The 114403-nt window shown below is 35.3% G+C and overlaps 5 protein-coding genes across 10 annotated transcripts; 2 read left to right on the top strand and 3 right to left on the bottom strand.

Moving 5' to 3' along the window:
- Positions 1 to 1395: 1395 nt before the first annotated feature.
- LOC123559501 (all trans-polyprenyl-diphosphate synthase PDSS1-like) lies at positions 1396 to 31340 on the bottom strand. 2 transcript variants are annotated; one of them, XM_045351380.2, is made up of 9 exons: positions 31318 to 31340; positions 16303 to 16455; positions 13868 to 14001; positions 11705 to 11843; positions 8019 to 8130; positions 7016 to 7125; positions 6247 to 6327; positions 5245 to 5439; positions 1396 to 3653 (listed from the first exon to the last, which is right to left on the bottom strand). In XM_045351380.2, exons 2-9 carry the CDS (start codon positions 16399 to 16401, stop codon positions 3513 to 3515), a joined length of 1011 nt encoding a protein of 336 aa, XP_045207315.1. In that variant the 5' UTR covers positions 16402 to 16455; positions 31318 to 31340; the 3' UTR covers positions 1396 to 3512. The 2 variants fall into 2 exon arrangements, with proteins under 2 accessions (XP_045207315.1, XP_045207314.1); XM_045351379.2 differs by lacking the exon at positions 31318 to 31340 and adding an exon at positions 30636 to 30820.
- LOC123559500 (zinc finger protein ZPR1-like) lies at positions 31005 to 61293 on the top strand. 2 transcript variants are annotated; one of them, XM_045351377.2, is made up of 14 exons: positions 31005 to 31173; positions 40126 to 40287; positions 40827 to 40911; positions 41398 to 41468; positions 43253 to 43339; positions 43788 to 43828; positions 44812 to 44893; positions 45505 to 45558; positions 46112 to 46178; positions 49099 to 49259; positions 49758 to 49868; positions 52209 to 52298; positions 53063 to 53131; positions 57669 to 57818. In XM_045351377.2, the coding sequence occupies exons 1-14, from the start codon at positions 31060 to 31062 to the stop codon at positions 57801 to 57803; spliced, it is 1329 nt and encodes a 442-aa protein (XP_045207312.1). In that variant the 5' UTR covers positions 31005 to 31059; the 3' UTR covers positions 57804 to 57818. The 2 variants fall into 2 exon arrangements, with proteins under 2 accessions (XP_045207312.1, XP_045207313.1); XM_045351378.2 differs by lacking the exon at positions 57669 to 57818 and adding an exon at positions 58005 to 61293 and having other exon boundaries at positions 31006 to 31173.
- A 3667-nt stretch (positions 61294 to 64960) lies between these two features.
- On the top strand, positions 64961 to 74074 carry LOC123559502 (uncharacterized). 4 transcript variants are annotated; one of them, XM_045351381.2, is made up of 4 exons: positions 64961 to 65274; positions 67189 to 67234; positions 68240 to 68269; positions 72204 to 74074. In XM_045351381.2, exons 2-4 carry the CDS (start codon positions 67227 to 67229, stop codon positions 73150 to 73152), a joined length of 987 nt encoding a protein of 328 aa, XP_045207316.2. In that variant the 5' UTR covers positions 64961 to 65274; positions 67189 to 67226; the 3' UTR covers positions 73153 to 74074. The 4 variants fall into 4 exon arrangements, with proteins under 4 accessions (XP_045207316.2, XP_045207318.2, XP_045207317.2 ...); XM_045351382.2 differs by lacking the exon at positions 64961 to 65274 and adding an exon at positions 66921 to 67073; XM_045351383.2 differs by lacking the exon at positions 68240 to 68269.
- A 2719-nt stretch (positions 74075 to 76793) lies between these two features.
- Positions 76794 to 93879, bottom strand: LOC123559504 (tetraspanin-18-like). The gene is made up of 11 exons (XM_045351385.2): positions 93688 to 93879; positions 92110 to 92166; positions 85091 to 85321; positions 84345 to 84419; positions 83787 to 83891; positions 81598 to 81683; positions 80742 to 80850; positions 79861 to 79944; positions 79385 to 79446; positions 78309 to 78350; positions 76794 to 77070 (listed from the first exon to the last, which is right to left on the bottom strand). The coding sequence occupies exons 2-11, from the start codon at positions 92164 to 92166 to the stop codon at positions 77001 to 77003; spliced, it is 921 nt and encodes a 306-aa protein (XP_045207320.2). The 5' UTR covers positions 93688 to 93879; the 3' UTR covers positions 76794 to 77000.
- Positions 93880 to 94179: 300 nt separating this feature from the next.
- LOC123559505 (tetraspanin-18-like) lies at positions 94180 to 100082 on the bottom strand. The gene is made up of 11 exons (XM_045351386.2): positions 99988 to 100082; positions 99470 to 99526; positions 98900 to 99130; positions 98436 to 98510; positions 97764 to 97868; positions 97077 to 97171; positions 96509 to 96614; positions 96005 to 96088; positions 95546 to 95604; positions 95162 to 95200; positions 94180 to 94905 (listed from the first exon to the last, which is right to left on the bottom strand). The coding sequence occupies exons 2-11, from the start codon at positions 99524 to 99526 to the stop codon at positions 94878 to 94880; spliced, it is 879 nt and encodes a 292-aa protein (XP_045207321.1). The 5' UTR covers positions 99988 to 100082; the 3' UTR covers positions 94180 to 94877.
- Between the last annotated feature and the right edge of the window lie 14321 nt (positions 100083 to 114403).

The raw sequence follows: 114403 nt of genomic DNA, 5'->3' as shown, positions 1-114403 counted from the left end.
CATTTGTGATAAGATGTTGGCAAGGTATTTCTATTTTTGCTCTTTTGGGGACACTTAAAGGGTCAAGCTCATCCAATTAAAGTAATTTTGGAGAGAGCTACAGATCAAGTTTGATGAAGATCTATCAAGTGGTTCATGAGAAGAAATCATTTTAAGGTAGTCTATTTCCTAGCTTTGGCAGCCCCTGCAAGTGGCCAGGCTAAAAGTTTGAACAAACTGGATAGAGAGACATGTGCGATGCAGGCAACTTCGATTTTCTTTTGAAAAAGTGCGAAATGAAGTTCGCATGTAACTGTCTTTATTGCCATTTGTTTGTGCAAAATTTCAAGCCAGCAAATTTAAAATGATCTCACAGTACATTCTTGTTGCAATGTATTAGTACATTCTTGTTGCAATGTATTTCTGTCAAGCCAAAATGGAGTGTAGCATTTTAAAGTCCAAGTTTCAAACTATAAACATTGATGAATATGAGCACAGGATACAACAAACACTCTTAATGCAAGGGTGCTGAATAAGTCTAAAATTGAAACAAGAGGATCATGATGACCCTGAATTGCTCACCTGAGTAATATGAGCCACTTGTTTAAAATGTCAAACTGATGCTTAAATATTACAAAGTAGGTCATATTCATGGTCACTGAAAGTCAGTTTTAAGAGTGGAGTGCAAAACTGTACATTTCATCCAAATTTCTAGGCTGAATCTTAATAAAACAAGTAAGTAGGTCAAGGTCACTGTCAGGTGACCTCTAATCACTAAGGGTCATCAGGTAATTATATATTAAAACAGTCTATGAAATATGGTTTGATAATTTTTTAAGTATTTATTCCTATATAACTCATAAAGCAAGTGACCCCCAGGGCGGGCCTTGTTTCATCCCAGGGGAAAAATCTGAACAACATTGTTAGACATCCACTAGGCAATGCTACATAACAAATATCAAATGCCTAGGCCTTGAACCTTCAGACAGGAAGATTTTCCCCCCATGTAAGTCTATGTTAAATTTGGGACCCCCAGGGCAGGGCCTTTTTTCACTCTTGGGGCATAATTTTGGTAAAGGACCTCAAGGCAATGCAACATACCAAATATCAAAAGCCTAGGCCTTGCAATTTCAGGCAAGAAGACTTTTAACGCTTTTTCCTATATGTCTATGTAAAACTTGAGACCCATAAGGGCAGGGCCTCTTTTCACCACAGGGTTATAATTTGAACAATTTTGGTAGAGGACCTCAAAGCAATGCTACATACCAAATATCAAAGGCCTAGGTTTTGTGGTTTTAGACAAGAAGATTTTTAAAGTTTTTTCCTATTTAAGTCTATGTAAAACTTGGGACCCCCGGGATGGGGCCTCTTTTCGGCTCAGGTGAGCTAACAAAATAAGAAAAATAAATACTTTATTGTAAAAAATATTTATTTTTAGCAATCCATTAAAGAGGTATTAACAAAGGGCAGTGAAAATGAAAGAGTACATGATCTGTGATAACTGTAAAGTAGTTATGTTGAATGTTAGTCTAAATGTTGTTTTTATATCCGTTGTTAAGTGTATTACCAACAATAAGAAGCTGTAACAAGTTTTACAGCTTATTCAAGAAAATTCCTAAAAAAATTTCCCTGAGTAAGTTTTCTTCTATAGGTTTTTCTTACCGCCAATGAAAATTGTTCCAATAAAAAACACCAACTTTGTGGTAACTTTTCACTGGCACTTGACTGACACTCGAATTGGAATAGTTTATTTAACAATCACAGTTTCTTGAATACAGAAATTAATGTAAAATCTAAGAAAGCAAACATAAAAATCACTTACACTCATTTTCGCTCAAACATAACAATCAAAACCTATGAGTTACCAGAATTTTCTATTCAACCATCAATGTGTAATGCCATTTAGAAAAGCTGCAAATAACTACAATTGTACAGTAGGAAAGTAAACAACTCCTGTAATCAGTGTAATACGGTTTGATTTACTAATACTCATTGACAGACTAGTCTGAAAACACTTAAACAACTAAATATGTGAAATGCCCTTTAGAAACCTGCAAAGTAAGCTTTGTGCCAGAATAGACCAAGTCCTTTGATGTGGCTTGCCGATACATAAGAAACTTTGATTATAAGAATACGATTTTGCCTGCTAATTCTTGTGAAACTTAACTCAAAAATCTTGCTACCCATTACTTTCTACTGACAGTTACCTATTAAATCCTGAAATCAATAATACAATTTCAAATTTCTTGATATAAAACATTGTAATTTTGCATTTGATATCTTTGAGATTTCTTTGTAAATTCCAAATCTTTAAAGCAAGCTTTTTAAAAAATTTGACCAAAGTACTAGGATTTCAAGCATAACTTACTCATCACTACCATAATAGGTTCACTGCAGTACCAGTAAACTCTTATTTCTCTTACTGTAAAATGATTTAATTTTTGTGGGCATGAAATCTTAGAGTTTTCTTTTTCCAAAACGGCTATTTTATGGGGATATGAATTTGATGAATTTAAATACTCATGCTAAAATAGCAATTTTTATTTTTTCTTTGGGATTTAATATCGTGAATTTAGTCAACCACAAAATCCCAAGTTAATCAGTCTTCCTCGAAAATTAATGACCTTGCAGTACTTAATATTCTAACAATCCACATCAAAAGGTAGTGAGTTCTAATCAGAAAACTAACTTTCATCAGATAAAACTTCTGAACACCTTACAAAAACAACATAAAAGTGAAAGGTTAGCCAATAGATGTACTTCCTTTCAACTTGAATACTGTGAAATCCAAGGAATTAAATCCTAACAAACAAGTAATATTCCAACTCATTTTATGTTCAAATTTAATATCATCAAATTCCTATCCCCACGAAATAGCCATTTGGGCCAAAACCATGAGATCTCATACCCACAGAATTTAACAATTTCACAATACTTGCCAAAAACTGGCTCCCAACAAGCACATTACAAAGTTGCACTTGTCTGCCATACAGAGATATTATGCTTGTATAATTACAGGTAAATACTATCTTTATGATACAGGTATTAAAAAAAAATTCAATATGAAATGTAAAATTGTGAAGCAAACCTGACTATAATATACCACATGGATTTTATATAATTTAACTGCGACTCATCACATTAAAAAGGACTACCTGGAAAACAATGTTATATTGACAGAAAAGTCATTTAAAAGTTGGTTTAAATCATATTTAAGGTAAAAATACTCAGTTTTAAAAACTGACCATATAAACACACAAAAATCCAATACAGTAAACCCTGTCTATATAGACCATGTTAGCGAGAGCCAAAAAGTGATTTTTAAACACAAGTGGTCTTTCATTCACTAGTTAAAATATTTTCTATTATTTCATTATTATCATAAATATCTTTAATAACTGGTTTTCATTTCCAAGTGGTCTCTGTACAAAGGTGGTCATTAGCAAAGATTTGACAGCAAACAAATAACTAAGATGGTCCCTTTTCATGTGACAACTCACAAGTATAAAATTTGTTCCTAATGTAAACTATGGTTATTTGTTCCGTGACAGAACCAATTTTGCTATAACTTCTAGCGCTTTAAGACAGTCTGATTTTTGTAAAGTTTTGATTTGTTTCACAGCCTCTTCACTGTGTTGTTCTGCCAGCTTCCTCGTTTCTGATACACCATTACTCTGTAACGAGAACATAATATGCGGTGATAATATTGGACATCTACAAGGAAATGTCAGCCAGAAACAGAAAAACTTTGGTTTAACCCTTAGCCTGCTGGTGGGAAGTGATTCTGCCTTTGCGACCAGTGCAGACCAAGATCAGTCTGCACATCCATGCAGTCTGATCATGGTCTGCGCTGTTCGCCATTCAGTCAATATCGTTTTGGTAAGCATCCCTTTTAACAGTTAATGGTACTGTCCAAATTGAAAGATGGACAAGTTCATTATAGAAATTTAGCAGGGTAAGGGTTAAAGGGTTAGGCAATCTTTTTACAATGTTCATTTTGTCTGCTAGATATCTTTAAATCATTTAAGTGAAAGAGTTTTCAAAATCAGTGTTAAAATGATAAAATTATGAGATCAAAATGACACCCACTTTGTTTCCATGACAACATAAAACCAAATGGCAGATTTATTTTTTTCCATTAATTTGAACAGTATTTCCTTAATTCTGAAAACTAATTACCAACTAGAAAAAGAGATACCCAGTTAAAATAATGTTCTGTAAAAGGTCAGCTAAATATAATAACACATGGAGTTGAAGTCTTCAATATTATACACTTACGAAATGGCTTGACAATCATCTTAACTATTGCCCGAGATCCAACAGACTATGGGCAAATAGTTTTTGACTTTTGACTGGCAAGCTATTCAATAATTAGTTCATTACATGATATCAGAAATAAGTTTTCATATTTTTTCTTCAAAGTTTCGACTTAAGCCTAGCAAAATTTAGTGTTGAACAACTGACAGGTCAATAGCATAAACTACGGAGCAGCATTTTACACGAGTCATGAAATACAAGAAAATAATGTATAGTTAAACTAGGTTATCCTACTTTCCTGTACATGCATATTTGTGATGTCTGAACTGACATGTTAAAATGCTGCCAAAGACTGACAAGTGATTTGATTCTCATGGCATATAACTGATTTTTTATTTTTTTTTGGTTGGGTTTAATGTCGCACCGACACAATTATAGGTCATATGGCGACTTTCCAGCTTAGATGGTGGAGGAAGACCCAGGTGCCCCTCCGTGCATTATTTCATCATGAGCGGGCACCTGGGTAGAACCACCGACCTTCTGTAAGCCAGCTGGATGGCTTCCTCACATGAAGAATTCAACACCACGAGTGAGGCTCGAACCCACATCGATGAGGGGCATATAACTGAAATAATGCTATAACGATTGATCTGCAATTTAAAAGTTCGGTCAAAATCATAAGACTCCAAGATGTGGCAAATAAAAAATAAATTTTATTCAAACTTGTCCTTCTTGCATTTGCCCAGCACAGCAGACCTCAAATCTGTTGAAGGGCCGTCATAACATATTTCTATGGAAACACATTTCATTATCATTACAATACAGGATTTCAAAGTTTTCCCCAAACAGGCCAATGGTTTTGATATGGTACCATTACTACAAACCATTTCTTCTATGCACATTCTTCACTTCCAGATATATCCAAAAAAAATTGTTTAGATGATGAATGTAGTCATGTTTTTATTACAATCAAAATCAAATATAAAGTAATGTGATTAAAAAGGTTACCTTAGCAACAAGTTCCCTTGTTAATTCTATATCTCCCTCTTGACTAAACCTCCTCATAATCAGAGCATTGAGCTGAGGGTATTTTCTGGCAGCGTACAGCACTGGGGCTGTGGCTAGACCTAATTTGAGATCCGCAGCAGTAGGTTTACCCATCACCTGGTCACATGACGTAAAATCTAACAGGTCGTCTATCAACTGCAAAAACAGAAAACGACATGAACATACAACTTTTTCCTTATTAATTTTCTCCAGCATCTTCTTAAAGTTAACAATTTCAACTAAACAGTAAAGTACAACAAACACACTGCTTCAAAATCGGCCACATCTTGATAAATCTAACTTTTAATCTATCAACTGGTAAAAAAAACACTAATTAAACTAGTGCATACTGTCTCTTATTCAGTTTCATCTCCTTTATCAGAAAATAACAAAATTTTCATTATCACTTGTCTTTTAATCACATAAACTCTGTTTCTTCATTTACTGAGAAATCAGTTAATTTTGTTAGCATAAAATTGTGTGCTTTCAACCAAAATAGCAATTTTGTCGGAACATAAATGATGAAATGAATGTGAATTTCAGTTGTTTGTTGGGATTTACTTTGTGACTTTACAGAACATGTATTTAATCTTTCAACAAGGAGCTTTTCTCACTTTTTGTGTTGTATTTTTCATGCTTAGTAATTGCACTGTGATTTTCTATCAAGGTTCCAGTTATTCAACAGTGAATTAACCCATCACTGGATTCCTACATTTTTAACCTTCAATATGATTATTCAAATAGTAAATAAAACATTTCACCAGTCGAGTGTTCGTGGATTCAGTACCAGTTTTTACTAGTTCCCAGAATGTAACCCAGACGTTAATCAACACGTACAAATAATACTGTAACGCTCCAAGCTGCAGTAATCCATGCATGTACATGTATAACCTAACCTTACTGTAAACTTGGGCGGGATTAGTAACATCAAAGAGCAGACACTACCTCACAGAAAATACTTACTTGAAAACTTATGCCTATATTTTTGCCATAATTAAATGCTGCTTCCGCCAATTCTTCATCACATTTACCTAGAACAGCCACCTGAAACATACAGCAAATCTAAATATTTAACTTCCAGTTACTGTAATGGACTGACAATGCTAGCAAATGTTTATATTCTCATTCTTTTATCCTGAAAGCATTTGAGCCGCGCCATGGGAAAACCAACATAGTGGGTTTGCGACCAGCATGGATCCAGACCAGCCTGCGCATCCGCGCAGTCTGGTCAGGCTCCATGCTGTTCGCTAACAGTTTCTCCAATTCCAATAGGCTTTAAAAGCGAACAGCATGGAGCCTGACCAGACTGCGTGGATGCGCAGGCTGGTCTGGATCCATGCTGGTCGCAAAGCCACTATGTTGGTTTTCCCATGGCGCGGCTCATTTCAATTCAAAGGATCAACAGATATTGGACAGTGAGGAAATACTGCCAACTAGTTCTAAAACTTCATATATACAGTAAAGTGTTTTTTATAAATAACTTTATAAACAGATAAAAGTAATAATAGAATATGATTTAATAGGTGAAAGACCTTTATTCATAAATTACTCCATGATTTGTTTTTTCAATTCCTTAGTCTTCATTTTAAAATTTACAACTGCTGTCCTCCTTGATCCTTATGGAAATATTAACTATACCTGAAGCATGGTATTTCACATTGAGAACTTTGCTGATTTTGGCTTAAAACCAGCTTCACCTTGTCTAGTATGATGAAAATGTGATAAAACTTACTGCTTTACAACTGTTAGCAAGCAAACTTGCAGTTTTCTTGAAAGACTTGTTGATGTAATGATTGAATCTCTCCTCGTCATTTTCTTTGGAACCAAGCTGCATAAACTCTCCTGAAAATACCATTTACAATGAAAATCTTGTAAGTTTTTACACTGTAAAATCATTAATATTTTTGGGGGACCGATTTTCAAGGATTTCATGGTTGAGTGAATCCACTAAATTAAATCCCAATGAACAAGTAAACTCTCCATTCATTTTATGTTCCAAATGTGAAATTCACGAATTTGTACCCGCATGAAATAGCCATTTTGGCCAAAACCACGAAATTTTGTGCCAAGGAAGTTAAATGATTTCACAGTAAATCAATAATGTGCTTTAAAATCTTGGTCTCTAAAATGTTGGTCACAAAAGCACTTTATAGTTAAATATAGTACACAGTCTAAAGTTTAATTTTGGTTTTGTCCTTCTGTACATGCTAAAGGAAGGGATGATAAATGACTCTGAATTTCATGTTTTCATAAAAAATATCAAATAGAACTTAAGGATTGTCCCAGGATTTCCACAAGCCTCAAAAATGGACAATAATTTAACACACACTCATTCACACCATACAAGTACATGTACACCTCTATTCTTTTGATTGATTTTAAAACACAAAACACAATTTACATCAAGAATGTTAACATGGTTTTTTCTAGGAATTGATACAGAAACCTAGTTTTTGATCCAAAATCTCATCAGAAATTAATCTGCCCAAGTTTTAGTATTGGGCCATAATCATGACCTCAAGTGTTTACAGTTATACTGCTGCCACTCCCACAAAAGACTAAGATGATAGAAAATGGACACAGGGTCATTATAATAGCTTACCTTGTGCACTTTGTTACTGTGATCTGTAGATCTGCGCTCTCCCTACTGAGCTAAGCAGGCCAATATACATTCACTCGAGATCATAATATAGTAGACTCAACAAAAGAAATAAGGGCAAGTGTAAGAAGTTTACCTCTAACAAGATCTTCTGTTATCTGTGACACAACAGAGACAACTTCTTCATCTCTTATCCTAGCTAGAGCTATAGAAGCCATTGCCATCACATAGTCACCAGCAATTATAGACTGAAACAAAAGCATTATTACAAAATTCATTACATTAAAAAAAACAAGAGCTGTCACAGCAGACAGTATGCTCAACTATTTAGATGCTGGATAGTGAAACTGGGCACATCTGAGGAAACTGGAGCTGTCACTGGAGTGTTTAATGACTCCAATGTGGATGAAGATATTAGAAAATAACTCAAGTCTGTGTCAAAAGCATTAAGTAATAAAAGAGATCAAGATAAAGTGTATCAAAACATTAAATAAGTATAATTCTAAGCAAAAAGGGGGCATAATTCATGAAATATTGGTGCAGGAGTGATGCACCTTGTGTCAAATGATGTGGGTGATGATGTGGAACAACTACTTTAAGTCTGAATCAAATCCATTTAGTAATAACTGAGATAGAGTGAAAGTTCAAAAAACTTTAACCTAAGTAAAAAGGGGAGATAATTCATGAAATACTGGTGCTAGAGTTATGGTCCTTGTGTCATATAATGTGTGTGATGATGTTGAACAACTATTTTAAATTTGAATCAAATCCTCTCTGTAATAACAGAGATATAGTGAAAATGCATCAAAATCAAGCTTATATTCTATGTAAAACGAACAGATGTCCTTAAGAGAGCACAATCAAGTAAGATATCTTGAACATGGCTGGCGGCGGAGTAGGTGTGGTTACAACTTCACAGGTTGAAGATTTGAACATTTTTTAAAACAAGAGCTGTCAGTGGACAGCGCGCTCGACTATTCTCAGTGCTTGATAGTATAATATAAGCAATGAGTAAAACTTTAACATTACTATAAGCATATTCTAAGTCGTAAAGGGGCCATAATTCAGTGAAAATGCTTGATAGAGTTGCCTCCTCCTTTTTACAGACTGGGGTCATGATGGTAAACAAGTATGCAAAATATGAAAGCAATATCTCAATGGACTTTGAAAATATTTGGGGTGGTACGCAAACTTTAACATTTATTCTAAGTCGAAAAGGGGCTATAATTCAGTCAAAATGCTTGATAGAGTTGCCTCCTCCTTTTTACAGACTTGGGTCATGATGGTAAATAAGTATGCAAAATATGAAAGCAATATCTCAATGGACTTTGAAAATATTTGGGGTGGTACGCAAACTTTAACATTTATTCTAAGTCGAAAAGGGGCCATAATTCAGTCAAAATGCTTGATTGAGTTGCCTCCTCCTTTTTACAGACTGGGGTCATTATGGTAAACAAGTATGCAAAATATGAAAGCAATATCTCAATGGACTTTGAAAATATTTGGGGTGGTACACAAACTTTAACATTTATTCTAAGTCGAAAAGGGGCCATAATTCAGTCAAAATGCTTGATAGAGTTGCCTCCTCCTTTTTACAGACTGGGGTCATGATGGTAAACAAGTATGCAAAATATGAAAGCAATACCTCAATGGACTTTGAAAATATTTGGGGTGGTACGCAAACTTTAACATTTATTCTAAGTTGAAAAGGGGCCATAATTCAGTCAAAATGCTTGATAGAGTTGCCTCCTCTTTTTTACAGACTGGGGTCATTATGGTAAACAAGTATGCAAAATATGAAAGCAATATCTCAATGGACTTTGAAAATATTTGGGGTGGTACGCAAACTTTAACATTTATTCTAAGTCGAAAAGGGGCCATAATTCAGTCAAAATGCTTGATAGAGTTGCCTCCTCCTTTTTACAGACTGGGGTCATGATGGTAAACAAGTATGCAAAATATGAAAGCAATACCTCAATGGACTTTGAAAATATTTGGGGTGGTACGCAAACTTTAACATTTATTCTAAGTTGAAAAGGGGCCATAATTCAGTCAAAATGCTTGATAGAGTTGCCTCCTCTTTTTTACAGACTGGGGTCATGATGGTTAACAAGCATGCAAAATATGAAGGCAATATCTCAATGGACTTTGAAAATATTTGGGGTGGTACGCAAACTTTAACATTTGTGTGACGCTCACGCTCATGCCGACGCCGGGGCGAGTAGGATAACTCCCCTATTCTTTGAATAGTCGAGCTAAAAAGGAATGGAAAAATCATATAATTTTATATAAATATTTTTGTGTGTGTGTGTGTGGGGGGGGGGATGCATGATCGGGGTGGTGGGCATCACTGGGTGGAGGAGCGAGATGGGGGAATGGTACAACTTTGCATGTTGATAAATATTAATGGAAGGTTTGAAAAAATCTAAAATAAGGAATGAAAAAAAAAAAAAAAAATTTTGGGTATGAGTTTGTGGGGGGGGGGGTTGCATAACCTCATAGTGGTAAACATGTATATGAAGTTTTATTTAAATATTCCCAACCACTTCCTAGATACAGCTCCAGACGGACAACGCCAAAACTATATCCCTCAGACTTCGTCGGGGGATAATAACCGAGATAGAGTGAAACTGTACCAAAGCTTTAACCTGAAATTCTAAGTATAAAGGGGGATAATTCATGAAATATTGGTGCATGAGTTATGGCCCTTGTATCATATGATGTGAGTGATGCTGTGGAACAATTGTTTTAAGTTTGAATCAAATCCTCTCTGTAATAACAGAGATATAGTGAAAATGCATCAAAATTAACATTAAATTCTAAGTAAAAGGAGCATAATTCATGAGAAAATGCTGCTAGAGTTATGGACCCTGTGGCATATGATGTGGGTGATGATGTGGAACAATAATTTATGTTTGAATCAAATCCATATAGTGATAATTGAGATCGAGTGAAAGTGCATCAAAACTTTAACCTGAAATTCTAAGTAAAGTGTTTGTGTGTATGTGTGTGTGTGTGTGTGGGGGGGGGGGGGGTAATTCATGAAATATTGGTGTGAGAGTTATGGCCCTTGTGCCATATGATGTGGGTGATGATGATGAATAACTATTTCAAGTTTAAAACAAATCCATCAAGTAATTACAGAGATAAAGAGAAAGTGCATCAAAACTTTAACTAAGGTGCGGAAGCGGAAGGACGCCGACGCAGACGCCAGGTCGAGTAGGACAGCTCTCCACACCTTGTATAGTCGAGCTAAAAATCTGAAAGGATTTTCTGAACCAACATCATTGGTTAATTAAGGTAATGTCTGTCGAATTCCAAGATATATTGCCCTTTTTTCCTCAAAAAAAGTGTTATTTTACAAAGGTAATGCATTCAGTAAGACTGTATTGCAAAATATTTGACAGCTTTTTTTGTACTGTAGGGGACATATACTTATAGACCGACTAACACCCTCAATGTACTTATGTGGCTACTCCTTTGTTCATTTTAAAGTAAAAGATTTTAGCCACATAAAGTCAACTAACATGATCTGGTTCTGCTAGTATAGGACTAACATGTTTGTGTTGCATGTAAGATCGAAATATCTTTCAAGTGATTTTAAACTTCTGTGAAAATATTACAAATGATCTTCGCTCAGTGAAGGATATTCCCATCCTACATGGTATGTAAATTGTGATTGCATAAAATACATCATAACACCAGAAGAGAAGTGGGCATTACTTCTACAAAATTTTCTAGTCCATTTTGCTTTTAGACTTTGATTAGGGTTTTGCTTAGAAATGCTGACTTAAGTCACCATGACCAAGAACCCATGATTACCTTTTTCTGTCCCCAGACCTGATTGATACTAGGTTTATTGCGCCGTGTATCCGCAGCATCTATGACATCATCGTGCATGAGACTGGCAGTGTGGATCATCTCCGCTATCATAGCTATCTTTTGTTGACTTGGTAACAAACTGGAACATAAAACTCACTTTTCAAATCATTTTGCCTTTTACCATACTTTAGAATGTAATCTGGATCAAGAACATTCAAACAAATTAAAGTGAAAGTACCCTTGCACAGCACTATGGGTAACTTGAGCAATTTATATGGACCCCCAACGTTTCCTTATTTTCCTGTGTCAGGATCACCTGAAACTGTGGATAACTCCAGCATTTTGCCAGACCCCTTGCGACTTTAAGGATTGGTGTTTTACTTTTATTTTGTTTCTGAGACTAGAATTCTTCTCACACTCATCTAAGCAAAGCAGACTAGGAAACAAAGAAAAGCAGTTTTGAAGAGTTTCCAGATTAGCGGGGATATTTTCAAGGAGGTTCTTGTTCTGGACTTGGACAAATGTTCAGTTTTCAAGGATTACAGCTTTTAAGCAGTTCTGATTTAAAGGTGTGGATATCCTCTTTCTCTCAAATGGAAAAGTTCCTCTTTAAAATGCAGAGATTAAGTTACCAACATGATGTTCCTGATTTATTGCCTTAGGGAGAAGGAAAACTTCAGTCTACTGTCTCTTGATAAAAATTTACTAAGAATACTATACAAGAGGGCCATGATGGCCCTGTATCGCTCACCTGAGTACCATTGCTCAAAATGATATGATCGTTTCAAACCAATCTCATTAGAAGCTGCTAAGGTCACTTAGATAAAAAATAAAGGGAGGTAATTTGTCACAAATTCAGTCAATATGTATCTTCACTGATTGTCCAAGTCCATCTGTTGACATTCTGGCCCTTTCAGGGGCCATAACAGATCAGTATCTTCATTAGTTATGGAGAAATCCCTTTTTTAATTTGAAATAAAGGGAGGTAATTTGACATAAAATCAGTCCATAGTTATCTACCCTGATTGTCTCAGTCCAACTAATGACAATAATGAAATTTCAAATAAGTCCTATAAGTACTTACTGATATAAATCCATTTTGATTACAATCAGGGGAGTTAATCAGATATAAAATAACTCTGGAACCTACAATTGGATCTGACAGATTCATCATGGAATCCAAGATTTATTGTTGTTGAAGATAGTTTGGAAGTTTGTATCAAATCAAACCATAAATGAAGTCTCTATATGGCTGCAAAAGCCAAAATAGCAAATTTTGGACCTTTAAAGGGCCATAACTCTGAAACCCATAAAGGAATCTGGCCAGTTCAAGAAAGGAACCAAGATCTTGTGGTGATACAAGTTGTGTGCAAGTTTGGTTAAAATAAAATCATAAATGAAACCACTATCGTGCAGACAAGAAATTGTTGACGAACGGACGCACGCACAGACGACGGACTTGTGTGCAAGTTTGGTTAAAATCAAATCATAAATGAAGCTGCTATTGTGCAGACAAGGTCAAAATAGCTAATTCTGGCCCTTTCAGGGGCCATAACTCTGAAACCCATAACGAAATCTGGCCAGTTCAAGGAAGGAACCAAGATCTTATGGTGATACAAGTTGTGTGCAAGTTTGGTAAAAAATGAAATCATAAATAAAGCTGCTATTGTGCAGACAAGGTCAAAATAGCTAATTTTGGCCCTTTCAAGGGCCATAACTCTGGAACCCATAATGGGATCTGGCCAGTTCAACAAAGGAACCGAGATCTTATGGTGATACAAGTTGTGTACAAGTTTGGTTTAAAATAAAATCATAAATGAAACCACTATCGTGCAGACAAGAAATTGTTGACGAACGGACGCACGCACAGACGACGGACGAAGGGTGATCACAAAAGCTCACCTTGTCACTATGTGACAGGTGAGCTAAAAATCATAAATATTCACATGATTCATTTTTTCTATTTCGCTTCTTTGATTATTAAAATAATTCTTCCTTGCAAAAGCTCAAATTTTAATTATATTTCAAGAAAAATGTATGACTAACATAAGGATTAAAGTCCAATTAATTTTTCTAAAACCTATGTGATTAACATTTCTCACAAATTCTGGTCCCTTGAAAATATTTGGTTTTCCAGTTTAAGCACAGTAAAAATTGTCTTACCAGTCTTGTTTGTTAACGTGGAAATTGAGGGCTTTAGCTACCAGCATGATAAGCATTGGACGAAATAATTTCCCCTGTCCATCAAAATAATATTCTGCAACAGACAGTAGCTCTGGATCTACAGTCACCAACTCCTGCAAAGCGTACACATATTTTGAAAACTGTGGCCAACTGTGTTTCATTAACATTTTTTCTAATGTACATTCTGTTGGATATTTCAATTTTCTCTCTCTCTCAAAAAATCCATAAAATTTGGGCACTGTGAAAATGACTAGGGGTACAAACTTACTGTCATACAATTTTTTCCACAAGATATCATAATGAATTACCAAAAATACTGTGCAAAAGGGAGTGAACCCTTGCTACACTACCAAAATAAAGGGAGTGAACCCTTGCTACACTACCAAAATAATGGAGAAAATCAACATTCTTCTTGCTTTCCACCAGTATTTAACACTTATTTTCACTCACTTTACCATTTTCAAATTGATACATTCTATGTCAAACTTGAAAATGAACATGTTGGAAAAATTTCACCCAAACTATGGATGATAGCTTTATATAACAAAGCAAGAAAACAATGTATTACATTATCCGACACAGTTATAATAGTAAACTCCCTTTAAAGGAGAAAAACTGAGTATTTCTTTAAATGTCGACAATCTTCCCTAGTTAAAATTTCTGTTTAAGATGTTCTAAAGCCTGAACACAATCAATATATTCTCAATCTATTTTTATTTCAAACAAGAGGGCCATGAAGGCCCTGTATCGCTCACCTGACCTACTGACCTAAAGATCATCAAGATTAACATTCTGACCAAGTTTCATTAAGATATGGTCATAAATGTGGCCTCTACAGTGTTAAATAGCTTTTCCTTTGATTTGACCCGGTGACCTAGTTTTTGACCCCACATGACCCAGATTCGAACCTGACCTAAAGATCATCAAGATTAACATTCTGACAAAGTTTCATGAAGATACAGTCATAAATGTGGCCTCTAGTGTTAAGAAGCTTTTCTTTTGATTTGACCTAGTGACCTAGTTTTTGACCCCACCTGACCCAGATTTAAACTTGACCTATAGATCATCAAGCTTAACATTCTGACCAAGTTTCATTAAGATATGGTCATAAATGTGGCCTCTACAGTGTAAACTAGCTTTTCCTTTGATTTGACCTGGTGACCTAGTTTTTGATCCTACATGACCCATACTCAAACTGGACCTTGAGATCATCAAGATTAACATTCTGACCAAGTTTCATGAAGATACGTTCATAAATGTGGCCTCTAGTGTTAACAAGCTTTTCCTTTGATTTGACCCGGTGACCTAGTTTTTGACCCCACATGACCCAGATTCGAACTTGACCTAAAGATCATCAAGATTAACATTCTGACCAAGTTTTATGAGGATACAGTCATAATAAGATATGGTCATAAATGTGGCCTCTACAGTGTAAACTAGCTTTTCCTTTGATTTGACCTGGTGACCTAGTTTTTGATCCTACATGACCCATATTCAAACTGGACCTTGAGATTATCAAGATTAACATTCTGACCAAGTTTCATGAAGATACAGTCATAAATGTGGCCTCTACAGTGTTAACAAGCTTTTCCTTTGATTTGACCTGGTGACCTAGTTTTTGACCCCAGATGACCCAATATCTAACTCGTCCAAGACTTTATTGAGGGAAACATTCTGACCAAGTTTAATTAAGATTGGGCCAAAATTGTGACCTCTAGAGTGTTAACAAGCTTTTCCTTTGATCTGACCTGGTGACCTAGATTTTGACCCCAGATGACCCTATATCGAATTTGTCCAAGATTTTATTGAGGGTAACATTCTGACCAAGTTTCATTAAGATTGAGCCAAATATGTGACCTCTAGAGTGTTAACAAGCTTTTCCTTTGATCTGACCTGGTGACCTAGTTTTTGACCCCAGATGACCCAATATCGAACTCGTTCAAGATTTTATTGAGGGTAACATTCTGACCAAGTTTCATTAAGATTGGGCCAAAATTGTGACCTCTACAGTGTTAACAGTCAAATTGTTGACGACGACGCCACCGACGCTGCCGGCGACGGACACAGGGCGATCCCAAAAGCTCACCTTGAGCACTTCGTGCTCAGGTGAGCTAAAAATGATAAAGAGCCACAGCACCTTTATATTCAAACACAATGAAATAAATTATATGCTTTAATATGTGTCTCCGTTTGCATCAGTTTCAGTATTTAATGACTTGGCAGTTAACCTTTCTGAGCCGCAGGATTTAAACTTAAAAAGTCATTCAAATCAGTGATTATCAAAATTAAAATAGTTTTGTAAATTGCTAAGATATAAATGTCAACTCTGCATGATCTAAACTTTAATTGCAAAATGTATTGACTACACATCAGTCATTTTTAAAGGAAGTGTTTACCTTACATTTGAAACTTACTCTTCTAATGTCTTGTGTTATACTATTTATCTCAGTTTCCACTAGACTGTATGGGTCTACTGTACGCTTGCTTGGATCTGTCTCTATGCTCGTGCTCATACATCTTTCTCCTGACCCAATTCTGGAACACACTTTTGCAAGGCATAAACTCCTCTGAAAGGAGAAAATAAATTTATTTAAAGTTTATTTTAGTGTGCTCCAGTCTAGCTACTGAATGCCTAGTAGCTCAATCAGTTTAGCACCACAACAGTATTCTGAGACCACCCATTCATCTTAAGCTGCAGCTTTTTTCACCCTGTAACATAAGGTGTATTAAGTTCAAGACCAAACTAGAGCTTCTACAAGGATCAGTTCTATCACTAATTCTCTTCAACCTATTTTCATCAGATATACACAAGAAAGTGAGTAACTGCAAGTTTAAAATACGCAGATGATGAAACAATTTGGAGAACAGGGAACAACATAATTGAATTAACAGTGAATTGAAGAAAGACTTGCTTGCCATATAACAGTAGGTGAAGAACTGGAGGATGAAACTGAATATTGAAAAGACCAAATTCCTTTTACTTTCAGAAGTAAAAATTTACTTGAGAAACAGGTCAATATAGAAGTCAACAGAAAGAAACTCAAAAGAAATACAGTTTCAAAATTATCAGGTATATTTGATGAGAAACTACAATTCAATAATTACATTACTTATGAAGTTATGTTAAAAAGCAACCATAGAAAGTCATTGACTTGTTACTACAGAAAAGATTAATCCTACAAATATGGTAAAAATCTACAAAGCCTATGTGCTCCCAAAGTTAGAATACGCAGCACCAGTTTGGCAGATTGCAGATTGTATTACATTAGATAAGATCCAAAGCAGAGAACTTGCTGCATGTCTAGGAGTCTAAGAAATTGCGGCCAATAAGATCATACATGTAGGTGATATGCTTCTTGGTTATCAGAGCAATACAATAATTGTCTTCACAGATTGTTCATGTAGAGGTAATCCCGGTCTTTGTGGAGGTTCATGTTTATTCCTTCCACTGCAGAATGACTCCATGGAGCTGAAGAAAGCAGTTTCAAAACAGCCATCCATTCAACTTGGAGAAAAAAGTAGCCATTAGTATATTTAATATGATCCAGTACTGTAGGGATCTTCTTTCGCAGAGAAGTGTTCCAGACATCAAGTTTTTCTCAGACAGCCAGTCAGTTGTAGGCACCCTCCAACTAGGATGACAGGCACATAATTACCAAAACACAGTAAGAGAAACTAAACAGATGACATTACACCAACAAAATCGAGGCACAACCACCCGACAACTGTTACCGGTAAGTTGACCTGATCTGTACTCTGGGGCATGCAAACACACAGAGTAACAACACTGCAGACTCCCTTGCCAAGGCAGCAGCCTTAGAAGCAGACAACATGGACAGTAGTGTGAGTGTCATCACTCTTACCAGCATTAAGACTGCTGCCAAACTATCAACCATTATAAAATGGCAAAATAGATGGGATATGTCCAGAACTGGAAGACACTTATATCAGTTCAGGCCTGATGAAGGAATAAAAGGAACTTAAAATTTATGAAAACCGAGAGATCTGATTCAACAACTCAAGACTGGATACTGTACTTCAAATGATTATCGACCTAGTGTCTGTCTGGCAGAATCAGCTCTTTGCCAGTGTCACAAATGTGGATACATGGAAAATTACAGACTCAGTACATTATTGGGGACTCTCCTCTACACTGAATCTATACAGAAACTTTCCTCTCTACAATGAATCCAGATAGAAATTAGTACTAAGCATGTACCAGAGAGCCAGTGTCTATGAATTTAACTTGCAAATTCTACTAGGACAGACAAGAGAAGACGCGTACCTTTACAGAGAATAAAGAGACATTCTTACCAAAACTCAGTCTTCATATTACTTTATTAGCTACCTGAAGATTCACTGTAAAAAGCCCTAAGACCCAACCAATGCGAAAACCAAACCAATTCAGACATATCATACCAGTGTTACATTATACAGTCAACTTTACCGGCATGACAACCTAGCTACCACCAGGGATCGGCCAAGGGGGCGATTCAGGCGACTTCTTCGCTCTGTCCGCTAAAAATTTGCCTTCTTTGCATATCAAAGCGATTTCAAAGTCACCGCCATTTTCAGAAAACCAGTGTCATAAATTTTCACCCATGACGACTCTCGTGACCCGAAGCGATGCAGCCGATCATCCAATGCAGGGTTCCCACCAGATTTTTTTTGTTTTTTTTTTATACCCCCTGGGTCATCAAACTGGGGGGTGATACTTCAAAAGTAAGGGTTTTTGACATTTCAAGTTTTATTTTTACTCGTTTTGATAATAGCTTATCCCTTGCCAGTGAAGTGCATCACAGTCTGACTCAGAGTGTCGTTTATCTAGATCTAAGACTAAATTTGAAAATTCAAGGGCTTGGTGCAAAACTAGTTAATTTGATTTTACTTATAACAATTTTGCACAAAACCCCGAATTTAATGTTGACTTTAATGCTGACTTGTATTTATAAAATACAATAAAACTATAAATATCAGAAATATTTTCTTACTTTTATTTCGGCTTTGATGCCGACTAATCAGGCTTTGATAAGGATTCAGACGTAACCCTTACACCTTTCGGCCTAGTCCAAATAATTGTACTCATGAGATGAATATCGTTATATTTCTATGACTGGTCGATATCCCCTCAAGGTAGACAACATGAAATATCAGAATGTAAAATCGGTCTACCCGAGGTCTCATTATTTTGACTACTTTCGGCCCATCGTCTAGTCCAAATAATAGGACGTTTTGGGACAGCGTGATAACTTTTGACTGCCGCTGTCCCGTTAGAGGGATGACAACTATAAAATATCAGATCATAAAATAAGTCATCCCAATAACAAATGAGTAAGGCTACCCATCGGACACCGCCTACCCTCGTGTGTCTATTGAACAAGTCTGTCAGTTTTTGTTTTTTCATGCAGACAGCAATTATTGCTTACGTCAAACCACAAAAAACCCACATGTTAGACTGCGTCTATAATTCTCTATCTATAACTTGCACGTTAAATATTTAATCGGAACCGGTCAATAAACGTCTGACACATCTAAAAATAGACACTTTGGAATTCCTCAACTGTTTATTTTTCAGCTACTTTCGGATTGATTGCATTGTCCAGTATGTTCGCAGTTATTTTGATTTAAAACAATTTAGCAACTTCCTTGTCGGCCAGGGTTTTTTCTAGCTAATTTGGGAACATAGCCTATACCCCCAGAATTGGGAATTTTGACGCGTAAATGTTCCAAATTGGGAAATATTTAGTCCCATAGGATATAGTAAGGATGTGTGTAAGCACTTTCTCATACACTTGTTTCACATTGTAGAACATCTTTAACATACTTCCATTACAAAATTGTCCATAACTTGGTCAATTTTTGTGCAATTTTGATGAAATTTTTTTCAGAATGTAGATTGGGAATTTTTGCATTAATTTTGGGAAAAATACATACTTTTTGGCTTTGGGAATATAGCCGAATAACGGCTATAAAAACGGCCGAAAAAAAACCCTGTCGGCAATTTTGTGCGTGAAATTACGTACAGGAGCAATTTTCTGTATGTTTCAGGTCGCTATTTATACGTGAAAAACGTACATATTTACGTGAATGGGAACCCTGCAATGAGATTGCGCGATCATTCTATATCATTCACACTCCGGCGGTTGACAAATAACTTTTAACTCCAAGTTCACCAGCCATGACCTTTGGAATTTGATACCGAAAGATACATGCGTATATGGCACGCCAATTGTCCAAAAATTATGTGAATCCAGGTTATCGGTCGAAAAACTAGGATTAACGATCAATAAACTCTACTAGGTTTTTCGAACGTAAAACCAGGTTTTTCGAATACTAACTGATATTTTCGAGTGAAAACATACGGCAAAGCCAAGATAAATGGGCACTTTCATATTTCTCTGTGTTATATGTTGATTTCTGACAATATTTAAGGAATACAATATCATCTTATTCTTTTTTAGAAAGATATTTATAAGGGCTTTCTGGTGATGTATGGTTTAACATACTTTTGTTCAGTATTTTTTTATTTACAAGGGTTGGAGAGTCGAAAAATGGCTCATTTTTAATCGTTATGCTGTTGCACGGAAAAATCATTACTTTTTGACCATTTATTTAATTACTATTTTAGTTTGTTACAGTTTTTATTTCAAGTTTTCAAACTTCAAATGACATTCAAAGGTGGACGGATAGCTCAGTGGTTTGCACACTGGCCTTCCAATCCTGAGGTCGGGGGTTCGATCCCCGGCAGCTACTCGGGAATTTTCAGAAACGCTTTTCAGTGTTTCCCACCCAGCTAGAGGTGTACTGGTCAGGAACCCAGGCAATCCTTGCGTGTATCAGTGCTATACACTGGGCACGTTAAAGAACCAGGCTGTCTATTCGCAACGAGCTAGGCTAAGTTAGCCGGACAAGCCTGTATCTGATTTCTGATCTCTCTGTGGGGGCTTTGTCTCACTCTGTCCCTCTGGTCAGATCGCTCTGTGTCTGTACTAGTAGAGGATGATTTCGCGCCCTGTGTGGCTGCAGTTGCTGTAAAGCGTCTTTGAACGTGTTTATCATGAAAAGGGCGCTATATAAATCTGGTATAATAATAATAATAATTCAGGTAAGACATACTTTTTACAGATTTGAAATTAGTCCGAAAATATTCAAGATATTTATAAAAATCTAAACCCATCCCTTCGTTATGCGTTGATGGTTTTTACCTGCTCTGTTTCTACAAAGGGAATACCAAAGTTATTCTTTAAACTGGCAGATATAACCATTATAATCATGAAAAAGAAACACATTTGCCAGGACCTAAAAGCAAGATATTGATTTGCACTACACTATTTTCTGAAAAAATGATAGGGCCATACCAAATTGATTAATAGTTCTTCGGAAAATTTTCCAAAAAAATAGGAGCGGGCGAGCGAAATTTTTATTTTATTTTTTTTTTTCTCAATTTTGATTTTTTCAGAGGCGGGTAGATTTAACATGGAGCGAGCGGGCTTTTTTTATTTTTTTTTCCCAGCTTGAACCCTTGAGGAGGCGGTTATGATTATATATAAAGTTAACATTTCTTTAGAAATAACACAGAAATCAAACATTTACAGTGTGGGTAACACAGTATATAGCTTTTCTATATGTTTTAAAGACTACATGAATGATTTTGCAAATAAATTCTTGCCATAACTCACTGAATCACTTTATTTTTTTTATTTTAGAATTTTAATTACTAAGGAATGAGTGTCTTATTTTTAATTTTGATTTTTCTACATTAATCTGAAGACGTGCCTATTTAATGGCACAGGATGAGAGGAATATCTAAGACAAAACAGGCAAATGATTGTGTGGAATAACATTTCTTCTGAAAGACAGTTAGATGGCTTTGACACATGAACAAATTTGTGTCCCTAGTGGAACCCCAACCCATAGAGGTGAGGGGAAGTAATAAACCACTTGACCAGTGAGACCAAACTGAGTTGGGCATACAGATGCTTCGACATTGCTCGAATCCCTTTGGAATAATTTCTTAACAGATCATGATCAGGCTAGCTTAAGCTTTTGTGGTAGAGATTCATTTCAGGCAAAAATAATAACAGACGGACAAAGAATGATCCCAATATGGCCACCCTTAAAAGTGTTGTTTGTTGTGCTTTGACTGAACTAGAAATTTAGAGTTGGGGAAGTCTGTTTTTTTTTCAGTTTCTTTCGTTCAATCAATTTACAACCAATTTTAAATATATCCTGGCGTCATGTGTACAAACAGGCAAAACTGGGGTTACAAAAGGACAGTTTTGTTAGAAATTATTTTCATATCAACACTACTTATTTGAAAAGCTAAACAATTTTTAGATTGACTAAATGCGTTTTGATAGAATATCTGACTGCTGTACTACAGAAGTTACGTTCAAAAAGATTTGGGCCGAGACAATGTGATAGGTCGGTCAGGATCTGTGAACAAATATTTTTTTAAGATAGTAGTTGACCTCAGCTTTGGGCTCTAGATCTAACATGCTGAATTAAACAACTGATAACATATGGTTTGAAAACTTTATATCTGAACAATATTTCCAAATATTTTTAACTGCATCCCCGTGCACGTCTTACAAGTCGGGCTTCGTTCTTTTCACTGTATTGAACAAAAGTAGAATGTGCCTATTTCATTACCTACCGGCACATCGAAGGCCATATGTGGCACTAGCACTACCACTCCAGATTTAAAACAAATGATGAACAACACCATAATTCCTGACTTATTGAGTTTGGATCATCAGCTACGTGTATTACGGACGCATGAAATCCGATCAATGTCACTTTGACGCATTAAAACAGCGATAAAACCTGTTTTGCCCTTATTATTCCGGACCGCGTAATCGAAAAAAAAAATTTTTTTTTCGGAGATTTTTATGTACGTGCGGGCGGGTAATTTTTATTTTTTTTTCTCGGGAATGAAATTATTGATGCGGTAGTTCCGACGAACGAAATATCAATTTGGTATGGCCTAGCTGAATCTTGACATTTTTATGTAGAGTCCGTAGCCCCATTTTCAACAGTGTACCGCTAGCACAAAAACAAGAGCAATATAAAAATGAACCTTTGATTATTTTCGGGTTATCCCACATACTAACTACAGAAAAGACATTTCTTCAGAGAAGAAGCAGAAAAAAGTTTTTAACAAAAAATGGTTGTCCGTAGCCCTGTAGAGTCCGTAGCCCCACCATATTCATGCAACTAAATCAGAATTTTTTATGCAATAATCATATCTAATACTAATAATTTTTCTCATTTATGATATAACAAAAGAGCTTTATTCTTTCAAACATCTAAGATGTTGATAGTAAACAGTATAATGGGAAAAAAGATATAATTGTAATAAATCAATTATATTTTTGCCAATTTCCAACACTAATCTTACAGACCTAATGCATATTGATGTTTCTTTAGTATCATAAAGTATGGTTAAGTATACACTGTATCAGACTTATAATAAAAATTGTATTAACAAAGTATTTATATACTGATAATAAATACAAGTTAAAATGTTATACAAGGGGCCTACGGACTCTACACTTCCATAACGAGTCCCGTTTCTGTTACATTTACCAATCTATTTCCAGATAATGTAAAGAAACAAACATATCAAACATGAGACCTGTAACGAGGAACCAAATAGCTGAAGAAAGCATTTTTTTGCATAATTTTGTATACTGTTGACTGAAGCAGGGATAAAACATATTGTGTAGAGTCCGTAGCCCTATATTAGTCTGTATTTTAAATGTGCAACCATTCTATATTTGAATTCAGGAACTTCTTTTCTAGGTTTAAACATGTTTTTATTTAAGAAATAATTTATAGCAAACAGTGCTTTATCACTATTTATACATAATGGGCGGCTATATGTCGGACATATTAATTTCACGAGGGCACAGGCCGAGTGAAATTATTTTGGACGACGTATAACCACCCGAGTGTATAAATAGTGATACTGATAAAGCACTGTTTTGCTATAAATTATTTCGATTCTAATAATTTCTTTATTGTAAAATTTATATCAAATATAATCATAATGGAACTGTTTCTTCGCGCAAGCATGGCGCCAATAGACTTTTTTTTATAGTAGGTCTTTGTTTATACATGCCAGGACCGGAAATGGTAATACGTCTTGCGGTAGAGTTCAATTCGGATGAAAATTATTGTGAATTATTCAGCAAAACGAATAACTAAGTATGTTTGTAAATTAATCAACACATTCATGCAATGTGACATTTTGTTTGAAACATGTTATTAAATTAAATATTTCATGACATTCGAAAGTGCTATTTCTTGATGGGTACATGGCGCTAAGGGTCACACATTAAACCGGAATCCACCTAAAAACCGGAATACACCGGAATACACTTTCTATAACCGGAATACACCTGTATTTTTTTAATTAAAGGTATTTTTGAAGGTTTTTTGATATAATTCAATCATATATATCATAAATAATCAATATCCCAAAGGAAAATACAATACGTTCACGCAAAACGATTTTATAAGAGATTGAAATTCGGCGACCGCGCGGGAAATTACCATAACCGAAATACACCCGTATTTCTTCAACAAATGCTATTTTTGAAGTGGTTTAGGACTGAATTCAAAAATATATATCATAAATAATTAATTTTCAAAATGAAATTAAAATATTTTTGCGCATTACGTTTTGTACATGATTGAATATCGGCGAAGGCACTGGAAATTTGCGTATTCGTAAATAAATTTCCATGCCCTAAAATTCTCTAATGTACACCCGTATTTCTTAAATAAATCGTATTTTTAGGGTTTATGATAGAAATCAATCATAAATTATCTAAAATAAATAATTAATTTACAAAAATATACATGTACAAAGATGCATTTAAATCCGCAACGGCATCGTATTGCTTTATTTAAAACCACATTTCTATTTACGTTCACGAGGTCATGTACACTAACAGAAATCTGTTTGCCAAAAATCGTTTTACTCCATTTATTTAGATTGCTGCCGCTTTTTCATTATTTAAGTTTTTTTTATTCTGTTCTTTGTATTTTCTGGTCAAAAGTCTGAATTTTATGGCCATAGTATGTATCATTTATTTACTTTTAGAAAGAAATAAGTAATTAAGATCGCGCTGTTTGAAGTTTTACAAATAATTATGTGAAAATTCGACCGTTTTTATAGAATTTTCCCTACATTACTGTCGATATCTTATTAAAATCGTAATATAATTCAAACTGTATTACTTCTTAAGCGGTGTTGAAAACTTGAAGCGATAATATTAAAAAATGAATACACTACGCGCGTTTTTTTTGTGAACGTGTTGATTAACAAAAGTAACGTCGAGCGATGTAAATTAGATAATTATTACGATAGGTCGCACGTGCTCGTGGAATGGAAAATTACCGGCATGATGTTTTGTATCTTAACGATTCCCGGGTAAATTCCAGTCAATCCAAATAATAAGTTTGTTGACGTTTTTCACGATGTTATTTCTGAATTTTGGTAAAGTTACGACGTAAAAACACTTTTCCTAAATTTCCGGAGTGGACTGGAATTAATAAAACTGATTTTAACAAAATAAGGAATTCTGTAAATGAAACACTGAAAAAGTATTTAAAGGAAGACTATGTTGATACAGGAAAACGACTACGATACCCGAGACATTATGATCAAGACTTAGTGCATTCTGGAGAGAAGGAAGGAGGAATCAAAATGTTTAAATCTACAATATATCGCTGTTTTAGCAAAACATTGAATTAGTATTGATACGTTAAAGTACATGAAAAATAAAAAAATATACTGAATGTACCTGTTTTTCTTCAATTTTTCAATTTGCAATTATAACGACAAGTATGAAATTAAACAAAGGCTTATCATATTTAACTGCACTTACCTTGTCAGACATTATTTGTCACATGTCGCATATGTGTGCTTACAAATATACTGATTAATTGATATAATCAATAGGTGTGATAATCCAATCAAACTCTATCAGGACTGATCAGAGGCACGTGTTTGTTACGCTGCATATATTCAAAGGATCTTAATTGTGCTTTGGAAATAAGCGCAGTAAACGTTTTTATATTTATATATTAAACATAATATAATTCTTTTGAAAACTGATTTTTCGTAATTTATTTTCTTCTTAAATTATCAAATTAAACATGAAGAAATAATTCAATTAGTTCCAATATTAAACATACGGCCGGTTCTTTCCGATCAGCGCGGTTTATGTACTGACATGTGTTTTGTGTATAATTCATTTAAAAATTGAATATTGATATTTTTTCTTAATTAATTTTCTTTTTTATTTGTTAAACGAAATGCGAAATATGAAGAAATAATTAAATAATTTCCAATTATAAACATGTGACATGCCCTTTCCGATCATGTTAAAAATAAAATATTAAAACATTGTTATGTCCTTTCCGATCAGCGCGGTTTATGCCACTCGTATTTTGTCTATAATTCATTTAAAAATCAAAAATTGCTATTTTATCATTCATAGTTTATTTTCTTTTTTATTTGTTAAATGAAATATGAAGAAACAATTAAATAAGTTTCAATAATAAGCATGTGACATGCCTTCCGACAGTAGCCCTTTCCGATCCGCGCGGTTTATGTCGGGACCCGTATTTTGTTTATGATTCATTTAAAATCGAATATTGATATTTTTTGTCTTAAATTATTTTCTTATTATTTGAAGAAACAATTAAATAAATTTTAATAATCAACATTTTGTCTATAATTCATTTAAAAATCAAAAATGCTATTTTATCATTCATATTTTTCTTTTATTTGTTAAATGAAATATGAGAAACAATAATAGTTCAATATAAGCATGTACAGCCCTTTCCGATCGCGCGTTTATGTCGGGACCCGTATTTTGTTTAATGATTCATTTAAAATCGAATATTGATATTTTTTGTCTAAATTATTTTCTATTATTTGAAAAACAATTAAATAAATTTTAATAATCAACATTCGGTACTAGTCATAGCGACGTAAGCGTAAACTTTCGTAGATCGTAAGTTATAATCTCGTATACAGAATTAACTTTTAATAAACTTCTCTCAAATATTTATTCATATTTAATCTGATTAAGACAATACTATTTATTTTTTAAAAAAGGACGAGTGCATTTATGTTATGGAAACTTCCCGTGCGCTCGCCAAATCCAAATCTCGTATAAAATCGTTTTGCGTTAAAGTATTTTATTTTCCTTTTGTAAACTTATTATTTATATTATACACGAATGATTTCTGCAATAAACCCTACAAAAATACCATTTATTAATAAAATACGGGTGTATTTCGGTTATGGAAATTTCCCGCGCGGTCGCCGAACTTCATTCTCGTATAAAATCATTTTGCGTAAACGTATTTCATTTTCCTTTCGTATGTTAATTATTTATGATATATATGATTGAATTATATCAAAAACCCTTCAAAAATACCTTTAACTTAAAAAATACAGGTGTATTCCGGTTATGGAAAGTGTATTCCGGTGTATTCCGGTTTTTAGGTGGATTCCGGTTTAATGTGTGACCGTGGCGCTAATTATCACATTGACGAGACATCAACATAAATATCGTTGTGATGATTAAAGCATTATTAGTCATATTAGAATGTGATTAATCTTCCTGTTAAAACCAAAAGTGAGGTACACTGACACATTTCAATGATTCCAGTGTACGAAATTCAGATTTGAATCCAATAGCCCGTTCGGGCTACCAGATTAAAAATTTTCCAAGCCCGACATCAATTTCACTAGCCCGAACTTTAACACCTTTAAATACATAATTTTTGCACCATATAACATTTGGTTTACAGACATCTCTATGCATGTTTGAAGTAATAAAAAAGACATACAGTACATGTTTGCCATGTTTTGGAAAATTTTTAACTCGAAATACTCCATTCCAGATCAGCATCGTCAGAGTCCAAAAGCATCGGACATGACACTCCTTGCCAAAACGAAATCTAATCTGTTAAGCCCGATTTTTTAGGATCCGCACTCGCCAATTACTGCAACTCGGACTGTTGACAATTTGTAAGATGTAATACCGAGTGCTGAATACACATTACACACACGCTGATAGCATAATTTAAGCTCCACCTACTGCAGGTACTTGTGAGATTTTCGCGAGAAGTGTGAAAGCTAATCGAATTATCCGTTACGCTAGAGGTGATTGTATTCAGCCAATTAGAGCTGCGGTTACGTCTTTGGCACTGTGTTTTATTGTCAACAAGTAAGAGTGCAAAAACCAATAATTCCATAAGCGTTTCTCAGTCTGGAAAATCACGATGCAGTACTCGTTTAATAAGCATGTTTTTTTAAACAAATGAGGAAAATTCGGTAGCCCAGTCGGGCTTGTACCTGTGGAAAATCGGTAGCCCGAGCTGAAATTTGGTAGCCACGGGCTGTCGGACTACCGTGAATTTCGAACACTGTGATTCGTTCATGTTCTTCATGTTCATGCTCATGATGAAACAGTTTGTTCACTTGTGTCTTTACAAAGTTTAAATACCGGTAATCAAAATGCAAAAAAAAAAAAATTATAAAATAAAATAAAATTGTTAGTTATATAATGCTCTTAAATGATCTAAGAATTATAAGACTGTCAGAAAATATCACTAATTCTGGAAACTGACTGTGAAATATTATAGTGCAGCAACTATTTTACTAGTAACCATACATGGATGTAGAGTCCGTAGGCCTTGATATCAATTTGTATTTGGTTCTGTATCAGAAAAGTGCTTAAAGTTATTACCTGAAACCTTTAGTTCTATTTATATACATATTTCTTAATAGGTTTCAAGGAAGCTTGCCATACTCTTCTTAGTTTTCTGTTCAAAATGTAAATTGGAAGGCAGTGCATATTGTCTCATTTGATGGTACTTTGATATCCAGCTCTGGATATATTATGAAATGCATAAAATCAACTTTATATTCCATAAAGCAATATTGAAAACATCTTAATGCAACTATTTAACTTATTTTCAACACCATGAATAACTTTTTCTATGTTATCTATGTATGTTATGCTTTGGCATGTAGAGTCCGTAGGCCCTAAGAGGTGTGGTTCCTTAAGCATCCGTAACTTTTTCATTTTGCATAATTCAAGAAAACCCTGATAGATTCTTGTGCTCAAAGGATGTACCTTGAAATCATATGATAAGATATGAAATTTTGATTGAGTTTAAAATTCACCATATGTGCAACATCAGGGGTACCCTTTATCTTGGCTATGCCGATAGATAATGGGCGTAAACCATAGTTTACACTCAGGTTAACATTCAATAAACTAGGTTTCTTGATTGAACTATGAATTTCGGTCGTTCTCTTATGACATGAACCTATGTTTATGACTGTAAACTTGGGTTTACGAACATGAATCTACGTTGACGAGCGTGAACTATGGTTTACAGGGTTTTTTCTAGCTAATTTGGGAACATAGCCTATACCCCCAGAATTGGGAGTTTTGACGCGTAAATGTTCCAAATTGGGAAATATTTAGTCCCATAGGATATAGTAAGGATGTGTGTAAGCACTTTCTCATACACTTGTTTCACATTGTAGAACATCTTTAACATACTTCCATTACAAAATTGTCCATAACTTGGTCAATTTTTGTGCAATTTTGATGAATTTTTTTTCAGAATGTAGATTGGGAATTTTTGCATTAATTTTGGGAAAAATACATACTTTTTGGCTTTGGGAATATAGCCGAATAACGGCTATAAAAACGGCCAAAAAAAACCCCTGGTTTACGACGTTATCCTATGTTTTCGCTCGAAAGAATAGGTTAACATGCTTTTACGTTCAAAAAACCTAGTTTATCGATCGTTAATCCTAGTTTTTCGATCGTGAACCTGGGTTCACATAATTATTGGACAATTGCCATAAATGTCACGTCCGTAAACTATGGTTCACGGTCATAAACCTAGGCTACGTTCACGCCCAAAATACATAGTTGATTTTATAATCCTAATATATCGACCGTAAACCATGGTTTACGATGGATAAACTAGGTTTCTCGATTGAACTACGGTTGTTATCCTATGTTAACGGTTGTTATCCTATGTTAACGGTCATTATCCTATGTTTACGCTCGTGAACCTATGTTTATGACTATGAACTTGGGTTTACAAGCATGAACCTATGTTTACGAGCGTGAACTATGGTTTATGGCGTTATCCTATGTTTTCGTTCGAAAATATAGGTTAGTATTAAAAAAACCTGGTTTTACGTTTGAAATACCTGAATTATCGATTGTTAATCCTAGTTTTTTTATTGTGAACCTGGGTTCACGTAATTATTGGACAATTGGCATGCCATATGCGTAGGGTGTTGTTGGCATGCGGATATTTGGCCAAATCTTTTTCGGTTGAAAAATGACAGAGCGTGAAACGAAGGTCACCGTGAAATGCACACTGCCAAATAGTTTACCTTCAATCAATCAATGAACTGAACAAATGCGCCAAATACCTATAATTCTTGTACCCCACTGATTCTGGTCTGTGGAAGTGGGTGGGGTAAAAACAAGTTAAATTAGTCTAGAAAACAGAACTGGTGTATCATTTAATTTCATGTAACCTTTATTTCAAAAACATTTTTTTCGTTACATTTACTTATTTAAAAGTTTAAATCAATAACTCTCTTACTAAATCATACATGCCGTAACATGGTCCATGTGTCTTATGCAAGCCGGTTGACTTTGAAAGTTTTTAAGATAATTACCCGATTTTGCAAGTGATATACACGACGCATTGCATTTGAAAAATGTCTACGTGTCTTCACTTTTACTTCGAAATTTAAAGACGATGTAATCAAGCCTGTTTTCGATGTAAATTCAAGTAAAATCTTCGGCTGTCTGCTAAAGTTTTTGAGAACGTTCGCCATGTTTGTATCAAGTAGAGCTATCAAGGTCGAAATCAAGGTCAGATGCCCCAAAAGCGATTTATCACAAGTCGGAGTTTAAGCTAATCATATGATACAATTGAATTTTTAAGCGTAGATTTTACTTATTCTTTGTACATTTGTTGCTAAAATTATTGTTGAAAACAAAATTCGAATATTCTTAAAAAGTAATTCTCATATTGTTTTAATTTCACGCACGATTAGCGTGTCCGAAATTGAGTCCGTCACGTTGTTGTTTTTCAACATGACAGAAACAGGTTCAGAACAGAATAACACTTTATTTCGTGATATAAATGCAGATGATGATGATCCAGAGGTTACACAGATTGAGAGTCTCTGTCTAAACTGTCATGAACAGGTATCCATTATCATCGTTAATTTTGGATATTATTTCATATTTGATAATTTTTACATAGAGTCATTTTACCCATGCTCGACCAGACAAGTGCTCGACCACTATTTATAAATGTACATGTTTATTGAAATAAACCTTTGAACTCACGATTGTTGTTCATTTATTTCCTTCCCAGCATCAGTGTATGACATCATACACATTTGATCTAGATCTTTAAGGGGCTTGTTTGTTTACAGACGACAGCTTCTTTGCATCTGTCAAAATACTTACCGTGAATCTCCTTTAGAAAATGATGCGTCTTTCCCGAATTCTTTAAGAAGAGTACTGGAACAACGTATTTTATAGTCTTCTAACCTTTATTGATAATTTGACATAGCCTGTTTGCACCTATTTTCGCGGTACTAAGGGAATAAATGAATAAAGGAAAGAAAAAGCAATATTTTGTTGCAATTATTTCCTATTAACTTCGTAAACCTTTCTTTTCCACTATTATTTCAAGCAGAAAATCATTTTTCTAGTCCTTGTTTACTTTTAAACCCATCATGTTTCCGGTGCATGTGACCTTCACTTTCGCCAAGGAAGTTAATTCTAATTTCGCGGTACGGCATCCGACTTGATACAGCGCTTCCTGTGAAAGTGTAAAATGTATAGGACCCCTAAATTTTCAAAATGAATTTCGTGAGAAAGACATTAGCAATTATTGCAATGTAAAATTAACACATTGGAAGGGTAATTCCGTCAAATAGTTGGACAACACACAATTCATTACCAACTTAACTGAGTCAAATGATCGACGAGGGCATTTGAAAATAATTGACCTACGTTTACAAAAATAGGGTGTGAAACGTAATCAGCTTCCAAAGTAGGTCAAATTTGTTTACTGTAGAGAGTGCTGCACATTGTTGTTCTCGCAAAAATCAAATACCGCGAGACCAGATGTAACGCGAAAATAGCAGCAAATGGTATAAGCTTATATCTGTAAACTATCGACTTGAAAGTAAAATTTAAGATGTAAACAAACACGCCCACCTCTCGACGGGTGAAAACAAAAATGGCGCCTTCATTAGATGCATCATGTAGACGCTTGAGATAAAAATATTCACCGCGCCATAAGACAAGTTCGATAACATGACAGAGCTCCAGATAAGCTTTTGGTGCAAATGGGTATTTACCCATCACTTTTTGTCTGAATTGGGTATTCGAAATTTGAATTTGGTAAAAATAATATCATTACCCAGCCTTTTCAGAAGTAATTGGGTATTTGCTAAAACCAATTGGTTGCTAAAACCAATTGGGTATTTTACCAATCTCGCACTAACAATTGAATTTTTTTTGCTTACAGTATACATGGTATATATCTTTGAACAGGATTGACTAAGTAGCTTAGAAGTACTTTAATGGCGCCCGTCAATGTTTAATACAAAAATGTATTTAAAATTGTAATGAATGTTCCATACTGTTGTTTTCTTTTTCACTTTTAATGAAGTCATATATCAGTTCATCCACAATATCCCGAACGATGTGGTCACCACAATGTGCATTCTCCCAAAAGATATCATCCAGTATTGGTGACACTACATCGTCACAAACAGATAACTGTCCTTGTTGAACAGCAAAATATCCTACTAATTAGTTTGTGCTGCAACAATGTTTATTCTTCAATTTTTTTACATTTTATCGGCGTAAAATTGTTTACAAAGTATCCAAATAACACCGATCAGTCGACTGAATGGTCCTGTGATTTTTCCGATAAATTGCAACCTGTTCTGCGGTAACGTATAACCAGTCCGTCAAATCTAGCGTTAAAGTCTCGTACCCATTCTAGTAATAAGGAAAATGCGATACGCAAGCTATTTTTTATGAATTGGGTATTAGGAATTTTACTTGCGTTTCATTACGCACACTGTATGAATTCAATTGGGTTTTCTGCAATTTTAATTGCGTAAATACGCAAATACGCAGCTTATCTGGAGCTCTGCATGATTATGGACATTTGACTTTTTGAAGTTTTTAGGTTTGTTTGATTGTTAAAACAGTTCGATTTCTTGTTAAATTACTTGATGGATACTCACCATTTACCAATGTTCCTTTTGTCCGCTTTTCAGGTAGGTGTTTCTATCTCTTGTTTGAAAGTCTGAAACTTATTAGTTTTCAAATCTGAAAACAAAACTAGAAAATATGAAGTTTTGACTATAAAAATATTTGTTTGTTGTTTGATTCTATGATTACCTCTGAAAAAAGAAATCGGTCTGGTCGAGCATAGGAAAATGTCACTTTAAAATTTAGTGTTTTACACCCTATTGTTTGAACCGCGCAATATTTTATCCTGATCAATGTCAGCCAAACGCTTGAGTGAAAATTAACCAATAAAAGTAGGTCAATTCAGAAACTAAACGTTTTCCACAACATTGTCAGTTTTTAATTTGTTTCGAGAAATATACATGTAAATCTGGTCGAGCATAGGTAAAACGAGTCTAATGATAAATCAATGAGAAATTGAATTGCCTTTAGCAGGCTGGTAACATTGCCCGATCGGGCTTTCGACATAAAAACTAATATTTCTTGAAAAATAGTAAAGATATTTCTTTCAAACTCGGTCCATTTATTAAGCATTTCATATGACACAAATTAAAATGAAAATAACTTGGTTGCCTTCAGTTTTGGTAGAATTATTTCCCCTTTTCAGATTTTTATGACGCATAATTTTTGAAGTCCAAAAAAGACATGTTCTAATGCTAAGTTTAAAACAAAAAAGGGTTCAATGGCTTTCTAATGCTCTTAATTATTGCGCTAGTACATGAATGTATACTTTTACTGTGCTTTCACTAACAACATTATAGAAAAATGTTAGTTGTAAAAAAATTGTTCATACATCTGCACTAGAAACAAAGTATTAACCTTAAATACATAGAATAAAGGTATTGGCGCACAAGTTTTGAGCAATAGAAACCCATTGATCCCTTTTCTGTTTCAAACATTTCATTATTTAAAACATAATTTTTTTGGACTTCAAAAATTATGCATCATAAAATTCTGAAAAAGGGAAATAATTCTAAAAAAACTGAAGGCAACAATGTTATTTCTACCATAGTATGCGTCATATGTTATGCTTAATTAATGGACCAAGTTTGAAAGAAATATCTTCATTATTTTTCAAGAAACATTAGTTTTTATGTCTAAAGCCCGATCGGGCAATGTGACCAGCCTGTTTAGATACATGTAAGTTTTATTAGAATTTATGGTCAATTCGTGACATTAGTGCTTCAAATCAACCCAAATTTCGCCTGAAATATTATGATAATATATATTACAGTTTGGTATAAAAAATAATTCATTTAAGGTAACTTGACATGGACAACCAAGATGGCGTCACGAAATTGGGGTTGGTCACATTATTTACTCGTACACGAATATGAGATTCTACGTGCTCGGGTGAATTATTCTAATTAAATACCTTATAAATGCTTCAAATCAACCCAAATTTCGCCTGAAATATTTTATTAATATGTTTTATTGTTTGATAAACAAAAATTAATTTAATTCATAAATAAAAAAAATAGATCTCATATTTGGTATTTGATCTCATATTCGCGAATATGACTCATATTAGGTGTTAAGTCATACCCCTATTTATTTTAATTTAGCAGTGTCTAGGGATCCGGTAACCGGAACTCTAGACAGCCCATGTAGGGCTGTTTAGAGATCCGGTAATCAATATGAATACTAAGAACAGTATTTACAGAGAGGAGACTATAATTTATCTTTCGAAACAGGAGTTGATTTCGACAGTTTGCTCTCGTTCTCGACGTTTTAGATAAATTGTAAATGACGGGGAAATAGAATTATTTATATTTAATTAATCCTGAGAAAAACACGATCACAAATTTGATAAATAAATTAAATGATTGATAGTAATTAGCACTTTGTACGCTGTAATCAGAAGCTTTTATCGTCCGATATTGTGTATTTCTCGGGACTGAAGAATTAAAATGTTTTCTTTTGTATTTTTATCATGGATTGTGCTCATAAATTGTTGAATTTGTTTTACTTCTTGAGTAGATAATGATCAGGACTCTCGTTTGGCAAAATTTGGGGACGAATCCACATTAAAATAGTATTCCCCCCCCCATTTCAAAAAAATTCCTCCTCGAAAAAATAAAAAGAAATGGCGAGCCGACAGAGGGATGACATCGACCGGTATGCGCCATGTACTGTAAACGGCATTTTATACTTACCGCGGTCCGATCCAGACAGATTTTAGCCCGAGCGTAGTTTCTGTTTTCGGTTCCGTAAAAATAATGTTGCATAATTCGAAATCCTACCGATTTGTTTGTATTTGTTTGCATTTCTTCTAGCGTTATTTTAGCGCAAGCAGTTTCTGTTTCCAGTTCCATAAAAATAATGTCGCATAATTCGAAATCCTACCGATTTGTTTGTATAAAATTTGTTTGCATTTCTTCTAGGATTCGGTACATTTTTTGTATTACTGAAATCCCCCTCCAAAAAATTTTTTTTTTAAATCATAATAAATTCCCCCCTTGCATGGACCCTGGCCCCAGTCCCAATGACGATGACTATTGGATATCGCTGTTAAAATTTCATACTCAACATGCCTCCAACCCAAATGAGAGCTACTTATAAATAAAATATTTACAACAACAAAAGACATGTAATATAACTTTTTTCATGAGCTCAGTCCATGTCTTAAAACTAAAGAAAACAGTAAGTTTATTATCTTAATTCATCAGTCCCGAGAAAAAGAATTTAATAAAAGATTCCAATTACGGCGTACAATAGCTATTTATTATCTATCGAATTTGCGATTGTATTTTTCCCGGGATTAAACAGTATAAATACTTCTGTTTCTTGTCACTAACAGTGTATTTAAAACGACGAGAAAAATACGCAAGCAAACTTGAAATCATCTCCCGTTTTCAAAGATAAAATATAGTCTCCGCTGTTCTCAGTATTCATATTGATTACTGGACCTCTAGACAGCCCTATACAATAGGAATCTTGCTCACTTTACCTATCCTCGTGAATTTTGTCATTTTCATTGCCAAGCTGGATTCAATCCACTTTCGTTGGTTGAAAAAAAATGGTGTGGGAAAAATCTACCTTGTCATTTTTTTAATATCATCGATCTATTCAGGATATTTTTAAGAAGCATTTAAATCGAAAGTTGTGTGTTATTTGGTGACTCAGACTGCATATGTGAAGAATTTCAAATAGGAGAAATAATGGCCAAATCACGTTGGGAAGTCAACACAGCGGCTTTATGTCCAGCCGCAGAGTACCTGTAGTTTATTACAAGATGTAAACCATATTTTTGGACTGGTATATGTGTATTAATGGCAAAGCAATTGTGTTTGTGAACATAAAAACTACTGTTTTATTTTTATTGGGTGTTAAAAATTATTTTTGAAACACAACTTTTTCAGGTTTTTTTTTCCAACCTAATTGAATTTTTCTGCTACAGAAACTTGGTTTATTAGTCCCCTACTGGTTGAAAACCAGTTTCGGGGACTATAGGAATGCGCTTTTCCGTCATTCTGTCATTCCGTCATTCCGTCCGTCCGCAATTTCGTGTCCGGTCCATAACTCTTTTATCCATGAAGGGATTTTAATATTACTTGAAACAGATGTTCCCCATGATGAGATGACATGTCATGCGCAAAACCCGGACCCCTAGCTTAAAGATCAAGGTCACAATTGGAGGTCAAAGGTCAACAGGACTTTTTTCCTGTCCGGTCCATAACTCTCCCATCTATGAAGGGATTTTAATATCACTTGGCACAATTGTACCTCATAATAAGGTGATGTGTCATGCACAACTTTGAGACCCCTAGCTCAAAGGTCAAGGTCACACTTAGCAGTCAAATGTTAACATGGCATGAACAGGGTCTGTTTCGTGTCCGGTCCATAACTCTTTCATCCATGAAGGGATTTTAATATTACTTGGCACAAATGTTCTCCATGATGAGACGACGTGTCATGCGCAAAACCCGCACCCCTAGCTCAAAGGTCAAGGTCACAATTTGAGGTCAAAGGTCAACAGGGCTTTTTTCCTGTCCGGTCCATAATTCTCCCATCTATGAAGGGATTTTAATATCAATTGGCACAATTGTACCTCATAATAAGACGATGTGTCATGCACAACTTTCAGACCCCTAGCTCAAAGGTCAAGGTCACACTTAGCAGTCAAATGTTAACATGGCATGAACAGGGTCTGTTTCCTGTCCGGTCCATAACTCTGTCATTCATTAAGGGATTTCAATATTACTTAGCACAGATGTTCCCCATGATGAGACAACATGTCATGCGCAAATCCCGGAGCCCTTGCTCAAAGGTCAAGGTCACCATTGGGGGTCAAATGTCAATAGGGCTTTTTTCCTGTCCGGTCCATAACTCTGCCATCCATGAAGGGATTTTGATATTACTTAGCACAAATGTTCCCCATGATGAGGCAACATGTCGTGCGCAAAACCGGACCCCTAGCTTAAAGGTCAAGGTCACAATTGGAGGCCAAAGGTCAGTAGGGTTTTTTTCCTGTCCGGTCCAGAACTTTGTCATCCATCAAGGGATTACAATATTACTTGGCATAAATGTTCCCCATGATGAGACGACATGTCATGCGCAACACCCAGAACCCTAGCTTAAAGGTCAAGGTCACACTTTGAGATCAAAGGTCAATAGGATTTTTTTCCTGTCCGGTCTATAACTTTGTCATGCAAAACAGGATTTGAATATCAGTTGGCACAAACATTTCCCTGGATGAGACAACATGTTGTGCGCAAAGCCCCGGCTCTAGGTCTAAGGTCAAGGTCATACTTAGAGGTCAAAGGTCAAATTCAAGAATGACTTTGTCTGGAGCATTTCTTCTTTATGCATGGAGGGATTTTAATGTAACTTGGCACAAATGTTCACCACCATGAGACGAATTGTTGCGCGCCAGAACCAGGTCCCTAGGTCTAAGATCAAGGTCATACTTAGAGGTTAAATGTCAAATTCAAGAATGACTTTGTCCGGAGCATTTATTCTTCATGCATGGAGGGATGTTGATGCAACTTGGCAGAAAATGTTCACCACTATGAGGCACACTTTTTTTAGAATTATGTCCCTTTGTTGTTACTATAAATAAAATTATATTGTAACTTTTTTATTACTGGCCGTAGGGAAAAATTGAGACCACTTTTCTGTGGTACAACATGCACGGTACATCCAAATTTTAGGCGTATTTTGATCTATCTCTACCTGGTAAAGAGTTTCTTGTGGACTTATATTTTATAGATTTTTTTTTTTTTTTTTTTTTTTTTTTTTTTTTTAGGGTTAATTTCACTTTGTTGTTACTATAAATAACTTTTATGATAACTTTTTGTATAGATCTAATCGGCCAAAAAAAATTCCAAATGAAAACAACTGTACGTTTTTATATATGCAAATTTTAATCCAAGTGCTTTGTTATATTATATTGTATATATAGTACAATATTGTTTATACATCATTGACAGATATCAGTTCATTATGTTATACTGCAGTAGAGAAAATTAGGTGCCTTCCAGTAGGGGACTTTGTATTGCATGGCAATACTTCATTCACTTGTTTTAATATGACTTCTTCTGTTCAATACAAATGAGTATTTCCCATATTTTTAAACAGATTGCAAAGCCATTCAGTACAATAATAGAAATAAACTTTTAGTCCTATTGAAATATATTAGTATTTTATAATGCCAGTAATGTCACCTAGTATGGTACTTTCACTTTGGAAAATAGTGTGTAGTTTCCAGTCTGCATCCTTTTATGTCTTAAAACTAATCTAGTATTTAAAATGGTTTGCCAGAGTTATGTTTCCTGTATGCAGACTGAACTATTTAAGCTTTTACGGTTTTTTTTGCCTGACAATTCAAAGAATAAGGAGGGCTAAGTTACTAAACCCTGGCATCTGCGTCTTTGTTGCATCTGGGTTAACTTTTCATGGCAAGGTTCTTAATTTTGAACGATGTATCTCTTAACTATCGCCCCTATTATCATCAAACTTCATATGAGCCGTGCCATGAGAAAACCAACATAGTGGCTTTGCGACCAGCATGGATCCAGACCAGCCTGCGCATCCGCGCAGTCTGGTCAGGATCCATGCTGTTCGCTAACGGTTTCTCTAATTGTAGTAGGCTTTAAAAGCGAACAGCATGGATCCTGACCAGACTGCGCGGATGCGCAGGCTGGTCTGGATCCATGCTGGTCGCAAAGCCACTATGTTGGTTTTCTCATGGCACGGCTCATATAAAGGTTGATCTTGATAAGGGGCAGACATCTGGTTGTTTAAAGGGCACAGATAAGTATTGTAATGGTGTTTGTTGAAATTTTATGGCAAGCTTCGCAATTTCACTGTTTTCTTAACTTAAAAATTTGAGTTTGAATATATAACACATGATTGTGTTTAAAGTATGCTTTAAGCCTCTACATGATTAAAAAACACTCATATATTTCATGTCTAACTATAAACTACTACACTGATTCATTTCTTCAATGAAGGCCAGGTAGTAAGAATTTGTTCTGATAAACTTACCACTCCTCGTGTAGAAATTTTATAGGTAACCCACACGTTTTAGATGTAAAATAATTTCTTGCAAAAATCCAGAAAAAGAGTTCTCTGAAAGTAACTAGTGGTACTAAATTAACGATAAAAGATTTTTGCAAGATATTCTTATAAATAACATAAAATATTGTGCTGGAGGTAGTAAATGGTTGCAATGCTTTTGAAATAATGCAGAAAATTTACATTCTTCTTGCTTTTTTACCAACACCTAAACTGTATTTTCACCCACTTTATCTTTTTTCAGTATTATATATTTTATGCGTTCTTATGCCAAACTTGATGTAAATGAACATGTTGAAAAATTTCACCCTAACTGTGGGCAATTTAAATAGCTTTAATTACATGTTAATTTTGCAGGGTATGACTCGTCTGTTCTTGACAAGAATTCCATTTTTTCGAGAGGTGATAGTCTCATCATTCAGTTGTGATCAGTGTGGTTCTAACAATTCTGAACTACAATCGGCTGGTAGAATACAAGACAAAGCTGTGAAATATACTGTCAAAGTGATTACTCCACAAGTGAGTAGAAATAGTATTTGAGCCGCGTCATGAGAAAACCAACATAGTGCATTTGCAACCAGCATAGATCCAGACCAGCCTGCGCATCTGCGCAGTCTGGTCAGGATCCATGCTGTTCGCTTTCAAAGCCTATTGCAATTAGAGAAACCGTTAGCGAACAGCATGGATCCTGACCAGACTGCGCGGATGCGCAGGCTGGTTGGATCCATGCTGGTCGCAAATGCACTATGTTGGTTTTCTCATGGCGCGGCTCATTTATTTAAAATGACTTCTAGTTTTCCTGTTTTGTTGCAAGGCCAGTCCTGGGTTCTTTACAACTTCTGGTTATGTGTAGCAATTTAAGAGCCAAATATTTTTATTTAAAGACAACTTAGTCATTTCTTTTTTCTCAGTTTCAAAGTGACATTCTTGTGGTAAAGTTACATTGGGAGATTATTCTCTTTGACCCTTTAAAAAGAATCATGGTCTAAATTAGTAAAAAGTATTACAAAATACATGTAATGTACACTGATGAATTACTATGTTGATACCTATTTCAGGACTTAAACAGACAGGTTGTCCAGACAGACTCGGCAACTATCTCGATACCAGAACTTGAATTTGAATCCCCACCAAACAAAGGAGGTAATTCATTTATGTACTTGTCCCTCTCTAGATTATGTGTGTATTGACTGCCAAACATTTTTAATGAGGAAGATCATTCCATGAATTAAGTTAAAACCTTCAAAAATATGTATTTGTTAATGTAAAAGTTCTTATATTCATATAATTACATAGGCTAAGTGTGTTTTTCAAATCAGTACAAAGTCTTATGCTATAATAACTCTATCTTGGTTAGGCAACAAGGATAGGAAAATCAGTTTAAACATACCTTCAGTCAAAATCTAACATGTATTATACTCACATAGCCCATAAATAAGTGAAAATAATCAGATGTTTAGATTTTGAACAAAACCATTACTTTGAGCAAAATCTGATTTAGCACCTTTAAATGGGGATATTGAAATTTTTCACTTCTTCTGTAAATTGAGTAGCTTAACTGTTTTCCACTTAGCCAAATTGGCATATATATAGTCTTATTAAGGACAATTATAATTCTATTCTTTCAAGTTATGACCACAGTTGAAGGCATGATTAATAGAGCTGTAGAGGGTTTAAATCAGGACCAAGTACTGAGAAGGGTAGGTTTTACATTTCAGTTTTACAATTGCAAAAGATAATGTGAATCATTTGGGGCCTCCATGGTGGAGTGGTTAACATACTTCAGATAACTTGCCCCTCACCGATGTGGGTTCGAGCCTCACTTGGGGCGTAGAATTCTTCATGTAAGGAAGCCATCTAGCTGGCTTGCGGAAGGTTGGTGGTTCTAGCTAGGTGTCAGCCTGTAATGAATTAATGCCCAGAGGGCACCTGGGGTCTTCCGTCACCATGAAAAGCTGGGAAGTCGCAATATGACCTATAATTGTGTTGGTGTGACATTAAACCCAACAAAACAACAACAAAAAAACGTGAATCATTCAATTTCATTGGCGTGAAATTTCATGGTTTTGGTGAAAAGGGCTATCTCGTTTGGATGTAACTTTGTAGATTTGACCTTTGAACAAAAATGAATGGGAATTTTACTGCTTTTTTGGGTAAAATACACAAAAATTAGTCCCCCGTAAAAATTGATGACTTAACAGTAAAATAAAATGATTGGCTACTGTATTTCAATTATGTAATGTTGCATGTTGTGCTTTTTGTAGCCGCCAAATGTTTTTATTTATTTTATTTATTTATTTTGTTGGGTTTAACGTCGCACCGACACAATTTTAGGTCATATGGCGACTTTCCAGCTTTAATGGTGGAGGAAGACCCCAGGTGCCCCTCCGTGCACTATTCCATCACGAGCGGGCACCTGGGTAGAACCACCGACCTTCCGTAAGCCAGCTGGATGGCTTCCTCACGTGAAGAATTCTACGCCCCAAATGAGGTTTCGAACCCACATCGATGAGGGGCAAATAGTTTCAAGTCAACGACTCTAACCACTCGGCCACGGAGGCCCCTTCAAATGTTTTAGGAAGCGCAGTCCACTTACAATAGATTAAACTGTTGTCCGTACATCTGTCTGTCCATCCATCCAGATGTCTTTCCCTCCATCCGAATTTGCGTCATGAATATCTCAAAAAACTATTTGACCTAGAGTCATAAAACTTCAAAGGATTGTTATTCATGTGATGTTGTGCACCTGGGATTTCGTTTGGGAGTTCATTTAGTAAGACCCGAGTTATGACCCTTGACAGTCAAAAATTTGTATAAAGGGCCTAAAAGTCTGTATCACATGTGTCTTGAAGTACTTCACCTAGAGTCATGAAACATAATAGGTTTATTGTTCGTGTGGAGTTCTGCACCTGAGGTATTGTATAGGATTTCACTCAGCTGGACCGGTGTTAAGGCCCTTTGCTTAGTAAAAAATATTTGTAAAGTTTGTGTCTCTTGTAACCCAAAACTCATGAGACATAATAGGATTGTTATTCTGCATGTAAAGTTGTGCACTTGCAGTCGCTCAACCAAACCAGAGTGGTGGTCCTTGACTTTGTAAAAGATATTCAGAAAACACAAAAATGTTTGTTGCATATGTCTTAAAAATATATGAACTGGAGTCATTTAACCTGATAGGAATATTATTCAGTGTGTGAAGTTTTGCACTCGGGGGGTTTTGTTTGGGATTTGCAAGACCAGTGTTTATATGGCCCTTGACTTAATCAAAAATATACATTGAAATTCTAAAAGTTTGTGTTGCATGCATCTTGAAAAGTATTTGACTTGGTGTCATGCAAGCTTATAGGAATGTTATTCAGTTATGTGAAGGGATACTGTTAGGATAATGGCCACCAAGTATAATTGAAAAACTGTTGAAAAATGGCATAAAATCAAACAAAATAAACTAGCACTTATTTAGAATGTCTTATGTTTTATGTTGTAGATTCAGCACCCAGATGATGCAGCACAGATAGACAAATTTGTGGAGAAACTGACTGAGTTAAAGACATTAAAATCACCATTCCACCTTGTAAGACTTTGATTATCTTGAAAGTATCTAAGAAATTGTCTTGGAGGATATTGATTTAAGTACTTAAATTTTGCTTTAATCTCCAAGGCATAAAATAATTTGTAGGCATTTAAGTCTTTTACAGACATCCTTTTTTTAATAGTCAAAAAATTAAAATACGTGTAAAACCCAGTCTGAAGACCAGTTTGAGAGTGCAACCTTACCATTGGTCAGTTTTAAAATTGTATGCTCGGGATCAATCAATCAGATTCTAGAATTGTTACACTGCTCTCAAAACTAGAATTTCTACCTAGGACCCAATTCAGTTTGGAGAAAAACATTAACATCAGTCTAAGAGTGTAATTTTGTTAAACTGATCTGTTGCTTTTTAGCAATGTACATGTCCACCAGTTTGTAAAGTTGAAGTATTTACCAGTTTGTAATGTTGAAGTATTTTACTTTTTTCCAGGTATTGGATGATCCTAGTGGAAACAGTTTTATAGAAAATCCATATCCTTTGTTTGCTAAGACATGGTCACTAATAAGATCTATAGGCCACATTATTGTCTAGAATTTGCTTGATTCAGTAATTTTTAGCTTGACTATTCGAAGAATAGGGGAGCTATCCTACTCGCGTCGGCGTGAGCGTTAGCGTCACACAAATGTTAAAGTTTGCGTACCACCCCAAATATTTTCAAAGTCCATTGAGATATTGCTTTGATATTTTGCATACTTGTTTACCATCATGACCCCAGTCTGTAAAAAGGAGGAGGCAACTCTATCAAGCATTTTGACTGAATTATGGCCCCTTTTCGACTTAGAATAAATGTTAAAGTTTGCGTACCACCCCAAATATTTTCAAAGTCCATTGAGATATTGCTTTCATATTTTGCATACTTGTTTACCATCATGACCCCAGTCTGTAAAAAGGAGGAGGCAACTCTTTCAAGCATTTTGACTGAATTATGGCCCCTTTTCGACTTAGAATATGCTTATTGTAATGTTAAAGTTTTACTCATAGCTTATATTATACTATCAGGCACTGAGAATAGTCGAGCACGCTGTCCACTGACAGCTCTTGTTATCTTGCCTGATCTTATTGGTCTGCTTGTAGCGTGATGAAAGCCAGATTGGTTGGTGAGTTTGGTTTCAGGGGCCCAATCATACAGGATACATTATCCAAATGTTGTGAAAATATGTTTTTGAGTTGACAACTGGAACAATATTTGAAGGGTTGTCATGTTTCCATGTGAAATTCTGATTTGTATAAAGTATGTAGATGCTGTAGGGCACTTAGAGATGCTATGCAATCTTTCAGATATTAACTTTTTTGCCCACCCCCCTATGATTTTGAAATAATCCTCTGTTAAGTAAGACAGACTGTGAGAACTCTGTATTTAGTTGAATTAGTTCAGTTACAGCTTGGAAATCTATAAAAAAAAATATCGTTAATTTGAAAGAATTTGCAACGTTTTGATCCTTAACATTGACACTTTTGCACCCAAACTTGATCCAGAAACAAAAGTGGTCCACTATAAACGAAGCAAGGAACAAAATGAAGCACTCTGTATACAGGTAAGTATGGTGTCTCGTTATGCTTCAGTGAAAAATTCTCTGTCAGACATGTTTTATTATTATACATTAAGCAGATCTCGAAAAGGCTCCTTTTAAGGCAACAATAACATGACTATTCATTAATCACAACCAGGCTTTGACATTGTCATGGACACAGTAGTGTTGTGTTATTCAATTGTTCTTTTCATTTGATATCAAAAGAGGCACATTTACTTAATTTGATAGCACTTTAAATAAGCTTCTAAGGAATTTCTTGTTTTCGATTGCCAGTCATTATTTTAAAAGTTTTTGCTAGCAATTTTATGACAAGAGTTATAATGTATATTTTTTTTCAAACATTACTAGAATGTCGGCTATCACCATTGTTTAGATATATATTTGTTTTACATTGAATGTTGAGAAAGTTCTCACAACTTGCCTATACTGTATTTGATGACTGCTTCCTGGATTTCTGAAAAATACATGAACCTTGGTGAGAGATTGTGGACACTGCAGTTAAGTTCTGCTCCAGTCCGGATTCAAACTCTTGACCATTCTGATCAGGATTCAAACACTACCCCAGTGCCACCGTGCCGCCCTGTGTTTTCACTGATAGAATTCATATTTTACAGGAGTCTGAAGAGAAGCAGACAGAACCAGAGCCAGAATTTAATGCTAAGGATGAGGTTTGTGTAGAAGTTATTTTTGTCTGGTTTCATTTAAGGACTCTTCCATACCCAAGTAGTTAAGATGGCTGACTTGGAATAATTTAATCTTACCTCTGTTGTTGTAAAACTCAGAATGAATTCTTTCATAATAGGAACCTTTCAGCTAGCTTACGGAAAGTTGCTGGTTCTACCTAGATGCTTGAAAAATGATCAGAGAGACAAATGGGTTTTTTTTCTTAACCATTAAAGCTGGAAAGTGGTCATGTGACCTATTGTAGGTGTGACTTTAACTTAAAGTTTATAGACAGCAAACTAACATGTTCATAAAAATTATACTTCAGAAAAAATCTTTTTCATTTAACAAAGTTAATGAGGTGTTTATATTGTGGAAACTTTCAGTAAAAGAGCAGTTTTCTCTTAAAATCTTGGAACTGTAATACCTAGCAAAAGATTCCTTTAATAAACAAAGGGAGCTCAATTTTTGTCCAGTACTTGAAATACATCTCTTTTCAATACTGCTTTTATAATGTCAATAGATTATATTACTTCATTTGTTTATTTTTCACTTCAGGTATTACAGTTCCAGAGTAACTGTCCAGGTTGTACCGCACCTTCGTCTTGCAAAATGAAACTTGTTGGTATCCTTTACACTAAAAAGCACACTAGTCAAAACAAACGTGATTAATTTATTCCATTTGACAAATTATTTAGTCATCACAAATTTAACTGATTTTTACACCGTTGTAAGCTTCAAATTACTAAGTTTCTTTAATAGTACCTGGCCTTTTGTGTTTCATCATTTAAAATGAAATTCTTACATTTTTTACGCTACTGCATCAACTTACAACTACCTTATTTGCAGACATTTTGTTCTCTTAACCAAGATTTTTTCTTTACAAAAAACAACATGTATACCTCAGAGACAAAGGTACCGGGTACTTATCAAAACAAAAAGAGACTTCAATGTAAATGGACGTCATATCGTTAAGATAACTGACATCGGTGAACTGAAACTAAACCATTATTTTTTCTTCGATCAGTTTTAACGGTAATCATAATCCTGTTGTCTTTGTTATACGCCCAAAGGGACGTATTATGTTATACCCCTGGTGTCCGTCCGTTAGCAATTTCGTGTCCGCTCTGTAACTCTTGAACCCCTTTAAAGATTTCAAAGAAACTTGACACTAATGTTCACCACACCGACGACGTGCAGAGCGCATGTTTTGGATGTCTCGCTTCAAGGTCAAGGTCACACTTTTAGGGGTCAAAGGTCATATCAGTTTGTTTCGTGTCTGCTCTGTAACTCTTGAACTGCTTGAAGGATTTCAAAGAAACCTGGCACAAATGTTCACCACACCGAGACGACGTGCAGAGCGCATGTTTCGGATGACTCGCTTCAAGGTCAAGGTCACACTTAGGGGTCAACGGTCATATATGACTGCTTTGTGTATATTGCTCTGCATTGCAGTGCTCTTGTTTTTATTTGGCAGATCCCTTTTTTGTTCACTTACAATAAAAAAAAATTGAATTTCTTCCCTTTTATTAGCTCACCTGAGCACAAAGTGCTCAAAGGTGAGCTTTAGTGATCGCCCTGTGTCCGTCGTCCTTCGTCGTCCGTCCATTGTCAGTCGTCCATCGTCAACAATTTGACTGTTAACACTCTAGAGGTCACAATTTTGGCCCAAACTTAATGAAACTTGGTCAGAGTGTTGCCCTCAATAAAATCTTGGACAAGTTCGATATTGGGTCATCTGGGGTCAAAAACTAGGTCACCAGGTCAAATCAAAGGAAAAGCTTGTTAACACTCTAGAGGTCACAATTTGGGCCCAATCTTAATGAAACTTGGTCAGAATGTTACCCTCAATAAAGTCTTGGACGTGTTCGATATTGGGTCATCCAGGGTAAAAAACTAGGTCACCAGGTCAAATCAAAGGAAAAGCTTGTTAACACTGTAGAGGCCAGATATATGACTGTATCTTCATGAAACTTGGTCAGAATGTTCATCTTGATCTCAAGGTCCAGTTTGAATCTGGGTCATGTAGGATCAAAAACTAGATCACTAGGTCAAATCAAAGGAAAAGCTAGTTTACACTGTAGAGGCCACATTTATGACCATATCTTAATGAAACTTGGTCAGAATGTTAATCTTGATGATCTATAAGTAAAGTTCAAATCTGGGTCAGGTGGGATCAAAAACTAGGTCACTAGGTCAAATCAAAGGAAAAGCTTCTTAACACTCTAGAGGCCACATTTATGACTGTATCTTCACGAAACTTAGTCAGAATGTTAATCTTGGTGATCTTTAGGTCAAGTTTGAATCTGGGTCATGTCTGGTTAAAAACTAGGTCACTGGGTCAAATCGAAGGAAAAGCTATTTAACACTTTAGAGGCCAAATTTATGACCATATCTTAATGAAACTTGGTCAGAATGTTAATCTTGTGGATCATTAGGCCAATAGGTCAGGTGAGCGATACAGGGCCTTCATGGCCCTCTTGTGTTACTATAAATAGCTTATTTTGAAACTTTTTTATTATTGGCCATAGGAAAAAACCAAGACCACTTTTCTGTGGTACAACATGGATGATACCCTCCAATTTTTAGGTGTATTTTGACATACCTGTACCTGGTAAGGATTTTTTTGTGGATTTAGAATTTTTTTTGGAATTTCTTCCCTTTGTTATTCCTTACCTTTGGGTTTCAACAGTCAAGTTCTTTAAATTTTGCTCCCATCCTCTGATGTAACCCTTCGGGCGTATATTGCCCCGCTTGGCGGAGCTCTTGTTGATGTTTAGAGAAGTAAAGTTTTACTTTAAATTATAAAATTTTATAAAACACAGCTACTTTTACGTCCTTTTTGTCATGATTTAGTTTCTGCTACAGATATTCTTTTTATGCCCCCAGCATCTACTGATGCGGGAGGCATATAGTGATTGTCCTGTCCGTCCGTCCGTACGAGATTAACCAAATGGGACCGTTTCTTCTAGCATCAATACCCCTTACTAGAATGACTTGATACTAATGCAGATGTAACCTGTGACCATTCCTCATCTTCAGACATCACCTGACCTCAGTTTGACCTTGACCTTGACCTCATTTTGGACTTAGGTTGCTTTATATGGGCCATCTCTTGGTTAACCAAATGGGACCGTTTCGTCTAGCATCAATACCCCTTACAAGAATGAATTGATACTAATACAGATGTAAACTGTGACCATTCCTCATCTTCAAACATCACCTGACCTCAGTTTGACCTTGACCTCGTTTTGGACTTAGGTGCAAAATCTATCGACAAGGATGCCACTGGGGGCATCAAGCATTTATTGAACGCAGCTCCTTGTTTTACTAGTGGCTAAGAAGACATACTATGATATACAGTGATGCTTGCCTTAGCAGCCACCTGTATTCAACAGCTATTTGCCTTAAGCAGCCAGTCAGCTTACTACCGGAATTGACATTCTGTTCTTATTTCTTCCTGCGTTAAGCATCCACCTGCTTAATACAGATTTGACTGTAGTAAAGTTTGTTTTGCTGCGAATGTATCCTTAACGTGTAACAAGATATTCCACATTTTAAAGAAATAGTGCTGATGGCCACTTCTTGTGATGCTTGTGGGTTACGAGATAGTGAGGTGAAGGGTGGGGCAGGTATTGAACCCCAAGGACGTAGAATAAGCCTAAAGATGACCGATGTTAGTGACTTGACAAGAGATGTCCTCAAGGTAAAATTGGCTTACTGTAGTGTGAAGCCTTTATTGAAAGGTTTCTTATGGATTTTAAAAAGAAAAGGGTCTTTGTGAAAAGAGCTTACATGAAAGGCAAGGCAAAGATGGCTTTGAAGATTGAAATGACATTTAGTGTTAGTTAAAACACTTTTCAATGGAACATGTAAGGCTATATTTTGTGAATTTGAATTTTGTTACCTCGGATGCTTATTGGAATAAAGAAGGAAATTTAAATGCAAATATAACCATACAAATACGAAGCCGCTACAAATGTTTAAACAAATACATACCCTCACTTTCTGTTTGTAGCATTTCAGAGTGATGTGTAGTGTAGAGATACCGGAGTAAGATCTTAGCTCTGGGATTACATCAACTTCTGGGAAATTTACAAATCTTACATTTCAGTATGATATGTGTAGTGTAGAGATACCAGAGTTAGATTTTAGCACTGATGTTACATCTACTACTGAGAAATTAACAAATCTTCCATTTCAGAGTGATATGTGCAGTGTAGAGATACCCGAGTTAGATTTTAGCACAGGGATGACATCAACTACTGGGAAATTTACAACTGTTGAAGGTCTTATTGATGATATCATCACAGAGGTAATTCACTAAAGGAAAATAATTTAATACCTTGTTTATACGTAAAATGCGACCTCCGGACCAGCCTAAAAGTTCAGTATTTGGAAGTTTCCGGAATTCAGAAGTTTGGAAATTTGTAGGCAAAGCGGACGAGGTGCACTAGAGTTATCTTTTCTTACACATAGGATGAAAGAGATTATTATCCTTTATGATAATTGTCCAAGTTTGTATAAAGTAATTAATTAACATATTAATGAATTAATTACAAACATTAAAGATAATCAAGTAATGCATGTATAAAAAATACATGCATAAGAAATATCAAAACATATCTTTAATAATAGCATTTACTCAAATATTATCCACACACATTTTACCATCATTGAAGTCCCGAGTTCATCAATATTTAATTGATGTTTATAATGCATAGTTTACTCGATGTTACTAAATCAACTAAAACATAGATCTTTCTTTTATTCAAACAGTAAGAAGGTTTTTCACACTTAAGATATTTAATTCATCACATCTTCATAAATTGAATTCAAATTAAAGTAATCGCCGATTACTTCTTTACCTTTGCATCAAATGATCATTGTTATTATAATGCGTGTCAAAATAAACGTGTGCCACTAATAGGTACACAAAAGAACATGTTGACAACTTGCCATGGATGTTTTTGGATTTACAGGTGACACTTTTAATCCGGCAAATATTCCGCTGTTCGGTTTTCAGAAATCAATTTAAGTATTAAAATATAAACGGTCCTTCAAAAATCGTCCGGTTTTCAGAATTCGGAAGTTCCGGTTTTCAGGAGTTAAAAATATATAGAAATAAGAATAAGAAAAAACGGGACTTTAAGTTTTGTGCGGTTTTCAAAGGTTTCCGATTTTCAGAAGGTCCGGTTTTCGGAAGTTCCACTGTATATACATTTAAGATACTTTTCGTTCAGATTGCTTGAATCCGGTATATACCGTAGTCTGTATTTAATACAGGCGCTCCAGGTCTGCATTGAGTCACTGTAAAAAAAATGACATAATTAAGACAGCAACCAAACAACAATTATTCTCCATTTGGACTTAAAAAATGTTGCAGAATTTTTGTTTTCTTAAATATCTCTGAAGCAGATGAAGCCCGCCCGCTTAGCTCAGTAGGTAAGAGCGTTGGTCTACGGACCGCGGGGTCGCGAGTTCGATCCTCGGGCGGGGCGTATGTTCTCCGTGACTATTTGATAAACGACATTGTGTCTGAAATCATTAGTCCTCCACCTCTGATAATTCATGTGGGGAAGTTGGCAGTTACTTGCGGAGAACAGGTTTGTACTGGTACAGAATCCAGGAACACGGTTAGGTTAACTGCCCGCCGTTACATGACTGAAATACTGTTGAAAAACGGCGTTAAACCCAAAACAAACAAAACAAACAAACTGAAGCAGATGAAGTTACTGCATTTGAACTTCACATAATCGTCTGGGATCATACAGCAATTTACGTCCCATAAATCTGACTGCTATTTTTAACAAAATCGTCCCCCTTTTTAGTCACTTTTCAACATTCAGTACAATTACTTTAAATCCTCTGAAGGGAATGAAATGTAACTTGAAACAGTGTAGTTTTAAAATATCTTCCTTTATGTTTCAAAGTTTTAGACAGAAACTTTGGCTTCACTTTAAGGAATTTAATGTAACTGGATAAACTGATAGATAGCAATGAAGAGATATGAAATGCACAAAAACCATAATATTATCCCATCTGTTTTCCTAATTTTATCCCTTTGTTTTTTTTTCACATTTTAAGGATTAAAGACAATAACTTTAAATCCAGTGAAGGAAATGTAGTGTATCCTGATACATTGCAAGACTGGGAAGAGAGATAATGAAAGCATGAGAAGAATAACTCTGCTTTGCATGATTATAAAATTTTCACCTGTTTTTCTGAATTTTTCACTCTTTTAAATTGTAACATTGGCCTTGTTGAAGAGAACTGAATGAAAAGTCTGTAAGATAGTGATAAATGCCAACACGAGTATTTGAAATCCTTAATAACAATAACTGCTCTGAAGGGAATCTATTTGTGTAACACATACTTTATATTGATAATGTTACAAGATACCCGACTGTTGTCTAGCTAAGCAGATCTTTGCAGATATTAATCACTTGTAGTGATAGCTCTAGTTTGTGATATGTTTCACTGGCTGGCCATATATCACAAATATTCTTCTACAATAAACATTTCGGTTAAAATAATCACCATTTTCTGTAGCGAAAAAGTTAAAAGCAGCTACTCTAAATTAAAAAAAAAATGTATTGTTTGTAATGTTACCAGTGCTGGTTGTCTGCTTACTTGAAATTTATTTACTTTTCAGCTAAAGAAGGCAAATCCTTTTTTTCTAGGAGATAGTGGTCAGGAGGATAAACTATACAAAATGTCAGAGTTCTGTGACAAATTGGAGAAGGTATTTATATGGTTATAATACATACTGTATCAGTACAAATTTCTCTTAGTAGGGATGAATATTGCGACACACAATTGTACTGCTGTTTATCATATACTCTAAAAATGCAGAACTCAAATCATGCTTTAACATGCATATAGTCTCCATTTTAGCTCTGACACCTGAGCACAAACTGTTCAAGATGAGTTTTTTCCATCACCCACATCTGTCATTTTGTTGTCCATCAGCAATTTATTCAGATGACATCTCCTCGAAACCACTTGGTGAATTTCATCCACACTTTCCTTGGAAAGTCCTCCTTCAGAATTGTTGTAAGAAATCCTTCCATGCAGATCTGTGGTTGCCATGCCAATTGAAAAAAAATCTAAAAAATCTTGCTAGAAACCAAAGTCTTGTCAGTAAATGCAAGCCCATTTTAGAAATTTAACACAAATGGTTCTCGGGTTGTCCTCTACAAAGTCACATTACATTATTTTGATTTGCCAAAAGACTTGGCTTCAAATGATGTTGTTACTTCACCTACTACATATAGAGTGGAAACTTGAAATGAGGTCAGGATGACAACTAAATGGAAGAGATTAATATGATATTTGTTAATATTTTAGAAATATTTACGTGTAATATAAGGCATGCTTCAAAATAGGGAAACAGAAGGGAAGAAGTTAAGAACAGTTATACATTTCAAGGTCAGATGTGTAGAAAATGATGAAAACTTGAAAAGGTTTTTTAAAATTTGCTTTATATTGTTTCTGTTCACATTTTAGATCAAGTCTGGGGAAACTTTGGATGTTCATGTTATACTAGATGATCCAACTGGGAACAGCTATTTACAGGTAGGCATATATTGCTGCTGGTGCAGTAGTTATATTTCCGCATTTTCCTAGATTTCTTTCTTTACATTTTTCTAAGTTTTTTATGTTGCCATCTTGTGTCAGAATATTTTTGTAGCTCTGTACTGTTATAATTAAGGGGTGGAACCAAAGATAAAATTAACTTAATGTGTATATTTAATGCCCCGCCACGAGTGGTGGGGGGTTATAGGAATGGTCTCCATCCGTCCATAACACTTTGTGTCTGCTCTGAATCTCCTAAACCCCTTGAAGGATTTTCATGAAACTTTGGTCAAATGATCACCTCATCAAGACGATGTGCAGAACTCATATGTGTCGGCTCAAGGTCAAGGTCATAACTCAAGGTCAAATGTTTGAGCCTTCCATTTTGTGACTACTCTGTATCGCCTAAACCCCTTGAAGGATTTTCATGAAACTTGGGTCAAATGATCACCTCATCAAGACGATGTGCAGAACTGAGTCAGCAATGTCGGCTCAAGGTCAAGGTCACAACTCAAGGTCAAAGGTTTGAGCCTTCCATTTTGTGTCCACTCTGTATCTACTAAACCCCTTGAAGGATTTTCATGAAACTTGGGTCAAATGATCTCCTCATCAAAACTCATGCAGAACTCATGTGTCGGGTCAAGGTCACAACTCAAAGTCAAAGGTTTAAGCCTTCCATTTTATGTCCGCTCTGTATCTCCTAAACCCCTTGAAGGATTTTCATGAAACTGGTCAAATGATCACCTCATCAAGACAATGTGCAGAATTCATGAGTCAGCCATGTTGGCTCAAGGCCAAGGTCACAACTCGAGGTCCAAGATTTGAGCCTTCCATTTTGTGTCCGCTCTGTATCTCCTTACCCCTTGAAGGATTTTCAAATTCATTGATGGACTATAAAATATACTTAACAATGTCAAGGGGGCCTCAACGGCCAAGTGGTTAAGGTCGCTGACTTCAAATCACTTGCCCCTCATCGATGTGGGTTCGAGCCTCACTCAGGGGGTTGAATTCTTCATGTGAGGAAGCCATCCAGCTGGCATACGGAAGGTCGGTGGTTCTACCCAGGTGCCTGCTCATGATGAAATAATGCAGGGAGGGGCACCTGGGGTCTTCCTCCACCATCAAAGCTGGAAAGTCGCCATATGACCTATAATTTTGTCGGTGCGACGTTAAACCCAGCAAAATAAAATAAATAACAGCGTCAATGCTTCCACCCAATACCATCAACCCTTTCACTATCCATAACAAGGGCGGGGGATATAGCTGTCTTTCAGACTGCCTTGTTGTAAGAGGATTATCAGATTACATGCGCTCTGTCTTGAAAATACTCCTGAAAAGAATGGAATTTAAGATTGTGATTTATTATATACCTATATAAATTCTGTCAAAAATACAGCTTGCATTTCACAAAGAAATACGAACAGGCTGAATAAAAATCACATATTGTACCTTCCAAAATCCTGTATTGTACCTTCCATATTGAATGTTGCCGGACTACTTTCATTAATATGCATGAGCTGACACAGTTATATAAATAGCGCACACAAAAACATCACTCATTTCATTTTAACATCAACAAACATTTAAGATTTCGTTCGATTACAAATAAACAAACAAAAAGATGGAGGTATATAATAAAAGGGTCATTACAACAGTAGCTCGATCTGGGATTTTGTATTCAGCTCTTGTGGATTTTGCAAGGACGGATCACACTCAGCGCCTCGTGAGATCCGATCTGGCAAAATCCACTCGAGCCGAATACAGCATCCCAGATTGAGCTACTGTTATAATAACCCTATTGTATCTCAATAGTTTTAATTGGTCCTCTATCTGGTTAACTGCTGAATTAAGATCAGTTAGTTTCAACCTTGGACTACTTATATCTGTGGCAACTTATTGTTGCCAGTCAGTGTTTTTAGCTAACCTGAGCCAAAGGCTCAGGGTGATCTATGGTGATCACTCACCGTCCGGTGTCCATCGTCCGTTGTCCGTCCGTAAACTTTTACTTTAAACGACATCTCCTCATAAACTGCTAGGCCAATTTCATCCAAACTTCACGGGAATGTTCCTTGGGTGAAGCTCTACAAAAATTGTTCAAAGAATTGAATCCCATGCAGAACTCTGGTTGCCATGGCAACCGAAAGGAAAAACTTTAAAAATCTTCTTCTCAAAAACCAGAAGCCCTAGAGCTTAGATATTTGGTGTGAAGCATTCCCTAGTGGACCTCTACCAAGTTTGTTCAAATCATGACCCCGGGGTCAAAATAAACCCCGCCCGAGGGGTCATATGATTTTACATAGGAAAATCTTAAAAAATCTTCTTCTCAAAAACCAGAAGCCCTAGAGCTTAGATATTTGACATGTAGCATTGCCTAGTGGACTTCTACTAAAGTTGTTCAAATCATGACCCCGGGGTCAAAATTGACCCCGCCCCAGGGGTCACTTGATTTTACATAGATTTCTATAGGAAAATCTTCAAAAAAAATTTAAAAAATAAACCAGAAGGCCTAGAGCTTAGATATTTGACATGTAGCATTGCCTAGTGGACCTCTACAAAATTTGTTCAAATCATGACCCCGGGGTCAAAATTGACTCCGCCCCAGGGGTCACTTGATTTTACATAGGAAAATCTTCAAAAAAAATTCTAAAAATAAACCAGAAGGCCTAGAGCTTAGATATTTGACATGTAGCATTGCCTAGTGGACCTCTACAAAATGTGTTCAAATCATGAACCTGCCCCAGGGGTCACTTGATTTTACATTTACATAGGAAAATCTTTAAAAATTTCTAAAAATAAACCAGAAGGTCTAGATCTTAGATATTTGACATGTAGCATTGCCTAGTAGACTTCTACAAAATTTGTTCAAATCATGACCCCCGCCCCATGGGGTTACTTGATTGAACATAGAAAAATCTTCAGAATTTTTTAAAAATAAACCAGAAGGCCTAGAGCTTAGATATTTGACATGTAGCATTGCCTAGTGGACCTCTGCAAAATTTGTTCAAATCTTGCCCCCCCCCCCCCCCCCACCCCAGGGTCAAATTGACTCAGCCCCAGGGGTTACTTGATTGTACATAGTGAAATCTTCATAAATTTGCTAAAAATTAACCAGAAGGCCTAGATCTTAGATATTTGATATGTAACATTGCCTAGTAGACTTCTACAAACTTTGTTCAAATCATGACCCCCGGGATAAAATTGACCCCGCCCCAGCGGTAACTTAATTGTACATCGGAAATCTTAAAAAAATTTCTAAAAATAAACCAGAAGGCCTAGAGCTTAGATATTTGACATGTAGCATTGCCTAGAGGACCTCTACAAAATTTGTTCAAATCATGACCCCCGGCTTCAAATTGGCCCCGCCCCAGGGGTTACTTGATTGTACATAGGAAAATCTTCCAAAAAATGTCTAGAAATAAACTAAAAGGCCTAGAGCTTAGATATTTGGTGTGTAGCATTGCCTAGTGGATCTCTACCAAGTTTGTTCAAATCATGACCCCGGGGTCAAGCTTAAATGCAATCTTCATAGCAACCATTTAACCAGGTGAGCGATATGGGGCCAGTATGGCCCTCTTGTTGTAGTTTTGTAACTCTTTAGGTGAATGGAGCTTTCAGCCTAATCTGACTTAATTTGAAAAATGTACAATTTGCAAATTTTCCAATCAGAATGAATTTTTGATGATGAAAACAAAGCCTACTTTTCATGTTAAATAATAATTATAATTTCTAAAAGATTTGACTCTAACCCAGTACTTTGACTGCAAAATATGTATAAAGGGGCAGATAACCAATTTTTGCATATGTTACAGTATGTCTTATATTCTGCCCCAAAAATGTTCGTCCCATGTGGTTCTGGGATGACAACTTGCGTATGAAAAAAACTGGAACCACTGCTTTACCCTTGCATGATCATAAGAGGCAAGTTATAGGGTCTGAACACTTTGTTTTACTGTATATCTGCAATTCCATCAGGTTGTTTTGATTCCATATCTCATTTTTAGCTCGTCTGATTTTTGAAAAAAATCTACGAGGTATTGTTGTCACTTGATCGTCGGCGTAGGTGTCAGCGTTGGTTAAATTTTTTGTTAAGGTCCACCTTTTCTCAAACACTGTAAGAGCTACAGCTTTGAAACTTTGCACACTTGTTTTAACCATCATTAGGGGACTATGTAGGCCAAGAATCATAACTCTGATATGCATTTTGTTAGAATTATGGCCCTTTTTGTACTTAGAAAATTTGAGTTTCTTGATTAAAAGTTTTGTTTAGGTTCACCTTTCTCAAAACCTATAAGAGCTACAGCTTTGAAACTTTGCACACTTGTTTATCATCATTAGGGGACTATGTAGGCCAAGACCCATAACTCTGATATGCATTTTGTCAGAATTATGGCCCTTTTTGTACTTGGAGAATTTGAGTTTCTTGGTTAAAATTTTTGTTTAGGTCCACCCTTTCTCAAAAACTATAAGAGCTACAGCTTTGAAACTTTGCAAACTTGTTTAGCATCATTAGGAGACTATGTAGGCCAAGGCTGTTTAGAATGTGTATGCACCAGATTCTGACACAAAAACACTTGATATTTCTTTTTATAGAATGTGTATGTGCCAGATTCTGGCACAAGAACACTCACTATTTCTTTTTAAAGAATGTGTATGCACTAGTCCCAATCCATGACTGGTTACCTCCCTAGACTAAACTGAAATGAAAGTGATAATTACTCACAAGTTGGGCTAGTGTATGCACCAGATTCTGACACCAAAACACTTAATATTTCTATTTATAGAATGTGTATGCAAGAGATTCTGACACAAAACACTCAATATTTCTATTTATAGAATGTGTAATTGCACAAACTCTCAATATTTCTATTTATAGAATGTGTATGCACCAGATCCTGACCCAAATATGGAAATAGTGAACTATGACAGGACAGAGGAACAGAATGAAGACCTTGGATTGAATGATATGAAAACAGAAAATTATTAAGAATCCTAGCATAAAGAATTAATTATATTTTATTTTATTTTTCGATACAAAATTGCTTGATAATGGCATACGACTGTGCAGGGTTTCAGATCAATATACATGTACTTTTGTATTTACACATGTTCATAAATTGTAAACTGATAATGTCATTGCTGCAATGCCACTCTGTATAAAAAAGGTAAATTAAAGTAACCACACTTTTGGAATAAAGCATTATTTACAGACATTAATATAGCATAACAATTTAATATGTCAGAACAAGCAAGAAGCAGTACTATTGATAAGACATAACTGACCTTGATTTTTTCCAATTTATTACACAAATCGGTTATAATGTTAGAACATAGTCCAAACAATTAGACTTGAAAAAGTTGTCATTTGACGTTCAACATTTAATATTCTGACATTTTACATTTTTACTATCAAAGCCTTTTTCGACGTCTAAACGGCTACTATGAAAGAAGTGTAGCATATATTCGATTTCTCAAACATTATAAAGTCGGTTAACTTTGTACCTAGATGAAAAAATACCTTTGCTTCAATTCTGGAAGGTTAAAATGATTTACAATCCATTATTATTCATGAAATGTCGCTTCATTTTTTTGACATCGAATGTTTACATTTGCCGTGCCACCATCTTGTTTCGAAATTTAAAGTACCAATTAAATTTGATCGGCGGCAGACGAAAATATATTTCCCGCCAAATGTCTCCCACCACACAGTGGTGTGGGAGACATATTGATTTACTTTAGTCTGTCTGTCTGTCTGTGCCTCTGTCTGTCACAAAGCTTGTCCGCACTCTTAAGTCGAACATTTCTCATCCGATCTTCACCAAACTTGAACAAAATGTGTTTGACCATAAGACCTCGGCCAAGTTCGATAACTAGCCAAATCCGCCCAGGCACTTTTGAATTATGGCCCTTGAATTACTGATAGAGTCCACTCGTCCAAGCCGTCTTACTGGGTCCATTCATTTAAGCCATCTGGAGAAACTAGACATTTTTCATAGGGGCAGTTGTGCAGGGTTCGCACGGGACTTGAAAAGTCCTTGAATTCGATGGTAGTCCTTGAAAATGACAAAAAAACTGGAAAAGTACTTGAATTTTGAAAAAAAATTCTTGAATTTGACCTTTCACTCCTTGAAAATATTCTTTCCGTAACTTTGCTTTGCAAAAAGAATTTAAGGCTTAAAATAAATCGGAGAAAATGAAAATAAATTCGTGAAATTGCAGGATCGGGTCACTCGTATGCTATTATAGTGGTCTACGGCCACACTTTATCGATATTTACAGAGTGCTATTTCTACTATATCACCGTTTGCTTGTTTCCGTTTCCGTTAAAAAAAATACGGGGAATAATAACATGCAATTTTTAGCTATTTGCGAGTGTTTCCAGTGAATTAAAATGTGTAAGAAAAATAAACATGTTTACTCAAGTAAGCGGGAGACAAAAGACGAATATAAACAGTGGCTGAAGCCCTATAGAGCAGACAGAACGAAGTGTATTTGTACGTCGTGTGACAAAATTTTGATGTATCATTAGTAGGAGTGCGCTAAAAAATCACAAGAAAAGCGTTAAACCTCAGCAAAATAGTGAATCACATCAATCTAATAATCAAATTACGTCATTTTCAAAGGTGTGACAAGTGATTGTTGTTTTATTTTTGCATTACGTAATAAAAGTTGTTCAGATTAGGTCGTGGTTTTGAAAGAAAATAGTGCTTGAAAAATTGTAAAAAGTCCTTGAAAAGTACTTGAATTTTGTCTCTGATATTCTGTATGAACCATGGTTGTGGGAGACATGCGCTTTTCTCAAAAGCATCTCTAGTTTCATTGTAATTTTGATTTATTTTCATCATAATTGTATATTTTCGATTTGTATCCTTATAGATTTTAAATGTCTCTTCTGAAAATTGAAAGATTATTGACATTTGTAGTTTCTCTGTATGGGATAGAAAAAAGGCAACTTTCTTTCAAAAAATGATTCTGATATGCAAATCATGCATCTGGAACACCCTCGGTTATTACCGTGCCACTATTCAAATTTTCAACAGGCTACATACTTTATTAATCGGATAATTAATAACAAAAAAGGTAAAATATTACTTTTAATTGCTGCCATAAAGCACATTTTATGATTTTTCTTCACACTCAATGTGAAAGTTTCAGTCATTTTTGCCAAAAAGTCGTTAAAAACCCTTCGGATCAAAATTCAAATCTGAAGCGATTTTTGTGCTATATGTTATTTCAGTTCAATGTTAAGACCTGACATAACATGGAAAATAAAAAATGTAAAATATCAATTAAAATGAACTTATAAAGTGATATGAGTTATGTCAGGTCTTATATTTAGGACTATGTTAGAACATTGTTAATTTGGTGTACATTTACTGATTTTATTTTGTATGAATATATGAGCCGCGCCATGAGAAAACCAACATAGTGGCTTTGCGACCAGCATGGATCCAGACCAGCCTGCACATCCACGCAGTCTGGTCAGGATCCATGCTGTTCGCTTTCAAAGTCTATAGCAATTAGAGAAACTGTTAGCGAACAGCATGGATCCTGACCAGACTGCGCAGATGCGCAGGCTGGTCTGGATCCATGCTGGTCGCAAAGCCACTATGTTGGTTTTCTCATGGCGTGGCTCATATATCACTAATTTTGAAGTTTGAGCGAACAGAGTTCAGCTGTATTTTGTTCTACGGAGATTTCTGTCATGACTTGAGAAAATTGTAAAACACAGCAGGTGTTACACATTTCAGTATACATCACAGAATAACTGTGTAAATTGGGCAATATTTGTGAGGTCCATTTTCAATACCAGCTTATGAATCGGTAATTAGAACACCACCCTTCACTCGAACTCATCATCAGGTTCCAGGTAAATTCATATTTAATGTATATTATTGTTCCAGCGCTCAAAATGCCAGTAACTCCAACTAACTTTGCCTTTCCAATCGAGTTCTAACAAACAGATTTTGACTGTATACCATTTCTTAACATGTGAACTTTTTCTCAGAATTGTATTATACAACAACAGATTTCATACGTGTGTGAAATTAAATATTTGCTATGGAAACAAAAATGTAGTAAGACTTATTTCGTTGTATTGCTGCATTGTTTTCTGTGATAGAGTGAAACAGCAAAAGGAATACATTAAAACATACAAAACATGATTTCTTTTTAAATATCTCATCACCTGAACCAAGAAATGGGCCTCCTTGGCAGAGCAGTGGGGTGTTGGTTCAAACCTTGCTTCGAGTGTAGAATTCGTTCATCTGAGAAAGCTTTTCAGCTGGTTTGTAGGTCTGTGGTACTACCCAGGTACCCAAACATGCTGGAAACAATTCCATGAGGGCAGTAGCCTTCTACCTCCACTTAAGCTAAAAAATTGTCATATAACCTAAAATTATGTAGTTGTGACTTCAACCCATCAAAAAGTTCTGCCAACTGTGATAATGTCAAACTAAGAAACAGCTGTTAAGAATTACATCAAACTTTTTAGCACACTTGCACCTCGTAAGTTGACTGCATTGCATAATAATATTATATGGACTACAAAATTGATAATGGAAAAAGCTTTAAACAGTATTTCCCAACGAGCTGCCTGACAGATTTTCATCATACATGTTCTGCAGCAGCCTTCCTCGAGCTTCTTCAAATGGTTCTGTTTGACTACATATAGTGTTTCAAGAACTACAAATAGACAGATAAGGGAGGTTAGAAGATTTATAGCTGCAGAGATGCCATTAGTTTTTGTACCATTTCAACTGTGTTGTCAGTATGTTTTCCATTTTCTCTTCGACATGTAATCTTTTTGGAATCGATGTTGATCAGTTTTTAGCTCGACTTTTCGAAGAAAAAGTGGAGCTAATGCACTCGCCCCGGCTGGTTCAAGTTTTTGATTAAGTCAAATATCTCTGTTACTATCAAAGCTATTGACTTGAAACTTAAAATAGTTATTTACTATCGAAGTCTACAGCAGGAGAAACAATCCCCATAACTGATTTGAATTTTGACAGAGTTAAAGTTTTATAAATTTTTTACTGGCAAAGCTCAAATTCAGAGTCAAGCACTGAGAAAAGTCAAGCGTGCTGTCTTGCGGACATCTCTTGTTTTGAAATTAGCCACTGGAGAAAAGGTTGAGCCTTGCAAATTGAACATGACATGGGATTTGATTTGACTTTAAAAATCTTCTTGTCTTAATCCACAAGACCTAGACCTTTGATATTTGGTATGTAGCATTGCCTTGTGGTCCTCTACCAAAATTGTTCAAATTATTACCCTGGGGTGAAAAGAGGCCCCGCCCCGGGGGGCCTCAAGTTTTACATATACTCGTATAGGAAAAAACTATAAAAATCTTCGTCTGAAACTACAAGACCTAGGCCTTTGATATTTTGCATGTAGCATTGCCTTGTGGTCCTCTATGAAGAATGTTCAAATTGTGCCCCTGGGGTGAAAAGAGGCCCAGCATCGGGGGGTCCAAAGTTTTACATAGACTTATATAGGAAAAAATCTTTACAAATCTCCTTGTCTGAAACTGCAAGGCCTAGGCTTTTGATATTTGGTGTGTTGCATTGCCTGTGGTCCTCTACCAAAATTATTACCCTGGGGTGAAAAGAGGCCCTGCCCCGGGGGTCCCAAGTTTAACATAGACGTATAAGGAAAAAAATAAAAAATCTTGTCTGAAAGTTCAAGGCCTAGGCCTTTGATATTTGGTATGTATCATTAACTGGTGGACCTCTAACAGGATTGTTCAAATTATGCCCCTGGGGTGAAAAGAGGCCCCGCCCTGGTGGTCACTTGTTATATGAGTTATATAGGAAAAAATTCTTCAAACATTATCAGATCATATTTCCTAGACTGTTCAATTATATTTACCTGATCTACCCAAGTGATTACGTGTCACCTTACTGTGACCTTGACCTACTGTCCTACTTTCTTGTTTTTTGAGATACAGCCTTGAAATTTGGATGACATGTACAGTTTTGCATACCGATGTTAAAACTGACTCAGTGACCATGAATGTGTTCTAATGACCTACTTTCTAATATTTTAGCATCAGTTTGCCATTTGAAACATGTGGCTCATATTACTCGGGTGAGCGATTTAGGGTCATCATGGCCCTCTTGTTTTCTAATTCTTGTTAAGTAGACACAACTCTTTCAAATGATACGAAAACATGGGGTAACTAGGCATCGAAATGTTATCTATATGTGGATCAGATACTACCTATTACAATTTGTTGTATGAAGAGTCAATTTCCTCAATGGATCTGATTTTTGAAGAGTTTATTTGGAATCGCATGCAGTCCATTTGATGACATTATGACAGAATTTGATATTCCAGTCCGGGAAACAGATTCTGAAACAGAAGGCTGCAGTTCTCATCAACCATTTTGAACAACTGTTTCTTTGATACATCTACACTCTGGAGCTTCTTTGAAACATGAAAAAATGTCAGATCTAAAAACTATTCCATTTATTAGAAAAATCAATATTTGAACTTATTAAGGAAAAACGATAGGTTTCACAAAGTAATTGAACAGCCATTCGTTTCAAGTTATTTTGCGTTTTCTTTGTAAAACATGAAGGCTATTTATCAATCATGGCTGTAACATTATAAGGCCAGAAGTATGTCATGATATCGCTGTACTTGACGGTTTCAGGAGCAAACACTTTTCTTAATCTGTCTACACGTGTACAGGAATATCAGAAAATCTTATTTTGATGTTAAACATTTCCAGTTTGCCAGGTAGAAAACATGATCAAATGCCTTGGTAGAGATCGAATACTTTCACATGTTGAGCTTCCTATTGGTGTTAATCTTGTCACTCCAATCGCTAATTGCTGTATAAGATGCGTTGGAATCTGTGTGTAAGTTTCTGACAAAATGATGCAAAATTTATATCGGGCATTTAATTGGGACTTGCTGATGTTAATATGTGTTATGTTTCTTTGGAGAAGCGTTTCTACCAAACCAAAAATCTGTCATCACAAGGCATATGAACGTTTGTAAATGTTCAAGTTAGATAGAACCATTTTATTCAACGATGGGAGAATATTTGGTCTATTAAATAATAAAATCTGTAAACTGAAGAGCCTTTTGAAGAAAAGAATGCAACCAAGAAGAATAATAGCAGACTCGGTTTGATTGAGTCTGTTCATGAGAGGTAATCATTGGAAATGTGCAACACCTCTCACCTCTCACGCCCCCTAGCACCGGCTTAAGCGGAACTCTTACACATGTTGAATGGACTCGGTGATCCCAAAGGACCAGAAAATATAACAACACTGAAAAACAAGCACTACAGTAAAATAGGCAACTAAGCGCCTGACTACAAAGTCATTTCTTAATGCTTCATCATCATGATCATTGATTTCACTTCTTTGAGCAAATACACTAGTATGATAGAGAATTTAGATTTTCTCACGACGTGTGAACTTATTCTTACTTCATATTTGTAATATTCTATAAACAAATCTTAAAACAACCAATAAAGGTTCGATTGCAAATATTTGCATGACCGGGAACGCGGGAATATTTGAGCCGCGCCATGGGAAAACCAACATAGTGGGTTTGCGACCAGCATGGATCCAGACCAGCCTGCGCATCCGCGCAGTCTGGTCAGGATCCATGCTGTTCGCTAACAGTTTCTCTAATTGCAATAGACTTTGAACGCGAACAGCATGGATCCTGACCAGACTGCGCGGATGCGCAGGCTGGTCTGGATCCATGCTGATCGCAAACCCACTATGTTGGTTTCCTCATGGCGCGGCTCATTTGATTTCCGATGATCAATATAATATTAAAGTACGTTTATAACGTTCATAAGAATATTGTATTATCCTGACGATCAATCGATTGATCCTGACCTTTGATGTGACAATTTGGAGGTGTAAATGGATCGAAAATATTGAAACATTTTCTTAATGGCGTTTTCGTGTAATCTGGTACAAAAAGTAAAGATGTAATTTTAAAGACGATTATGTAGAATGCGTGATATATTCTTTGAAAGTTCGCCAAATTGGCTAGTTCATTGTAGTTGGATTTAAGAAATGACCAAACGCAGAGATTACGTGAAGTTATGAAAGGGAATCAAGCTGTTCAATTAACAAGTGGCGGATTTCTTCTTGTTTGATTATAAAAAGTGTTTGGTAAGTTTATATACATTGTATTATTGAATATTGTAAGTATTTGTACTTTTACACAGTCGAAACGTTCTAAACAGTTTTTTTCAATGATGTCAGTGGTTAAAGACGTTACATTTTTAAGAGCACGTAACATTTTTAAGAGAAATTAGAAACAAAACTCAAAGCTAAAACAAAAGCAGAATGATTGTGGATTTAAAGTGGAGCTGACTTAATTAATAACACTCAAATACGCCTATAAATGATGTCTCTCGATATGAGAGATACTACCGTGACCTAAACGGGGATTTGAACCCGTCTGTAGACACACGTGTCGGACCTGGGATAAAACAAACATAATCACTTTGATGAAACCCTGTTTTCAGCCCACATCATCATCGGCGTGATTTTTTTTCCATCCCATGTCAGATACCTGTGCCTATGAACCCGTCGGGATTGATTTACCGATACGCTTCCTGTTCTTTACCCGCCCGCCCGTCCGTCGGCTCCCTAAATATCTTTAATAATATAAGTTTTGATGGTTTATGAATAGACAGCTACTCCACTGTTGCTAGGCAGGCTATTTGTACATCAGCTACAGGTTTGATTGAAAAATTTACTTTAAATCTACATTAAGTGTTTAACATTGTACTCGGATTTTTTAGCACGGAGATATATCTAAGGTGAAGACTACTTGAAGTACATGTTACGAATACTTGAGATACTAAATTTATAAGAAATATTGATTCGAACTTAAAAACCGGTAAGAAGTAAGCTCGGATTTACATGTAGTACTGAAGTTGAGTATAAGACAACATTTTCCATACCTAAATAAATAAAAAGCTAATCTTTACGAGACTGGCATACATGTATTTAAAAAAAAAAACTTGCGAATCGGAAAAATAAGTAAGAAACCGATAACAAAATAAACATCTGAAAAAATGTAAAAATTACCAAGTTTTTGAGTCGCTAAATGGAAGTCTGATTCATTGCACGCACGTGAAAATTGATCCATCTATTTTGGGCAACCTCTGCAAACTGTTTTGATCAACTTCTAGACGACGGTATTCAGTCTCTTCATTTTACATTATGCATTGCATGATATGCTTACACTATTAATTTACATATTTTTTCAAGCTATGTTTGTATTTGGCCATGAACCTGTAAATCTAGCGTTTACTGATACGTTAGTTTCAAAAGAGTTATTATTTTCAAATTTGTTGGATCACTAGTTTAATTGTGACTATTTCAGTACATTCCGGTGTGTATATCATTCCTCAATGTATTGACGTTTCAATGTTGAAATCGGTTAAAGAACACAAATAAGTCAATGTTATACAATACCCTGTGAAGACGCGAGATTTTTATCTGCCCTATAATTGGTATTAGGCCGTGCCATTTTTTTTAACAAAATAAGAAAACGTTATATTGTGTTATACAAAACAAAAACGCTAACCTTTGAGAAAATACAAATGTACTAAACTAGCTTCATCAAAAGAAATTGGCGCATCCTTTTTTGAGCAAAAGTTAGTTTATTTTACTTTTATATATAAATTATAAAAGTTAGCCTCGTTTTCGTCTGTCCTTTTTCCCCTTCAACACAAATATGGGCAATAAGCACAGCCTAATGCCAAACCAATTATTTAGTATATTTTAAATATATTTTCATATTTTAGGTTTATGTAAATGTACTCTACTACAAATATTTATTTAAAAGCCTAAACCTTACTATTCGAAATATACGCAGGTCATTAGAATAACGCATTTCAATGAAACAGTTTAAATTTTTAATGGGAATTACAAGGACATTGTGCCACTATAATCGGGTAAGGATATGCTATACAAAATCATTATAAAATATTTACAACATTTTCAGTTCAGTTTCATTTATATTGCAGTTGTTATTCAAAGTACTATATTGGATTTTATTGTATCTTTCAGTGATTACAATTTCTAAAGGGACACTATAAAAGAAAGAAATGTCGAGGTAAAGTAGATTTTTTTATGTGGTTGAAAATGTTTATCACGATCTATATTAGATTTATAGGTCCCTTGCTTTAGATAATGAATATCAATCTTATTGATAAAGAGCAACGTTCGTGCATTTTTACATGATCTTGAATGCAATGTTCGGTTTTTGTTGTTGTTTGTCTTTTTATCGTTTTTAATCCTATTTATATAACATCGGTTGTTGGACAAGTTTCTAAAATTTTGTCAAGTTGTTAAAAGGCGCTCTATTATTACTCTCTACAGTACCGACAGAAACACGGGAAAATCCTGGCATTCCTTTACTTTTTGTCAGTGATAGAAAAAACTCGTTTTACATCCCGGGGTGCAAGATGACCCATGTGCTGTAATTTAAGAATGAATGCAAAAATTCATCTACAACCGTAATAAAATAGTACTGAAAAGATAAACATTCGCTTAATTTCATTTCTTCTATTAATCGAAGAATACAGTATGCAAGTGATGAATATATCTGACTCTCGTCGTAACTGTTTTGAGGTAACTCGGCAGAGTCTTGTTACCACCTAAACAGTTACCCTCGAATCATGTATTTCAATCAGTGAAAGATTGTGATAATTTATAAAAGATCTCTTTTTTTTAAGCATAGCATGCAAACAAGCATTATAAACGGCATGTCCGTAGTTTGTGCTACTAGTTTATGGCTTGTGTTCAACTCTTTAATTGTTAGGGCTTAAGCCAAAACTTCAAAATAGAAAAAAAAAATTAGCATTTTGTTTATAATGCCATATAATGAAATAATGATAAGCTTGTCGATCAGTAGTCAAAAATAATTTGCCCTCAGTTCCTCCGACCTCTGGTAATAGTTTTGTCTACTGACCGAAAAGCCATTCAATAAGTGTATACTGTTATATACTATGACATACCCTTCTATATACTTGAAGTTAGGAATATGTAGTGGTCCATTGTATTGGGATGCGCTACTCTGTTATTAAATTATGATAATTCCTATAAATATACTCAACAGGCCAGAAGATAAAGGGACAAATCCACAGAGGTAATGTTGTTCAGTGTGGTTACGGATTGTGTGATGTGATTTTGTTGCAGTTTATTAAAAATATAAACAGTGCTGTGTGAAATAAACATTTTAACAATGACATGTTTCATGTTTCGTAAGGAACACACACCTTTTGGCTTGCAATTATAGCAGGAAGATTTTCTTACAGTTTAAGATGGTTTTGAAAGGATTTTCTTCTTCAGTAATTGTTAAGCACGTTCATTCGCTACTTGAGGAAGTGAACCCGTAGACTGGTGCCCATATTTACTCTCTACGTTTGAAGAGATGATTCTCGAAATACAGTCGGGTACCAGGCTAGTGAACCCGTAACGACAATCGGCAATTTTCGTGTGATTACGTAACTTTCGTTTGCGATTTCGGCAACTCTCGGCCATAACAGAAACTTATTTTTCATAACAACCGGAGAATACCGAAATCACATACGGAGAATACCGAAATCACATACGGAGAATACCGAAATCACATACGGAGAATACCGAAATCACATACGGAGAATACCGAAATCACATACGGAGATTACGTAAACGAACGAATCTGCCGAATGTCATTACAGGGTAATCTTTTTTTCGACATAGTTTTTTGCCATTGTCACTTTATTTGACTTTAAACGGAACAGTACTAAGGCCTATAAACTTTCTTATACTCTTGTTAAGTAATATTTTTTCTCCATTTTCTTATTTTTACAATGTATTAACTTTCAGCGTTCAGATATACTTCCGTGGTTTGAATCGATGTAATCAACCGTTATATTTTGATAAATGGTAGGGTAACTTCGGCCAAGGAAGTCCACTATTTCTAGTGGTATCCCGGACCCGATTTTTAATAAGGCATGTTATATACCGAAATGTTCCTAAAAGTTTGTAGATTCTGAAAGTTCCGGCATAAATTGGCATAAATGGTGGCGAGCTGAGAAATCCAAGATGGCGTCCAAGATGTCTGCCATAAAATGAAAAAGGTGCTTTTTGTAAAAAATAAGGTTTTCTTCATTCACTTTTGATGAAATAAACTGCTGGAATGCATTGTTTTGTAGAATTATTGCAACACACCTTTTATGAATTGTAAAACATTTAAATTGTTACATTTAAAGGTAAAATAAATATGCCTAAAGGTCAAATTCCTGCTAAAAATACAAATTTTACCCATTCATTATCACTAATTTGTAGTTTTGAAAATTATAGCTTATAAATCCTTTTGAAAGAACTCAAAGAATGGCACAAAAAGATTATCTGATAGACTGATACAAAGAATGACAAATATTGATGTTTTACAGTAAAACTATTGTTAAAGGTACTCATACTAATGTGACTTTATATGCGCAACAGAAAAGTACTTGAAGAAGTTGATACATATTGTGTCTTATTTTCTTCATTAAGTTATGCAAGTATGAAAAATAAATGTTGTGGTCAGTTTCTAGTTCTATTTTATGTTTTGTATTCCCCCTTTTATCCATTATGATGCCAGAACATCAGAATAGCTACATATTTGATCCATTTACGGTAATTGTTTTAAATTCTGTATATTAGTACATTTATCTATATTTGTTATCATGGACATGATCCATAAACAGGTTTTCAATGCTATTCATTATTGTGCGCATATTGCCTCAAGCAAAGATTTCCTAACTTGAAATATATGCACCTTGATAGAACATTATAAAACGTTTGTAAAACGTTTCAGCGATGCCACCGAAGTAATTAAAAATCTAATAAATCAGTTTTACAGAAGCAGAAAAAATAAATATCGTCATATTTTCCAAAAAATTATATAATCATATTCGGTTTTAAATGTCAAAACTGGAAACAAATTGACACTATTACCCTGCTTAAACGTAAGAAAAATGCCATATATAAACTATTTCTTCAAACCCCTTGTTTAATAGTTGACTGATAACCTATCCCAAAAGGGAATATGGTAGGTTGACAAAAATGTCGCCCCTTTTTCGTTAGAGAAAGGGGCATTTATCCTGTGATGCGTGTATGTGGTCGCACGGTCACATTTTTTTTACAACGGTGTCCCTTTTTTAATGTGGTGAGAAATATTCAGTGGGAAGTACTCTAAGTGTGCTGGGGTTACAATGTCTCAGTGATCATTGCTTATGATCAGTGTGGAGTGATCACAGTTCTGAGTACTTTTCACAGAACATTGATCACCTAGTAGTGTTCATGGCACTGTGACTACTATTTACTGTGTAGTGTTCACGGCACCGTGAGTACTGCTCACTGAGTAGTGTTCACTTTACCGTGATTACTGTTCACATTACCGTGAGTACTGCTCACTGAATAGTGTTCACGGCATCATGGTACTGCTCACTGAGTAGGTTCACTTACCGTGAGTACGTTCACTGAGTAGTATTCACGAAGTGAGTACTGCTCACTGAGTGTGTTCACGCTCGCGAGTACTGCTCATGTAGTGTTCACTTTACCGTGAGTACGTTCACTGAGTACATTCACGTTACAGTGAGTATGCTCACGAGTAGTGTCACGCATCGTAAATAATCTCACTGAGTGTTTCACTTACGTGAGTACTGTTCACTGAGTAGTGTTCACATTACCGTGAGTACTGCTCACTGAGAAATATTCACGATACAGTCAGTACTGCTCACTGTGTAGTGTTCTCAGCATCGTGAGTAATGTTCACGGCATCGTGAGTACTGCTCACTGAGTAGTGTTCACATTACTGTGAGTACTGCTCACTGAGTAGTGTTCACGGCATCGTGAGTACTGCTCAATGAGTTGTGTTCACTTTACCGTGAGTACTGTTCACTGAATAGTATTCACATTACCGTGTGTACTGCTCACCGAGTAGCATTCACGGTACCATCAGAACTGCCGAATGAGTAGTGTTCACGAAACTGTGAATACTACTCACTGGGTAGTGTTCACGGCGCCGTAAGTACTGCTCACTGAGTAGTGTTCACATTACCGTGAGTACTGCTCTCTGAGTAGTATTCACGGTACTCTGAGTACTGTTCACCGAGAATGAACTAAGGACATATTTTTGCATAAATACTTTCAGAATCTGATAATTGTCCTGAAATCATATGCTAAATTTATAGTTTTATCTATCCGATATTTGAGTTTTATGATTATTTGACCTTTTGACCTTTAATCTGCATAATAATTTTAGGCAATTTATGTTAAAAAGATACTCGTAGTAAAATATTAAACAAAAAATAATTAAAATTTATATGAAAATGTAGACATAATGGTGTGTTTAAACATTGTAGTGTCACCATTACTTTTGTGGCGACCATCTTGGACGCCATCTTTGATTTCTGAGATCGCCACCATTTATGCCAATTTATGCCGGCAGCCAGATAAACTTCAGACCTTTACAAACATTTTGGTATATAACCTGCTTTGTTAAAAAAGGGGTCCGGGTTCAACTTTTTGAATGACCTAATTGACGCCCTACCAAAACTGTGGCAAAACATTATTGAACCAGAAGCTTCTAGATATCTTAAAGAAAAGAAACCAGAATGTATTTCTATTCCTTTAGAAAGAAACTATGTCTAATTTAGAGTTTAACATACCTTTTAACGGAAACGTGCAAGCCATTTTCAGAAGTGTGTACAACAAGATTTAATACAACATCCGTGAACAGTGTTTAAGAAGAAGCTGCATTGAATATTTAAGAAAAACACTTAATTAAGTTGAATAGAGCTTTGATAAATAATTGTATTTAGTTTCTGAATTAAAATACTTACGAAATAATATGTTATTATTATAAGACGTTACCATACTTTTGTACGTTCATCACTTTCTTCAGTCTTTCACTTGGATTAAATTGTATGCTAAAATAATCGAAGTGATCTTTTTCTTCTTCTTTTTACGGAGGAGGTAATACTGAAAAAAAGACATCACGCGTAAAAAAAAATTAACCATAACATAATTGCAGTCTATTTATTTTGTAGGAAACTTGAACGTGAGATGAGACTCGGAACTATAAAATCAAGACGATCTCTTATGGAGAGGGAGAAAGCGATGGAAGCGGCCCGTAACCCAGGCGTCAGCAAACTGGGGGATTGTCTTGTAAGCATCAACTTGAAAAATGACAAGGTCTTGACCTCCAATCTCAGAAAGATAAATTCTGAAATAAAGCGCATGCAGTTACAGGTTAATCATAAAATGAAATATTTTGTCAAGAACAGCAATGTTTTGAATCATGATCCGATCATTCTAGTCGAGCGTCCGCCATCACCGGAAGTTAAAAAGCGCGCGCATTTAATGGAACACTACGATGGTGAGGAAGATGTTCCGGGTGATGAGAACAAACCGGGTTACATGAAACAAATAAGGTCAAAAGCCAGGACCCCATCGACGTTAACAACGATTGACGCATTCACGGTCAAACAGAGAAAAAAGAAAAATGTGTGGGACGGAGCTGTAGATGAGAAATCGGCACCAGAGTTTGAAAGTACTGTTCGACCTTATGCTAAATTAACTAGACGCGAAAAATCAGACTTACAAAAAGGGTATGAATTTCATAAGCCCAAATTAGAAAATTCTGGAATATCTGAGACAGAAAAATCTGCTTCCAGCAAACCCCATACACATAAAAAGAAGGTTAAAGAAGTAGCTAATGACGACGATAGTGATTTTGAAGACGAAATTACGCCTTTCATTACACAGATGGCAAAAGTAAGAAGGAATGGAAACGACAGGAAGGAGAAAACATTAGCAGAAATAAGTTTAAAACCAAAAACTCCAGTTCTTGGAATGAAAACGACTGGAAGTCCAGTTAATCAAACAATATCCATTGAACGAAATGTGCGGTTCAAATCGCCTGTTATTATGTCCGCTCCACGGGTCAGAGGAGCTCACCGGAAGCTGAAAACTACAGAAACGGAAGTAGTATATTGATTGTCTAAGATACATGTGGTGCACTAGGTATTTTTGTTCAACAGTTTACCCCTATTTGGGTTAACATATTAGAATCGGCCCTTATTGTTGGACAGACATTACAGTGGATTGTGCCAAACTGTTTTGAACAAACACTGCCGCAATTTTTGTTTGGTTCACCTAATTCTTACCAGTAACTTGGTGATCCTATTTACATCATTTATCATTTTAAAGAACTCACAAGTTGTTAGTTTCAACTTTTTAATATTCTGTTATACTTGGTTAATTTTGAGTTTATTATCAAAAATAAGTTTGATTGGGGAATTCTCCATAATAATTTATTATATATCTTGTTCTTTATTTATATACAGTTACAATAGTTTTGCACTAAGCCATTGTCAGTTTCAGCCGTTCTGTACACCAACTTTATTTAATTTGCAGATCTGGTTCCAATTTTACTTGAATTGTTATACAATTGTTAGGATACCCAAGTTAGAAGAAAAACAGTACGTTCATGTATTTTTTTTCAAAACTAAAAACATGACAAAAGCAACATTTTCAAAAAAACGGTGTGTTTTAGGGATTTGTATATGAGAATTACATTTTTGTCCATAGATTTAAAATGTCTTCAAATTTAAATTAATATTTTACTTCCTTCCCTGGAAATCAATAGAATGATGCGATGCGTGAATAAAACTTTTTTTCAAAATCCCTGTTACTACTCTTTTTGACGAGACCGTATTTGTTCATTAACCCTTTAAGATGTCTATACGTGTTCATGTCGGTCTATTTCTTATTGTTTCGTTTGGAATATTTCATTCGGAATATTTGTGTTTTAATAGTTATAAATTCTGTTTTATATTTAAGTCATGTATATATTTGTTCACATATGTCTTCTACAATATATATCCATCATACGTACATGTTTTTTAACTACTGATTTTAAAAAAAAAATGTTAACTGTTTTAATATACATTTGTATATAAATATTTTTTTGTTGAATTACTATTTTCACCTTTTTATTCATATCCCCCTTCTAAAAATTGGGTGATCATATATTTCGTCCGGCCAATTCTTTCATACTGTCAGGCCAACCAAGGCAGCGATACAGTCTGGTAGCTTAACCCTTACCATGCTGGTCACGATTTATTCTGCCTTTGCGACCCGTGCAGTCTGATCTTGATCTGTACTGTTCGCTATTCAGTCAGTATCTTTTTGGTATGCACCCCTTTTAACAGTTATTGGTACTGTCCAAATTAAAAGATGGAGAAGTTCATTATAGAAATTTAGCAGGGTAGGGTTTAAGGTTTATTGATGCTTAAGAAAAGTTGAAATTAGAACAAAAAGTCGATTTGGGAGCGTCATTGACTGGTTGCTTACAGATGGCCATTAATGTAGTTTCAACAGTAGATCGTTTCAGATCAACAACTGAGCCGTGCCATGAGAAAATCAACATAGTGGGTTTGCGACCAGCATGGATCCAGACCAGCCTGCGCATCCGCGCAGTCTGGTCAGGATCCATGCTGTTCGCTAATGGTTTCTCTAATTGCAGTAGGCTTTAAAAGCGAACAGCATGGATCCTGACCAGACTGCGCGGATGCGCAGGCTGGTCTGGATTCATGCTGGTCGCACACCCACTATGTTGGTTTTCTCATGGCACGGCTCAACTGGAGAACGGTTAGACTTTTGAGGATGATTGCATGTGGTCAGCAGGTTATTTTTATTGTTTTGGGGTCAGTAGGTCAAAAGTGAATGTCACATAAACCTTGAGACTGAAAACGGTTCCTGGTCAATATTGGAGAACGCTTAAAATCGTCAAACTGCAAAGGGAAATTGCATGTGGCGCATGACCCTAATGTTTTAAGGGTCAGATGATTAAATGTCAAGGCCACAGTGACCTAAATACTGAAATTGATGTATGACCAATAACTGCATACTTGTAAGCTTTATGGCTGTAAAATTTCTAAATTAAGGTCACCATGACCGCGGAACTGAATGCTTGTACAGCCAAAGGCTGTCAAATTTCAAAGAATATATGCATGTTGGCAATTTGCCAGAAGAGAACACTTTGGTGTAGGACTTTCGAATTCCATAGGATGAACAGGTCAAAAGTCAAGTGCGTTTAAAATGGTTTCTTAGCAATAATTGGAGAACATTTGAAGCAACAAGAATGAGACTTTATAAGACGTTATTTCTTGACATTTTTGTACATTGTTGTGGAGTGGAGCTGCAACAATTGCAAAAACATTTGTTCCAGTTATGCCGACCTTGTTTCGTTTAAACCTTTTACACATCAAGTAAAACACCAAAGCATGTAAGTATCACTACAGCAATAGCAACAACTGTGTAAATTGATATACCTTTATATGGAACGCCTACACTGCCTTTGCGTGATAATTATTAGTTGGTCATGTGCCATTTCCAATAAATTCTGTACAAATCATACGGGTAATTTGTTATGTAGATAAAGCAGTTTGTTATGTACATTTGCTGGTTTGTCCTGTACATATTTTAGTTTGTGCTGTGCATTCACTAGTTTTTTTTCTGTACAATTAATAGTTTGTCATGTGCATTTTCCAATATATTCGGTACAAATCATAATAATCATAATTTGTTATGTAGATAAAGCAGTTTGTTATGTACATTTACTAGTTTGTCCTGTACATATTTTAGATTGTGCTGTGCATTCACTAGTCAGTGCTGTATAATTAATAGATCGTCATGTGCATTTTCCAATATATTCGGTACAAACCATAATTTGTTATGTAGATAAAGCAGTTTGTTATGTACATTTACTAGTTTGTCCGGTATATTTCTTAGATTGTGCTGTGCATTCACTAGTTTGTGTTGTACAATTAATAGATCGTCATGTGCATTTTCCAATATATTCGGTACAAATCATAATTTGTTATGTAGATAAAGCAGTTTGTTATGTATATTTACTAGTTTGTACATTTCTTAGATTGTGCTGTGCATTCACTAGTTTGTGTTGTACAATTAATAGATCGTCATGTGCATTTTCCAATATATTCGGTACAAATCATAATTTGATAAACTGCTTTATCTACATAACAAATTATGATTTGTACCGAATATATTGGAAAAAGCACATAACGAACTATTAATTGTACAGCACAAACTAGCGAATGTACTGCACAAACTAGCAAATCTACATGACATTATGATTTATACAGAATATATGGAAAATGCACATGACGAACTAATAATTATCACGCCAAGGCAGTCTAGGCGTTCCATACCTTTGGCATTTCGTATTATTGCAGTTTATGTATATTTTAGCACAATTCATCATACAGCAGTCGTCTTGGAGCTGCGTGTTCTTTTAAAGGCACATGTTAAGACTATGATTGATTAAAAGTTCTAGAACAAGACTTCAGATCCTGCAAACTACATATTTTATATTTATGATCGAGTTTTAAAGTTCCGCCATTTTTGCATAAAAGAGGTCTACGATGGTTCCCTTGTTCGTCTCGGGATTTTCACGAACATCTGACGGAAGAGAATACGTTTCTATAGAAAAACAGATAAAACGAAATTTATTGCGTACAGCAATTGCTACCTTGGTAAAATTATTGTTTAAATGAATCGTGTTTCGTCCATTTATGCTTCTTGGATCATAAAAAAAACATGCAATAAACGAGAAAAAGTAAAAATGTTTATTCGATAAAAAGTAACAAATGTAAAAAACACGAAATATAAGTTATTAATATCACAAAATGTAAATATCAGTAGTTCCCTTTATACACTTGTAGTTTCAACATCGAAATGAGTGCCACTGTGCATTTTCCAACGTTAGGATCAACATTTCACATTTTCAATTTCTGTTGAACTAGCGCTCACATAAATTTTCAGTATCGTGGTGTTCTTCCAATGGTTCCCTGGTCTTTTGGTTTGGGTTTCACACGTCGGTCATGGTCACTGAAGCAAAAAATAAAAACAATATCCAGATTGTTATGACAACACTTAAGGCAATATTGGAAAAGGTATGCTCCTATAACTAGAATGAATTACTACTATACTGTTCGTATTAGATTCAAATGTTCCAATCAAAGGACATGAACAAATTTGTAAAATGGTAAGTCTTTCAAACGCTTTTTAGAAATAATATTTATGGACATATGAACTTCCGGCTTGTTTGATGTAATCCTTGTTTTTTTCTTCTTTTCTTATTTTTTTCTTTGATGCAATAGCTATAGGAAACTTCCGGTTCCGGTAAACAAATCACTGACTCTTCCGGCCTTAAAGGGCAAGGCAATGATGTTCTAATGTTAATTCCATCTTTTAGGATTTCTTAAATCATTTAAAGAAGTGAAAGAATTTTCAAAATCGGCTTAAAAATGATAAAGTTACGACCATTTAAATATTCAAAAAAAGAAACGGCGACCATTTTGTTTCCATGGCAACAAAAAAAATGATGGAATTATTTAATTTCTAGGTATTTGAACTGTATTTACTTATTTCTATTAAATAATTTCTCTTATTTCTCTAGCTATAATGAAAGAAATTACAATGTTTTACATCTTACACTCAGGAAACATATGAAATTATTCTATTTAAGAGGTAAATTGCTAAATAAATAATTCAGCAGTGTGTAATTTTTTTTTCTTTATTATTATTATACCAGATTTATATAGCGCCCTTTTCATGATAAAAACGTTCAAAAGCGCTTTAGTATAGAGTCACAGCCACACATGGCGCGAAATTCATTCTCTACTATAGTACAGACTCAGATTGGTTTGACCAGAGTGACAGAGTGAGATAAAGCCCCCAAAATGAGCCAAATATGAAGATGTATTTACTACTATACATATATGTAAATGACGTCATAAACACACTAAAATGGCTGCCTCCATGATCAGCTGCCTCCATGATCAGCCATTTTCTTGAGTTTCAAACTGCTATATCTATTTCAGTAGTGGTCCGATTTTAAAATTTCTTTCAGCATTTTTAAAGTCTAGAGGGTGGCTTTCATATAAAATTATCTATTGTTGATTGCCTTTTAATGAAGCCACGAAACCGACAATGTCGTGTGATAGTAGTAAATGCATCTTAATACTTGGCTCACTTTGTGTGTTAAGTTATTAGGAATAGTATAGTCTTAAAATAGCTAGTGTAGATCTTAACAATAGCCTTGTCCAACAACAATCTCTACTTACATGGCGACGTAAGGAGGAGGTCGCGATCTTCCGGCATGAGAACTGAAATATTCAGATTCATTTTTCAGTAATAACATCATTAATGTTGTTTGTATTAGTCTAAGAAAATAACTATTGAAATAAGGTTTCTATCAAAATGTATAATAAAATAACCAAATAGAAAAGTTATGGAAGAATTAGATACAGAGTGCAACTTACTAAATGAAAACAAAACCTGAGCTCATCTTTTCAAAATAAAATATAGATTAATGTTCACTAGGAGAAAAATATCTCGATCTTACACTGAAGCATACAAATATCCTCTATATATTTATAAAAAAAAAAAAAAAAAATTCTTATGTGACGATACACAAATTCGCTTAAAGGTGGTCAATCAGATTTTGGTCAACTTTCAGATTTTTTTAAAACTTTACCAACTGATAATTTACACTTATTTGTGTTTATCAAGTTCTTAATACACATCAGATTTTCACTGGAAGAATTTTTAAACTATGATTTTCCTATCCTGGTTGCCCAACCAAGATAGCGTTATTTTAGCATAAGTATAAATTTAATAAACATACATTGCCTAAGGAATGTTATGAATATAAGCACTACTGTATTAGAGTTGTAAAAGATTTGCATTGACAAGAACATATTTTGCCAAATTCATTAGAAATGCAAGTTTATAAAATTATTATTACCTCCCTTTGTCTATCTTGGTTGCGCAACCCAGATAGATTTAAAATAAATCAATTCCAAAGCTACACTTTGTTTCAAAACTTGCCTTTTGTTTCAGGTAGTTGTAATATTCCAATATATATCAAATGCAAATGTAAAACTAGAAATTATATTGAAATTAAAAGAAATAATCCACTTTTTAAACACTTTTGTATTAAAGGGAGATAATTACAAAATTTCTTAAGAAGTAATAAATCATACATTTCCAATAGGTATCTAACTTTATGTAATGGGTCTTTTTGTTCCTTAAATAAATCTCTAACAGAATATATAAATACTGAAAAATGTCAGAAAATGTTCCTCAAATGTGATTAATACATGTATAAACTGAACATATATTTTTTTAAAATACATACTCTTCAACTTTAGCTGTTTTTGCTTTGTCAATGAGCACGCACGCCCCAACAATACCCATCACCTGAAAGTCATTTCAATTTTAAAAAAATCATTATGCACTTATAAAAATTCATGAACTATAATAATTACAGAATAAATTGTATGACAAGCCAAAAAAACCAAAACTGAACGCATTCTTAATATATCTCATGACATTAATTTCTTAATTACGGTCTGTCCAGATAGTGCATTATTCCACTGTCATGCATTTCAGGGAAAATTCATTTTCCCCTATGTTTTCATACTAGGCTTATAAAGACAAGGACCTTGCTACTCCAGGAAGCTAACATAACATAAGATCGTGGTAAAAGAAATTGTTGTTTTAACTAAAGATGGTCGTGGTCAATAAATAATTGTTTTATTTTAATAACTGGATCATTGTCTCGAGAATACATCGGACCTTCCACATGGTCATGAAAACACATAAAATTATTACCTCGGCTAGAATGCAAACACCACACGCCACTATGCTTATCAGACTGTAGGTATTTATGTATGATACAACGCGATCATAACAGCCCTGAAATGATTAACAAAGAATAATCAGTTATTATAGAAACTTCAAAATTCAAATAAACCACCTGCTTGTGGCCATTTTAGCGTTTCTTTCATGTTAATAGGCCGTCAAAAAGGGCGATGGATTCTACTGAAATAAGTGCCCCCCACCCCACCCACACACACAGTAATGATGTCCAGAGTCTACCAGTTGAACAGAACATGCGACATCTGACATCAACTGCAGGATGGCAACAAAAAAAACATAGTTGAAACAATACGGATGGGCGGACCACCATAGACCTTGACAGCTCCGATTTGAGATTATAATCAAAGTACTGATGGAAGGTGACTTATGTTAGTATGTGTATGAAGAGAATCCATTCCAAAAAAAAGGGCACAAACGCTAACAGCGCTTTGATAGTTAGAAACCCAATACATATAGGATTTGATTCTGCTAACCGTATCATCAATATGATACTGCGATTTTGCGATTTGGTTATATAGACAGTTATGCATTCAAACCCCCTGTAAAGTAAAAAGATATTAAGTAAAGGCACGCAGCCGATAGTTATTCGTAGTAAATAACTGCGCCATTGGTATATATTCAAAGTACGTTAAACTATTTTAACTAGGCATGAGTACTTGTAAGTTTGTAATCAATTTAAGTCCACGGCTGCCTCAAAGGTGGTGATAGAGTAAGCCAAATTTCCCGGTCTGTAACTATAATGATGCAATAGTACATAGAGAAGGTGATTTTGATAAATCACTTTCCAAAAATGATTTAATTTCAAGTGAAACAGTTAAAAATACTAATTGTACCTCCGTGTAAAAATTTGTCGGCGTGTTTGTGCAGAATGCAGAATTTACGTAGTTCGTCACAGTGTCCGACTGTACGCCTTGGCAACATGTGGCAGGAACTTTGTCTGTGCTGAAAAACATATGAAAAACATTTACGTGAATACGCTTTGGGGTAACCGTCAAGGTAGCCATAAGCTATTTATAACCGAAATTTATTTTTGGGTAATGTAAGCATATTTCTTACTTATCGATGTATGGAGTTTCTTAAATAAAGATTGTGTTGATTGTGTTAGTAAGTCACGCCATGTTTATGGCCTGTCATGAAAGAAAAAAAAATGATAAAAGAGTAGAGGTAGTTACGTTAACTCGAAAAGGATTTATGTATAATCTTAAGTACGATTTTTATGCTGTATGTGATATTTTTCATTAGGTTAGACATCAATGTTATAAGAATTAGGTTACTTTGCATGCTGTTGTTAGATACAATGTGTTGGGGCGTCATTTTTTATGTAGTTTTGTTTAAGGTTTTAGACCCATACCAGTGTACCTCCTTTTGAAGATTATTCAATGCCTACCATAAACCTACTTTGACTTAATTTTTTCAGGTGGGCATAGGCTCACGCCCTACTGGGACCAAAAGTGTTTTTTCCTTATATTCATTTTTTTTCTAGTAAGTATTTACTTTTTTCAAGACTTAATTTTGATTTATTGTACAAAAGTGAAAAGTTTTATTTGATAATTAAGCGATTTCTTGCTGTTCAAAGTGAATTTACCTCTGAAACAGAAGGGGGCGGGGCAGAGTTAGACATCTTTGAAAAATATTGAGTTACATGTGATAAAAGTTCTCTATCTCGCCTTTACACTTTAGGTTACATACCCCGAAGTCCAAGTTGTAGGCAGCTCAGTAAAGTCACTGTTGGTGCCTCCATCTTTAAACTGATCATTTACTCCGCAGCATCGTGCCTGAAAGTGGCAGTAGGAAGACAAAATGGATTCAAGATATTTTATTAAAAAACTGCATTTTCAAGCATTCAGGGTTTTGATAAGATGATATGCAAGTTTATTTTGGTTGTATAATAGGTTCAGGTACGTAGATGTCCTGGTTTTCTTACTAATGCTAACTAGTCCTCAGCAATAAAGTGTTAAATTAGTTTTGCTTATTTGAAGCAATTTTGTTCTACAATATATAGAGGATATTACATGAGTGTCTTTTGATATTGAATTTATTAAACGAGTTGAATAAAATAATAAAATGCGAGGCTCTGCCGAGCATTTTATCAATTTTATTCAACGAGTTTAATAAATTCAATGTGGAAAGTCACAAATGTAATATTCTTTTTATCATATTTTAACCTTTCCTGTTGGAACATCAAAAATTCTACTTTCTTTTACTATATAAACAAGTCAATTTGACCGACGTCTCCTACAGTATAAATGACGTCGACGTCAAAGCTTTATTACACTAGTGTATTATCATTTTTATTTAATGGCTTTATTACACTCCCGCGGCGTCAAACATGTGATAAAGATTTTTATTGAACCCTGTTTTTTTTTTGTTTTTTTGATCTTCAGAATATACTTAATATTTGGCAAGTAAAAAGTTAGGGTCATGTGATTGATTTGAAAAATCTGGACCTCACACAAGTTTTGATAATAGGAGCCTACCGAAAAATCACAATTTTTGTGGCATTTTCGAGAATAAAAGTTTAAAGTAACTTCCCACTGTCGTAAGTAAATTTAGTTGCTGTGATATATTTTGATAAAATGCACGAGTCCGTGCGCTTGTCGTTAAGATATCTGTCCATCAATAAAGGGATCCGCACATTTAAAGCCGATTATATGACATTTTTTTAACTATTGTCAAAAAATCTATATCACAATTATCATAATAATGACAGTAAAATTGCCGTTTTAATAAACTTAATTTCAGGTTACAATGATTTTCGTATCCGTGTACTGAGTTTAGATTTTATTACAACAATCCATGACGTAACGCATTTACTCCCGCTTATCAAATGTGCTTAGGTATCTTAAATACCATATTCTAACACGATCCGATTCATTTTCCTATCAAACAAAGAAGGCAGAAGACAGTGAATTATCATACAACAAATCACTGTTCTGACGTCACAATTACGTCATGGCGTCAAACGGCATAGCGGCGCGCTGGAAAAGAAACCGATTAAAAACGGGCAAATATTTAATGAATGTCGTCAAAGATGTACTTAAAAATCCTTGGTAACGTGTTAGAATCGAAATAATATATCTCATTTCGTGATTTGCTCTTGAATAAATCATTGTTTGTCGTTCAGATGCGTATTATTATATCACTCGGGCTGCGCCCTCGTGATATAATTCCTTCGCATCTGAACTCCAAACAATGATTTATTCAACGACAAATCACTGGATGAGATATATTATTTCTTAAATGCAACATATACAGAGGGCGTTAAATTCTTCATGTGAGTAAGCCATCCAGCTGGCTTACAAAAGGTCGGTTGTTTTACCCAGGTGCTCGCCCATGATGAAATAATCCACGGAGGGGCACCTGGGATCTTCCTCCACAAAATCTGGAAAGTCACTACATGCTTTAACTGAGTTGGTGCGACGTTAAACTCAACAAAAACAAAACAGATACAGAGAGGTACCAGTGGAAACGTGATTTGCCATTTTCAGTTAATCAAACAGTGACATATTGACCTGTATTCATCAATGTGTTTTGAAGTTTGAAATTTACTCTTTTAAGACTTCAAAATGCTAACTTTTCACATTTTACTTGTTATATTCATGAAGGTTATCAAGAAAGTTTACACGGACTTTTGCATTTTGCAGTTGCAGACAGCCCAGTATTTCATTACAATTTTACTATAAACAAAACTATGACAACGGTCTAAAGATTTAGACTGTGACTGTGTGGCACCGTTAGATATTGCACCACAGTGCCACCACTGTTAATTGTTGCAATCACCACCGTATGGGTACACACCTCTGTCAGTGTTTCATTATAGAAAACGTAAGTACATTAAAACTACATCTCAGAGAGAAAGAGTAAGACAATATACTTACCTCCATAAAGAGAGTGTTCCAGCCTTTGGACAGTTTGTCTGTCTGATCAGGACCAGCATAGCCTTTCAGTTGATCCAACATTTGTCCTCGGAGCCACTGATCAGTCTTAATAAAAAGAATAATTAAAAATTGAAATAAAAATGATACAGGAACAAACATAAAATTTGTCATGAGTTTTGGAGGCAGGTTTACCAGCTTAATTATTATAAACAGATCATGCTTTTATTTATTCAAAAGTTCCTGCGCTACATAAAATAGTTCCAGTATGAATTATCAATCATCACTGCCTGCATTCAGGTCTAACTGATCATTTCGATTAGGTAAGTTTTACCAATAACAAAATAGTCCAGCCAACGGTTCCATCACTTGTCTCAGGTAGATCTCAGGTAATAATCAAACAGGATAGCAGTTAAAAATAGCTCTGAACCATCCCGAGAAACAACACTAAATAGTACGGGTACACATCTCTACTAAATGTGACAGAAACAGTACATCATATAGTATAGTAACTGTATAGTAACGACTGCCCACAAAGACAATCAAGACTGCATGACCTACCCTTCCTCGCACGCTCATCCACAATCCAATGAGAACTCCTTCCACCAGAAGAAAGAACACCACCAGAACAATAAACTGTTCAGAAGACAAAAAAAAATGTATTTGAATTTGTTGTTATTCTGGTAAAAAAGCAATCAAACAGTAAACCACTATATTAACAGTCATCTAACAATTATTCGACATTATTACGGAGTAATTACGGAGTCCCTTAAGACACTTTTGCTTCTATATATAATTTTAATACAAATGTGTCAAAATACAATTCAGTGTAGGTGTAAATCTTAAAACTGGATTTTAAAGTACATTCTCCGCATGCTCTTGTATATATGTTTTGTTTTGTTTATCTATTATTGGTAAAAAGAAGTCTTTTCAATATTGTTGACCAAGACTTAGTACTTCGAGTCACTTGTCCCATCGACACTGTTTGACCATAACTCTGCTTGGGTGTAAATTGCTTCATAATAGGATCGTCCTTTTGCTACTGAAACTACAAAGTCACCAACTTTTAGCCTGCTGGCGGCAAGTGATTTTGCCTTTGCGACCAGTGCAGACCTGCAGGCCAAAATCAGCTTGCACGTCATAGTCTGCACTGTTCGCTATTCAGTCAGTAAATTTTCAGCGAACACCCCTGTGAATAATAAGTGGTTCTGCCCAAATTTAGCAGGGTAGGTGCTAAAGAACCTTAACTGTGTCGGTGTGATTTAGATTCAATAAAATTATAATTATTGAAGGTCTACGTTACTTACCACCCAAAGACAAGACTTGGTGCCTTTCCAGGCCCCGCACATACCCAGAATAGCTACAAATACAATGAGACCTCCAAAACACATCATAAGGTATGCGAGAAGATCACACACGAATCCCAGTGGTATGTTACTATACTGTATATTGTTGAATAGGGATACGACGTCACTTTCCAGAAAACCACTGTCTAGCTTGAACATAAGACCCGCGGCAAAACAAGCGCCACCCGCCAACTAAAAAAGTAATAAAGCCATGTTTAAATATCTACTTTTTTAAAAATCTTTTTTAATCTGATACGTGAAATAAGCATATCTGAATTTCTTCTCAAGTCAAATGCATCTGCCGCGACAGACAGAAACTGATAATTGAAATAGTAGTTAATTGCATTTTGCCATCGCACGGACATATTTAGACGCCTTCCAAAAGTTGTCTCAATTTCAGTTCCTTAATACTAACACAATCAAAATGAAGCACGAATACGTTTGTAACGCAATTCATTGTTGTTTCATCACGTGGTTGCACGAGACTGTCTTAAAGACATAATTTAACTGTGTTTAGTTTCGTATCACCGTTGCATGTATACTTAAGTCGTGACACAAAGATTTGATTCATTTCGCCTTGCATAGATACTCTGTAACAAAATTATTGTCATACAACGTTGTTGCACGAATACGTCTTGTAGACAATTCAGTTGCTGTCTAGGTTCAAAGTTACACGATTATATAGCTGAAACAATAATTATTATGATACCGTTGCATGGGTAGGTCTATAATATGTCTGTGTCAGTTCATAGTTACATGATTATATCCCGGTTACCTATTTCACCGGTACATTCTTTAGTTGCACGAATATGTCATTTTGTTTATCAGTTCACCGTTCCAAGAGAACTTCTATGGCGCAGTTCAATTGCAGATTGATTCATTTCGGTGTTGCATGAAAACGCAATTCAGATATTTTAGCGCTGCAAACATGCGATTGTAACGCGGTTCTTTATTGTCTTATTTCGCCATTGCACGTGCACGTCTATCACGCAGTTCAATTTTCTCATTTCGCCGTGCCCAGAACACTTCTATGACGTAGTTCAATTGTAGTCTTATCGCACCTTAGCACAGACACGTCAGTGACGCAATTGTTGTCTCATTTTTGCGGTTGCACGGACACGTCTATGACGCAGTTCAATTGTTGTCTCATTTTTGCGGTTGCCCGGACACGTCTATGACGCAGTTTAATTGTTGTCTCATTTTCGCCGTTGCCCGGACACGTCTATGACGCAGTTTAATTGTTGTCTCATTTTCGCCGTTGCCCGGACACGTCTATGACGCAGTTTAATTGTTGTCTCATTTTCGCCGTTGCACGGACACGTCTATGACGTAATTTAATTGATGTATCATTTTCGCCGTTGCACGGACACGTCTATGACGTAGTTCAATTGATGTCTCATTTTCGCCGTTGCACGGACACGCATATGATGCAATTCAATTATTGTCTTATTTTCGCCGTTGCATGGACACGTTTGTGACACAATTTAATTGTGACCTCATTTTCGCCGTTGCATGGGCACGTCTATGACACAATTCAATTATTGCCTAATTGCGTCGTTGCACTGACACGTCTATCAAGCAATTCAATTGTTGTTTCATTTCGCTGTTGCACGGACACGTCTACGAAACAATTTAATTGTTGTCTCATTTTGGCCTTTGCACGGACACGTCTAACACGAAATAATAATAATAATAATAATAATAATAATAACTTTATTTAAAGAAAGTAACACATAAAGATATGTAACAGTGTTAGAACATGTTAAATATCTTAAGTTTCAATGTGGCCTTCTGTAATATTACACACAAAAAAGATGGATTAAAACTAATTATCTAATTATAATACAAGACAGAATTAGAATGATGAACATTTAAATGCAGCATTCACTCTTGACAAACACTCAGTTTAGTTAGAAAAAAAATATGTATACAATTATAAAAAGTAAAATCACTCAGACATGCATTCACCCATTAAAAGAAAATAAATAAATAGCAATTGCAGAAAAAAGTTGTAGCTTATTCAGATCCTAATAAGTATTTTTGTATTTGCTTTTGAAAGAAGTAAGTGAATCCACACAACGAATATTTTGTGGAATGATATTCCATACTGTAGCACTATTATAGCCAAATGGTCTTTTATATAATTCGTGCGACATTTAGGTATTACAATATCATTGCTGGAAAATGTTAAAATATCAGATATGCAAGATGGTACCAGATTTTTTTGTAGTTTTAAATAACATTACTCCAGTATGGTGGTATTTGCATCGATCAGAAAATTTCATCCATCCGAGTTCTTTTAACATTTCAGATTTATTTGTCTGCAGTTCTTTATTTAGAATAATTCTAGCAACTCTTCCTTGAAGTGCAAAAGTCTTATTTAATGAGCCTTTACTGCATGTAGACCAAATTGTACAGCAGTAATCTAAAACAGACAAAATATATGCATTGTAGAATATTTTTTCATCTCCTCTGTTAAAAAATAAACAACCCTCTTCAATAGTAAATTCAGTTGTTGTCATATTTTACCGCTAGACGGACATGTCTATGATACAGTTCAATTATTGTCTCACTTTTCCGTTGCATGGACATGTGTGTGATGCAATTCAATTGTTGTCAGATTTTCAGCCTTACACGGACACGTCTATGACGTATTTCAACTGTTTTACATTTCACAATCTCACGGACATGTCTATGTCGTAATTCAATGTTTGTCTCATTTTCAATTGTTGGCTCATTTTCGCCGTTGCATGGACACGTCTATGACGCAATTTAATTGTTGTCTCATTTTCGCCATTGCACGGATACGTCTATGACGCAATTCAATTGTTGTCTTATTTTTACCGTAGCACGGACACGTCTATGACGCAATTCAATTGTTGTCTCTTTTTCACCATTGCACGGACACGTCTATGACGCAATTCAACTGTTGTCTCATTTTCGCCGTTGCACGGATACGTCTATGACGCAGTTCAATTGTTGTCTCTTTTTCACCATTGCACGGATACGTCTATGATGCAATTCAATTGTTGTCTTATTTTTACCGTAGCACGGACACGTCTATGACGCAATTCAATTGTTGTCTCATTTTCGCCGTTGCATGGACATGTCTATGACGCAATTTAATTGTTGTCTCATTTTCGCCATTGCACGGATACGTCTATGACGCAATTCAATTGTCGTCTTATTTTTACCGTAGCACGGACACGTCTATGACGCAATTCAATTGTCGTCTTATTTTTACCGTAGCACGGACACGTCTATGACGCAATTCAATTGTTGTCTCATTTTCACCGTTGCACGGACACGGCTATGACGCAATTCAATTGTTGTCCCATTTTCACCGTTGCGCGGACACGTCTATGTCGCAGTTTAATTGTTGTCTCATTTTCGCCGTTGCACGGACACGTCTATGACGCAATTCAATTGTTGTCTCATTTTCGCCGTTGCACGGACACGTCTATGTCGCAATTCAATTGTTGTCTCATTTTCGCCGTTGCACGGACACGTCTATGACGCAATTCAATTGTTGTCTCATTTTCGCCGTTGCACGGACACGTCTATGACGCAATTCAATTGTTGTCTCATTTTCGCCGTTGCACGGACACGGCTATGACGCAATTCAATTGTTGTCCCATTTTCGCCGTTGCGCGGACACGTCTATGTCGCAATTTAATTGTTGTCTCATTTTCGCCGTTGCACGGACACGTCTATGACGCAGTTTAATTGTTGTCTCATTTTCGCCTTGCACGGACACGTCTATGTCGCAATTCAATTGTTGTCTCATTTTGCCGTTGCACGGAAGTCTATGTCGCATTCAATTGTTGTCTCATTTTGCCGTTGCACGTCACGTTTAGACGCAATTTAATTGTTGCTCATTTTTACGTTGCACGGATATGTGTACGACGCAGTTCAGTTGTTGTCTCATTTTCGCCAAATTGCACGGATACGTCTGTGAGGAAGTTCAATTGTCCCATTTTTCCGTTGCACGGACACGTCTGTAACGCAATTCAGTTGCTTTCACATCTTCCCCTTTGCAAGGACAGTTCTCTGGCGCAGTTCAAATGTTGTCTCGTTTTCGCCGTTGCATGGACACGTCTGTGACGTAATTCAGTTTCGATGTTTCTCATTACAGAGCTGGTGCGTTCTGCAATTGTTTTCTTATTTTCACCGTTGCATGGACACGTCTATGACAGTTCAATTGTTGCCTCATTTCGCCGTTGCAAGGACACGTCTGTGACATAGTTCAGTTGGTGTCTCCTTTTGCCGTTGCATGAACACGTCTGTGATTTGTTTTGTTTTGTTTTATTCATTTTTATTTGTTTACGCTGCGCTGCGTAGTTATGACTGTTTCCAGTCAAACTAATCAATCGTAGGCCCAGCGAGATTTGAATTTTGAGACCCGTTCCCAGATACAGGTCGGTGTCTGGATTGATTCCAAAGAATTAGATCCATATGATATAGTAACAAGAGTGCCAGAATGTCACAATATACGCCCGTCACAGCAAATTTCTTTACATTAGCACCTGTATTTGCAAATGGAATTTTAATTTTCTAGTTGTTTACAATGTTTTTTCTTGTTTTTTTTAGAAATTATTGTAATTCTTTTATTTTTCTAAGTCCACAAAAAAATCATTACCAGGTTAAGATATCTTAAAATACACCCAAAATTTGAAAGTAACATCAATGTTGTACCACAGAAAAGTGGTCTTGGTTTTTCTCTACGGTCAATTATAAAAAAAGTTACAATGTAAGTTATTTATAGTTACAACTAAGGGAAGTTAATCTTTAAAGAGAAAAAAAAATCCAAAAAAAAATAAATTACAAGTCCATACAAAAATCCTTACCAGATAGAGATAGCTCAAAATACACCTCAGAATTGGATGTAACATGCATATTGTACTACAGAAAAGTGGTCTCGATTTTTCCCTACGACTTGTAATGAAAAAGTTACAATATAAGCTATTAATAGTAACAGCAAAGGGAAGTAATTCAAAAGAAGGGACCAGTGCATGACACTCCGTCTCAAGATGGTGTACAATTGTGCCAAGTTACATCAAAATCCCCCATGCATAAAGTAGGAATGCTCCGGACAAAGTCATTCTAGTATCTAACCTTTGGCCTCTAAGTATGACCTTGACCTTAGACCTAGGGACTTGGTTCCTGCGCATGACACTCCGTCTCATGATGGTGAACAACTGTGCCAAGTTGTATCAAAATCCCTCAATGCATGAAGAAGAAATGCTCCGGACAAAGTTTTCATTCTTGTATCTTTGACCTCTAAGTGTGACCTTGACCTTACCCCTAGGGACCTGGTTCTTGCGCATGACACTCCGTCTCATGATGGTGAACAATTGTGCCAAGCTACATCAAAGTCCTTTCATGCATGAAGAAGATATGCTCCGGACAAATTTTTCATTCTTGAATTTTTCATTCTTGTATCCTTTGGCCTCTAAGTGTGACCTTGACCTTAGACCTAGGGACCTGGTTTTTGCGCATGACACTCCGTCTTATGATGATGAACAACTGTGCCAAGTTTCATCAAAATCCCTCCATGCATGTAGAAGATATACTCCGGACAAAGTCATTCTTGAATTTGACCTTTGACCTCTAAGTGTGACCTTGACCTTAGACCTAGGGACCTGGTTCTTGCGCACGACACTCTGTCTCATGATGGTGAACAACTGTGCCAAGTTTCATCAAAATCCCTCCATGCATGTAGAAGATATGCTACGGACAAGGTCTGTGGACGCCGCCCGCCAGCCCATCCGCCCATCCTCCCGCCAGGGGCGTTCCCATAATACGTCCCGTTTTTCAAACGGGCGTATAAAAAGGGGACCTTAATTCAAGGCTCGGGTGTAAGTTTTGGAACATGTCTGGGTCTTGGCTGGAGTATTTTATTGTTTTTGCAATGTTTGAATTGTTGTAGGGTATCCCCCTGAATTGTGTCTAAATTGCCAAAATAATGAATAGATTATGAGATATATAATTAAATGATCACGTCTGTGATGTAGTACAATTGTTTTTTATATTTTAGCCAATGAATGGACACGTCTATGACGCAGTTCAATTGTAGTTTGATTTTGTATGTTGCAAGGACACGCCTGTGGTGCAGTTCAGATTTTGCCTTTTTCCCGTTGCATGGATACGTCTGTGGCGCAGTCCAATTGTTGTCCCATTTTTGCCGTTGCATGGACACGTCTATGACGCAGTTCATTTGTCTCATTTTCCCGTTGCACGGATATATATTTGACGCAAGACTATGGGTATCTCATTTCGCAGTTAAGACAAAATTTATGTTATGCGATGTTATCTCATTTCTCTGTTGAACGGACAGGACTGTGGTCCATTTCAATTTTCATCTAATTTCGCTATTGCACTCGTTTATGAAACAATGCAACAGCTGTCTTCATTTCCGTCGTAGCTCGTTCCTTATGTGAGATTGCATATCTGTTTTAGTGATAATAGATATTTCGTTGTTTTTTTAATCACACAAGTATGTTGTTTTTTGTTTTTTTTTTAAATTTTAGAAGCTACGTATGAAAGAAACAGGAATAAAGATACATATAAATAAACAGAATATTTGTTTGTATATTTCTTAACGTATTATCTCCTTTAATTATTCTTTTTCTTCTTTTCATCATTATAATTGTTCTCTCATTTTCGCCGTTGCACGGTCTGTCCAGAATGCACTTGCTGGCTTATTTTCACCGTTGTACGAATACATCTATTACGCAGTTCAATTGTTATCTCATGTTCGCCGTTGCACGGATATGTCTGTGACGCAGTTCAATTATTGTCACATTTTAACCGTTGCAAGGACACGTCTATGACGCAATTCAATTGTTCTCTCATTTTTTGTCGTTGCAATATTAAATAATCAGTATGTTGTTTTTTTGTTGTTTTTTTTTCTGCTTTTTTTTTTTATCTTAATAGACCTTGTAAATCATTTTAGGCTAAAAGGTATGAAAGATACTTACGAACACAACTACATTTAACAACACGAGAAAGTATTTCGTGCATTTTTGTCCTTCCATCTGAAATAAACAAAACATAAAAAAGCTATGTTGTAATCTAAATATACCCCGTTTGAAGTTATTCAAGCAAGGAGGACGTCAAAATTGTGCAAGGCATACCCGTCGAGTTCACATGAGAGCTTAAAGAGACAAAATTTAGATTTAAGCAATAATCGTGCTCGAACTTACTGATCTTAAGCTTTAGGCACAAACACCATGTAAACGAAGCATACCAAGTTTCATTTGAATCAGGACGGGTCACTGGAAGGAGTTCAGTTACATTGTCCACAAAAGGCATAAACAAAATCGACTATGATAATATTTGCGACGCATACAAAGTATTCTTAATGATTCTATGATCCCGTTTAAAACTCTGGGTATCTTCAGCATATTGTCTGATTTTATATTTTGATACAGCAATCTGATACTTACAATACTATTATTTTGCCTAATTATTAGCCCTAATATCTCAGAAGATAGAACAAATCAGTAAGTAGAAATAAGCTTACCTTGTCTACAGCCTCTTAAAAGAGAGGGTCATGGTACTATTTTGTAAAATACATATTTCACTTTCATTTTGAAATGAACATATTCATTTTTCAAAAGTGTTCCTTAAAATTAGGAGTCTTAAGTTTTACGTATAAACGTCAAGAGGTTGGTTTGAATGCCTGGTGGTGGAAAGTTTAGTTTGAAAGACGATCTCATAAATGCGTCTAATATTTTCGCCAATAAATCTACCGATTACGAAACTTTTACGATCTTGATGGAGACATATTTTTAACGATTTTAACGTGGACGCTGAATTGTATAACACGTTCAAGAGAGAAATTAGTCTCCAGTTCATCGAACATCTTCCCTGAATTTAGTTTTGGAGGACAAGTTATGGATATAACTACTGGCACTATACACTATTGAGACAGCGTGACTGATGTACGATGGAAGATAAATTACCACTTGTTCAATATACGCATAGTACCCATTCACCGAAAGTGAGAAATGTGCGACTGAAATGGGTAAGTACATTTTCCCGTTTCATGTCCATGATTTTATAGTATACCTAGGGGTAGGGTATTACTTGTACAGTGTTTTTTTTTCTTCTTCTTTTTTCTGGTCTTGTGCCAGTGGTTATGACCCCTTGTTTCTGCGTTACTTATAAAATCATAATTTAATGATCTCAGAACAAAATCTGCGTTGACTTTTCGGAAGAACTTAGAAAATTCTACAGTATATCCATTTAACCCGGGATGTTTGTTATCTATCAAATAATGCGAGGCCTTGCTTAATCCTTCTATATGGTTGCAGATTGAGAACGACTGTTTTACTGTAGTAAAAATACGTTTTGAAAGACTTTTAAAGCTTATCAAAATGGTTAAGCGGTATTCGTTCAAATGTTACTTACGAAAAATCATACGCGGCTATAAACACATTAAAAGAACTAATTATGTAATAAAATCAACAAAATTATGTTTATAATTAATTTTCATAAGCATTCCAATTTGTGTGTCCTTTTCAACGTGGAAAAATAACATTTCTACAACTTACCTTAAATTTGACAATAAAATTTCCTGTCACGGATAGGTTTTAAAATTCCGTATGAAATATTTGATTTTTTTCTCATATGAAATAAAATCACGTTTTACTTAATATAACAGCGTTCGCAAATATTTTGTTCGAGGGCTCTATGTTCTTATATCTAACAAAGAAGTTCCTGAACTATTTCTTTGTAGGTATTCAAAATCATTCACCATTAGATGACGCAAAAAGAGCTGATGAAAAGAGCATTTAAACGTAGATGAAAAAGAAAAAATTGAAATATCGGTAAAATCATCTATTGATGAAATATTGATTTTAATATCTCTTTTTGTAATGATGTATAGAGGTAGTTGTAAACCAATGTAAACAGATTTGGAAAATTATAAACAACAATTATGAAACCAAATACACCCTTTGAAGTAGACAATTGGTTTATACAAATTAACACAAATAGACCTCATTGGAATTTGTATTCTGTGTAAAAATAAAGTAGATCATACATTAATATCAAAATTTTATTTTCATATACATGTATACAGTAGCGTAACAGCAACACAGTATCAGTGTATATAGTTCGAATTTATTTTCAAATCAGTAAAATAAATAATTTGTGAATAGTTTATACTTTTCAAATTCAGACGTACTAACTTGCAAAGCGCATAGATTGAATTTATTTTCAAATGTATATGTATATGTTACAAAAATGTGTAGCTTGTATTAATTTTCAAATTTATATGTATATTACTTACAAAAATGTGAAACTTGTAGTTTCTTCTCAAAGTAAAGAGTACGTAAGTAACAATGTTAAACAGCATATATATAATTAACAAAAATAATAATAGTAATAATAATATAATAAATAACAATAACGTATAAATGGTATTTTACTTTAAAATTTAAAAGTACGTTAAGTTACAAACTGTATATTTTGTTTTCATTTTCAAATTCAGAAGTACATAAGCAAACACTATATGTGTAGCTTGTTTCAATCCTTAAAATCAGAAGTGTATGATTGATTTTCAAAAATCTCGATAACTCAAATTAGAGAAATATGATTCGAGATTTCAACGTTGGAAAAATGTCAACACATGTCGAACAGAAATATTATCATTTTGTTGTTCACATCTCTACAGCTCGTTACCTGGTAATCTTTACAAACAGTGGATTTAATTGTATCTTTGAATTTCAGCGATGAAAATCTAAAACTTGATGTTCTTGACCCTGTCCCTAAATAAGAAAAGAAAAAAAAGATTATAATTATTTAAGTCTTTCGAAGGAGCTGACGTAGTCGGTCTTGCAAAAAAATCAAGGTCTTTAAAAACATGTCCGCTGCAAATTATCACGGGCTGTTAATATTGCTTAAATACTTTACTGTGATTAAGATTTTACTGACTTTAATGCAGAACGATTAAGACTTTTTGTTTCATGTCTTAAATATCGCACGTGACTAAAAATAAATGACCGTATATATGAAAGTTCTTACACCCTAGGTAACGGCGTCGGTGGACGATCGGTTTTGAACCTGAAAATGAAATAAATGACTTTGTATTCGTCAAATTGCCAAAAAAAGTATACTATTTTGTGAGAAAAAAAACTTTTCGATTTTTCCTCAAAGATTTCTTTTTAAATTTCTGATAGAAAAAAAAGCAAAAACCTATGCATTTTTAAAGAAATAAAAACAAAACATAAATATCCAGCACGGATCATTTTGCTTATTATGATATACAATTATATACAGTCAAACCTGCCTATAAAGAAAACCCTGAAGTTGTATTTATTTGCCAGCGGCCTTTATTCAAAGGTTGAAATACATTGGAAATGTTTAAATTCTGAAATGAAAGTACAAACTGAAAAAAAAAGAACTCACATCGGTTCAACTCGACTCCCTCTGTCAATTAACATGCAAGCTCCAAGTATGGCAAATAGCTGGAAAGATTACGGTAAAGAAATTTTTGAAGCATTAAAAGACAGGTTAAGAAAGCTGCACTATTTTGAAAATGTGTTCTACATTTTAAACGAAGTATGCATAAGTTGAAAACTGTAGTGTAATGATTTGATGTAGGTTCTTAACAAGAGTTAAGAGAGATTGGGATTTTTGTGGTTTGTATTCGTGTACACGTACGTATGTAGTAAATTCATATACCTAGTAAAAAGAGGATGTTAAAAGTGTGTGATCAATGAATCGACCTCTAACAGTCTTTTGTGAACGTGCAGGTCTAAATTTGGTTAAAATTGCTACGTTCTGAAGCAGTAAAAGCCGACATGTACCCGGATAAATCTCTAACAACTTCTCTAATGCTGCGTTAAAACAAACACGTGTGCATACCTGAAGTATAAGGAGGCCACCAGCCGCACAGAAAAACAAAACACTGTGGAGATTTATCAAATCTTTGAGCTCCTCGTAACATCCCTGTATAACAGAAAATCAAAAAGTAGATATGGAAAAAAGTTCGTAAATTAAACAAAATATTTGCAAATCATTTCAGTTTGCAGTAGACATAAATCTTTTACTTTTTGATAAGTGGGGCCTCCGTGGCCAAGTGGTTAAGGTCACTGATTTCTAATCACTTGCCTCTCACCGATGAAGGTTTGAGTCTCACTCCAGGGTGTTAAATTCTTCATGTGAGGAAGCCATTCAGTTGGCTTATTGTAGATCGATGGTTCTACCCAGGTGCCCGCCCGCGATAAAATAATGCACGGAGGGGCAACTGGGGTATTCCTCCAGCATCAAAGCTGGAAAGTCGCCATATGACATATAATTGTGTCGGTGCGACGTTAAGCACAAAAAAAAACCTTTTTGTATAGATATTTGTTGTACATCAAGTAATACCTGAGTGTAGTAGTTTTTCGGTGTTGTTGTACATGCCGTGTTTATCGTGCTGGAAATATCATCATCATCAACTCCCTGACAACATGTGGCAGGAACCTTCTCACTGCTGTAGAACATTAAATGAAATCGTTTTACAAATATGTTATAGTTCAAAAAAGCACATAAGTCTGTGCTGTTATTATCTAAAATGTTTGTGTTTGTTTTCGAAATTCATTTGAAAGCTTCGACCAGCAGCGTTACTAAATGATTTTGTCATTGTGAAATAGTTTACTTTTTATAAAAATGTTCTTTACCTAACATTGTGCTCAGCATATAGGCAACGCTACACAGGGATGCACACAGTTGGTACTTTACAGTTTGAAGCACGGCAAGACTAGAGAGTGATCTTGAAATTGACAAGTAACAGAGAAGCATTGAAGACTGGTCTCCAGCTATTTGGAATAATGCGAATTAAGGGTTTGCCTCAGTCTCCTAAGCAGTGATCTCCCCTGGCAGTAACTGTAGCACTAGAAAAGATAACCGCCGCTTGGAGGTTGGGGTTTGTAAATCAAGAATAATGGAGCCTTACTTGGCGTTTGTGTTGAACCAGAGGGACTGCGTATCTTGAAAATCACCTGTGGTATCCCCATTTGCAAACTGGTCAACTACACCACAACATCGGGCCTACAGAAAATGTGGTGAAAATGAAATGTAAACACACATTAACAGAAAGTATACAACTCCTACGCCCGAAAGTCACTACACAAGCAATGGCGCAAAAGAGCGACTGCCTATTTTTATCTATAGACAAGTTTTGTAAACAGATACGCATGGTATATATGAAAACCACACACTTTTAAGGGTGATTAGAAGACACAACACGCAACAAAGAACGTTTATACAAAAATATAAGGAAAACATTGGTACAAATGTAGTTAGTTTAGAACTTATTGGCTTCACATGTTCTTTAATGCAGCCTAAACACACTGGTGCTTTTGAAAGAAAGTTGAAATAGTCAGCTTCAAATTCCCCTAATTCCAGTTTGTAGTAGTTTACCCTCTTAGAAATTTTTGATTTAAATGACAGTCGCATGCATTTCCCTTTCTGTTTACTTCGATTTTCATTTAAGATGTACTATCGCTAATAAAACACCGATCCTGTAGAACAGTGTATACATTAAACTGCTGCATTCTAAACGCACCTAGTAAAATGCAAATAAGCAAATGTAAGTAAATTAAAAGAAATATGCACTAATACATTTGTAAATACAATGTACCTGCATAAACAATTTGTTCCAGCCTTTGGATATATCGTCAGTATCCTGGGGTCCTTTATAGCTGCCAAGAAGGTCCAACATCTCACCTCGCAACCATTCACCTGACTGAAACACAAACATAGATGATAACTGGTACCTCCAAACATCAAGAGTGTTGACGGATAAAACCACATGTACTTTATTGTAGGTTCGCTTACAACTCCTCTTACAACTTGTTAACCGCTCAAGGTCTGGAGTTTGAACAGCACTGGGGCGACGACTCTTTTCTTGCAGTTAGTAAATGTTTTCCATGAAGAGTGACAAGTGAATTAGCTATGCATATTTATTCAGTAGACGAGACATGATATAACAAAAATGGTAAAACAACAAATAATGTTATGTATGAAATAATGGGCGCAACATTAGATGATTTCCAAATAAACTTACCAGTTAAACTTACTAACATGTAACATTTGAAGTCTATGGCTAAGACTTTAAATTGCTAAATTTTCTTTTTGCAAATTATCTTTGTTGAATAAGCACAAATTTTATGAACGTACATTTAACAGTCCATTTAAGCCTAGAGTGCCGTAAAATTTTATCAGTATAAATTTTGCTACAAAGAAATGACAAATTGAAAATTTTGTTGTTCTTCTAAGTTTCGGACTTAAAACGTTTATGAATATGACATACCCTTCCTCTCACGCTGATCCAGAACCCGACAGACACTGCCTCGACCACTATCAGTATTATTATAAAGACAACAAACTGTAAGTATGAAATAAACACAATGAAACAGAATGTCGTGGTCTAGCAAACATAAACTGTTTTCAAAGGATAGCGCGTTCATAAATTACAAAGTTAATGATCATTTTCATGTTTTTAATCTGAACTTTGCTGACCTATGTGAAGTTAGCAGCAGAGCAGTAAAAGTTGAACATACAGCAGAATTTAGTACCTGTTGTATAAAATAATTGTTAAATATTTTGAGTATAGGAAAGAAAAAGTGATCTTGTAGAAAATAGGACATCAAATACACCATATTTTTATTGCCGCTGAAACAAAATAATTAATGAAAACTCTAAGTCATGAACTTAAATAGCTCTTTTTTTTCATATTCACATTCCTGCAAAAAAAAAACATAAATGATACTGTACCGCACGAAGACCACACTTGTTTCTTTTCACTGCTGCGGATAATCCAAACACGGCTTTAAACATGACAAAACCTCCATGTATAATCATACCATACACGTGCGCTGACAACAGGTAACCCAGCTTTATGTTCTGATACTCCACTTTGTTCAGAAGTGTCACAGCATCGTTTCCGAAAAATCCGCTTGAAAATCGAACCAGCACGCCATCAACAAAAACTGCTGCGCCGAATAGCTGAAATAAGTCATTTGCATTTTATTTAGTCAACATCGATCAGGAAAAATACAACTTTAAAGGTTTTTATGGATGTGGTGTCGTTTACGTTCGTACCATGAACGCTTCGTACCGATGCCAAAAAGATATATCAGCAGATAAAAATTTCGGATTTGAAACACGTAAATGATTTTTCAAAGTAATTAGTCAGTACAGACGGGAAACGAACGTAGTTGTATGCTTCGCTTGTACATCAAACTTTTTGAAGAATGAACAAATGTAACCGCGGCTTTTTCATATAGATTAACATCTGATACTTTAATTCATATATATTAAAAAGTCCACCTATAAAATACTCACAAACATCATGCAGCACAAGAATCCGACAATACTTTTATTACTTTTAAACCTGGACATCTGAAAAACAAGAGAGAGAGAGAGAGAGAGAAAAAAATATCTTCCTGCTCACAATAAATTAAAGATTTTCAGTTGCGAAATGTTATAAATATTGAAGTTTTCAATGTAGCAATTCCTAAACGGCTGGAATGTAAAAACTAACCAGCGTCCAATCTGCGTCTGCAGCGAAGTCTCAGAATGGAAAATTGTCAGTGGCCGGTTTAAAGTTTGAGATAAAAGTAAACAGGATGGTTAAAGTTCAAGACTGGTCTCCAAGCTCACTTCTGTGACCACTGTACAGAGCACTGACAGTTTCACTTTAAGTCTTCTAGCCGTCGTATTTTATGTATCATTATTTTATTTATTAGATTTTCAGACAATGTCTTACAAGCATTTTGTTACGTTCAAAGCACACCTATATATACTTGTCGCCGCCTCATTTTATCATAAGACATAAAATGTAATAATAAAATTATTCTTACCCTGAAAGGCAAATCTTCCTTAATTTCTTTTGTAACCCCCGCACACGGTTCCTAAACACTAGAAAGTAATATTATGGCATTGTCTAGCTTTAGCTATAAATAGTAACGATCGTTTTTCGTTACATTGTTATTTGTCTATTATTTGATCAAAGAACGAACGATTGAGTGAAATCATAGCGTAACGTATCGTTTTTCTTCCTATTGTTTTAAAAGAACAGTTTCATGTAGTGTTTTTCGTCATATTTAGTTATACAAGTAATCATAAGTTATGTCTCCTGTGTCTAAATATAAATGAGAGTTTCAAACTATTAAAAACTTTTTTCACACAAAACTTACTAGAACTTACAATACTTTGGTCATCACCTTTCAAAATACAGTCGTACGCTGGGTATTAGGTATCCGATTCACAAGTAAGCATGTTATATATAATAGTGCTATCAAAGTATATCAAATTTTTAGGGGGCGGGGGGATTAGACTATAAATTTTACATTTTCTTTTTTATTAACTTTCTTTTTTCAGAGAAGGTATGTTTTTGTCCAGTCTACAACTTTTTCATAGTAAAATACTCTCCACTGGGACTTGAACCCAGACCTCTTCCTACATGGTGTAAGAAGCATTCTAACATTGAAATATGGAGAGGGATAAGCAAATTGTTGCAAAACTGGAAAAAAACAATATTTTAGCATATTTATCTGTAATCAGAAGAATTCAGAAAAAAATGTAAACACATTACAATGACAAAGTGAAAATGCATGGTTATGCCTATATATATTTTCCTCCAACTATTTCATTTCAAGAAACTGAGAATTATGAAATTAATCCCTGCCACTGTTATGGAGAGTGAAAGGGTAAACCTTTGACCTTGAGCTGTGACCTTGAGCTTGAACTGACATGACTGACTTGTAAATTCTGCACATCTTGATGAGGTGATCATTTTAGACGATCTGGAGCTCAGATCGTTTGACCAAAGTTTCATGAAAGTCCTTCATGGGTCATTGGAGATATGGAGTGGACACGATAGTGTTATGGACAGACAGACAGATAGAAGGACGGAAGAGACCATTCCTATAACCAGTCTGATATTCCAGTTAGGTAGCACAATAAAGTTCGGCATTGTGCTCACTGCTGCAAGTAGACATAATCTTTTATATGTATAGACAAGAAATTGTTAACAGAGGCATAATGGACGATGCATGACCTTTGACCATGAGTTCTGCACACTGCCTTGATGAGGTGATCATTTGACCCAAGTTTCATATAAATCCTTCAAGGGGATTAGGAGATACAGAGCAGACACAAAATGGAAGGCTTAAACCATTGACCCCAAGATTTGACCTTAACCTTGAGCCAGCATGAATGACTCATAAGTTCTGCACATTGCCTTGATGAGGTGATCATTTGAGCCAAGTTTGATGAAAATCCTTCAAGGGGTTTAGGAGATAACAAGAGCTGTCTCCATAGGATGACACATGCCCCCGATGGCACTTTAAATGAATAGTTATAGCCGATGTTAGAGTTTAGGACCTTTGACCTACGGACCTCTGGGTCTTGCGCGCGACACGTCGTCTTACTGAGGTACACATTCATGCCCAATAATTTTAAAATCCATGCATGAATGACAAAGATATGGACCGGACACGCCCATCAATGCACTTTCATGAAATATGACCTTTAACGTCTAAGTGTGACCTTGACCTTTGAGCTACGGACCTGGGTCTTGCGCGCGACACGTCGTCTTACTGTAGTATACATTCGCGCAAAGTTATTTGAAAATCCATCCATGGATGACAAAGATATGGACCGGACACGAAAATTGCGGACAGAATGACAGAGGTTCAAAAACTATATGCCTCCCTTCGTGGGCATAAAAAGCGGACACAAAATGGAAGGCTCAAACCTTTGACCCTAAGTTGTGACCTTGACCGGAAAAGGCTTACTCATGAATTCTGCACATCGTCCTGATGAGATGTTCATTTGACCCAAGTTTCATGAAAATCCTTCAGGGGATTTAGGAGATATTGAGCAGACACAGAAGTGTTACAGACAGACGGACAGAATGACGGACGGAGACCATTCCTATAACCCCTAACCACTTGTGGCGGGGGATTAAAAATGTTTTTGATTTTTTTTTTCAAACTCCAACAAACTGTTAACCGCCTCCGTAGCCTAGTGGTAGAGCGTCCATTTTGAGTGCTGGAGGTCATGGGTTTGATCCCCTGCCACGTCATACCGAAGACGTAAAAAATGGCACTAGCAGCTTCCTCACTTGGAGCTCAGCATTAGGAAGATAGTGCTAGGACTGGTCAACCGGCGTCGGTATAATGTGACAGGATGAGGTATCATGCCACATGTCTATGGTGTGATATTCCGGCTACAAGTAGACTGCATCGTTTATATGACTGAAAAATTGTTGAAAAAGATGTTAAGTCCGAACACACACACAATCAACAAACTTTTATAACTGATACATTTTGTCAGTGATTGTATGGAAGTTTTCATTCAATGCATCTAGTCTGTATCATGTCTGTATCGTGAAGCAGACCTATGATACAATAACCGCACCGCTAGTATCGTAATACAGTGAAATGCTATCTATAATTACACCCTAACCCTTACCATGCTAAATTTCTATTATGAACTTGTCCATTTTTCAATTGGACAGTACCATTAACTGTTTAAAAGGGGTGCTTACCAAAATGATATTGGCTGAATAGCGAACAGTGCAGATCATGATCAGACTTCATGAATGTGCAGGCTGATCAGGATCTACACTGGTGGCAAATGCACAATCAATCGTGTTCAGCACGGTAAGGGCTAATGTGAGTTACAACAGGTTGTCATAGTACTGAGCTTAAAAAGGGCATATCTCTGTCAAGATAGCCATACACGAATTTTTAACTTAAAGCTGATGATGCATTATACAGTTTCATAATGTTCAGACAGGATTTGTATTTATTATATATTATATACTAGTTTGATTTTCTACAGATGCACTGTACCTCTTATACAAACTTTATATAATAAGTGTTACCCTTGATGATTCTTAATTAGATCTGCTTCCTGGCTTAGAGCTTTGGAGCATGACTGTCTAGCAACTTCACTAACATGGCTGCTCACTTCTCGTTCCTGGTTTTTCAAACTGTTAAAACTAATTGGTGGTATTTCCATTGCCGAAACAAAGTTTTGTATCTGTGAATGTCCAGTTCCACTATGCAACATGCCTGAAAGATATATATTAATCAGCAACAACAATGAATATTGATTCACTATTGATTAATTACATATTGTTTAAATATTATATATTGTATAACTAGTAGATACATTTGAACCCGAGATTCCAATGTCATGCTTTGCTATGACGTCGCTTATGCTATAGGAGACGTTGGTCATATTGACTTGTTTAGTAAATATAGTAAAAAAGAATATTACACTTGTGACTTTCCGCATTGAATTTATTAAACTCATTGAATAAAATTGATAAAATGCTCGACAGCGCCTCGCATTTTATTATTTTATTCAACTTGGTGAAAATGTGCATCTTTGACTATTTCAGGGTCCATAACTCTGAAAATAGGGGACGGACCCAAATGAAAAATAGGAGCTTCTCAAGTTCAAATCATGATTAAGACTCTAGCAGCTAATTTTTTTTTGAATATCACATATAAACTATAGTTAGTGAAATATAAAAAAAAGATTAATATCTCTCTATAAACATTCAAAATGCTCTAGAAAGAATACAAGAAAAGCATAGTATGGAAGGGTGATGAACCATACTAACTGCAAAATGTTAAAGTGTATGTCAAATATTGGTAGTAAAACAGTACTTGATAAAGATAGTTATGCTTTTCAAACTGGTAAGAGTTTGATCCACTAGGCAATGCAAGCTCTAGGCCTTCTGGTTTATTTTTTATAATTTTTGAAGATTTCCTATGTAAAATCAAGTGACCTCTGGGGCGGAGTCAATTTGATTTGAATAAATTTTGTCGAGGTCTACTAGGCAATGCTACAAGTCAAATATCTAAGCTCTAGGCCTTCTGGTTTATTTTTAAATTTGTTTTGAAGATTTTCCTATAGAAATCTATGTAAAATCAAGTGACCCCTGGGGCGGGGTCAATTTTGACCCCGGGGTCATGATTTGAACAACTTTAGTAGAGGTCCACTAGACAAACCTACATGTCAAATATCTAAGCTCTAGGGCTTGCGGTTTTTCCGAAGAAGATTTTTTAAGATTTTCCTATGTAAAATCATATGACCCCTCAGGTCATGATTTGAACAAACTTGGTTGAGGTCCACTAGGGAATGCTTCACACCAAATATCTAAGCTCTAGGGCTTCTGGTTTTTGAGAAGAAGATTTTTAAAGTTTTTCATTTTGATTGCCATGGCAACCAGAGTTCTGCATGGAATTCAAACATTTGAACAATTTTTGTAGAGCTTCACCCAAGGAATATTCCTGTGAAGTCTGGATGAAATTGGCCTAGCGGTTTATCAGGAGATGTTGTTTAAAACTAAAAGTTTACGGATGGACACTGGACGGTGAGTGATCACAAAAGCTTTCACTAAGATGAGCTAAAAACAGTTTACCTGTTAAGTACCATGACAAGTCAATGAAAGTAATGGCCTTACATAAATCCAGTTACAAGTCTGTGTTAAATCTGTTTTGTGGCTAAAAACACATAAATGATAAAACACTAATTGTGTCACTGTTTTTCAAAACAGAAACATCACTGCATCTTGACCTATTTGTTACACACCGTGGGAAAATTGAGAAACACAAAACTGACATAGGGGTGACAGGTCAATCTTTGATCAAGAGCAGAAATATAAACATAAACATATTAAACTTGTATTCAATGTTATAGCTTTATATAATACTTTACTAAAATGTATAAAATAGAATTAATGTTAACAGATACATTTAAAAGTACTTAAAAAACACTTGTCAAAAACTGTTCAATTTCAAAACTTGTAACTGCCCCTTCTGCCCATTGGAATCATCCATATGTAAATAAGGTATCAGCTTTGTCATATCCTATCAGACTCAACCATGTTTGAAAGGGGTGTTTTGTCCTTGTGCTTATAAAAGCCTTATTACAAAAATCGTAATTTATGGAGAGTAAGACATAAGTTTAAAGCAAATATTTGTTTCAATGTACATTTTCAGAATACTATCGTTGTTCGTTAATGTTGAATCTGTGTAAACTTGTTCTTTTCAATTAAAAAAAAAGCTTACCCCCCCCCCCCCCCCCCCCCTCAAATTCTTGTATTTACCCCATTTTCCCACGGTGTGGTCGAGGAGATCTATGACAATCAAATTTTATAAAGTTACAGCATATTAACATTCCATTTAATGTCTAGCTAAGCTGACTAGTCATGCGCTTGTGCGGGACTACATAATAATCTACTTGACCCTTTTGACTGCGAGTCAGAAAAAAACTTTGAGCAAACTTTTTCAAAACATCATTTTTCTCTTATATTTCATTATTTGGAAGGTTTTCAAACTTTGAAGTTCTGTCTAGCAGTCTATGCTTAACACCTGTGAGCAGAGCAGACCCATTTAACATACTGTGACATGTATGTCAGAGAGGTCATCGCCCTTATGCGATGGCAAGAATATCAGCTTTTCAAAGATTAGTTCATTCAGATGGGCTAAATTTCAACCTTCTACATGTTGCATTTCTGATTACACAATAAGTCATTAAATATGTGGTGAAGTGTCAAAATGTCATATTTTCCATTTATAGATCACAGTTTTGACTGCGGTAGAAACTTATAAGCTCTTTAGTCTTACCAATTTTGCAAAGCGTGTTAAATGCTTTTAGAGTAATTATTTATTGCGTAATAGGGAACAATATACCTAATGCTTATTGCTTAGTAATTAGTAAAATAAACAGCTGAAAATATTAGTAAATAAATGCCTCCTTCACTTTAATCAAGCCTCAAATGCCCTTAACGGTCATTATTTAATTTCTCACAAACTCTGCCAAATATCTTAACAGTTAACATTGACTTATTGACCAATATTGACCAATCAACCAGTATTGTCCACTTCAGGGAGTATTGACCTTGGTGGTTTTAACCGGCTAAAACTGTTGGTTAAAACCAGGGGTGGTTTAAACCGCCTAACATTGCCTCCTTTATATAGTCATTGGCCTTTGATTGGTACAAAACTTTTTCTCTGGTAAAATTTATTTTTGCTAAGCATCATCTCAGGTAGAACAGGTTATTGCTCCGAATCAGACTGGTAGAACATTATGTGTTTTCAAATAATTCAAAATACTTTCATCAGTTTATAAAATACAGATATATCCACAAAGCATAATGGTAAAATTATAATGGTAATTATTATTTGGCAATAAGTATTATTCATCTGACATTTTACTTGGCATTTACTAATGATTTAGTATCAAAAATTTCTCATTTAGCATTTGAAAACAATAGCACGTGCACATGCCTTCTAAACAAAAGATATAGTCAAGCTAGTTACATTTATAAACCCTACACCAAGCATGAAAAACCTACCATTCTTTTTGAAAAGCTGAAATACATAAAATAATTAATATAGACTATATTAAAATTTAATCACATATTATCTGAAACTCAAATACACTGTCACAGTTCAAACTTTGATCAAACACCCTTAGTGAGAAGATGTGTATAAGTGTAAAGGTATTCCAAGACTTCAGTTCAATCCTGGTTGGGCTGGACATTTTCGTCATTATGGCATGCCCATGACAATTTTCTAGTTTGGATTTCAATACTGAAACTGACTAATAGTTTTTAAATCCACAAATCTTAAACACCAACAGGTGTCTTTATCACATATTGAGAAATTTTGAATTCAGGTATATAAATAATAGCAGAAAAATGTTGGAGAAAATGCCCATATTGACCATATCGACATTATAGGATAAATCCCGTCTTCTTGTATTTCCGTAAATAGGGTCAGTGGGGGCTGGTGAGATTAACCGATATAAGGACTGTGTACAATATTTGCGATTATTTTTGCCAGAAGGTAAGGATTTAGGAAAGTTCTTACTTTCTCACAGCGAAAGTATTATTTTATGACCTCAACAACAAATTTTTTGCAAATATTATTAGTTACACTGCTTGTTGGTGACAGGATACGGGATATCCATATCAGGCGAGCGCGAAACTCGAACCTGATATGGATTTTGAGACAGCGTATATCCTGTCACCAACAAGCAGTGTAACGATTTTATCTTGCCGACTACCTTCTACATCCTCGCTTTTACAGACTGACGCAAGCTTTATATTAATAAAGCCACCTACAATTACAGTGTAGACTGGAATCCTGAAATCATCTCTGGTTTTCATGCTTTGATTAGAGTTGATTAACACCAGTCATAAAATGCAAAATGAACTATTTTGACTGAATCACAAAACACAGAAGCTCATTTATACAGGTTATGAACTTGTTTTGAAAAACTTTTACGTTCCATCCTTTCGAAAAATCATCAGATTACACGATGTCAGAAATGTCTTAAAACTTCGGCTTTAGTCCTGTTTCCTGTTAATTCCTTTATATTGCAGATAGATTAGATGATCCTACAACAAACGGCTGTCTTACAAATGTGTTAATTCCTTTGCTTTACGATGATTTAACTAAAAAAACATTTCCACCTGTCAGACGCGGCCGTGCATACAGAGTTACTGTTCTTCTATATAACTTTCACTAACTCCCGCATGTACTAAGGAAAATGTTATCGGAGTACACAGCTGTTTGGGTCATGACGTAATGTGTAGTGTCGCGAGCGTGTCAAGGTACCGTATTTAAATGCATAAAAGACACACTGCATTAAATTGGATGCCAAATAATTACGTTTTGGGGGGATTAAACAACACAGAAACACTTTACAGCTAGTTTGAACGATGTTTTTAAGTTTTGTAAAATTTTCATTTTTTATTTTTTATTCCTCAAATAAACGCCCTCTTTGGAAAATGTAACGCCCCCAGGGGCGTTAATACGGGAAAATACGGTAAATTAGATAGGAAAAATGACAGCGGCAACAAAACACTATATCAAAATTCATATCTGTAATGTACTAGCAGGATATGGAATATATATCCTGTCTCCACGTGACGTCTATTGACCAACAGAAATACAAGAATCTTGTAGGAGATGGGATAAAATTTGTTGACCTTGAAAAATGCGAATAATTTCACACCTTCAGTATCGAGCGACGATGCAGCTGTGTAGAATAAGACAAAATTTCAAAAATAAAGTAAACATTGAGAATATTTTTGCTACATCTTAATTACAACAATGTTTTATGATAATCTGCTATACTTTTTTTATTCATTTTCTTTGTTTAAACCTTGAAAAAAGAATAATCTAAACATTACCGCTATGATACCCCCCTCACCGTAAAACCTGGAACGGGTGTTTATTGGTGGCTAATACCGGAAAATGGGATTTATCCTATAATGTGGGTATCAAGAATACCTAACTGCCTAATACAAAACATTTATTTCTGACAGCCTGGAACCTAAATAAAAATCACTAGATATCTAGTTTATATCCCTGACATTATTTAGAATTGTGGGTATACCGTATTAGTAATAACTTCTTTTCACATACATTTCATTTCATTATTCAATTCTATGTTCCCGCTAGGGGTTTGATGTCAAGGGCAGATAAATATTAATTTCAATACATATATCGATACCATAAAAACCTTACCAATGGCAGCCTTAGTGTTCACATCAAATACTGGTAAACCTCGTGTGTGTGAATGATGGGCTTTATTCGTGCTTACTTGGTTAAGCTGGCCACATTCGCATGTCACATATAAAATTGATCCAAAGCCCCGTCGAGTTTCCGAGAGTGTGTTGGCTAAATCAAGTGTCTGTTTACAATCCTCACATTTCAACTGAGAAGCAAGGTGTCCCAGCTCAACAATCCGTCGTCCTTCGTGCCATTTGGTGGCGAGTTTACCGGGAACTGTCTCATTTGAAGTTGAAGAAGTATCATTACATGTATCATCCGAAATTGACAGCGAATCCTGTTGTGCGACTGAAGAAGTAGTGTCACTTGATTGTCCAAAACGCTTGCGATTCGTGGTTGTCGATTTCTTGGAGAGAAACTTACCACGGTCGTTTCTGCCATAAAATACCATTGCACTACGATTTCAACATGGTAAAATTTGAAAGATAAAATTGTGAACGCATGAACGCTGCAGGAATATATCCGATAACTGGGCACATCTGCGGCGAGTCGTGAATATTGCTTATCGTGGTTATCGCTCGATGCGCGATTTAGATGCGCACAAAATATTGTGATGAACTCCTTTAAGGTACTTCCGCAAATTGAAATTAGAAATTCATGTGAAAAATCAGAATCCTCGAAACAGCTTTCGAAATGCAAGGACACAAAAAATATATGATAAAACTTGAAAAGATATATCTGTAGGTAAACTTGCGAGTATGAAAGTTACGTTGAACCCTATATCCACAGTGCTTTGGAAGAAAATGAGTGAACATTTTTGTTGCAAAATTTTAGTATCGTATGCATCCTAAATTGCTATAAAATATTTATTTTCAAATCAAAGAAATGCCAAAATAGTGCACACGAGCGCTATTTTCTCAAGAAAATGTCGTTAAACATTCTAATGCGCAAAACACGTGCACAGTTTTTCTAAAATATTTCGCCGCCATGTTTATTTCAAGAAATAAAATATATGATTGTTCTTTTACCTCAGATTTTCTTACTGAAATATATATGCCTCCTTATCAATGGTTAGAGATATCCATTTAGTATAGTTTTGCACTGTCCGATCTCCTTAATTTGTTACCGATCCTTTACATTTAAAGAATAAACGCAATGTGTAATGATAGTTTTTCGCTTTACACACTTCTTTTGGACAAGGAAGCCGTTTCACTTAAAATTTGTAAGCATCCGCTGACAAAATATTGATGAAAGATCGGGACTTTTTCTAAAAACAAGTTCGATTTCAATCATTTTCAAAAACTGGAAATATTGCACATTGTGTTGAATTTATAAATAAAACAAAAATCCTCCAGATAAGCCATTTCAGAACTTTTCCGGGAACTTTACGTTTCAGCCGAACAACGCATTTCAAGATGACACAAAACTGATTTCTCTTTGTAAACAATGTCAAAGTTCACCTGAGGAACATTGCTGGAAAAGTAAAAGTGCTTACTTGTTTCAGTTTTACGCCCAGTATGAAACAATCAACTTTCAACTTTAAATGCATATATGTTCTATGATTATTCCAATATAAAAAACCGTCCGATCTTTTCCGTGAGAAATAAAACGAAGCAAATTTAACTATTTGTTTACACTTCAACCATGTGAAATAAAGGCATGTACTATCACGAGACTCCCGTGCATTTTGAACCTCGTGGTGAATAAACTGAATTTACTTTAAAGTATGGTGTCTCAGCTGAGCCAGTTATTTGTTAATTTCAGAGAACATACAATAAAGAAGTGTTTATGAGATCATGCATATGTTCGAATATTTACTAGTTTACTTTATATTAACGATGATAGAAAACAAGTGTGCATTCGGCAAATAGCAAGTCTATTATTTTCAGGTGTATACTGAACACTGATCCCAATGTTCGTAATTTTCAGATAAAGAACTCGTTATCCTTGGTTTTGTAGACAGTCTTAGTACTGGACCGCTGCTTCCGCTGTCAACACCGCAGTGACCACTATAATGTAAAGTCAGTGTCCATTTCTATGCCGGAATTTCAATACACATTTATTGTAGGGATAATACACGCTTTTTTGTGTGTGTAGTAACGTCTGCAGAAGCCCGCGGGATTGTTTGTGACTGAGACCGAAGGTCGCTATTCTTGCATAAAAATATATTTCACGACGATTTATGTATTTTTTTTCATATGTGATGACTTGACCATTCCAGTTGTTCTCGGAAACGATAAACATGTTTTAAATATCCGTATTCAGGGCTCAGAAATAAACATCACTATCAAAAGCACATCCTGAAGGTTTTTAAGCGATTTTTGTATCTCTCATTATTACAATATAAAATTACCGATAATTTTTCATATCAGTTCACAATTTGGTGGACTCGATCACAACTTCAAGAATAATAACTTTACATTCGAGTTATATTGTAGTGTCATGTTTCCAAGCTGTTTATATAATTTCTTCGAGAAATTAGATAAAAACATACTGATTGATACATATCAAAATCATAAATATAATACCTAAAAACAAAGAATCGTACAGGTAAACACGCAATTCTTTAAAATTTACGGTTGTCTACAAAATCTGAATTGACGCCGAGTTAAAATGGGAGTTTAGCGTATTCGTTAGTTACTCAACTTACTGATACAGTAAATCATTCTATGGTTTAGATTGCATATTTAATGCTTCAAGTAGAGGTTTTTATGAAAGAAAAAAGCCGTAGATACTAGATGTCAATCTGCGCAGAATATTACATATACGTCCCTGGGAAAACATTTTTAAAAATAAAAATCGGGTATTAACAGCACGTGAATTGCCTTGTTTGCACACGATTTTTCTCCCGTTAATACATGGGCGGATCCAGTGAAAAAAGTAGTTTTTATGCAAGAATATCTGTTTAAATCTATGAAAGTGTGACAAATCATCAGGTTATCTACAATTGTATACAAATTATAATACCTCCTAACATATTTTGTTGCACATTTTTTTCTGCGATTTATTACATGCTGCATAAATTCTCATATTGTATAAAAAGTCGAAAGATCAAAATTGGCAAGTTTACGACGTATGAAACCTCTAAGGAATCATTATACACATCGAACTTGTCCCCGACCAGTATGCGGAAATACTGTGGCCAAATGTTTTAAGATTGTCTAAAATATTTGCATATATCGTGATAACGCAAATATTTCGATTGTTTTTATAAATATACAATCACGTATGTGTGAGAAAGTTACGTTAAGTAATTTCGGTAGTTAGCGCAGGAAGTGCCGAAAATTCCATTTCCACCAAATTTTCCGTGAGATAAGCAGCGCGTTAGTACATAAAGTCCACAATAGTAAATTTAAATTTTCTTATACTTGCACAATCCTTGAAAAGAATTTTGGATCGCTGCAAATCTTGTTCACATTGAGTCTGAGACTTCTCTTACAATTTTAGGCAGTTTGGTACACCATACATAGAAAAATCATTGTCCGCACATTGCACTACTTTTATGTATGCTGAAAATAGCAATATGTACAGATTTATTTTTGTTTAAATACATGAGGTGGTCAGATTTGATAACAGATTTTGTACTAAGTTTAGTTCTATTCGGTAAGACAATTCTCCTATGCACTAACTGATACTTTGAACTAACTTTTGCCATTCATGAAATTTTAATTAAGTATTTTGAAAGGATTTATAAATCTAACCAAAAATTTGGAAAAATACAGGTAAAATATCTTCTTTGTTTATTTCCAAATTTTATTATTACTTTTTATACAGCTACTTTTACTTCAGATCTTGCAAACTGAGCTGTTTTTGTACTCTGGAACAGCTGCATTTGAAAGCTTTTGTTCACAATATTTTCACACCTCAAATGAAGGTCACTCTAAATTCAAGATGGCGGAAGTACCTTAAACAAAAATCCAGTTATATATCATGGAAAGGATGGGGCGATAGGGGGTGTGAGGAAAACGATTAAATAAACTCTAACAACAAACAAGACAACACATGCAATACAAAATACAAGACAGGCAGAAATCAAGTAGAAAATAGTGGCACCGCCTTGGAACGGTCAGTAACCTCTATAAAGGAAACTAGGGTTTTAAACGCGTTTAGTGCAGGCCAGCCTCGCACTTACCATATTTTCAACAAGTTAGACAACACAATAAAAATAAAATCCCCGCTGAGAAAGGCTCTAACATTAACGAAAAAATACCAGATCAAATTAAGTAAAACATAAAATAAAGGTATTAAAATCTAAGTTATATTGACACCAATGTACTCAACAACTTGTCTGAAGTCTAAACACCAAAAGCCTAACTTATAAGGGCACGACTAAGAAAGCTGCAAGACAAAATTTTACTCCTTGCTTGCGTTTTATGTACGATTTAGGAGAAAAGCATCATGGAGTCTTGCACTTTATTGGTCATCGCACCATCAAATAGGATAGCGTAGCGATTAACTGTAGAGGTGCCAATCACCAAGCATGCATGATCGTGCTTCGCGATTTTCGCATCGTATCCTCTTTTGATAAACTTTTTAACACATTTTACAAATATCTAAATAAAATAAGGACTATGTTTAATTTTCCGAATTTTATAAACTACATTTCCATAGTATTCCGGGTGTGTAATTCCAAGTTTTAGAAGTGTTTTTTAGGTTAATATTATATTTCTCTTACAGTTCTGACGATCTGTAGTAAAATTTACTGAAAGCTTTTCGTAGCTTATGATAACGGTAACCCTGTTGTAATAATTTTTGGTGAGGCCTCACCAAATTAAAAAGTTGTTCATCGGATTTGCCGCTCGTATATTTTCAGAAACACAAAAAAAATTTTTTTTTTTGTTTTTGGCTTGCGCTCGCCCCATTGAAAAAAATCAATCCAAAATTTTTTGGTGCGCTACTTTTTACGGACGTAAAAGTGTATAAATGCTTATACTTCCAGTCCCAGATTGTTCTCAAATGGATTTTAATCAAAATAAATACATACTACGCACACATCGTCTATAATAAATCATAATACTTATATTTAGTTGCATTAAAGTTATTTCCCCTTTATGCAGTTATGCCATTTTCTTCAAATGTTTACCAAATTACGTACTCCAAAAATCGATTTATTTTATTGAAAACTGTATGAAGCAAAACATACTTATTTGTTTGAATACATCAATCTACATTATTTTGGTAAGGGAAAATACTTATTGATGCATGTCACTTATCTGTTTTCTGTTTTTTCCTGTCCAAATGATCAGCATTTGCATACAAAAGTTGGTGGGGTAAGGAATTTACATTACGAGTTGTTTTCAGGACAGTTTTGATTTTCAAATTTTCCAATCATTTAGTATACTAATGTTAATGCACGTTAATCTCCATTTCAGACTTTAATTGAGACTTTGTTTCAACAAATTTAATATGTTATGAAAGTTTAAAGTTAGAAAAAAGAGCTGTACATAAGACATCATGCTCGACTTTTCTAAATCAGAGCTTTGCCAGTAGAAGGGGCATAATAGTCAGAAGCTATTGAAGTACAGAGCTATTGGTCATTATATAAAACTTAATGAAAAATATTCTATGTTAAAAAGGGGCATAACTCTGTCTAGATTCAGACTTAAGAGTATTGTTTCTCCTGGTGTAGACTTTGACAGTAAATAACTGTTCTAAGTTTCAAATCAGAAGCTTTAATAGATCTAGCAACACTCACATAGATATTTGATGTATCAAAAACTTTGTAAAG

The sequence above is a fragment of the Mercenaria mercenaria genome, chromosome 10, assembly GCF_021730395.1.
Source record: "Mercenaria mercenaria strain notata chromosome 10, MADL_Memer_1, whole genome shotgun sequence".
Lineage (NCBI taxonomy): Eukaryota > Metazoa > Mollusca > Bivalvia > Venerida > Veneridae > Mercenaria > Mercenaria mercenaria.
This window is presented reverse-complemented; position numbering and strand designations above follow the sequence as displayed.

Coding starts and splice junctions, on each gene's coding strand:
- LOC123559500 (XM_045351377.2), top strand. CDS start 31,060: ATGACAGAAACAGGTTCAGAACAGAATAACACTTTATTTCGTGATATA. Junction 40,912..41,397: donor ATCCCCACCAAACAAAGGAG/GTAATTCATTTA, acceptor TATTCTTTCAAG/TTATGACCACAGTTGAAGGC. Junction 52,299..53,062: donor TCTGTGACAAATTGGAGAAG/GTATTTATATGG, acceptor TTCACATTTTAG/ATCAAGTCTGGGGAAACTTT.
- LOC123559504 (XM_045351385.2), bottom strand. CDS start 92,166: ATGGAAGGACAAAAATGCACGAAATACTTTCTCGTGTTGTTAAATGTA. Junction 78,351..79,384: donor AAAACAGCTAAAGTTGAAGA/GTATGTATTTTA, acceptor TGAATATTTCAG/TTCTCATGCCGGAAGATCGC. Junction 77,071..78,308: donor CCTCCTCCTTACGTCGCCAT/GTAAGTAGAGAT, acceptor TTTTTGCTTCAG/TGACCATGACCGACGTGTGA.
- LOC123559505 (XM_045351386.2), bottom strand. CDS start 99,526: ATGTCCAGGTTTAAAAGTAATAAAAGTATTGTCGGATTCTTGTGCTGC. Junction 99,131..99,469: donor TCTTGTGCTGCATGATGTTT/GTGAGTATTTTA, acceptor GACTTATTTCAG/CTATTCGGCGCAGCAGTTTT. Junction 97,172..97,763: donor GGAACAAATTGTTTATGCAG/GTACATTGTATT, acceptor CATTTTCTGTAG/GCCCGATGTTGTGGTGTAGT.
- LOC123559501 (XM_045351379.2), bottom strand. CDS start 30,797: ATGGCGAACGTTCTCAAAAACTTTAGCAGACAGCCGAAGATTTTACTT. Junction 7,126..8,018: donor AACAGAAGATCTTGTTAGAG/GTAAACTTCTTA, acceptor TGGTATTTTCAG/GAGAGTTTATGCAGCTTGGT. Junction 6,328..7,015: donor TTGCTAACAGTTGTAAAGCA/GTAAGTTTTATC, acceptor TGTATGTTTCAG/GTGGCTGTTCTAGGTAAATG.
- LOC123559502 (XM_045351381.2), top strand. Junction 68,270..72,203: donor AAAGGGACAAATCCACAGAG/GTAATGTTGTTC, acceptor TTTATTTTGTAG/GAAACTTGAACGTGAGATGA.